Raw genomic sequence first — 144,179 nt, 5'->3', positions numbered from 1 at the left:
TCTTATTCTTTGTTTTCACGTATCATAAGTGCAACTTTGTTCGCCTACGTGATAAATAAAGTATTTTATTTATTTTATTTTTAAACCTTCACAGAAAATGATTTACCGTATTCCTATAAAGTGTGTACAAGCCTTCTTATTTCCTTCTTAGATTTAACGATAAATATTCTTCAAGCATTAATCGTAATGTAAACAAAGTTTGCGGACTGTATAATTAAATGGTTCCGTTAATACGACGAAATACTTATGCTTTAAATTACCTTTAGCTTGCGGTTCGGCCATCGTGAAAGTCCCACTTTATATTTACCCAAGAAGAAGTAGAAAAGAGTAATGTAGCTAGATATTAGTGAAAAAAAAACAGTTTAGAAGTTCCTTCAGCCGCAGGATGTCCACTGTTGAACATGGGCCTCCCCCAAAGATTTCCAAATCGTCATATTGGAAGCGGCCCGCATCCAGCGACCTCGTGCGACTTTTATGAGGTTATCTGTCCACCTCGTGGATGGACGTCCGACGCCGCGTTTGCCAATTCGTGGTCTCCACTCCAGAACCTTCTTGCCCCATTGGCCACTAATAATTGCATTGATATAGTTCCTGATATGAATGCGTTCAAACAAACAAACTGTTCAGCTTTATATATAGATATAGATTTGCTGAGCCAGTGACTCTGTGTGCATAGAATTATCGTTGAATTTTTAGCCTCTCGGGTTTTTATTTATTACTTTGAATGACGTGTGGCGATAGTGCATATACCGCTATCTTGTCAACATCGCCGGAACTGCAAAAGGATCGATGCAGTGATACAACTGGAGTGATAATCACACAGCAATCACGATAGATGGCGACATCGATCCTGAATCACGCTTGCACAATTTGCGTGACGTGCAGCAATATATACCACCTCCGAATAGGAACTGTCGGAGGGGCCGCGACCGGTCAGGCGCAACATCTGCCTGACTGGGAATCTTCCCCTTCCATAGAGGAACGCAACCATCTGTTCCTCTACAGCGGCATTAACCTTTACGCCGCTACGGACGAGACAAGCTTGCCATTCACCTGATGGTAAGCGATACGACCGCCTATAAACAGTAGAAACACCATACAGCACATTGAATTACAAAGTATTGTTTGATATTCCACTGCGCTCGCCATCCTGAGACGTGAGATTTTAAGTCTCATTATGTGATTTGTTTATACATAGCTAATAATAAGTAGATTGTAGAGATATCAGTCTCGAAATGAAAACCAATTAACAGATTCTATCGAGATTTTTGATTTTTTTTTATTTTTTCCCAACGTTGCGAAGAGGTGTGAGGTGTTAGGAATCCAAATTAAAGTATATTGTTGTTACAGAACTACTGATGCTGTCCGTTTTGTGCTTTATTCTGCTGCTGTCTTTGACCGTGTCGCAATTTGAGTTTTCATATAACAGAGGTAACAATGAAAAAAATAATAAAGATATACATTGACTTTGACTTCATTTAATACTAATTTGGATTTGGCGTATGACTATAGTAATAACTGCACTTAAGACTACATTATTTTCAAAATTTTGTTACATTTGCGAAAGCAACGTGAATATTAGAAAATAAGTATATGTAATAATCACATGCAGATTATCACCAAATCCAAAAATGCAGAATAGGAAATAAATGAATAATAAAGCATTACTGCTGTTTATTATTGGCATTTAGTGATAAACTGAAACCTTTTACCCAGTATCATGGGTTGCACGTTGCCCGAACCCTCTGTGTATTTTTGTTTTTTTTTTTGTACCTTGTTATTAATGTTTGTGTGCGTCCCAGTATATTGTGCGAATAACTGGTTCTTTCTTTACTATTTTCTATCTAGATTTACGATTAAAATATGTACTAAGATTATCTGAAATAAGTTACATTATGTTTTCAGATACGCCAACATACATAAAGAAGGCATTACGTGAGAAGAACATGTACCGGCCGAGACCACATCAGAAGAAAACCACAATTAGTAACCTCACGCTCAAGCAAGTATTTAATAAAATTAAAGATATCACCAGAGCTCTGAACAGTAACGCCAAGAAAAATGGATACAAAGTGGACTACAAGTTTAGAATATTAAATAATGATTAGTGTTTAATACTAGGCGAATGTGTAATGGGCCTAGCGTAGGTACAGTACGTATTAATGCAGTTGACTGTAAAAATAATTGATTCCTATTAAATGCTGTTAAGTTCACATGCTATCACTGCTGAAAAATACTACATTACCATTAAACTTGTAGACGCGTTGCACAGTTGTAAAAAATATTAGTTATGTTAAAATAATTATGCACTCAGCATAAAAATACTGCATCAAAATCGGTTTATTAGTTTGGGAGCTACGATGTCAGACAGACAGATATACAGATACACAGATCACAACTCAAACTTATAATAGTCCTCATTCTGTCGGGGGTTAAAAATGAATTGTAAAAATACTTGAAATATTTTGTTATTTGCTATAGAGTCAAATAGGTGATAAACTTGACAAATAAAACTGTTACACAAATATCTGAAGCAATTTCAATGAAAAATAAAGTATATAAATCAATATAAAAGGCTGCATATTTTTTAGAACTGACGAAGAGCTACAGGTCGAGGCTCAGTGACCTAGTTATTGCGTATATTTCACATATTTAAATACGAACGTTACGTACGAAGTTCGACAAAAGAAAAAAAATGTATCTTGTTCTACACCGCTTCTATGTATTGGTTTTTTGATTCTAATGGGTTATAGAGTCAAGTTCGACTATATTTTTTTCTGAGTATAGGTTGATTTCTTGATTCTAATGTAAAGGTTATAAAGACTTATTAAGACGATATGAATAGGTCTTTAAATAAGTTGTTTATGCGGGTTTTTCGTGGTATCACGAAAAAGTAACTTGAGGTTTTAGCTTGGTATTAGTTGAGCAAGAATTTCAAAAGTTGTTATTGTACTACATATTTATGAGTAATAAAAATCGCTTATCATCAAATTGACTTCTCAAAACAACATTTCCACTAACCACATACAAACCTTTTCATTCTAAACTTCAAACATTAGAACTTAAACCAAACATACACGAAACAAATATAACAAAAAGTAAACATATGAAGACAGATGCCAACAAGAGTTATTCAACGGAATAACTTAGCCTATCCGTCAAAGTCCACAGCCTATTCATGCCAAGATAAATACTTCGCGGACGTGATAAGAGCAAGCTTGTAAACACGAGCGATGTTTGCATGTTTTTGTCTTTCGCCTTTGATTAATGTTTGGGGAAGTGTGTCGATAATCTAAATTAACTTCGGCGGGTTTGAGCTGAGTCTTGTGTTACGTTGTGGTTATGGTATGCAATATCAGTCCTGTAATTGTTCCACTGCTTGGTACGGGCCTCCTCTACTATGGGAAGGGATTAGGTTTTAGTCCACTACGCTTGCCTAGTGCGGATTATATAGGTATATCCTACTAATATTATAAATGCGAAAGTTTGTGAGGATGGATGTACGTATGTATGTTTATTCCTCTTTCAAGAAAAAACTACTGAACAAATTTGGATGGAACTTTACAGTAATATTGGTTATATATCAGAATAACATATAGGCTACAATAAAATAAAATAAAAAAATATATTCCGGAAACCTCCTTCACGCGGGCGAAGCCGCGCGCAAAAGCTAGTATTATATATGCCTGATATGCGAGCGATGTCATGATCAAAATCTACTAAATACAAACACTCATATACAACTTTGTAACAATACCAAATACGAAACCACAAGTTTCATTGCGAGTATCCAACAACACATTTCCTAAACACGGATGTACTGACGCCGCTGACATATTGAATTGCTGAACTAAATGGCATCGAGCAGTGACTTGTGTATGGAATTTCTTGCCTGGTTCGTGCCGATTTGTCAACGTCAAAGCTCATATTTTATCAGCTCGGGGACAATGGTAACTACATTTTGATATCAGCCTTGCCCGTCTAGTTTTGAAACCTTTGATGGATTGTTCGGGTCGAAGCCACTTTGTCTTGCGGTTTTTTCTGTACTTTTTTCTCTCCTTTTTTGTACGCTGTCACCAATAGGGATTGTGGCGTTTTTGTGTGGATTTACTGCTGTGGACTCTTTATTGTTTACCATCACAGTCATTTTCCAAATACAGTTGGGTTAACTTGGTGAAATAAATTCAATACTGTATTCCGAGAAACGAGGTATGAATTCGCCTATTAGAGTGTCGTTCTTGATTCGCTTCGTTTTCAATTTGTAATACGGATGAATTTCAATAAATAGCTAGGTTTATTGGTAAATGGATCGCTGTCGAGCTAAATACTTCTTGGAAATTTTACATCTGTGAGTGCTTTCATTTAAACGTTTACTTTCAATCTGTAAATACACTACGAATAATCTACGTATATCCCACGCCACGCCTTTATCTCTTAAGAGGTAGGCAGAGGTCTAACTAAGGCTCCCAGTTTTCGTGAAATATGTTCCGTTCCATGATATAATAGGGGGACAGCCTATAGCCGTATCGAGCACAAAGTCTTCCGACTTGATATTGGGCAAGAAAACTCAAAATCACCTTGCATGACCTGGGATTCCAATAAGGGACGTCAAGTAGATGTCCTATCATATACGCAATACAGCTACGCGATCGAGGCAGTCCTAAGTAATCCTCCTTAAAATTTAAAAACACATCTACAATTCTTTTGGTTAGAGCCATTATTGCCCGATGTTCTGATATGCACGCATTAATACCTACATCTATAAAGAGACGTTCGCTTGTACAGAAAATAAGAATTTTAAATTTTGTAAGCTAGCAATAAGTATTGCAAATTTACAAAATTTTATGAATGCGGTCTGACGAAGCTCATGATTTTCAACGTTAGTTTTGATGCTTACGTTAAAATTATAACAGCTGATCACGCAAACAAATATTTTCAAAGCACTTTCAGGTTTTAGAATATAAATTTTAGTGCTTTATATTAATAGGTTTCAACAAAATTATTCTCATAAACTTCTCTGTAAATTTAAGGCTCATAAAAATGTCTAGTAATCGAATATAGTTTTTGTTTATCACTGAAATAGACTATATCATATAAAGAGCAATCCGTCACCAAACAGCAGCGTGTCAGTTCTCTTGTATTTTGGTTTGAAAAACTTTGAAGCCAATGTAACTATGTGGCAACATCTTGTATTTTAGGCTGTCGAACGTAATCAAGTATCACGAAGTGAGTAGTAATTATTCTGAATGATGTTGCTAAATTATTTCCGGACTGTCTTTACCAACATGATGATCTTATCATTCAATAATTTAAAGAAGGTCGACAAATTTAAAACGATTACGAGTGTTCATGCCTGCAATGATTGCCATCACGAGACTCATTAGTCCATTCCCCTTTAAAAAAGCAACTAAGCGAAGGTCAAAACGGCCACCACATACACGAAGAAATTAACAAACAACCCGAACCAGAACCTAATATTTTAAAGCACCACCCACACTGTGGGCTCTGTTCGGTCTGACACTTAATTTTATTCAAAAAGCAAATGTAATCAGTGTAATTATACGAGGACACACTCGCTCGCCGTGAGGGCGGCAAATTGGCTTGGAGCAGCCGTGACCTGCCCTGGATGTACCGAATTATGATAATGTATTATAATAATGTGTCTAACGACTCCACGAAGACCTTTATTGTTGAGACATAGAGGAGGTGCGGTTGGAGAATTGAATATTTAAGTTGGTTTAAACTGGGACGTATTCTTTAAATTCTGAAGGATGAATTAATGAGATAGTGGTGGCTTATCGAATAAAATCTTCCTCCTATCTCCTACTAGCGCCAATATTCAAAATTGTATATCACAAAATACTGCGTCGCACATATCTTTGTGATACTGATTATCTACGCTCGTCACCTTGTTAATAAAAGTAATTAAAAACAAATCTATTTGGTGTAAAATAGTCATTGGTTTGGATAGTTTAATTGGACCTGGAAGATGCTACAAAAACTTTAAAAGCAGAATCATTTTTTTTTAATTACGACATAATAACTTTCAAAACGTTCAAGAAACTATCGATAAAGCTGAACACACCCGAAGCCCGTGTGTCACCTCGTTAAAAGGCAGATGGCGACAATTGAGCGTTACACGCTGTCCGCCCGTCTAATTCACTTTCTCGCCCAATTTATACCGTTATTAAAACAATATGGATTATAATAAGGTCTATCTGGTTTTACACAATTTCGACACCAACCACTTATTGATGAACCTCATTATTGAGGGTTTTGTCTTTTAAATTTACATTATCTTCGTGTTCTATTATAATTATAATCACATAGATGTATATTTTGTACATTAACTTAATTTTTCGTCAAATTGTTTTAAATGTGACGAGTAAATCTTTTGATTTTTACTGATGCTGGTGCTGCCCGATACGGCGATAGGCTCGCCCCCTATCACATCATGGGATGGCACTTAGCGAAAAGTGGGTGTTCTGGTTGCACCTCTGCATACCCCCTCGGGGATCAATGCCTGATGTATGTGTTTGATGCTGGTGCTACTCCAGGGCTAATATTAACGCAATAAATAAGGCGATAACACAAAATGATATCTCAGATACAAACGCCTAATATCATGAAAGGATTAGCCATGTCCACACAACTATCTCAATTAATCTTATTAATTGCGAAATCCTATTAATTATATTAAATGCGAAATATTTTTAACTCTTTGGATCATTAGATGGAACGGATATCGCCGATTTTCACAAACGTGATTAGTCGGTACTATAGGCTTATTTTATCAAAAACACTAAACAGGACGGTCATCTCAGAAAAAGTCTTCGACATGAAGCCGCGAGACACTCCCATGTTTAATAAAAACTGCAACCATCGATATATATGTACTACGTACTAGGTCTGGCATTCAATACACACGTACACCTGACTTTAGTATGATTTCAACATTGACAGCGTGTGGTTATGTACGGACGCTCATAATATAAGAACCTGGATGTGAATAAAAAATATTTGTCAAATAAGTAAAATTATTTGTTGTTCAACTGAATAAATAGGTTATAACAGTGTTTTAGTTGCCATTTTAGTTTAGATTTTGAACTAATAGTTTATATGGACGTTCGTGTCTACAGAATATACATGTATATCTGCAACAGAAAAAAATATAAACATTCTGAATAAGTTGTTAACACGACCGAACGTCAGCGCGTTCTATATTACGAACCCTGCTGGCCAATTCCTTCTGCGGGCCAACGTCACTCCGCATTGATATGGGTACTGCGAATCCGATTTTGCTTTATATTTCACGCTCCTTACCTCCAAGTTAGTTTACTGTAAATGATATTTCCAAGAGAAAAGTTTGTATGTTCTATGGAATTGATTTTTTGGGAAATTTGTTGAGGTTGAAGGTAGGTTAGTGTAAAAGTATAGACCTGGATTCAGGTCAGTCCATAAAAGTTTTACAACGTCAACCAAAGATCTCAAAGGACCAAAGTAAACTTTGAATAGATGTGTGAATTATTTTAAATGCTTTATGTTATTAATATATAAATACGAATAAAATAATGAATCCAATTACAATGTAAAGGGTTCTTCAGGATGTTTGACAATGTTAATAGATATTAGTAAAAGTTTAAGATTAAAACTAAAGATGCTCGCGAGATTACAATCGCTAGATTACTCAACAAAGTAATAAAATTAAAAGTAATAGTCCATTCAAAAGGTATTAACCACTCTGACTTATTATCTAAGACGCTTAAGTCTACTCAAGCTAATTTTCAATTCTGTTTAACCGTAATCAAATAAAAACAAAACAAATATCTTTAAAGTTTACAAACAACGAAACATTCATTGAAGCGTGCATAACCAGTATAAATTGATCTTTGTTTAATAACGTAACGCATACAATAATGGATCAGACAGTATCTACGATTCTTTTCAATAAGGTGTTGTGAAATAGCTGAATGAATTTTTCTATTTAATATTACACCAATTCGTAGAAATCGAAATTCTGTGTTCGCTAGCGGTATTTCAAGTCGTTTACGATCTAACGACTTTCAAGAAAAAAGATTTATTCTGCCTCATCATTGTATCAACTTTACCTTTGGTTCTATAGTTTAGTTCGGAGCAACTGTCAATATCTCTACTATTTAATAAAGCAATTTGTTGATTACGTAGTAATAGTCAACGAATTAATATCTTCTTACCGATACTTATGTCTAACTTGAAATTTATGCGTCTGCGCAACGCCTTAAACATGTAAAATGAATTTTCAAATCTGAATGAAGTAAACATAGAATTTATTTTCGTTATAAACAGCTTATAGTTCAAGAGGCCTGTATTCATAAATGCTTTCAAAGTTATTAGACTAGAACAACTCCCTCATTGTTTAACCTGTAAACTTTGTATAGGATTATTAATATTTTGCTGTAATATACTTTATAAATAAATAAGGCGTTTTGTCTACAGACTCATTTTAAGGATCAGGTAAATGAGTACAACCATAAGCTAAGGTAATCATCATCATCCTGTTGTAGTCCACTGCTGGACACAGGCCTCTTCTAAGGTATGCCACAGAGCCAGTTCTGTTGCTTTATTCATCCAGTCGCTGCCGGCCCTCTTCAGTAAGCCGTTCCGCCATCTGGCCAAAGGACGCCCCACGTTACGTTTGCCAAGACTTGGTCTTCACTCCAGAAAACGCTTACTCCAGCGGTTATGTGTTTTGCGACATATTATCTAGGCTAAGGTCAGTCTCTTCCCAATATAGTATTTCAGCCCATAGCCATGTTAAAGACAAAACCAGTCTACGTAATTGTGTCGCATTCAGGTCGGCTAGTGTATATCCGGTTCCCACAGGCCGGCATATACCGACTGCCGAGATGTAATCATCTCTCGTTAGTCGACATTCTATTGGACCCACTCCGCTTCCCATCAGGTGCACTGGAGTCATCTGGGGTCACTTTGCCATGTACATATAAAAAATCGATGTGGTCTGATAGACATTAAGGTATTCTCAAAGTCCCAACCTTCAAACCAATTTTTTTTCCATTTTGACCCTTAACTCTTCAAAAAGTTACAAAGCTATTTTACGAATGGCCCTTTATAACAAACCCTTGTTACCATAAGTGGTATCCAAACAATATTTACATTGAAACAAAAGGATCCTACTGATTGAAAATAAGGTACAGAAACAATATATTTGAATTGAGTTAATATGAGGGGGATAGTAAACTTCGACACAGCTGATATAAGTGACGTAAACACCAACAACGGTTTAGTTGAAAATCAATCTTACCTCTGGAAAGTTAAGGTTGAGAATTGTGTTGTTGTTATTTAACTGCGTGACACTGGTATATTATGGAATCCGATTCAGCCGACATAGTTGATAAGGGTCGCAGTTCCTAAGGCGACGGTGTCCTATCGAGCTTCATTCTTACTTGCAGAGGCGGTATAAGTTGCTGGTTGAAGCGGGAATTAGAAAAAATAAGACATTTTTTTTTTAAATAAACGTAATTGACACTATACATTATAAGTTTTACTTATAAACTTGTTTTAGTGTTAAGAGGTGATTAACAATTACTTAAATAGCTATCAGTCGATCTGCTAGTTGAAACCTTATTAAGAGGCAAGATGGCAGTTTTTGATTTACAGCTGATCAAGTAAATTTGTGTTTTAACTAAGCATAGCTTTGCGAAATGTTTTATCAGTAAGTCTGTATGATACTTAATATTTTTTGTATTGAGTGCAATGCAGTACTTTGTAATTCAAAGTTCTGTATTCCTTCTGTTTATGGATGGTCTTATCACTTACCATCGGGCTTCGTGCTGGTCACATCATTTAGTTGCAATAAAAGAAGTTTAGTGTAGTTGGTGGCTGTGAAATAGGACATTTCATATAGATATTATATTACTATTTTCTTGTTGTGCCTAGTAATTCTGAAAATATAATATTTACGCATTGTTCTTACAATATAATGAAAGGTACTTCTTTTTTTAGTTGTATAATTAATATTATTTCTGCGAAAATGCTTGCCATATTTATTTTGTTATATACTTATAAAACTTAATACCATATTCCGCTATTTGTTTACCTTAACATGTACATTTTTTTTGTATGTTATGTTTATGAAATAAAGGTATTGTTAATAATTCTTAGTTGATCTTCTCTATTCCAGGAATCTCATTTAATGCTAAGCGTTTACTAAGCGGGCCCAGTGTAATAAAATTAATTCCGATTTGCTTAATTAATAAGTTTGTATGTTTTTATCCTTAAAGTAAAATTCACAGTATTCAGGTTAAAGTTATTTATCAAATAAATTATAAGCTAAATGGTTACAAAAGTAAGACAGATTGTTAATTTTGAACACAACACTGTCTTTTTTAATTTGTTTGTGTTATACTCGTACTTTATCCTACAAATAATTTCTATCTGATTTTCATATAAGATTTATTTGAAATATATATCTGACCACAACAAACACTAGGCCCCTGTTTTGTAGGAATAATAAAAATGTGGTAGTTTTAATTTTTTCATTAAATAAAAAAACAAGAACTGGTCATAAAAACCGGGGCAGGCCTTCAATGCGGTGGATCGACGACCCCGTCCAAGTGGCGGGACGAAGCTGGATGAGGACTGCCCTGGACAGAACAACCTGGTTTGCATTGCAAGAAGTCTACACTCATCATTGGGTGATTATACAGAGTTACAGGTTAAGTCGACCTTGATCCTTTAAGGGGTTATAGTTTCCATCATTTCTGACTACTTTCACTATGAAACACCATATCCCAAAACGAACCGTTTTCAAGATATTGGTCATTGAAGATTTTTTTAGAAAATCCAGTATTTTTTTTATTTACCTATATTTTTTTTACTTTCTATCATCTGATTTACGTCTGTTTGCTCTTATTGTGTCGGAGACAAGTTGTTTTATTATTATCAACACTAAAATTTTACATTCATGAACCGACTGCGTTGTAGCAGACGATTGATTATAAAAAATATAAATAATTCCGTAACGACTTTACTCTTATCAGTTTATCTATTTGAAATATTGAAAAATAAATGTATGAAAGATTCTCGGCAGATGTGCTTAAAAATATCTACGTTTCAATAGCTATCTAACAAGGCATAACAAGCTTGGGTTTTATCTATACTTTTGGAAAAAAACATTTATGAAAGGCTTCCAGGTAGACCTAAAATTTAATACGACGAAATTTTAAAGGCCGAAATATCCATGCATATTAATTATTTTTACGTTTTTCTTTCAACTGCGAGAACTAATCACTAACTAGACGTGAATTTAAATTCTTTACTTGTCAATACTTGTTTAGTTACCCAGATTAAAGGTGAAACAAAATGTATGAAAAATGGACCTTAAGCTATAACCTTAATGTATCCCTATATAACCCCAGGTTGGGTATGAGAGAATACCTAATGCATTAACTTCAGCTTTGTGTAATTTTGACATTGACTGCCTCAGTTGCGTAGTCGGACTAGATGCACGATACGGTCTCTGAGATCCAGGGTTCGAATCACGGGTCGGGCAAAGTGATGTTTGGGTTTTTCTGATTAGTATCGGCCTTTGGAATTTGTGCACGATATGGCGATAGATTCGCCCTTATCACATCATGGGACGGAACACATTTGGCAAATAGTGGATGTCTTTGCTCCTCTGTCCTCCACCTCTCCGGGGAAAAATGCACGATGTGTGTTTTTATTTGTGTAATTATGTATTGTGTGTAAAGAACGGTCGTGATCAGGTTAGCCAGGCGATATTGAACCTTCGCCTTTCGTCAAGCGGACCAAGGCTGATTCAGATAGAATCGCTCGTATCTCCTAACTTGCAAAGAACAGTAAGTCACCGGTAACAAATTGAGTTTACAAGATTGAATTAGAAACCAAATTAGATCATATTTCGTGAACGAATTTACTTTGCCGTCACTTCGCTTTATCTGCGGTTAAGGTACTCTATTCTATCTTTGGAAATAGTTTCCTCTTTATTTAAAACAATTTATTCCTACAAATTAAATTCCAAGGCCTCCTAATAACCAATAATCCTAATATTAATTCATTTTTCGGGAATAAATGATATTTCAGTCATTCCCAGATACTTGACAAACTTAAATTCTTGTGTAAATAAAATAATTTCTTTTGTAATGATACCAGTTTAGAGAAGCAATCGAGTTGATAGGATAATCAACATCTCCTTCACACAACATCATTTTATTAAAAGTAGAATTATTATATCAAAATTATTGAGATTCTTAATAAATTAAACATCAAAGACGAAGAAAATTATAAAGAAAATTAACAGAACATCAAACTTTATATTCAGACGTTTGACCACAACGTTAACATGTAGCCGAGTTGCGCAGTTCGCAACTTGCACTACAGAAGTTCCTTCGGTCTAAACAGTCTTGAAAATAGTGTATATATTAAAAATATTATGAACAGGAAATCTTTGTGAGTTTATAGGGGGTAATCTCAAGATATACTAAACTGATTTCAACAATTCTTGCACTAGTAGGAAGCTACACTCCTACTTGCTATACTTGTTATACGGGACAAACATTTTAACGCGAGTGGAGCAGCGTGCCAAGCCTATTGTATAACTTTTCTTTTAGCTTCGTCTTCATATAGGTACTGTCCCTACATAGAAAATCACCACAAAGTGGTAATGGATATCATGAGTGAGATTACATGCTTATCATCAGTCACAAGAAGTCGACTGCTAAACCTTCCCTAAAGATTTCTTTTAGATTTCCGAAGGGCCGAATACCTTCTACCTTTCCTAGTATCTATACTTCTCCTTTAAAGATGGTGAAGCTTTTAAGATTCTTCTGAAATTAAGGCTGTTTATATTTTCGGTTAATTAGCAAATAAATACGAAGCTCTATGTATAACACAATTATCTGCTTGCGAACAAACGAACACCCATCGGTATTCAACTGTATAAAATTTAATTGGATTACATCGACGGTTAATTTCAATTTCCTGTCTTAACGGAAGTGTGCATTAATGGTATTTTCCCACACAATTCAGCTGTAATTCAGGTCGCAGCCACTGATTGAAGTGCGTAAAATCATCTTTTATTGAACAGCAATTACATTGTAGCCAGTGTAACTATTGACTTAACATCTCATGTCTCAGGATGGTGAGCGCATTGGAATAACAAACAATACTTTATAATTCAAGGTATTGGATGGTGTTTCTACTGTTTATGGGCGGTCATATCGCTTACGCTCAGGTGAACGACAAGCTCGTTTCATTATTTAAAGCAATAAAAAAAATTGGTACGTAAATTGTTAAACTCATTGACGATAAAGTATTAGGTAATGAATGTGGTGTTATTTAATATTAATAACGAGTACCGTACACACATACACACACACACATCATCACGCATTTATCAATGCAGAGGCGCAACCAGGGCATCCACTTTTAGCCAAGTGTGTTCCGTCCCATCATGTGATAGGGGGCGAGCCTATCGCCATATCGGGCACAAATTCCAAACTCCGGGCTGATACTGAGCAAAAAAACCCAAATATCACTTTGTCCGGGATTCGAACCCAGGACCTCAGAGCGCTGTCGTACTGCGCATGCAGTACAACTATGCCACCGAGGCAGTCAGCAGCATAACGAGTACCGTAGCTTGATAATAAATATTTTGTTCGTAACAATGATACCGTGAGGAAGATTTTTGCTGATGATATATTTTATATCCGCCCGGATAGCGACCACCGTACACAAGGTGTTAAAACTTTATAAATTTGCATGCTGTGGTCACTTATAATTGAAAAGGCTCGTCACATTGTTAATTGTAAAAATGCTGCGACATTGTTTTTATTTATATGCCGTGTATCCTTCGTTGGAGGTCCTTAAATAAATAAATAAATAAAAATAGCATAGTGAGCCACGTAAGTATCTGGCGTTCCGGGATCAGCCTGCGTATATCCGATTCCAACAGGCAGGAATAATTGTGTTGACTGCCGAGGGGTAATCATCTTTTATCAGTCTACATTCCTTTGGACTCCACTCCACTTAACGTCCGGTGTAGTGCAGTCACTTTGTCATGCACGAATAAAAAATATATCATCATCATCATCAGCCGCAGGATGTCCGCTACTGAACATGGGCCTCCCCCAAAAATTTCCAGATCGCCCTATTGGAAACGGCCCGCATCCAGCAACCAAAAAATATATATATTAGTATATAATTGTGTCGATTGTCAAGATATATAGATGTAGCTTATGAGGACTGCTGACGTAACATCAGGCATGTCGGAAGCCGATATTAACGGCATGGACATTGATTTGACTTGTCATAAACACTAAATCAATGCTACGAGTTTGGTTGTCACATTTAATACGAATGACTGCGTTAATATAGACTGATATAGTTTTGATTTTGGTCGATTATATTTTTATATACCTACTAAAGGAGGAGGCGATGACACTGTCTGTTTGATAGTAGGTTATATAAAAAACCCATAACAGCAAAGAGGGGTGTTTGCTAACATCATTATTTTTTTCCACTGAATTGCGTAAATAACACACACACCTTTTCACTTTTTATTCACGAAGGGGTACGCAGAAGCGTAACTGGTGCAACCACTTTTCAGCCATGTGTGCTGTCTCATTATGTGATAGGGAGCTAGCCTATCACCATATCGGGAACGAATTCCAGACTCTGGGCTTAAAGTGAGTAGAAAAATCCAATATCACTTTGCCCACACCCGGGAATTGAACCCGAGACCTCAGCACTCGTACCGTAATACAACTACCCAAGCAGCGTAGAAAATACTTTTGTAAAGAACTAAAAAGAAATAAAATATCTTTGAACACGGTAATTAAGCAAGAGAAAATGCTTGGCTAAAAGTATTCCTTTTATGTATTTAGATATTTTTATCTATTCAAATTTTTGTTAGTAAACTCATATCTGATCTCAGACTCGAAACGGCAAACAATCTGAAACAATATATTCGTAAAAGTATTCCTTAAAGCTTTAACAAATCCTTCTAAACTGTTTATTCGGGTATTACAGAGATGAAAGGCTGATTCTTCAATCACCAGATACAAGTTTTTTGTGAATTAAAGTACATACGAATTAAATGGTAGTTGTATGTTTAAAGTTAACAATTTGTCTCACTTTTATTTTTAAGTCAGGTTATTTATTTGATGGATAATTTAAATTTGACCATTGGAAAATCAGCACTTAAAAATGAAAACAGAATGGTGCGTAGATAAGTTTTCAGCATTTCTGGACAAGTACGAACTGGTGACCTTAAAAAAAGAGCGTATTCCTATCTAGACGGCCGGCAACGCATCTCTTTGCCCCATGGTATTGCATTTTCATAGGCGTTGATGACACTTACTATCAGTGAGGTGTTTGCTCGTTTACCCTCTATAAGATAAAAAAAGTTCGTTAAGCAAAAAGTGGAAGTATATTTAAGATCTGTTCTAAACCGTTTTACTTACATTTTGTTTCCTCAGTAATAGTAGTTAGGCCTTACTAGAGTAAGAAGCCGAATGACGGTTTTTTATTTATTTTTAAAGGACAAACTGTAGTATTTACATTAAATTAATTAAACTTTACAAACAACTTAAGATATTTTTTATTATCTTTAGAATTCTACTAGAATGCCTTATATTTCGATCTCGGCTGCGCCGCATAAATTTATTACCAGGACAAAACCTTGAACCAAACAACGAAGAATAGATATGTTTATTTTTTTTTATTTTTTTAGATCACCATGGTTATCACCGAGGGTGCCCTGCTAACGGTGTACAAGCGATCTCCCGGCTTAGCAACCATGGCGCCATTGGAGGATGCAGAAGGGGAAGGAAGGGATACGAGAGGAAAAAGAATTTTAACTCTGTTGTTTTAATTGGTTTACTCTGCTCGTGCATTCCGGCTTCTGAAGCTGTAACGTTGATATGATACAGTGGTACTATTTGGTTTTATAGTTTAAAAATGGATGTTAGGCTGGTCAAATAACATCCTCTGCTGTATCTTTTATGCAATCTCTGGTCATTCCAGGCAATCAGACCTTTACATTGCCCGCTTCCCGCAATTTAATTTATAACATACTAATTAATTGTCTGGAACACACCCATTAACATATCAGTCTAGTCGGGCCCCATTGTCATTTTGTTATCATTCAGAAATAATTGTGAGCAATAAATAACCAGGGATGTGGGGCGAACAATTTGCAAAAACGATTCGTATACATCATTGTCTTATCGGTTCTCTGCTTTTAATGGTATTTAAACAGATCGTGTATGAATTAATACAATTTCATGACAAAGGATTTTATTTGTTAAGTTGAAACTCCAGAGGAGATAGAGAAATGCACAGGTTTGGATAACGTTTAATGGTAGATTTTAATTCAAATGAATAATAATAATAATATCAGCCCTGTATTATATACTTGCCCACTGCTGAGCACGGGCCTCCTCTACTACTAAGAGGGATTAGGCCTTAGTCCACCACGCTGGCCTAGTGCGGACTGGTAGACTTCACACACCTTCGAAATTCCTATAGAGAACTTCTCAGATGTGCAGGTTTCCTCACGATGTTTTCCTTCACCGTTAAAGCAAACGATAAATTCACGAAGAATACACACATGATTTTTTAGAAATGTCAGAGGTGTGTGCCCTTGGGCTTTGAACCTGCGGACATTCGTCTGGCAGTCCGTTCCACACCCAACTAGGCTACCGCTTTTGTTCAAATTAGCTTTAGGATAAATAAAAAACACATATTAATATAAAAGATAAATTTTAAATGCAGAATACTTTACTACCATTAAAAATTTACTATCTGCCAGTGGCGAATGGTCCATATAACCCTATTCCTGCCGGCGTCCCTTATGTAGGATTTCTATAGCATCAAATTATCATCAGAACGATTCGTAGACCGCTTTTATGCATGTCAGTACCTATACGTTGTGTTGGGTTTTCTTTTGGAAATCTGCACGTTTCGCCACTGCTGCTGACATATTATCTTAGTCAGTCTTCCAGTCTTCAAAATAACACACGTCATTATAACACCAATATTTCATCAACTAAAACTAATAAGTTCATCTATAAGTTATAAACGCATATAACTCCAACTAATTACAGCACTCAAAAACACTTAATCGTATTTCAATTTATTCGATATTCAAATCAGATCACTCAGGTTTGACATCACCATTCCTCGAATAACAATCTACAAAAAAGCAGTTTAATTCAGGTATTTACAACGTCAGTAAGATAAGCAGACATCCCAGATGTAAATAGATGCGTAGATAAGCCACGATATATGAGAGCAATTTCCTCACGCGAGGGCGAACGGAAGGGATATTTCGCGTCACCCGTTCTTTTTTACGTGAACACCGAAATATTCTATGATTCCGGCGTGGGACGGATTTGGGTGTAAAAATGGGGGCAATATAAGTACATAATAGTAAGACTGGCCAATGAGCTACCGAGGTTAAATTGTAAAAACTTATTTTAATGAACTGAGGCGCTTAGTGACTATCTCAGTTATATTGTACAAAAGAAATAATAAAATTATAATAATTGTCTACAATATAAGCATCTAGCAACATTACATATCGCATGAGCCACTGTGCTTTGGAATACTCTTTGCTAAAGTTTTATTGCATAATCTCCGGTAAACAGGAAAATGCGCAGTAGTGGTAAGTCATAAAAATAATAATATGATAGTAATTTAGTATTATAAAGGTGTTCGTGTGAAATTAAATCTAGACAAAAATACAGTGATAATGATTTCCAGTAAGGAAATTATAGTTACTGTATTCGCAAACGGAGTAGAATAGAATAAAACTAAATAACTATTTAAAAATTTAGGAAATTGGACTGATCAATACTTTACTCATATTTGGGGGTTGTAAACTAAGATTATATTTCCAAATTCTTACCTGTGCGTTTGTTCGAACGGCGCCGTCTAACCGTAAGCAGTAATAACGCGTTTGCGAAACTATTGGTTTCTATACTTGTCTTCACGTGCGACGCGGTTACGTTTATCTCTAACCGACTTTCGTAGTGAATATTCTATATTGGCCGTATGATATTGACTTTGACTGTTGATCATTGTTCATACATTATTATCAAATAAACAAATAATCTCTTCAGCTTTATACAATAGTATACTTTACATTTTTAAAATTATTTATTATGATCAAACAGGTTTGTTAAAATTATATTTAATAAACATTTTATTATTTATAGTAGCTCAAAAAGTCTTCAAGCGAAGCTATCCGTAATATTTCTTTATCGAAACGTGATCGATGAAGCTCATAATTTAAAAAATACAAAAACGAATTTCAATAAAAAATAAACACCATTTTATCCTACAGCAATTCTGCAATCTAGCAACGAAACCAATATCTCCAGCTCCGCCGCGTATGCCAAAGAGGTACTAAATTAAATAGCCCTAACCACATCTACAGAACCCTAATTACGCGTGACCAAGCCTTTCGAGATTAGCTTTCAGCGTGCTCATGAGAAAACATGAAAATATGAAAAGCGCAAACCCCACACACACTAATGAGCTATTTAAATAAAACATATAATGTGAAATTAAATTTGTTAGTTGAAACAGCTTATTAAAATGTTAATAGAGGAAAGGAAACTCATTTGTGGATGTTCGAAGATACCAGGTGTTAAGGATGTGGTATTTTTAATTTTAGATCACTTTGTCTCCTTAGGTTTACTCTAAACCCACTTCAATGTCTAACCGAATTAACACTATTTTTCAATGATGTAGCAGCGATGGCGTTTAGCTTTTATCATCTGTTATGAATCTCTTCTGATTGAGTGAAAATCCCGTTGAAATTATGTTACAAAATGCATTTTAGGAGCATGAAATCCAGCAACAAAGCTAACTACACTCGATATCAACTGGGCCATACATAACCGGCTCATTTCAATTCGCATAAAACCACTCCAAAACCTTCATAGCTCCGCAACAATTCTATCTAGTGAATACGCGACCAAAGCAAAAAGCTATGGCCACGCGTATGACCACAGACCGTAGATATCCGTTTAGATACAGTTATTAGAATCGGTTGGTTAACCACAAGGGTTAATGAGTTGGCTAATTAACTCGACTGGGGTATTGTTTATGTTTGCATTTACCTTTTTGTCGACGTTTTTGGGAGGTAAAATTTTAGTATTGGCTGTTGATTGTAATTATTTTAGTTGGTTTTGCTCGTGGCTTCGCAATTTTCACATTTATAATGTAAGTAAGAATTAAAGTACGTTGTATGGTAGATAATATTCAATATTGTTTTATATGGACTAGGTATTTGCGTTCTAAATTCGACATCATCTATGCTATACTGTAATGGACGGATCCTAAGGCCTTAGACTACGATTCTAGCTTGAGTTCCTGGATCGGACAATCAATCATCGAACAACATAGATCCTAGCAGGATTCAGGACGTTCTCTCCATCAAGTTTAGTAAAACTGTTGGTAATCTAAATAAATCTTTATGTTCTGGCAATGAAAATTGATAATTCATTTACGATAGGCAGTGGCTTGGCTATGCCCCTAGCACAGTCGATGTCCATGGGCAACGGTAACCACTTACCATCAGGTGGGCTGTCAGCTGGTCTATCTTGGAAAGCAAAAAAAATATATAAGGAAAATACAAAAAGAAAGGAAGAAGTGGTTGCTTTCATTAACGATTGCCAGATATACTCTTCCGGGATCTTAAACGTACACTGGGTACCTCTCGAACGCACTTTTATAACAGGCTTTTTACTACGTATATGATATCTATTGAGTTAACCAGCAGAAAAAAATGCCGAACACTCTTTACGAAATAATGATTGAAATTAACCCGATTCTCTTGTGAGGCTAAAGCGTGGACGAGTAAAACTTATTTATTTGCTAATAGGGTCTGTCGGTGTTGCTCAGAAATCTTATTTAACTTAACATCACTTCTAAAGGCATACAATGTTAAAAGTAGGTTGGGTACAGTCGGTGTGAAAACGAATTTTGATTCTTATGTTTTCGTAAAGAAAATATGGCTGCCGACATTTTTAAGAGGATAAATAAAGATAGGAAATCCCACGCGATTAATACATAACAGCAAAGGAATAAATGCACCGGTTTTTGTAAGAAAATAACAAATTCCAAATTCAAGAAAATTCAATTCAAAGAAAGTACTCCACAGATTCTATGAATCTTAAAATATACCTGAAAACCAATTCTCCAGCCGAATGTACGTAAACGTACTAGCGTGAAGTAAATGACTGGAGCAAAAACTTGCCTCGGTCAAAGAACAATAGCGGCGCCACTAACAATGGACACTACGCGAAAACTATATCAAAACTGCTGCGAAACGCTCTGGAGACGCCAGGACGCGCTGGAAGGCACGGGCGGACGAGAGAGCGGGAGATTCATAAAGCGGTATAATCTTATTATTTAAATGTTTGGTAGAAGTTAAAGCAGAAACGTGAACGTATGCATTCGAACATACTTCCTTTTTTGAAGTTGTTAAAAATTAAATACCTCTCAGCCTTCATGCAGCCTACATCATTCATTACTATAGTAAACTGCAGTAGATTGACTTTTAAAATAAAGGAAAAAATAATGGCATTGAAGTTAATGTAAAGAAAAGTTTAGTTTTAAATTTGTTCAGCTACATTTGAGGCCAACTGTACATACAGACATTAACCAATAAATATGGTTTCGACACCTACTAAACATTAACTATAATGATTACAGCCTAATTTGCAAATCATGTCGACCATGCCTTCCCTACTTCAGCGCGCAGAGTGATATCATACGCACTACCATACAATGTGACACAAAGGAGGTCCAAAAATAACAAAGAGTTCCTAGCTATATATACATATAACAAAACAGAATCTGTCAGTCTGTACATTAAAGAAAAGTCCACCCAGTGACCATGAAGGCTGCAAAGTTTTCGAAACGTCGGGAAAAAATTATAATATAAAACCCGCGATAAAATCAGCAAAATAGTTTTATTTTAATGACTAACATTTGCGTAAACATTATTATTAAAAAAAGTATTAGAAAAAAAAGGGATGACTAAAAGAGTAATATCAGTAAAGCGAATTTTAAAATTAATTTCTTTGATGTTATCCTGCTTGTCAAGGCACATATTCGAAATAACTGAACGAGATTTCATGTAGTTCTTACAGGTGAGCAGATTGTATTTAGAAGAAAAATATTAGTTTTTAAACTCGATATAGGATAAATTATCGTTATTTTAAGATATTTGTAATTTATAAAATTTCGGTAAGATTTTTTATGCGCAGGCCAAACTGCCGGCAGAAGGCTAGTTTATATTAAATGCAGGTCCCGTCGGACACCCAAAACGCCCGCGGCAGTGCAGACGCCTTTATATTTTTAATAGAGACACCTAGCCAACGTCAAAGGACTCGCCAGCGTCGACAAAGTAATGCTAGACCTTTATTAAATTCCAAGATGGCAACGATTGCTTGTTTTGCAAAATTCTTCCTTAATTTAATGTTTTTTCAAAAGCAGTTTTTTCATGAAAGATTTGTATTACTATAATTAAACTCTTGTGCAATTCAATGGTGAAATAACATAAATATCTACGTTTGTATTCACTCTCATATTAATAATAGTACTATACTATACTAGCTGACCCGCCAGACGTTGTCCCGTCTTAACTATGAATTTGCAGCGCGCATTCCGTCAATCGCTGAAATTACCTTTTCTTAAATTTTCTAACGTTCCGCTTAACTTCCATATTTTTTTCTTTCATAAGATCCTTCTCCAGACAATAACAAACACAACAAAAAAAAAATTGTGAAATCGGTCCAGCCGTTCACGCGTGATGGCGTGACCAAGGGAAATAGGGATTCATTTTTAAATATATAAATGACTGCTTCAGTGACGTAATTGTATTGTGCTGAAGCCTCGAATTAAATCCCGGGATTGGACAGTGGTAATGGGTTTTTCGACTGAGTATCAACCAGCAGTCTGGAATTTGTATCCGATATGGCAATAAGCTCAAAATCTTAAATGACAGCTTAAGCTTTATTATTAATTCAATATATTAATGCTTCAAATTTGACTCAAAGTTGAGATTGTATATTTGTAAGGCCCTTAGATACTAAGATCTACCCGATGCAAGTTACCGTAACAAAGACTTGTAAAAGACTTATATTCATAATCGTTGATATCTCATCCTCTCCCAGTGGCCGTCCTGAGCCGAGGTTCGTAACCCGTTAGTGAGTTCCCCTCAGGTCGCTTAATTTTCAAGGATTGCAAACGCCTAAAGCGCTCACCCAAAAGTCCGACGTATTTGTATATACCGGACCTTGCTAGGCTAACAAACTTAGGGTCATGTTAAAAATGAATCTATGTTTTTAACTTTAAAAGAATAAGGAGAATAACTTTCACATATTACTTGATTTAGTATCTACATATCTATTATTTATTTTTATGACTGCTGGCTTTTAAGGCTGCAAACAACCATAAATCTTGGCTGGATATGGTTTTAATCTTAGAAAAAATAAAGTAGTCATGAGATAATATGTTTGGGATTTATAACATCTTAAAATAATGGACAGTAAAAATAATAGAAATGATATCATGGATATGTGTGTAGTGACAGAGGATGTAATTACAAAAATTGAGAAGGGTATGCTAAGGTTTAGGCATTTGGAGAGGATGGATGATAAGAGACTGACAAAGAAGGTTTATAAGGCGAATGTGGATGGAAGAGCCGGTAGGGGTCGACCGCACCGAACCTTTGAACGTCAGATATCTGACATTCTCAGTAAAGGCCAGGTCAAAAACCCGGAACCGGCGGGAATGCATGAAAAGATTAATGAAGGTGGAGCAAGAAGTATGCCAGAATCGTGCAAAGTGGCAATCTATAGTCTCTGCCTACCGCTACGAGATAGAGGCGTGATACTATGTATGTATGTATATCTTTTTTAAAATTAATCAGGATTTTTAATGCCAAAGATTTATCGTTTGAATATAAGCGAAAGTATAGCTCAGCTATCCCTTAACGTACAAGGAGCGAGGCCTTAAGCAAAATATAATCTTAAATAAATAGCAATAAATAACAGTCTACATTACCAACTTTTAAACATCTTTAAATAAAACGGTAATTAACAAAAGATGGAGTGAACAGATCTGACTAGTTTTATGGGCGTCCAGATAGGAGGCCGGTGGGCGTTGGCCTGTGAGGTACATTCAGCTAATATATTGCGTGTTCAGGCGCCCAGTTAAACCCAATATAAAATCAACACAGATCAGAAAATTAGAAATAGATGAGACACTTTTGTGTTTGTTTTTTTCAATCACGACATGAAATGTAAACGTCATCTTGAAGTCTGTATGACAGAAACGTGATACTTACATCGAAATCTTTCATTAGCTTTACAATTCAAAAAAATACTGTTTCGTGGAATATTTAAATTAATTCTGAAATAAATATGAAATCCACGAATTTCGCAAATACACTTAATTTAAACACAACTATAGTAAACAACGAATTTAATATTCTTTACCGGTGTTTATCAAACGATTCTAACAAAACAAATATTATCAGGATTTCGTCAGTAGGCAGGCTGATATTAAAGAACCATTTGTGCTTCATAAAGACATATTACTCAATTTTTGTTTTTTTGTTTGTCAAACGTTCTTTGATGTGTGACATGTTTGGTAGAAGGAACAGATTTGATTTTTCTCATGTTTTCTTCAAACAAATACGCCTTAATTAAATGCCGAAATCCTTCGGAAATGGAAGGTTTTATCTGCAACTTTATTTATTAAAGTTATGTCCTGAAATCCAATGTTACGCTACTGTAGCTTTCCATTAATTCGAAATATTTATTTAAATAAATTCAGATATTCCAGTAATTTTAATTCATACAAAATTATAAACCTCTCTACAAGTCTATACAGACCAAATAAAATGCAAATAACGTAGAAATCCGTGTGAAAAAATATTGTCCTCTAAGAGACAAGCAAAAATCGAGTATCCACTCTGTTCCGCATCAATGCAGCTGAATGTTCAGAGCGTACTGGATACAGATTGTACGGAGCGGCGATCCATGCCAAGTGCCAACCCTTTGTTACGGTATCTTTTACTGCATGTTATGTTTACTGTTACTGCAAGGCCTTACTTAACATTGTTTTTATTGCGTACACTTGTTGTGAAGTTTGAATAAATTAATTTTCTTAGCAGTATTACTTTAAATGCAATTAACTATATTGTCTAATAAAGATGAAAAATAATTAAGAAGTTAATAAAAATATGGACATGAGACTGTTTAAGTAATAAATAACTTTTCAGGATTTTTAACCACCGATGCCGATGCCGATGAAAGTAGTTCTCAAACGAAAGAACTAACTGATTTACTTTATTTATCACATACATTTTTAGCTACATTATTTAAATAGAACCCAAGATATGAATAAATAAAATAAAAAATCCTGTATTCCGAATGTAGATCCAATACGAATCTTTAGTACAATCACAAAGGTGAAAAAAATCGCAGCCCAAAATATGTAGGGAATAAGGCTTTTTAACATTTCAATTTCTGTCATCGGCTACACAAAAAACTCCGACTATAACTCTTCTAAATGGATATTAAAATGAAGTAGGTAGGCCCGAACCTTTTATAGTATTACCTCAGTTATGTGCTTGATTTTTTTTCATTCAGCTTACTTTTGTAGTTTGAGAGGTGAAGACATCATTTTATTGCAAATTAAGAACCTGGTTAATATAACGTGATGACTCAAGTTTTACAGGCTTTTTGAAATTGAGTTTTAGAGAAGGATAGAAGATCGATAGGGGCTGGATATCAATACACATAGTGTATCATTTTATATGATCAGTGAATAATTAATTAATAATGACCAATAAGTAATATAGGTGCGGCGATAGCATGGTTGGATTTGGAACGGACTGCCGAGACGAATATCTCCACTCCCCAGGTTAAATCCCAAGAGCACGCACGTATGACTTTCTAAAATGACGTGTAAATTCTTTGTGAATTATCGCTTGCTTTAACGACGGAGCAAAACATTTTTAGAAAACCTGCATACATGTGAAGTTCACTATAGGAATTTGGAGGGTGTGTGAAGGCCACCAATCCGCATTAAATGAACGTGGTGAACTAAAGTTTAATTCCTCTTACTAGTAGATGCTAATTTAAGTTTGACCAGTCATCGTTTCTATAAAAAAATTGTTGATGTTAACATTCACAAACGCGTTATAACCAAAGAATAGTAATATTACTTTTGACAATTTAATCAAAGTTCGCGATATTTTCTACAATTTCAATTTCGTAAGGTTTATCAAATACTGAATGCATTGCCAAATCTTTTGCATATTGTACTAGCTTTTGACGTCGCTTTGTTACATCGGCACTTAATTTAGATGTCACTATACTGTTACTGTTAGATATGGCCTCCTCGTTGAGATACTCTATAGCTATTTCCCCTTATCGCTTAAGCAAGAGCTCTGTCTCTCAGGTATCTTTGACGATCCTTACTGTGAGAACTTTGACTTAATTTTGGATCACTCAATATCATGAAGTAATTAAACGGATAATGTCAATCGATTATATAATAGGTTTAGTATGTGTTCCTCTCGTATATCTAGTGATATAATGTCTTGAAATGAAAGATCTTAGGTGTGAATTCACGGTCGGGCAAAATAGAAATTTTACTAGAGAATAAGCCTTCTAGAGGCGGCTGGTGTTAGATATTATTTTTATCATTATCGTCATCAAACCGTTACAATCCACTACTGGACGTAGGCGTCTTCCAAGGTACGCCATAGAGCCTAGTATCTTGCTTTATGCATCGCGTCGCTGCCTTAGGTTTCTTATAGGTTGTAAATATTGTGTTTGATTTTCTAATAAATGGCTTTTCGTATAATCACTAGTGTTTTAGGGATTTGAGTAGCGGAAAAGTCATTCATACTGGCAAAGCTGCGACCAACATCTAATACTAAATACTTACTATAGCAATTCTTACCAGTGGGATCAATAAGCAAGTTCTTCCCAAGTTTATCCGACACTCCTGCGACCCGAACAGTTTTCTTTAGATACCAAACTACGTCCACATTTGGAAAACAAAGCAAAAATCTCTTTGTCCTTTGTATTGACATTTCAACTGAAACAAAGATATAGTAGCGAATAAAATACGAAATATGCAGAGTACTTCGCGTATCGGGGCGCACAAATAATAAACTGTACCAAATCGAGTGGCCTGAGTTATGTGAAAACTTGTCCGATCCCGCACGGGCGTACATTTGGAAACTCGGATATATCCGCCATGGATGTGGCTGGGTGGACTTCGGGTGGGAGGGTGAGCGTATGCATACGGAAATCTTTGAAGACGTGGATCACCGTTATTTATATTTTTTTTCAAGGAATACTCAAAATTCAATGTGTCATCACAAACTTTATGTAATACATTCGTATGTTTAGTTGGATAGTATTTTAGTGTGTTTTTGTAAATATGGCATCAAAGTTTAGAGATTTTTTTATTATTTCCTGGGCGCACAGACATAGTTGGCTCCACGAACATGTGAGATAAAAGTGGGGCAATGAGCTATCAATTTTTAACTATTAAGTAGTTGCTTCAACTAATTGCTTAATTGATCAACGGTCCCTTAGTTTTGGCAGACTGACGCTCTCAACCCTACTAAAAGCATAATATTATGAAGTAAAATCAATTGCAGAGAGTTCCATATTCTTAAATATAGAATATTTTTTTGATAATGATACACGCAATACGTTTTAATAATGGGTAATCAACTCCCAATCCCCCTTTGTAGCTGATGTATTAAATACATATTATATTTTTCTTTACTAGGTTTATAATATTATATAAATTCAAAAACAACGTAAAAATAGTAATTTTTTATCGGACCAAATGTCATTTCCATGCGCAGTGTGTCTACGGCAGCAGTACATTCGCTGCCATAAATAATAAGTGAGAGACCGGAGGCGCCGCGGATCCGTACAAAAAGTAACAAACAGATCTCTTAAATAAAGAAAACACGGGCATATGTTAACATCTGTCGGTCGGGCGGTACAGTCGCGCGGACCGCGGCTTGGGCGCGGATAAATAAATATCCGACAAATATCCGCTGGTATCCGCTACGCGTAAATTGATTTTATTTTTAGATTAACTCGGTTTGTGTTTACGATTGTACTTCATAAAGTTAATAGAAGTGGTTTTTGTTTTGGAGTAATAATTATAATCTATGCTCGGAATGATAAAGCAAAAATGTTCGAATATTACATTTGTTATTCATAATAATTGTTTAGGATTATGAAATAGTGGATTTTGAAAATATGTCACTTTCAGTATGATTTCTGGTCATGATATTATATATTTACCGCTGAATAGAAATGCGGTTTAAATAATAATCATTACTATCGAGAAAACAAATTATAAAAAAGCGGCAATACCATAGTTTGGAGTGATACGGGCTGTCAAGCTCTACCTATGGTCACAGGTTCTAAACCCACGGGCACACATCTCTGACCTTTCTAAAGTTATGTGTACAATATTTGTAAATTATCCCTTGCTTTGGCGGTGAAGGAAAATATCGTGACGTAATCGGCAAACATAACAAGCTCTCTATAAGAATTTTGAGGGTTTGTAAAGTCTGCCGATCCACACTAGGCCAGCGTAGTGGACTAAGACCTAAGTCTCAGTAGTATAGGATGTCTGTGCCCAGCAGTGAGATAGTATATAATACAGGGCTGATAATATTATAGGGTGCCTATTGCATTTTCTAAATTGCACAATTTTACCTGACTTGGTAGGATCAGAGGCGATTTCTTTTGCAACGGAATGCGATAGCTCATCACTATCTTTAATAATGATTCCAGTGCTTGGAACTTCTTATATTCTGATATATAATTTTGTAACGCCCCCGAAACACTTGAACCGCGGTGATCGACTGCATATCCATTAGACATGGTCGTTCTGAAGAATCAGAATCTCATATGGAGGTCCGGTGGTATAGCCCCGTCTAGTGAGACAGGGCCGTTTAATTCTAGAGATTTTCACGGGCCGGAATATGTTACTTTTAATATTATGATATCAGAACTATACTGGTTAGCAATGAGCACCTACAGTCATTTAGAGTATAAACTAGTTGACCTGACAGACGTTGTCCTGTCTTAACTATGTATGCACGCGCGCATTCTGTCGATCGCTGACAGTTATTTCAAACCACTGACAGTTATGTAAAATTAATATTGTCGTTAAGTTTTCTTAAATTTTCTAATTTTTTGCGCAATTTTTTGATTTTTTTCTTTCATAAGAACCTTCTCTTAACAATAACAAAAAACAAAAAAAATAGTGAAATCGGTCCAGCTGTCACGCGGGATGGCGTGACCAAGGGAAAAAGGTATTCATTTTTATATATATATAGATATCTAAAATCAATGATACTTATAAAATCTTAAATTAGGTACAGGCGAAGGGTCCCGAGTTTCGTCTTTCAAGGAATAATCACCCCTCGCTAACAAATATCCATTGACATATCAAACTAAAACTATTCATACATACATATATAACATCACGCATTTATCCCCGAAGGGGTACGCAGAGACGCAACTAGGGCACCCACTTTTCGCCAAGTATGTTCCGTCCCATGATGTGATAGAGGGCGAGCCTATCGCCATATCGGGCATAAATTCCAGACTCCGGGCTGATACTGAGCAGAAAAACCCAAATATCACTTTGCCCGACCCGGGATTCGAACCCAGGACCTCAGAGCGCTATTGTACCGGACGAATACAACTACGCCACCGAGGCAGTCAAACTATTCATTGGATACAAAATCTAATAAATAATACCTAACGTTGTAGGTAACAAATATGTAAAAATAATATATGATACGAGTAAATATTGCATAAAATCCATTTACACATAATGTCAAGACCAAATCCTGGGCAGTTGTCTCGAAGTCAATGTTTTTCTAAAGCCAATTATTTCGGTAATTCATTAATCAATGTAGAGTTTATTTTTACACTTTCAGAGAATTTGTAAGTTTAAGAAAAAGTCACTGGCTATATTAACTGATCCTTCTCTAATAAAAGATATTCAATTTTTACTTGATGTTCTAATCTATACTATAATATAAAGCTGAAGAGTCTGTTTGTTTGTTTGAACGCGCTAATCTCAGGAACTACCAGTTCGAATTGAAAAATTGTTTTATTGTTGGAAAACTCATTTATCAGGGAAGGATATAGGGTGTATATCGTCACGCTATGGAGAATAGGAGCAGAGCATATATAATAAATGTTTAAAAATGGGGAATACTTATTCCTCTCGAGAGCTTCCGTTGCGTGCGCTGAGTAAATGGTTAAAGTTACGAAAGAAATATGTATGACGGAATTGTTTCTTTAAAAATTTCTAAGAATTATATTATAAAACAAAGTCCTCCGCTGCATCCGTCTGCCTGACTGACGTGTTAAACTCAAAAACTTCTCAACAGATTTAGATAAAATTTGGTATGGAGATAGTTTGAGACCCTGGGAAGAACATTGACAACTTTCTATTCCGGAAAAATATATAGCGTAACTTTTATAATAAAAAACTTTAGCCCGGAAAACTTTAGCACACGGGCCGAGCCGCGGGTAAACGCTAGGTGTAATATAAAACAATTTGTTGTATTTGTCAACAATTATAACCTAACAGCTATTTTTAAAAAACGGTCCCCATCTTAATCTTTGATACGATTCTAACAATAAACCAATCAGAATAAGGTATTTGTAATCATGTCAAATCACGTCAAAAAACTATTCTGATTGGTCCGTTTTTACGATAGATTGAAAGATGTTATTGAGATGGTTTGTTGAAAATTGCGGTAAATAGAGAAGTCATACAAAAATCTATTAGATACATGCAACGAAGTATTTTTTGCTATATATATTTTATAATTTTTTCTAAAAGTTTTGCGAAAGTTAAACATAATTTTTCGGATTTCATCGCGGCTATTTATATAATTAATTTCTTCCGACGTTTCGAAGACCGCAGCTTTCATGATCACAGGAGGACTGGGAAAAAAAATGGTAAATTTTACGTTCAAATATAATTTTCGAATTAGTATTCATATTACTGAGAATAGCTTTTATGGAAATTCTATTCTATAACTAATATCTACATAATATTTTATGATAAAATATTATCAGCTAGTAGACATCTCGTTTACAAGAATCCATTTATCTTCACAAAAGAAATACCAATTCAGATTAATTTGACATAGACCTTACCACTTACCCTTCTATTTTTTATTATTCTTTATTTAAAGAGCTTTGTAATTTCAAGACCATGTCGCTCCGTACTTTCGCTTCCACCGGTGTCCTCACTTTTCACAATTTTAAAATATATTTTTTTTATAAAACTCTAGCTTCTTCCCACGCGGGAACTGACATAGCCTTGTCTACCACTATATTAAAGTTAATGTGATCTAGTCCTACATTCCGTCACATTCCCAACCAATCCATAAATCTCGTTGTTTCACGTTCAAAACTACAGCCAAATCCCTCGTCCCAATTTCACATAGTAAAAATACGGAGATTTACGGCGTCTGTTACACAAATACTGTAAACAACCGAAAGACATGAACAGAACAGTTTCACGATCCACTAACAGTTTATTGATCCAAATGAATTTCTAATAGAACGTAGGGAATGCGTTTTACTACCTTTTGATTTGTTCCCAATACACATTAGTGAGGTAATTGAAAACACACTTCAGTATACCAATGATAAGAGTTGTAATCGATTGTAGTAAGTTCGTGCTTTAAAACAGTAGTCTGTTAATTTGCTCATACGTTGCGTAAAATCGGTTGAATGGATTTGGATGCAGGTATAACCTTTGTTATGAGCGGTGATAGTCTAGTTACGATTGAAACGCTGAGATAAAGGCCCGTAGGTTTGAGACCCGCGCACGCACCACTGACTTTTCTAAAGTTAGATACGTGATTTGTGAAATATCGCTTGCTTTAACGGTGAAGGAAAACATCGTGAGGAAACCTGCATACCTAAGAATATCAAAGGTATGTGAAGTCTGCTAACCCGCACTAGCCCAGCGTGGTGGACTAAGGCCTAATCCCTCTCAGTAGTTGAGGAGGCCCGTGCCCAACAGTGGGACAGTATACAGGGCTGATATTATATACTCTTTTCACCAACTGGCACAATGTGAGTTGCTTTGACAGTTTTTCAAATCCTTAAAACATTTAAATTTTCAGATTCAAAGTCCTAGAAACTTCATGTACACTAGTTTTGTCACAATATAAAGCAAAGATAAATTAACATTGCATACTCACATTACAAGTTTAAAGTTACAGTTTTTTACTTGTAGGACTGGATCGCGATCCTCGTCTCGACAATCCTTTCTATTCTCGCAAAGATTAAGTTCCAAATGAAAATAATGTAATGTGGAATTTAACATAAAGACATAAAGTGTGTTTTGTTGTTTTTTAACGATGGATATGATTTTCTGTACAGATATGATTTGTAGAGATAGAAAGTGAAATATATATTTTTTTCAATACGAGTATGGCAATGTGTCTGTTACTTATTGCACGGGCGTTAATAAAACAAGATAAATACAGAGAAACCGTTTATTGTGACGTATTTAGCTCACTTACATTATTTTTAAGCGGAATATCGCGGCAGCCGTATGTGACACTTGCATTGATCGCGGCAGACAACTAATGAAAGATTAGAAAAAATTTATAAAAATGTAACCGTCTCAATGACGTCACGCGTGCGGCTCGCGCGTCACTTCTTACAATGCGTCTTTCACAGTGACCCTACTACACCTGGTGGTCCATAGACCTCACTCCGATTATCATCAGATGTTGTATTAGTATCGACTGAGAAGAGATGGTTATGCAGCAGTCGAAACAATTATGCCGGCTTGTTTGTAACTGGATATACGCAGGTTTGTTCGAAACGCGCCACTTTCACACGTGCCATTATGGCGGGTTATACACTTTCTGTACAATGGTATAGTACATGGGTGGATAAAGATTTTGGCGGGCGGTGCGATTATGCTGGAGGTAGGATAAATTTCATATCCACCTGGATAGCCACCACCGTACACAAGGTGTTAAAAGGACAATGCCCAAAACCAGGCTATCTTTGCGTCAGTCATGCGTCTTAACCAAATAACTATGTAAAATCATAATTTTAATTATTACTTCATTTGTATTTATTTCAGTCATGAGCCAATAGGGGTTTTAAAGATAAGAAAAAAAAAGTTGTTTAATTGTTGCAAATCAAACACCGGATATTTTAATGCCAATATGGCGAATTGATACCAATTTATAACAAATTCCCCTTTTAAATGGAATAAAAAAGTTAATATGCACAATAAATGTGCTTGTACTACTTGAATCTATAATATATGGATTAAATATAATATTCATTAAACAAAAATATTGTTATAAAAAATATATTTTACTTTATAATTATGACCAAACTCCAAATAGCTGGTAAAAAAGATAAAATATTAATCCTTCTAAGAACAAACAAATGGCGACTTGTACTTGCATTGACAGAAATACTAACGTCAACTAAAACATGTCTGGCCTTTATTTTTAATTAAATGAATATATGGGTACTGATTTTTATAACACTGGCAACCGAACTTAATGACATTTTGACACTTTAGATTTGTCTGAATGAAAATATTTCATTATTAAATTATTTTACTCAAGATCGGAGTGTTATTCTTATGTATTTTAATGTTGAGTCGAGAAATTCACTGTTAAGAAACAAAGTGTATAGTGTGTGTTTCGAACTTTGAGACGGAAGGCTTTTAGTTAGCAACACAATGTCGTCTACAGCCTAGACCCAGGACAGTTAATCGAGACGACATATCCCAGCGGTATATCAACTGAACCATTGCGGTGCCACAGCAACGTTAAGTATATTTCTTAGATAAGCTATTCAGTTTGTAAGTTATGTTGATTATTATTAACCTACCCACAATGTCGGGAAAATCTTGCAAAAACTAAAGAAAACAGTTTAACAATAATAATAATCTGAACATGTTTACTCAATTTCTACATTATATTTTAGGTTTCAAGGCTGGAATGAATTTGTGCTGCCTGCTGGAGATCAGTTAATAGAGAGGTTCACAGACAACAACGACATGACATGACCCGACCAGCACTGCAAGAAGTCATTCACTCACTTCAACAGTATTATAAGCGTGTTGCGGCCACATCAAGTTCTTGTCTGTTTTCTGGGAAGCCATATCTATCAAAAATACACATCTATATAAAAATATACATCGGATTTCGTATTTCTTGTTTTATTTTTCTTTTCCTATGATAAGTAACTATTAGCCTAATCAGGCCGTGAAGTTAGTTCCTGGGTTCCTGTTAGATTTCCAGGCCAAGCAACATTTTATCTCGGTGTTTCTGACATGACTTGCCTGGGATCGGAATCCTCCAAAGAGGGTTGGCGTCTGTCATGCGGCCGGTCATAAAAACTAAGCTGAATCTATTCTACAATATGTGTTGACGCCATATTGAAATGAGATAATGGTAGGTGAAAATAAAGATTAAGTTAATCCACGTAATAGAATAAGTCATAAGTGAGAAAAATATGTACTTACACAAAGGATCGGGTAGTATATTCTCAGTGGAAAAACTAACATTCCGCCATACTATCTTAGAAGTTTTATTGGAGCTTCGTCTCATCAGATATGTTATACTTATCAGTTTCTTATAAGGGCGATTAAAGCTAAGTGAAAAGAATGTCCAATAATTGTTTATAGCAATATTAAGAAGGTACTGCAATACTGAACTTAATTAGGCACGTAGGTACTTTCTACCGTTCATTATTGCAGTCCATACTTAACCTCAAAATAACCGTGTTATAAAAATTCTGATTACTCCGAACTCCCATCGAATATCCAATTGTTTTCAATTTATATAAGATTTAGGATATATGCCCTATAGTTTAGTGAAGGTTTTGTACAGACGCAAGCGTAGCCCAACCTTCATACAATTATGGGCATTCTCCTTTGCAATAGTGACTGACCCACCAGCCTGTGTATATCCGGTTTCAACAAGCCGGCATAATTGTGTCAACTGTCGAGGGTAATCATTTCTCGTCAGCCGACATTCTATTAAATCCCACTCCACCTATCATCTGATACAGTTGGATCACTTAAGGTTCTGGTATTAAAAAAATAAACCTACCATCCACAACTTTTACTACTTACTTTTATTCAGATTAATGCACGACTTCTTCGGGTATTTTAAAAAAGTTTACATGAGTGAATTCGCTCGCAAAACCTAGATTGTCACCAATACATCGAAGTAACGAAATACAATTAATAAAACAGGGATTTTTGTAGTACATTTTCATTAATTTGATTGGAATATCGGTGACCTATTTGTGCAGTGTGCGAGTTAGTGAAATGAATAAGTTTACTGCCGAATTGTTTTATGTTCGGATATATTATGTTTGCGTATATGCTCTGGAGGGTTTGGACCTTTGGTAGTTTTAATAAAAAAAAATCGTGGTTGTTTTAAGCTAAGAATTGTGTAATTCCGATGATGATTGCTAATGTTAAAATATGATGGCTATGCTAGTGTGAAAAATATGATTTTACTCTTCTAAAAGAAGGTCAGAAAGAAGTTCTAAATTCAAAAGAATTTAGATTTCAGAGTTCAATTCAGAAACTCTGAAAGAAGTTCTAAATTCAAAACCTATTAAATTTATCGACTCGCAATCTATAAAGACCAAAACAACCCAAAATCAAAATAGAAAACAAACTTCAGCCAATGTTTTCCAACCAATTTGAACTTGGGAATAATTTCTAAACGCTCTCAATATTTTGCCGTTTGTCGTGCGGCGCCGGTGCCGCGTGTGCAGAATAAATAAGCTACGTTACAAATAACCTCAATGATTTGTGGGTACACGAAAATATTGGGTACGTATTACGTAAGTCCAGATGTTTAGGCCTTTACTATTGTTTGTTCAAGTTTGGTACAGTCACATTGTAGCCAATTGTGAGTAAACCCTCTTATTTTTAGTGAGCAACGTCTTTACGACATTCATGTTTTAGCATCTAAATGATATTTCTTAGTCTTTCGTTGTCAACAAAATAAAATAGGCCAGTGAAGCAAAAAGGGTCTTTAAAAATTCTATTTATTTAATTGAAATATAACTATTTTTAGATTTTATCGTGGCTTTTTATAATAATTTCCGTCCAACGTTTCGGGAATATGGTGTTAATCGTCAGTAAAGTCAAAGTTACAATATCTACCTACATTACCTACGTTATATAATTATGACCGCAGGCCGCCCCGTGACCATGAAGGCTGCATTTTTCGAAACGTTAGGAGAAAATCATTATAAAAACCTTGATAAAATTCTAAAAATAATATTGTTTCAATATCTAACATTCATGTAAAATTAAGAAATCCCTTTAGTTAAGCTTATCATGCTGTAAACCAGTCGTGAACAACGTTAATAATTTAGTAATAAATTTAAAGGAAACTAAAACATCTAACCCAAAAAACTAGCTTTTAAAATCAGATATTTTTGATATTGCTATATCTGACCGGTCTATCAACAGTACATATACTATAAGGCGAGCGACGTGATCCTCCTATTTCTTTATAAAAACATTGCAGAATTTTCCACTAGTTGTAAGCGTAAGTCATAACAGGAACTTCACCCTGAGCCCTTTTATCTTAACATCTATTCTTTGAAGATAAAAAATCCGCGGTCAATTTTTCATAACGACACATTTTACCGCTGACTATAAAAACCTGCCTTTCATCTGCAAAAAATTTACGAGACAAAACACTCAAGTTGCCAGCAAAAAATACGTCATAAACAAAGGCTGTAAAGGCAGGTACATCCACGGCAAAAGCAAGGCAAATCAAGATGAAGATTCTTTTAAAGTTCCTTTGATACGCAAGACAAATTGGGACTCACTTTGAACTGAGTCTAAAATAAACAAAATTCGTCATGTCGCTTAGAAATGAAGTCATTTTTAAAAGCCACCCTCCGGAATCAGCTACGTGTGTTGCGCATTTGTCGAGATTTATAGTTTTATTTCCTTTAAATCGCCATGAGCGTGGCGCGGCCGATTTTGTCTCTTTCGAAAATATTCAGTGAGCAGTTTATGATTGTCGGGACGTGTGGTTCGACTTTAAGATTTGCTTTCGAATTTGTTTTATTTTTAACGAAAATGTTTTTCGGATTTATCAATGGTAAATGTTTCTCAGGTTTCCTGATTATTCTGCTTTCAAAAATTTCTAGAATTTATATATTTCGCTTTAGTAGAAAATGGATTTTATTCCAGATTTTAATGCGATAATTTTTTATATAATAATTTCATAATGTGTAATGTCTTAATTTCAGTGATAGTAAGTTGTAACAAACACTTGCAAATACTATCAAAATCTAGAAGAACCAAAACTTATGTAAGTGTATGACTTAAAAAATATTACTCTCTTATATTATAATTTAATTTACTACTCTCGGTAACAATTACGAGCATCGTAATGCAAAGAATCTTGGCAAAGCAAAAAAGATATTCGCAACGAATTTCTCTACAAACACAAGACAGAAACTAACTTCATAACTCAAATGTCGCGTGTCCCATAAACTTTCCAAGATATTCGATACAAAACAACATAAATTACAGAACTCAACACTCACAATATATTTACAACGAAATTTTACCGAAATACAAATCAAATTTAATCAAGTAAACCTAATCGTATGGGCTATTAAGAAATTTTATTTTACAAAAGCAAGAGACAGTTAATTTCTCGTGACATAAATAAAAATGGAACGAGAGAGGAGGGCGTCTCGGAGGAAAAAATAACAAACATCTCGGAAAGTAAGAAAACAAACAACGTGTGTTAACATCTGTCGAGGCACGAGCGTACAGACGCGGGCTAAAGTTGTTAAGACGATGCTATTAATTTATTTTTATGTTTCCATTTATCATTTGTGTATCGTGAATTGTCGGGAGAGGTGTACGTTTATTGATTTGATTTGAGTATGGGCATTTCCTTATTGACGGAGTTGTGAAGTTTAGACCTATGTGAACAAGTATTTATCTATATCGACGGTTGAACGGCTAATTGATTTAAACGACATTTTTTGCGACATTAACTTTCAAATATTTAAAATCAGCACTTTTTTCTGTTTCTTTTTTTTTAACTTGGTTTAAGTTTTTCGAAAAAATGTCGTTTAAGTCAATAAACCTTTCAATTATCGAATTATTAATAACATTATCAGGTTATAAGTGACAAGACTAGATTTGGAATGCGTTGGCTGACGTGTTAGCATTCATTAGCTAAATTTATGGCCCGTGATTGATATACTGGTATCAAAATTGTGTTGACACCGAAAATGTCTAATGGGTGATAGCTTGATCATTTAAAAGCATCAGGCTCATTGCTTTAGTAAACTTTGCAAACCGATCAAAGTATTGAAAACTTCCTCATATTTGTAGCAATATGGTAATAACCGCCAATGCGATGTATTGTTGACACTTGTAAATTATCAACAATTTTATGATTTACAGACAAAGTCGCGTTAAAATACTAACTTGGTAGTACACTTGGGAATGTATGAAAGCAGTAAGCGGACATATTGCGGTGATTTTCTAAAGTAGTGTATGAAATTAGAAGTCTTTTGATGTAATAAAATAAATTTGTGGCAAAAATACTACGCACATTCATATTGTTTTTATGATGTTAACTTCCATTTCCTTTGTTTGTTTATGAGGTAAGCACAGATTACATTGCAAGGGGAAAATTGATCCATTTCTCTAGTACAAATAATGTTGTTGTCTATATTGCGAGTGTGTGGTAGAACCGTATCGTACTCAAATTACCTCAATTCAATTTAATTTACCTACAGCCTAAATACTATCAAAAAGTGACATTTAAATATAAAATTAATTACGATAAAAAATGTATTAATAAGAATACATAAACATATACTTTTTATACATATTGTTAACTTAAAGATTCCAGCTAATTATTTATTTATTTAAAACTTTTTTGTACACCAAAAATGTAAAAAAAAAAAGGAACACAAATTAGCATACAGACGGTGGAAAAGAATACATTGGTGGTACAAATGGCGGTCAATTATCAGTTTTAATAAACGAAAATGATGAATTCAACTAACTGAAAATGATTGCATAACTCCACTTGTGCACTCCAATGTACGAAATACTCGAAAATCACGAAATTCAATACGTCAGTGTTGATTGCAGTTAATTATAGACACCTCCCTCTCATTGTCAATGTTATTTCTGTATCAACTGCGTTATGCTCTCATCCATCTTTATCGCTTTCACTTAGAGTTTAGAATCGTTTGTATCCAGATATCATGGTACCACTGGCTTTGATGCCATTACTTCCGCCAGTCCTTTGTCCAGCTTATCATTGGACCAAAAAATGTGTCCTGATTTGATCAAACGTTGGATTATTCTGTTTGGTAACGTTTCATTAACTTCGTGGCTTTGTGCTATGAATGGATTCGCGGAAACGTTTTGATAATGTATTTCTTTGAACGTTTTGATGTGTGTGGGTTATTAATTTGTTGCTATTTTGTTAGTGGTTTATTTTGGGATCCGTGTTTTGAAAACGGAAGCGATGTGGGATCACTTTCTCTGTGTTTTTATGAGTCATCATGATATAAATAATTAATTGTTATCATTTTTACATACAAGCAGTGCCCGCGGCTTCCCTCGCGTGGAAATCATTGTGTAACAAAATTTTATCCGCGTAAATCCCTACCCACGAGACTTTTTACTACCACGTGGCCTCGTCAACAACAACTAATTTGTTTCGCAATAATCTATTATAGTTGTTTGTGTCTCATATTATAAAATAATATATTTGACTACCCTCTTTTCTCCGATACCGTATACCTACATCGTTAGGTAAGGTATGCCCAAAGGTATCATCGAACATCGTTTTTTCACAAGATGGCAGTTATTTGATTAATTAGTCCCTAAACTAGAATTAGCCCAGGGCATTCCCAACTCTCGGTCTTATCCTGGTTGTCTTTCTTGGCGTTAGTGAAGCAGTCGGTAGTAAAAATTGAGCCATTTTGATTTATAAAAGCATAAAAACGAGTGTTGCTACATCTCATTGGATATAATATCAGTTGGATATTGTCTTTTCACTGTTATGAAAACGTCAAGATTCTAGTATAATGCAATAAAAATATGTCATTCAATTTATACCTACTACAGTTTACTGTACATGGTAAATAAAATTCCAACCAAACATCTGTTTTCATCACTAGTGAGTTCCCATATCGAACTATTGCATTAATCAGCTGTTATACCACTTCCGAATAAATTCACATCGTCAACCATACTTCGAAATAAATGGTAATGAAATAAATACTTGTATAGTGAAATAGGCCCAAAGTAACATTGCTGTAAAAAAACAAGAGAATGTTATCTATTCTAATACATAAAGCTAATGGGTTTGTTTATTTGAACGCGCTAATATCAGAAATTACTAAAACGATTATGATTTATTTTTTTCACTTATCATAATTACTCCTGAGTGCTATAGATACTATATATCAGGAAAATATTTAATAATAATATTATCAGCCCTGTATTGTACTGTTCCACTGTTGGGCACGGGCCTCCTGTACTACTGAGAGGGATTAGGCCTTAGTCAACCACGCTGGCCTAGTGCGGATTGATAGACTTCACACACCCGAAATTCCTATCGAGAACTTTTCAGGTATGTAGGTTTCCTCACGATGTTTTCCTTCACCGTTAAAGCAAACGATAATTCACAAAGAATACACACATAGTTATTTAGAAAAATCAGAGATGTGTGCCTTGGGGATTTGAATCTGCGGACATTCGTCTCGGCAGTTCGTTCCACAACCAACTACGCTATCGGTCTGGTAGGAAAATATTTACATACATACATACATACATAACATCACGCATTTATCCCCGAAGGGGTATGCAGAGGCGCAACCAGGGCACCCACATTAAAAAAATATTTATTCCGGAAAATATTATAAGCGGGCAGAGGTGCAAGCAAAAGCTAGTAACGAATAAAAGTACAACATTTAAAGGCGTAGTTTAAACAGACTGACTCAGCATAAAACCTATAAGGTATTTTCCGGAACGGGAGGCCATTATGCCAGCTCCACGCACTTGACCGATTTTACATTATTAAAAATTCACTTTGATTGTAACTGTTTTACTAATGCTAGGCTTCTGAATTCTACGGTTAGACTTTTATTACTTACTAGTTTTTTCATTCAGTTTTGTCCACGTGGAATTTGTTGCAACTTTGAAATGTAGCGTCCTTTAATGGGGTCGAAGCTTAGTAAATAGCAAAATTCATTTTATTTTTATTTTTATTTATGGCACTAAATATACAAATATTTATAGGTAGATTTAACGCCAAAGGCATTTTCATTCATCATTCTCTACCAGTCAGCCTTAAAGCCTGGTGCAGAGATAAATGAGGAAGATACATCACGGTGACATGAAAATACAAAAAATAGAAAAAAAAAACGTATATAAATGTAAATATACGATTAATACCTAAGGACACACCTACAAAACACCTACAAAATACCTAGAAACACCTATATAGTTTTGTGGTTTAGTCGTGAAGTGTAAAAAACAGTTACTTTAGCATTTATATTTTGTACGAATCGATTTGATACAGTTAAAATTAAGATGAGCTTAGGTTAATTTTCACTGTGTTTTACATATATATGGTAATCTATGAATCATCTTTCGTCAAGCCACTTTCTATTGGAGTCCACTTCATTTACCATCAGATGTGAGGTCAATTTGATGTGCACGCATAAAAATGACAGTATATCCAATAAGTTAATTCTGGCGACAGTCAAGCCTTATAAATGTATCGCAGCAATGCACGATCAGAATAAAAACCACACCGCTAATCTATTTGTAACATCTACCGTTTAATATTCATAAAAATGCAACCTAGTATCACAAATATAAAACCTACACTGAATTTAAATTGCTTATTTAAAGTTTATTGAAAATCCACAATCAACTTTTATCTGTACAAAGGATGGGGATAATTTTGATTCTTGGCAAATCTTCAATTTTCAGTGTATAGCCCTAGTGTATTAGGGTTGGCGCGCATTCAGGGACGGTTCTGAGCTATCTTAGTGCAACAAGGTACCCTGGAGCCGTCCGTATGCGCCGAAGGTCACCGCGGGTTTTGGTTGGTATGCCGGTGGAGGGTATATAGGTTAGGGACTCGGTCCAACGCTCGCTCGGATGATGATATACTCCCGAGTGTCCACATTGGGCCTGATCGGTGAAACCAACATAACCGCTCCTCTCTCCCTATGTAATGGTGATAAAGGGTTTTATAAAAGAATGTTAGCCCGCATTTATCGGCTAACAGAATCTCTTTAAATTAAAGCGTTGAAGAAATGACTTCAGTTATACACAATAGAATATATATTACTGATAGTTTTAATAGTTTAATTTAGAATCAGCATGTTAATTAATCCCGATAAATCAAAATGTACTCTATGCAATATAATTTAAGTTCGTTTTTCAATACGCTATTTTGGAGTAAGCTGCTACCAGATTATTAAATGTGCATCCGCCTTAACCCTCCTGTATTAGAGTGCTCTTAGATTTGCCAAAAGTGAAACAAAAGGTGACAAATTGCTTAATCATTGGCCCGTTGGAAGGAAAGGATCCAAATTTTGTTTTATCAATCTTACTTAAACAGAGTTGGGAACAAAGGGTATTCTAAATACATTTCTTTGTATTTAGCCTTGGATATCTATTGTGCCATGGGCTTTTGTTACTCGTGTCTTCGACTGTGGTTTTATTCCTAGGGTTTATCTATTCTAGAACTATCTTATGTACTAAGTCAGCCGTGACGTCAGCGACCGGTTTACGTAAACGAAACTTGGTAACGATTTGTTGCTTACGGAATAGAGAAGTATCGAATCTCTTTGATTCTTTGTATTTGTATTCACTGTTTCGAGTATGCAAATTCAAATACGTGGTAAAGGCATAATATAGCTAGCGTTATACCTATTAAAAGTGGGCTCGACTGTCTTATAAAACACCGATGTTAATATATAATATTGTCGTTGCATTTCGTGCAATCCAAGAGATTGTCAGAAACATTTTTTTTTGTTGCTGCTTGAATGGCGAAACGATCGTGCTGTTTGTCTGATGGTAAGCGATACGACCGCCCATAAACAGTAAAAATACTATTCAATACCTTGAATTACTAAGTATTGTTTGGTATTTCTATGCGCTCGCCATCCTGAGACATGAGATGTTAAGTCTCATTATGCCCAGTAGTTACACTGGCTACAATGTCCGTCAAACCGGAACATAACAGTAACTACACATTGCTGCTTGGCGGCAGTGTGTATTGCGCACACACTTGTGCACTATAATATATCCTACGTAGTTTGCTGAACTCAGTTGAGATTGACCGCCGTGGCTGAAATTCAATTAAGAATCAATCAATCATCAAAACAATGATGATCGTTTATCATAAGATAAGCCAGTTTATCTACCATCTCTCTAAAAAATCCATTTCAATATTTTATTAATATTTTACAGTCACTTCCCCGTCATTAGATTCTTTTGTTTCACAAAACGTCACCAACAGCCGCCTGGAGTTGAATCGGCTCCTTTAAACTAAAATAGCGGTTAATACAATGGCTTGTACGATCTCGGTTGGCGAGAAAATAGTCGTCTCTTTAATGTTCGTATTACATGGTATGAAAAATGAAGGTGGAATTACGAGGGAGTTTAAACAGTTAAAAAATGAAAAGCGAAAAGAAGTAGAATTAGTACGAAATAAGAGAATGAAAAAAAATTAAGAATGGAATATTGAAATAAGATAGTAGAATATTTTATTTAAAGAAATAGAGGAGTGTAGATTGATGCAAAGACTAGATAAAAAATGAAAAATATGGGAAATCATACTTTTGCTAGGAACATTATGAGGAGGAATGGCTTATTTTGATAAGTCTCCTTTAGAGTCAGTCGGTTTATTTCTAGCAAGGCGGATCCGCATTAATCTGAAAATTTTCGAAAACAGTTTTTTGTCGATAAAAGCTTTAATTGTACTATCCTTACTGTCAGGCGCATTTCGTGTTTCGTATTTCCATGTTCCGTTTCAAGTCAATTTTCCCTGAGAAGCACATATACAGACACAAATTCACACTTTCCCTTAATCAATAAGAGGTCAGCTAATATAAATTATGTTTCTTATATAATAAGCAAAACAATTATCACTGAAAAACAATCTAAGTTAAAACAAAATTAAACAATAAATATAATGAATTGGTTTGAAACCTAAAACGTCCCAATTATAAAAAATTAAATTATCTTGAAAAAATATATTGAAATCATTACGAAGCAAATAGGGTTTTAATTTCAATATTCTCCCCAAAGCTAGTAGGATTGAAAAAATATTTTCCTTAGACCAATCATTATGGATAATTTGGGGATTACAGTTGGTACTGAGATTTCATTGAATTAAATAAATTTCAAAATTATCTTAAATTATTTGTGTGTTGAATGTTTGTTTTTGAGAGCTCGTTGTTACGTGGGAAATACGATTACTGAAATATGAAATATTATTTTTATCTTGTTATGGACTTACAAAAAATATAAAACTAAAATTTGTTTCTTTGACATTTGACTTTAAAAAATACTTAAATTATCCGCATGTTTTGCAAATTTCCGCAATTAATTACCATTTTTATGACCTCTTAAGGTTGACATATTGAACGAATAAGTTATTATGTTCAACAAATTTACTGTACTATTAAAGATGTTCATTAAGATTAATATCAGTAAAGATTGTACAGTATAAAGTTAATTTATTCCAATTTAAACCCTTACTTTTCAAATTAAACATCACATAAACTTAAATCGTAATTAAACAGGTGTAATAAACAGAAAGTGATAAATTACAATTAATTTGAACATTTTAATTGCATCACAAGATTTCTGTGGAGTGGCTGGACGTGAAAACCTTCAGCGTCCCTCGCCATCCCGCGACCTGTAACCCTCTGAAAACTATCTGCCGTCTCCCTCCCTCGCGCCTCCGTCGCCAATCTACCCTTACGTAACGCAGTGCCGCTGTCGAGAGCGCATCGGGTGGACGTCGCGTGTGCACCCAATATACTCCCGAAAATGTACATCGTACGACGTATCGCTTACACTATTTGTAACACTCAAAAACTTTTATGAAATGTCTTCAAACTCAGTGACGTCGTGCTGTGCCAAATGATTTCATAGTTACTGTAGACAAATTTAATAAATAAAGGGGGTTTATTTTATATGTTTTGTTACGTGCGTGTAAGGAACAGTTCTTTGGAATATAGTGACATCTAACACATTATGTGACGAAAAGTGTCAGATGTCGACGTGTTAATTAGATGTCAATTTAGACATTTAGGGCTGTAAGTGGAAAATGCTTTCGTAACTTAATTATGTGCCAGTGTTGGTGAAGACAGTGTCAAATTAAAAGTAAATAGTAATTAAGATGACATGGGACAAAATGGCCTGGAATTTGAAGAGGATGAAGCGGCATTTGTACGTTTTGAATGCAATTTTGCTGTTCATTTCGATGATTTATGGTGAGTGATTTTTCTATTTTTGATATTTTTCATCGAGTTATTAAAAAAAAAAATTACTTTGCAATTGAGATATTCTTTATAACAAAAAACGGTTTGTAACTTTATTTAATTGATGGTTTTCTCTGACAGTTTAATTGTTAGGGACAGCTTTTTATAGATAGAAGAGGGGTTGCACCCCTATATCAATTAATCTTTCGATACTTAAGTATGTTTGCTTAAGACGGTTTATTTAAGAATAATTGTTTGGAAAGCAATCTAGTTACCGATAGAGGATTTTTCAAGGGAAGCGAAGTATTTTGATTCCTCTTTTTAGCGATCCAGGTGTCAGATAGCTTTAGAAATGAGAGAGTTTGGTAGATAAAATCTTGGGGAAAATGTTAAATAGTTTATAATATGGTCATTTTTAACCATTCTAGATATAATTAAAATAAAAAATATCAACTTAGTAATCCGATGGGGTTTTTATTTTAAAAATGACTTAAATAATAGCTCTATTATTATCCGACTAATAATAAAAAATTCTAAGCAAATCAAGACATTAACATAAATTTTGATTCTAATATTCTCATAAAAAAAAATGATATCATATAAATTCCGTTTTTGTTAAAATATCTCCGTTTTTGTTAAAAGATAAATTGAAAGGAAAAAAAATGGTCGTTTTTACAATTACTTTTTGTATTCTATTTGAAAATTCAGTACATATTTAAAGATTGTCGTAAAACCGTGATAAAATCCATAATAAAGTATTATTTCGATGTTCGATGTTGCATTTTAAGGCGGAAAGAAAAAAAAGTAAATCAAATACAATTTAGGCAGTTCATTCACATCTTTATTTTAAAATTTGTGGAAAAATTGGAAATACGTTTTCCAATGTTTCTAACCGCTATCTAAAATAATGTAAATCTCTTATCCACAATGGATATCAAAATTTCCGAATTACATTGTTACAGCTGTGGTATTAATTTCTCTAGCAATTACTCCATGTAATTTACTCTTCCTACGTTAATCTCTAAAGGATAATCCTACGTATCCCTTGAAATGCTCTCATTTAGAAGCGTGTTCGCCAGCAATTATTATAATGGTTTTAGTGTACGTATATACGTTCTCTACATGTCCTCCTATATCTATATTGGTTCTATCATCTTAGTTATTATATTCAGCTATATTTACGTTAGTATTTAGTTAATGAGCGTCTCTTACTGGTGGGCGGTGAAGTGTTAAAATTTAAGTTAAGGTTTATTATTTACCTGGGAATTTGGGAAACTTAGGGTTTACTATGATAAGGTATACAAAATTACTTGAAACCAATGTTTATATTGATGATATGAGTAATAAGGTATATTAGGAATATTTTTAATGTGTTTCATAACCTATCAGTTGTTCCAAACATGACACTGAAGTAGATTAGGACTTAGTTCGATTGATTCAATAATAAATGATGGCAACTTTGGTAGAAAATTATATTATAAAACACCGCGATACAATCCGAAAAAAAGTTTTATATCAATATCTAACATTCGTGTAAACATTAGAAAATCATCAAAAAATATCGGTCATAGCTTTTATTTTTTAAATTAACAAGATTAAGGGCCTGTTTCATAATTTCTGAGGAAATGCTATGCGACACATAAATAAGCCGACCAAATTAAAAAGACACGATCTAATCTACGCTCCCAAATAAATGGTCATAAAATGAATTTTACATTAGTTGTTTAATACGATAACTGTCAAGTAAAATGTACTTGTAGATTATGAAACGGGACTTAAAAATTAATTTATTATACATATACCTTATATAGAGCTTTTGACATTATAAAGTGTTGGGTTATATTATGACTATATTTGAATAAAATTGAGTAAGATTTTTTTTTTTTTTTTTTAATTTACATTTATTAATTGTTACACTAAACGAACTGTTCAATACATATTTTGACACGAGGAAGGCAACAACGATACTCGGCGAATATCAAAAGAAAAAACAAAATACGTTTATAAAGACATTATCCTTCCTATAAATTTATCTTTATTCAACATAGAGATCGTCAAGATATTAGTTTCAGTAGTTATATCGGTTTACAATATCACCAGTAACCTAATGATGATTACCTTTATTTCTACTTATTTCATGAGAATTTATGCACTGTTTGCACCCAGATAGGATCCGTAGAAGTGTAGTTACTGAGCCAGAATAAAAGAATTATGATCATTATTAGCCACACGAAGTCCATTACCGAAAGTAGACCTAGAAAAGAACTGTAGTGACACTAAATCATCGATAACTGTTCGATATCTGATAATTCATAAACTCTGAAAGCGAATCAGCGGTATTACTGGAATTGCTTGTCAGATATTAACTGGATCTCTAACTGTTAATGGTATTCAGGTCTCAATGGACACGCGTTACTATTCACTAGTCAACTGTTTGAAAACTAAGAACTATTGTTAACTACATAAATGTATTTCATACAATGCTCTTGTCTGTATATCTATACGTTAATACGTATATATTTTATAATTAAAACAAAGTCGACTTTTCTGTCTGAATCGATTTTCTCAAAATCTACTGAACGGATTTTTATGATGTTTGGAATGGAGATAGTTTAAAACCCTGGTTATAGGCTACTTTCTATCCCGAGAAAATATATAGCGGGACATTTATCCTGGGAAACTCCTGCACACGGGCGAAACCGCGAGCAACAGCTAGTACATTACAATTTGTTAAGTTTGAATAAATGTCGTAATCTCCCAGATTTAGATCAAATTTCGAATACAGATAGACCATGTCCTTTTCAATATAAGCTATTTTTAACTCCGAAAAAGTAAATTGTGGGTCTTCTATCCCGGGAAAAGTTTATGAACGGAGCTACGAGCAATACCAAGTGTTATACAAAAATAGTTCAAAAACAATTCTTCACATAATTTCATCTCATCTCAGACGCAGCCTGAAATATCTTCGTGTGAATTAACCGGGCTATCTCAATGGTTTTCGTTTCCAATTATTATTCTTTCAGTAGTACTCGAAGTCGAGACCTCTCGAACGTCTTGACCTTCGGAACAGCTCCGTTGATTAAAGTCTTTGGCTATGCCCTTATTGGAATTCTATTAGTGTTCGTTAATAGATATAAAATTACATTTACTGGAAACATTGTCTGAGAACGTTTTGATACAATTTAAAAGTAAACGAAAGTAAAGAGAAGATAGTATTAAAAAAAGTTATATCTCCATCCACCTGTTTTTATCTAAACCAATGTAGGGTCAGTGGAACATTGACAAGCATATTGTTTTTTTATTGATTTAAATGACGAGATGAGCTGTCCGTTTGCCTAATGGAAAGCGATACGACCGCCCATAAATAGTAGAAACACTATCCAACACCATGAATTACAAAATATTGTTTGATATTCCACTGCGTTCATCATACTGAGGCATGAGATGTAAAGTCTTAAATCGAGTCGTTACACTGGCTACAATGCCCTTTAAATCGGAACACAACAGCGATTACACACTGCTGCTGACAACAGAAAGAATCATTGCAGAAGGAATTTGTTACGACCTCTCAACCACGCCGATCTCTCAATTACTAGGGTGGCACTAGGATCAGGAGGTTACAACTAATAAGATCACAGTACGACCAAAACGTTACACGTAATAGGAAATATAACTATATTACCTACATCTTACGTAAAGCCACTACATAAAGCCACTTAGAGTTCTATAACTAAGCTCGTTTACCTCGCATAGCTGTGAAAATCAGGTAAAATATCTATCTCAGTTTATATAGTTTTATATCTGAAAACAAGTATAAAAAATATCTCAGACATGCGAGCTAAGCTAAACTAACTTAGGTTATTAGTTTTTAGTCTGCAGCCCGTATAAGTTTCTTTTTCTTCAGAATGAAGTGATAGTTAACTACTCCGATATTGTGTTGTGAAGTACCATGATTTTCAATAATGATACCAGCTCTGTCCTACTGCTAGGCACGGCCTCTATTTGATTTTTTTTTTTGATGATCAATGTCAATTCTGCCTTGCTTCTGTATTTTTGAAAATCATTTTCAAATGCAGATAAATCTCATCAAGCAGACGAATCTTCACAAAGTATAGACATATCACACTCATTACGCCTTAATGACCAAAGACAAAGGTGCAACCGGGGAGCGCAGTTTTATCTACGTGTATTCCGTCCCTATGTGATAGGAGGCGAACTTATCCCCATATTGAGCATACATACATTACAAACTAAATCAGAATATATACCTAGCTTTATATGTCAGAATAATCCATAACCAAAAATCAATCAAAGCCTCAGGCAACAATATGCTTTGTAAAAGAGAGTAAGAAGTAAAATACTTCACTAAAACCGAATATCTCAGTAGTCCGACCGAAGAATTCAGTTGCCAACTAAATTTAATTATTATCTTTGGGTCAAAGTTTGCATTGTTCGCGCTAAGTTTGGCTAATGATAGAACTTTTTCAATGGAACACGGCGATTTCGGGAACGACACAAGTTTTAAAACACCGCTGGGTTGTGTAATGGTAAATGATTTTAAACTTATTGTAGTGCAAATTAAGTTCCACATTTCAATTATTGTAACCAAAGTTCACAGATAATAAATAATAAGACATTTCGAATAAACTTCTTGTGTTCAATATTTGAAAATAGAAACAGCAAAAGATTTTTCAAAACAAGAATAATAATAAAAACCGTGCATTCGATATTCGAAAACATAACCAATGTGGAAAGAATTTAAGCTACAACCTCGCCGACAGTCGGATACTTTACGAGTCTGCGTTATTGTGTTTGTTTCTGAATCCGAGTTAGAATAACAACATCGCAAAAACAAAACCAGTATCCAATAAAAAAAAAAATGGCACAGTATTTTAGGATGTCAATAAGAGCTATTTTAACACTAATTCGAATTAATAAACAGTAATAGTGCGTATTTGTACAAAAACCATGATAAACTCTCCAAAAAGGCCAATTTCAACGCAAAACATTATTGAAAGTCTATGTGAAATGGTAATAGTACTGGAGAAATGTTTTAAATGGCGCCAAAACGTCTCGATCGACTGCGGTGAATTTTAATCCCTCACGTCTGGTGGTAAGGTCGTATCTCATTTGGCACTAGTTTAATGCAATGCGTGTGTAACTAGTACCTATGATATTGATTATTTAATCAAACATCTCTGTTACACAGTCTGAGGTCGAGGAGGAACGTAAACTTATGAAATCAATCTGAATTGAATTACATATCCAGGTTATTTAATTAAAGATGGATTTAGATTTCCAGGGGACTGCTAGCACACCTGCTCCCTTTTACTTGTAATATTGGATTCTATTGAAGTGAACGATAGTATGGTTGGGATTGAAACGATCTGTAGACGAATGTCCGCAGATTCAAAACCCATGGGTACGCACCTCTGATTTTTCTTTTATGTAAGTATTCTTTGTGAATTAACCTTGGCTTTAACGGTAAAGTAAAACATAGTAAGGAAGCCTGCATACCTGAGAAGTTCTCTATAAGAATTTTGAAGGGTATGTGAAGTCTTCTAATCTATATTAGGCCAACGTGATGGATTAAGGCAGCGTGCTTCTCAGTAGTAGAGGAGGCCCGTACCCAGCAGTAAGACAGAATAAAATATAAGGCTGATAGTAATAATACATGAAGAACCTCACTTACCTAATTGCATTGAATAAATCTGTGCCAAACGACTATAGAAGTTCTGATAGATGAGCCAAAGGATAATTACTGCTAATCACTAAACATGGAGAGACTTACCATTTAACGTCTTAGACAGAGGAGTGCACGGATACAGTACCTAGTAATACAAATTATTGGGTGTTGTAGCTATGAGGGACATTTGTTAGTCAACCTGGCAAGGGATAGGGTGATCATAAACGGTTTTATAGGAGTCCATAATTTTAATACTGTTTATATTATGCACTGTATATAGCACTTTTTAACTGATTTTGAAAAGAGCAACACTTGAGTTTCTTACATGTTACTTTCTGGTGGAAACTGTTTTCCAAACTGGAGGAGTAGTAAAAATGTATGGAATCACAATATTTTATGGATACAAATATATTATTTAATTTACATGATTGATGAACTTTTTCTTTTATTCCTTCTTAACATGTTGTGTTCTCATTACATTCAGCCATACTTAACTACTAATTAAACCCCAACGACATCTTAAATGATCCCGTCGACATTCATTAAATAAAACTAGATTTTATTAACCATGCTTCATTAAGGAGACCTCTTTTTTCATTGCACCCATTAAGTGCATATGCAGTGGAGCGTTGCGATCTTATAAACAATAGAAGATCGGGGTCACTGATCTCATAGTCTTTGTCTTCAGTAGCTGGCAAGGAAGTTGGAGTTCGTCTTACAATGGTTTTGCAGGTGAAGGATTTATTACATTGTTGTTTTTGATAAGTGATGTCTCTTAAAAGTGGTCTATGAGTTCAATATTAAGACGATCTATACATATTATAAATCAACGTCCCGTTTTCTGTGTGTATGTTATCAATTTTCTCCAGATCTACATATATATAGTAAAGTACTATACTTTGTACTCCAAATAATCTATCTAAAGTTTAAGATTTATTTATGTGCGAGTTAGTAACGACACAAAACGGTATAGTTTTTTGCACTTTTTTTAGTAGTAATATTGAAAATGATTTTTTGTTTTATCCACAGCAATAAGCACACGACGCGTCCCTTAAAGATGGTCTAAGGTTCAATATGATGTATAGACAATAGTAGGTTTAAAATTCTTAAAAATATAGAAAGTACTTATGAAGTCAAATAATAAATATTATCTTATTCGTATCTTTCGGGCTAGAATCGATCTGATAAGTCACCAGCGTAAGTGTATATTGTAATTCGCATCTTCTACGAACGCTACTTAATCATCTCACGTAGATGTTTATTGCCAATGATGATGAGTGGTCTCTATAGTCTAGTGACTAGACTTTAACACAGCATAGCCTAGTGAATTGGTTTGTGGATCAAAAGGTCCTGAAAATCCAGATCAGGCAAAAAAGTGTGGAGTTTTCCAACACGCTTTATTTAACAGTGCATCTTCGCTCGCTATCCCGTCATTAAAAATATACCCAACGCAATTCTTATGAATAAAGCATATACTATAGACGCTGAGAACATCGTCCTTTTGATATTTAGGTACATTATCTCAATTATTTACTGCAGACTTCATCTCTTTGAGTGCATTCCTATGGGACGTGGCTACATTAAAACCTCCTTTACTCATCAAATTGAGAACTACATATAAAACTGTATATCTAATCATATAAATTATGTTTAAAGTCGCTGGTACTTTGTCACAGTAGCAATATAACGACTATTAATTGCGCTCCAAATTCTCCGACGTCCTGAGATGAGCATTAAGATTTGGTTTAAAAGGCTGTAAAAACTAAATGTATGATTAGAATTCCTATGTTAAAATTATTCTTTGAAGACTTGTATTAATTAAGGATTTCGGTTTGGTTTCTAATATTTTTTATACTGATTGAATGCGAATGTTAGACATTGAAATAAAACTACTTTACGGATTTTAGCGCGGCTATTTATATTATTATTTTCTCTCGACATTTTGAAGATTCCAGACTTCACAGTCAAGGGGAGACCATTAATTTATTTTTTCTTAAAGTGGTTCATCAAATATAAAAATAATTAAACAATTGAACTACTTATACATATTATATACCTGGTGCTTATACCGTCCTCCCTATTCAAACAACAGTAATTTTAATTTGTTCCTGATATATATTGTAATAAGAATAAATGTTATCTGATTATAGAAGATCATAAAGAATTAAGAGGAAAATATTATTTAAGACAAGTAATGAAACCACTGCGCAAAAATATGAAATCACGTTTAGACAAAATGTCCTCTCCTCTAATAAGTTAAGCCGGCACTCCTCGTTCTTAAATGATATTGACGGCAGCTTACCTAGTACTCTTTAACACCTTACTTATAATCTCTATGGTCAACGATGCTGAAACTTAGGTGTTAAAGTTTTCACGAGTGAAAACTTGTGTTTTTTTTATTGCTTTGAATGACGAGACGAGTCTGCCGTTCTCCTGATGATACGACCGCCAACAATTAGTAGAAGCACCTTCGAACAATTTGAATTACAAAGTATTGTTTGGTATTCCACTGCGCTGGCCATCCCGAGACATGAGATGTTAAGTCTCATTATGTCCAGTAGTTATATTGTCTACAATGTTCTTCAAACCGGAACAGAATAGTGGCAGAAATAGACTCTCACATATTATGAGATACCTACCACCACCAGAATTATTATAAGATAACTCATATTTACGTATGTAGACTTACGATAAGGAAAGTACATTTTCTTCCACCAGACTAACACCCTCCAATGTGGGGTCGACCCCACACGTATGTCAAGCCTGAGTTGAAATCCCTCGGGGTATTTAATGAACAAGAACATAGTTAAATCAATTTAGAAACAGTAAGTTCCTTGAAAATTTTATCACTAGAATGGCCATTAGTAAGTTGTAATTTAATACTTGAACTTTCTTATTAATTGCTAACTGTGCTGAGCTCGGGGCCTCTTGTTAAAAGCTAGTTCGAATCTCGTTTAAAGGGGAGTAGTGCCAAATGTCGATATGAAATTGCGAGTTTTGGCACTAGCACTAAAGAATTGGCAAATTATTTTGATGAAGTATGTAAAAAGTAAACGTTATAACTTATTCGAAGCCTTTTGCTGGTGTTAAGATATATTATATAATCGACCAAATAGCGACCACCGTAAAAGGTGTTAAAATCCGCCATAGTGGCCCACGTAAGAGTGTTGTTCCGGGAGCAGCCTGTATATATCCGGTTTCAACAGGCCGGCATAATTGTGTCGACAGCCGAGGGGTTATCATATCTCGTCAGTCAACACTCTATTGGACCCAACCCCACTTACTATCAGGTGCAGTGGAGTCACATTGTCGTATACATACAAAAGTACTTGAAATTATATGCATTTTTTGCTATTATAATATCATCTAGATACTGCTAGATATAGTCAATAGAATTCCAAATGGTCAATTTACCTCAGCAGCTGCTTCTATCCGCCTGACTATCACTTGAAACCAATCAAAGGGACGCAATCTCAAATCACTTCACTAAACGTACAGACTTGAATAACGAAGGTTGAATGTACATTTTGATCCGTACAGGTTTGCAAAGCTATTCAGGAATTTCTTCATAGCATTCGTTTTTATTTCGATCTTCCTTTTCGAATGGAATTTACAAAAATTATGAATACGTATTATGAAGATATTTATTTATAAGAAGGAAATACAAAAATCGCTGAACGGGTTTGGATGAAATTTGGGACACAAATTGATCTTGGATGAAAATATAACTTTTATCCCGAAAAAAAGTATAGTGGGACATAAATTCTCTACTCGCGCGGTGACGAATCCCTAGTACAAAATTATTCTTTGCTATAATAATGCCCTTATCTATTACAAAGTTGATGACCTGAGGTCGTTTTGTAACCAATCAACCTCTAACGCCCTCAGGCTCAGGATTAGGTATAATTTTTTGTTCAAACAATAGGATTTCTACGAAATTGAACTCTGAATTAGTTGGTGTCATCGACGTGATTGATCGAGACTTGTAAAGATATTCAATGCAGGCGTTCAAATTCTCGCTTCATCATAATTTTGTTGATTCAATTATGTGGTATTTCTAACAGGCTCGCAAAGATACTACGACTCATAAACGCGTAGAATTTCAAGAGTAGGAGAATTAATTACATACAGCAAATTTGTGAATAGCTAAGTCTTTTAGCTATTGAAGGGAATGGGGTCTGAAAATATTTGAAGTAAGTTAATCTAATTCCAATGATCCCTGCTCTTCATTTACTTTTAACTATCCTGGTGGTATGATATATTTATATCCGCCCAGATAGCGACCACCGTACACAAGATGTTAAAACCGCCATAGTGGCTCACGTAAGTGTGTCGCGTTTCGGGTCAAGCCTGTGTAATATCCGGTCCATAAAGGCCGGCATAATTGTGGCAACTGCTGAGACGTAATCATCTCTCATCAATCGACATTCTATTGGACCCCACTCCTCTTATCATCAGGTACAGTGGATTCACTTTCCCGTACCATAGAAAAAAAATAACTTTGGAGAAAAAAAACATGTTATACTTCGGTGATTGAATTAATATTTGTTACCTCCTACAGCTGACTGTTGATAATTACTTTTATACATTATATTCATTTACACACTGCACACGAGAAACTACCTCAAAGTGCAAAGCGGTAATAAGCAGCGTTATTAAAACATAAAATTGGACATATTCTATCCTTCTTTACCAGAGAGTAAACTCGAAAGCACTTTCGCGAAATGTAATTTGCGTTCAAGCTAAAATAAAATAAAAACTACAACGCTCTTCCTCTGGTTACTTTTACATAAAATGGTACAGCATATTAGCATTTTACAAGGTAGATCTGTTATATGTTAGAGGCTGTGTGGGTAGGGTAATTTTAGGATGGCGAGCGTAATTCAGGCCAATACGGACCTTACGCTCTGAAGTCTCGAATCTTGGTTTGGAAAATGTAATATTGTTTTTTTTTTGTTTAGTATCGGCCTGCAGTCTGAAATTTGTGTCCGATATTGCGATAGAGTCGCCCTTTGTCACATCATGGGACGGAATACACTCAGTGAAAAATAATTGCCCTAGTTACGGTTCTGCTTAACCCTTCGCGAAAGGTGTGGGCGTGTGTTTATGTTTGTTTGTGTGTGAATAGATATTTGTATTTGGTTATTAGCGTTTATACCATATAAATGAGATTTGCTATAATAGCCCATATAAGGTAATTTACCATTTTAAATCCAAGCCAATTGTTCGTCTCATCATTCAGTTGTATAAAAAGATAAGGAACGGATAACAATGTTTTATGCCAAACTAAAGACCCGCTCCTACTTTGCACGCGTAAAATTTAATTACCTTTGCCGGGCTAGAATAAAATAAAAATAGCCAGATATCGTCTCGTGGTCCAATGCTACCAAACTACACAGGATTACACTAGGCTGATTTGAAGATTATCTAAAAAAATCTTAAAATCCGTCCAGCCATTTTGGAATCTATAGTAAACATACATACACACATTTATTTATTGATAACCGTGTAGCCTACATAAAAGATCTAATGCGGCTTTGCTCGCGTGAAGGAGTTTTCCGGGATAAAAATCCCGCTATATATTTTCCCGGGATAGAAAGTAACCTATAACCTACCCAGGATCTTAATCTATCTCCATACCAAATTCCATAAAAATCTGTTCCATAGATTTTGAGAAAAATTGATATCATACAGACAGACAGAAATGGGGACTTTGTTTTATAATATGTATAGATATGGGCAAACGAGCATACGGTTCACCTTAAGTGATCATTGCCCATGAACATTTGCCATACCTGGGGACATAGAGATGCGTTGCCGGTATACAAAAAATCCTTTAACTTTTTAGGTTTTTTTTTATTTTATTTTTTAATATTCATCTAAGGCATTCGTGTCTATACCTAATTCCGCCCTTATCGACCCTTCGGTTTAATCTATGCGTTGTCTGTAAAGTTGTCTCTTTATTGAGTATAAATTATTAGTATGTATTTTATTGAGTGACAAGGCTTATTAGTATATTTATCAAAAGCCGTCAAAATTTTATCTATACTTATAATAAATCTGTAGAGAGGTCAATTCTGTACATGAAATATATTTCAAAAATAACTATCAGGGGGTGATTAGGGATCGATACTGATGCCAAAAATGCAATTAGTAAAATTTTTGTCTGTCTGTCTGTCTGTCTGTCTGTATAACCGTTATAGAAACAAAAACTACTCGACAGATTTTAACGAAACTTGGTACAAATATTTTTCATACTCCTGTGCTGGTTATAGTATACTTTTCATCACGCTACAATTAATAGGAGCAGAGCAGTGAAGGGAAATGTTGGTAAAACGGGAGAAGTTACTCCATTTTTTAAGCTTCCGTCGCGTGTGCAACCTTAATGGTTAAAGCTACGTAGAAATCATGTATCACGGAAATGTTCTCCTTAAAATTATGTAAAAAATATCCCACGACAGCATATGTCTATCTTTTATGGTTGACTCACAATGACACGTGTAACTCCCGATACCTTAGCAGTTCGAAGCTTTCTCATTATATTTGTTTACTAATCTTAGGAACTATCGGTCCAAACTGAAAAATTCTTTTTGCGTTGGATAGCCCTTTATTTGTGGATTGCTATAGGCTATATATCATCACGCTATACCCAATAGGAGCGGAGCAGCAATGGCTAATCTCTGGAACTACCGGTCCAAACTGAAAAAATCTTTTTGCGTTGGATAGCCCTTTGTTCGTGGAGTGCTCTAAGTTATATATCATCACGCTATGACCAATAGGAGAGGAGCAGTAATGAAACATGTTACAAATACGGGGACAATTTATTAGTTTTGAGAGCTTCCGTTGCGTGCGCTGCGTAAACGGTTAAAGTTATGCAACAATGATGTATGTAGGGATTATTCCTTTTAAAAAGTTCTAAAAAAATATATTATAAAACAAAGTCCCCCGCTGCATCCGTTTGCCTGAACGTCTTAAACTCAAAAACTACCCAACGTATTAAGATAAAATTTGGTATCGAGACAGTTTGAAACCCTGGGAAGAACATAGGCTCCTGGGAAACTACTACTTTTATAATGGAAAACTTTAGCCTGAAAAACTTTATAACGCGGGCGGAGCCGTGAGCAAAAGCTAGTTGTATAATAAAGGTGGCCTGTGTTGCTTGTTTGAAATGAGTGCCGACATTCACTACTCCCACGTTTGACAGGGAATTCAATAGACAGTCTCGACAAAGGCTTATTTCGAAGAAATTCCCTAATATGACGCAAGCTTTGACGAATGTCGAATGAAATTGTATTTTTGTACCACGAAAAGTATTGTCAGCATGTTTTGATACGAATTTTACATCAAAGTTTCATAATAAATTTTTGATAAATATGTGAAGTGTTGAATACAATTTTACCTAAGCAGAACACAAAATGTTAATTATATGATTTTATAAAGCTCAAGGCGAATGTGGATGGACGAGTCGGTAGGGGTAGACCGCACCGAACCTTCAAATGTCAGATATCTGACATTCTTAGTAAAGGCGAAGGGTACCCGAATTGGCGGGAATGCATGAAAAGATTGAATGCGGAGCAAGCGAGAGAAGTATGCAAGAATCGTGCAAAATGGCAATCCATAGACTTACTATGGGAGAGAGGCGTGATACTATGTACGTATAAAGTTGAAGACTAGTAGTTTATATATACGCGCTAATTTTCAGAATTATTTCTACGATCCTGAAAATTCTTTAAGTTCTGGAAACTATATTACACCTGAGTCCTCGAGAATATTTTTTATCTGGGAATCATGATTTTTGGGGCGAAACCGCGTAAAGCTAATAAAATAATAACAACACACACGCGTTTATAACTTAAAGGGTAGGCAGAGGCATATCCGTGCCTGTACTTCTCCACCATATGGTGAATTCCATGCTACACCATGCCGTATACGCCGTATATGCCATATCCAGTCTTCGAGCAATACTTAGTCAAAAACCCGACTTGAAGATCGAACCCGCGACCTCAGCTCTGCAGTCGTATAATACAACTTCCCTACCAAGACATTAATTCAATTTAAATAAATTAATATAGTTTAAAGTCTAACCAAGTCTATAAGTTGCTGCCAGTCTTACCTCGCTTGTCATTCATTCATAACAATATTAAACAATAGTACTAACTAATGTTTGTGACGGTTGGACAACTACGCCGAGGTCGATAACTGGACCTCTTTCATCGGATAAGTTACTTACGGAGGGAATTCATTATTCTGTAATGTATAGGAGTGGTAGCTTCTACTTTGACTCAGTTTAAAGTTTATGCGCTTTGTAAGTGAGATACTTACTGGTCTCTAGGTCTGGTCTTTGAATCCAAAATTTAGGCTGATAGAGATAGCGACTTAATAAAAAAAAATCTAAAGCATTATGCACTTGGGCATAGATCTAACAATTAATCGTGAGGATGGGTTTCGACTGAAACCCACCAAAGTGATAGATAATGGTTTAGTATCATACCAGTCTTTAAATGGAATCCTTGGTAGCTCTTCGGGGCGGGTGCCATCGCCATTCGCCATCGTCTTAATCGTCATCGTCTTATTGCCACAAAGAAGTCGAGTGTATTATTGCAATATAAAGGCCAATTTAGCAGAAGACAAAAACTAAAACAAACGTAAATAAACTTAAAAGGGAAGACGGTAGGAATCGGGTTGTATGGACGTTTCGCCACTGGTAGCCAATGTAATTACTAAACATATCGAAACGCGTCATCTGACTGCCGAGAGATAATCATCTCCCGTCAGTCGACATTCTATTGGACCCCTTTCGACTTACCATCAGCTGCAGAGAGGTCACTTTGCTGTGTTCGTATAAAAAAATCATTGGTTAAAGTGATGACCAGAGAATTTCATGTAGTGATGTGTGATATAAGTTTCTAAGGACCTGTCTCACATTGCTCAAGTGAATGTTATCCAGTTAACGTATAACCCAGTCAAAGCTGAATGAACTCTTTTGTTTACGATTAAAAGAGAGCTTGACTTTTGTATTCGGTTGCATATCATATTCAACGGCTAGCTTCTTGATGGCTGATGTGGCGTCTATCAGCCAACTAGCGCTCTGCTCGTCTCGTCAATTGGTTATATAAAGATAGCTAGTACTTTTTATATTGAAAATCTATCAACCCCAGGAGGCGTGTGTCTGATAGATTTCATTTTTTTTTTCATATGTTTCAAGGCCTGGCTGTGATGCGTTGATATTGAAATTTAATATATTAACTCCGCTGTGAATACGTGAAATTTATTTTTCAATTTCATAGAGCACTTTGGCTGATTCTGATGTGTTGGAATTAGTTTATTCGCCGACATAAAGGTGTCTGGGTATTGACTGATATAACGAATAATGGATTTGACTTGAATAAATATTGATTCATGTAAAAGTATTGACTTGTAATCGGCAACTTGTAAGTAATTCACTAGTGTTCAAATCAGCCGAAACTCTGAATATACTGACATTACTAATTTAGTATTGAAATCACGTAACACCATTTCCCAATAAATAAAACTTACTTAACTCTTGTACATTAAAAGGTGAATGTTCTCAAATGAGATTTCCTAGAATGTCACCTGACTGAAAAATTATATGCTCCATTTACAATTCCTTATCACAAAGTAATTTTTGCTCGCGGTTCCGGCCGTTAGGTGAATCTTCCTCGACATTAAAGTCCGATGGATGTGGTGCATCTGAGGCTCACGGATGATCTTACTTTCAAAAAAATCGCATAGTACAAAGGTATATCCGAACCTAATCATGGAAGGTTGAGATACCAAAGAATAGTAAATTTATAGACTAAAAAAAAATAACTGAAAAGACACAATCAATGGCAAGTTAAAGACGAGTTTCTAAAAATTTACTCGATTTTAGGTCTTTTAATTATAAAAGCAAGAACTTTAACTTTGGGTGCGTTGGTTTATGACAGTAGTAGTAGGCCTAGTCGTTAAATTACAAGGTCTGCTAAACGGCGCTAGCTAATCGTGGTTCATTCTGTTCGACACAGCGGGTAGCTACAGTTGCTCCCAAAACGCCTAATTCATTAGTAAGACAATAAAGGTAAGCCGTGTCCGTATTTTCAAATTCAACTTCTACTCTTCAAATGCCCCAATGGCCTCTTTTGTCTCCTCTATTTTACTCTTCTCTCCCTTTTTTACCTCATGAATACCCATCTAAAATTCCTTGCACTTCTGCGTTTGGTATTTTGTTGATGAGGCTGTCTGCAGTAACTAAACATCCATTGAAAACATCGATGAAACGGTGACGACAGACGCAGGTGTGGAAGGTATAACTAGAATCACAAGCGCTTGTAAATATGAAATATTGACATACTTTTTGCGTTGCTTTTAATGGCGGTTAAGTGGCAAAACGTGTCTACATGAAAACCCGTGTGGAGAAGTGAATAGTATTAAGTAACGGGGGAAAAAATATTAAGTTCTACCAAAATCTCTATTATATTTTTACTGGTATTGCGTACATTATTGCCGGCTTAATTCCGGAAATCGGTGAAGTCATCCCAAATTCCTACAATTATTTCTAGAGTAGCTTTTGTTCACGGCTTCGCGAGATAGAAAGAAGACTATAACCTTCCTAGGGTCTTAAACTATTTCCATTACAAATTTAATAAAAATCCGTTCAGTAGATTTCGAGAAAATCGGTAACATACAGATAGGCAGAAAAGGGCACTTTGTTTTATCATATATTGTGTATAGATCATTATATAACTCAAAGTAGGATACTTAGGAGATGTACATAATTTTTTCAATAAAAAACTTATGCCCTACATTCAGACGCAGACATAATATCATTCCAATAGTCGGTGAAACGATAACTGCAGTATCTACTTCATCAATTATATTATAGCCAACTTTATAAACGTATGCAATGCAGAAAGTTAAGTCTTACCAAACCAATATACTGGCACACCACCACATAAATTGTTGGTAAGATTTCAGCGGCTTACAACTAATAAAGTATGAAGACGGGTGCGCGGTTATCCATGCAACTCCAACAATAGGAACGGTAATCTCCCTTCGTTGACACTTTACATATTAAACTCGTACAAGTTTCCGTGCGAAAGGAACTTGTTCCGAGTCTGCACTACAATCTGACTTGACTGTTTGTCAAATGTATTTTGTTCGTAAGTTCTCAAACTCTTAGTAGTTCTTAATTTGCTCTTGTGTGAATAAAGAATTACTGAGATTCTTTCGGTTTGTTTACGTTCGTTAATTTACTTTTGTTTTTGTTAGGGATAGGAAGTTAAATAGCTTCTATGACATTACATTGAGAATCCGCAGTACTTCCAAAATGGATACAAAGAAATTGAAAATGAAGTTTATAAAATTGATGATTGATAGATATGATATGTTTAACTGTGTACAATGGAGGAATTAGACCTTCAACAATTTTAGATGAAAAGGTTAAAGAAAATTTAATCTCAACAAACCTATTTTTCGCATCAGAACGTGTAACTGCAAAACACATTAAAATTGAAAAACAAACACCAGCATAATTTGCACACCAAGATATTTGACGCGGGGACGAAAACCCAACTTCTTATTAAAAACATGTCCTTATCTACTGCAACATTAAAGTTGACAATTAATCATCAAAACCTTCAATAGACACTTCTGTCTACCTTCGCAAACAAGCATAACGACGTAACATACATCTTTCACAAAAGAACATTAAAAAATTCCACCAGCTTTTTATTGCAATAGCACAGTAAATTAACCACATAGTACTTACCGGTCAGTGGAGACTTAAGAAAATTTGCACTAATGAGAGGCATGTTGAACCCGACCGTCGCTAAGACAATTATGCAGTCCTGTTTAATTGCTTTCCTTAAGAGACCTTATTATTCTAGGAGAAAGGCAATATGTGAACTGGGCAGTATTCAAGTAATTAAGTGTTTTTACATGGACTTGTACGTGTGTTTCTGTTGTTAGGATCGAAAATTAATGATCTTTTTAGATCGAAGTATTAATAATAAATTGGGTAGTAAAGTTTGCAGGTCATGTAAGCATCTATAAAAAAATATCAGCCCTCTACTATATACTGTCCTACTGCTGTACAAGCCTCCTTATTACTGAGAGGGATTAGACCTTAATCCATCACGCTGGCCTAGTGCGGATTGGTAGACTTCACACACCCTATAGAGAAATTTTCGGGTATGCAGGTTTCCTCACGGTGTTTTCCTTCACGGTTAAGCAAGCGATAATTCACAAAAAATACGCTCATGTCTTTAGAGAAGACAGAGTTGTGTGCCTTTGGGATTTGAACCTTCGGATATTCGTCTCAATAGTCCATTCCACATCCAAAGCACACTTGATTATTTATGGAAATATCATCAACTAATACAGCATAAAACATATGCTTATAGGCAGAGTCTTTATCTGGTGGTAGGTCTCTCACATGTGAGAGTCCGCCTGGGTAGACACCACTACAATATTTATTTCTGCCGCCAAGCAGTGTGTAGTCATGTAGTGTTTCGGTTTTAAGGATATTGTAGCCAGTGTAACTACTGGACATAATAAGACTTAACATCTCATGTCTCAGGATTGCGAGCGCAGTGAAATACCAAACAGTACTGTAATTCAAGGTGTTGGAGGGTGTTTCTACTATTTATGGGCGGTCGTATCACTTACCTTGAGGCCAAGGCAGGCTCCTATCGTCATTCAGAGCAATGAAAAAGAAAAAAAAGTCTAGTTAAAATGGTTATTAGAAATGTTCTTGTTCTTCCATAAATAAACTTATTTTTAACTGGTCAACAAGGGAAGCAAGATTCAAACGTCTCTCATGATAAATGAGGTAAGGATTCCGATACATTTGTATTCAAGGTAAGGGGTATATATTATTCCACAGCATTTACATATGTAGTGTACTTGGTGAATATTTCATGTTTTATTCAAATTTTTCTCCAAGCCCCAATTCATCGCGCCTTGGCCGTCGTACATCAAACTATGTTTACTATTGTGTAAGTGGAATTTATGCTCGTTATGGTGCCAGGAGTACTGGCTCCGGCGGCTCACGTCGACTATTTTGGGATCTGGTCTGATCTCTGTCATGACTTTCAGTATCTGTTTTTAAATTCAAAATATAATTGCTTGGTTTAACAATCACTGTACATAGGATAATGGTAGACAAGAAATATTGTGAATAAACCGTAATATAATATCGTAGAACTCAATTTTCTATGTAGTTCAACAAAAATGTCAAACTTGTATCACAGTATAGATCTTACACAACGAAAAAACATTCAGCGTCTTCTTTCTTAGCCTAAAAGTACTAACTTCCAACCATTAAAAAACAACATAACTAACTAGAATAAGTGTGGTAAAAGACAGGTGGAGTTTTAGACATTAGAGTCAAACTTACATTAGACTGGAACTATAAACACAAAAATTATATACACTATCACAAATCATACCAGGGGCATGATTCTCTACGACAATGTCGAACTTGTAACACGGCGTGTTTCGTTAACTTCGTGTTATGACTGTGTAAGAGTATTCTGGATGCTAATTTGACATTTCATGAACACGATGAGGTGTGACACATCCGCCTTACGGGCATGTTACGAATTGTCAAAATAACGTGCGGCAATCCAGCGCGTCTATGCGCGTTTAGACAAATTAATTATTTAGATACAACGACTGTATAATTTCTATTGACGATAGTATCCTCTTTACATCATGAAAACTCAAATATAATATTCTACCTTATCAGAAACAAAAACAAACATAAATCCTAAATGATCAAATTAATATTCAAACCTATGTTTTTGTATCTTGATAGTCAAATTTGTGTTATGGGCTCAGCGGTGAAAAATAAGCTACTTTACTACTGGCAACCCGACTTTTGACAACAATTGAGGTCAATCAAGTTTATTTTTTATTACTTCGATGTAATATTTCTATTAGTAAATAGATATGCAAACAAATATAAAACACGAATGAAGGTATCTTTTTAAACAATGTTTTCTTAATTATGTACATTACAATTAATACTATATAGTTTCTTTGTGGTGAAAGTTTTGTACCTATAAAGTTTGATAACAATAAAGATTATTGAAGAAATTTTTACTAGTTATACATTATTGTTGTTATAAGTAATTGGTAGACGTCTTAATCAAGGGCTTAGCCAGCTTTAAATTAAATATCAAAATCTTCAAAATGTGAATATCGATCCAGAGAAACAAAGCAAAAATTTCATGTAGGTAATCCCAATCATTTTAAACAATTACATACAAAAGTATGTAATCATGTTGAATCTAAAATTGTTTGTACAAACACTTCCTTTTTTATTTTAGGAGACCAAAGGCATCTTACATTGAATACTAATGTTAACAAAACTGATAATATCAAATGTAATAATAAAATTATTTACTTTTACAGGATAGTGAATGTAATGCAAGATATTCCAAATAAATAATAGTAAAATATACTCAGTTTTAACAACACATTATCTTTGTTTTATTTTTTATTTGTTGTTCAGTCTTAGATAACATAAGTAAAATTTCTATACATGAGTTTGAATGTTTGTTAATTAATCACCTATTACCTTAATAACTAAATGAATGTGTATGAAATATGGTACTCAGACAGTGAGCTGTGGATTGAATAGAGTACTTTTTATTTCAAAAAGATTAATGCCGGTTGAGCGGCTAATAGAAGTTACTAGGTAATAGAGCTATAAATTTTTAAAAATAACGTTTAATAGGCAATATACACTTATTTTAATTATTGGTGGTAAGTCTGTTATATGTGAATGTCTGTCTTCATAGTTATAAGGTGTCTACGGCAATGTCTGTTTCTATAGCCAAGTTAAACTGTGTCCATGCACTGATGTGTACCAGTTTAGAGGAAATTGTAACTAGCGTAATTACTTTATAAGACCTAAAATCTTTGTCTCATTCTGAAAACCTACTGTGGAACGTCACATAGTGCTTTGCAATTCAAAGTTCCGGGATGGCATTGTAACTGTTTATGGGCGGTCGTATCGCTTATCATCAGATAAACGGCATCCTCGTCACATTATTTAACTAAATAAAAAAATAAATAGTTAATGCCTTAACAATTTTGCACAAACTGCATTAGCACAACAGCATTTACTATTACTCATATAACAGCATTCGTGTAAAATCTTCAGTAGCATTAAATATATCAATTCAATTCAATTTTTAAAATGTGGCTTTAGTAAATAAATCCAGTAAATAAGTCTATGACATTGACATTTGACAATCATTTTGAAGTTATATTTTTCGTTTGAAAACAATCACAGTCTACAGAAATTTCTTTAAATTCTTTTTATATTCCTTTCATGTTTCTTACATTTAAGTATATACAAAAATGGGATTAAATAAAGTTTGGCAGTGATTTATTCGAGTTACATAATTTAATATCACGAATACAAACAAAAAAAAGCCTTTTCAAAAACCGATACTTGCCGATTCGAGGGGATGAAATATTTCTGAACGCATTAACACATCGTAATATACAAAATATTAAGCATAGACAACCTATCGTACGGCATACACAATACCTATTTTTCAATTACACATCGTGGCGCGTGTATGAAACGCGTTTGTGTTTAGAGCTTGTTTTGACAACACGCGTTTACGGTGTGTTATAGCGAGTAGCATAGGGAATCAACCTACAGGTATCAAAAAGTAATGTCGAATGAGACAACTATAATACTTCTGCAACTCGTTGTATTGGACTTCTAAAGTAACTTTGAAGGGATCAGTAGAAACAATTCAAATTTCGAACCCAATACAAAATACCGACATGTCGAATACAATTAACATCCCTCGGAGTGTCATCACGAAGCTGTCAGGACTAATTGTAGTCTAATGAAACTGCATCGTTAGTTTCCGTCCGACTTCCTGGGCCATTTGTGTCGGTTGATTGTGCTTCTCGCTCATTGTTATTGTTTTCGGTATTGCCATCTCGTTCTGTCGGAAAATATTAGTTGTCGTTTTGTGATTTGAAACGTACTGAGATTTTTGGAATTTAAATTAGCTTATGAAATGTAAAACCATTCCGGTTATGTATTTAGATATCAGCTTTTTACGTTACTAATTAAGACAGGAGTATGTCATTTACTCAAAAGTAATCATCATATCATGTTTATCTTATAACCAGCATTACTACAAGGCCTTCGAATTCAAAATACTGCATAACACTATACTGCCTTCATTATTATGTGCAGTGGCGATTGAATATTGTCCTGAGTTTGTAGGTTTGATATTAAGCATCTATAGTCTAGTATTTTCCGATTAGAAAATGCACGCACAAATTATTTGGAATTAAAAATTTTCAATGAATACTCTCAATATATCCTCGCTCAACACCATATTTTGTAAAATCTCGACAAACTAGCTCCATGGCTTTTGTTTCAAAGATCCACGCGAGCTTATCCCACCCATTCATTAGACCTCGGTGCTCAGAGCTCCAACAAATATATTCTCAAAGTAACGCGGTCGCAATAACTTACCAGACAACCTGCATACTATATCGCCTTATTTCTAGCACAAAACATGTAAGACTATCTGCTAAGATGCTTCATAAAACGAGGAGGGGAGGCCACAATAAAAGCAGTAATATACTTTTTCCTAGACCGCAAACTTACTGCCATTAAAACAGTGCTATGAACTACTGCGCAATTAATTTGCCTTTTTTTGCTTCTAACGCTAGCCCGTTTAAATGTAACGTTGCGAGGTTTATTACTCGTGGGTTAATAAAATAGATTTTTTATTCTAGCAATCTCACTAGTATTATATAACTATACCACAGTTCCAGAGATGTAAACATTAAACTGTTTTTTATGTCTATTGTATTTGACGTAACTGTATTTTCCGTATATATAATTACAGATACTAGGAATTCATTTTTAAATAGGATTTGTCATTTCCGGAATTGACATTATCAAATAAAAAAATCTGAATCACTAAACGGGCCGATTGTGGTCAAATAAAATAAAAAATCCCTCTCCAAGATTAATAGAATAAGTTAAGCTATTTTTACCCTATAGGGATCAAGATATTCTACAAAACACGAGAAGAGCCGCGAGTAGAAGATAGTAAGTGCTATAAAAATTGAGTTTATCAGTCTTGCAACTTCATCTCCTCTGAAATATGAAACTGTCCCACGGGTACTGAACTGTTCTGGTTTATTTAGCGTCCCGAATAAATGATGTAGGTCAAAGTTTCCTATTGGCAAAAGATTTACGAAGACCGGGGAATTATGAACACCGGGTTTGGAATATTGGTTATGAAAGAGACATGTAACTACTTAGTTGAGAATGTAAAGGTGATTTCTTATGTTTGCGCGAATTTATACATTAAAATTAAATTATTTTTAGATTTTATTGCTATTTTAATATTTTAGTGTGTTATAGGGAGAAAAACGAATATATTAAAACCGCGATAAAATACGACAAATGGTTTAATTTTAATGTAAAGGTGATTTTATTAATTTTGAATTTATGTAGTTGTGTTTGTTATACATCGAACTTAACATTTAATTTGGTAAGGGTACAAGGAAGCAGGCCGTCTTTATTCGCAAGATAGACTTAATATCTCTTACGCTATGGTGATATGTGCAGCAACATCATCTTTTATTCTTTTATTCATACTTTTGTCGGGCACAGTATTACTTACCATCAGTGGTATTATATTCCCTCCTGATAAATTAATATCTGAATGATTTTCAATGTACTAAAATTCTATTTCACCAACTCCAAATCTATCCGCACTAATTATTCTTAAAATCAAAAGATTAAAAAACATTTAACTCTGACAACGATCCTTAAAAACGTCCAATTAAATTAATCCAACAGCAAAAAACGCAAAAGCTAAGATACGGAATTTAATATTCATAATCGATAGGAAAAACGTACCCTTAATCCGGGTAATTAGCGAAAAAATTCTTAAGACTTTTTTCAAGCGAATACCGAATTCCCAAGCGGTGCCTTCGGAAAATTAATCAAAACGCCAAACAGGCGGTAGTAAATCAAACATGAAGCGATAATGAGAGGCAACTGTGGCAGAAATTAAGGGAGATACGTCCGTTGAATGGCCCGGTCTTAATTAAGACCGTTTTTTAATGCGGTTTCATTAAAACCTTCAGATGTTGACACGTGTTTGTGGGTAAAATGAAAGGAATTTTGCATGATTTTCACCTTTATGCCACAGTAAATTGCAATGTTTTAATTATCTGTCGAGTTGGATCTTTGTTTTTATTATTTATTTTACATTAATTACGTCCTACAGTTTTCATGACTTCTTCTACGAACCTACTTCTTTTAGATATGTCAATTACAATTGTACGAGAAAAGTTATGTGAAATACTCAATACATTTTCACGATCGGCATATTTTTTTGTTCATTTATTTTTTCTGTTCATATTTTTTGCTGGCAATGGGCGTAAATGTTAAGGTATGGGCACATCGTTTTGGATTGAATATTCCGAATGTTAAAATATCATTCGTGTTGGATGAAATACAAAAATAAACACTGAAATCAATTCTCGTGTGAGATTGAGAGTATGTAGATTTCCTGGAGTTAGTCGGTGAATAAATTTACAGCTAAATATTTTTTTTTTAATGACCTCGAGGTTGTCAATCTGATGTTTAAAACAACTTTTACGTATAGAAGCTATGTTAACCTAACAATGCAAGGATCGAGATATCTCCCACAATTTAAGTAATAACTGAAACTTGAAATTCCTTCATACTCTAAAACAATTTTATGGTGCTACTAGCGCATAAATAAGAATAACGTCTACCTAGAAGAACGTTTGTATAACAGTGATTTACCCCATCGACATTGCCCTGGTCTGTCTTATAAAGCTGAGTTTTTTTTTTTTTAACGCGGAATAAATTACTGGACCTTTTGTTCTGATTCTAAAAAAAAATCAGTATCTGCTGGTGACATTTCGCATGAAGCCGCAAGGACAATATTATTGTTACTTGGTATACTTAATCCTGAACGCATCGATGAAGGAAAATTGACAGTTACGTTGCGATAATAAACACTCGTGAAGGTTTTCAGTCAAGATCATTGGCTTTTGGCACCCATCTTTTTTTTCTATTTTTTTATATATTTAGGATAACAAACGGTTACACATTATAAAATCTCTCTAACAAGATCCGAAAGAATTTTTTCATGCAATAAATAACAATGTGCTTATTATTCCTCCATCGACAACGTGTGTAAGCTCTAGTAGTTTGTTTGCCAAAGCCAGTCAGTGTGATCCTGACTTTACCAGCAAACAATAGAGGCAACGTTCAGACATTTTGTGCGAATCTAATGTGGCATGAATAACGTGGGTTGTAAAGGTATGCGCGGGGATATGATTTCCACGTAAATTATTTCAATGCGAACGAGTTTTCGAATTCACGAAATTCGCGATCATTTTTAGTGTTTAGACATGTTTGGAAGCAGGGCTCGTTATTTCGATGGTTGATTATTATGAAACTGATGAAATATAGATTTATGGTAGAAATTCATGATCATATCCTACGTTCTTCTCCCTAGTATTTTATAGAAGAGATAGCGAAAGTACAAAAGAGAAGAATAAGATACAATTGAGTAATACTTTTGCTGAAAAACTATCTTTACACAGACGAAAATACGAAATACTTAACAAAATACAATTCTTGAATAATCTGGGGACATAGAGAAAAATTTACAAACAGACTTTAAACTTTAACCTATCCTTAAGATTATACGTACATTCTTGCACCCAGACTCGTCATTAGCAGTAACAGCTCGTTTCTCATGGTCTCACGGTGCGTTAGATGCGACACTAAGCCATTCATTAACAACCGCAAGCCTGTTTACGTTTTGACACTAGCGTGGCCCGTTCAAATATTTGGCGCCTTCCGACCTGAGACCTGACGCTATTAGCCCGGCTTTGATTAGAGTGCGTAAACAGATAAAGTTTAGCTTCATGTCAGGTAGGTGTTACCTCCATACTTGAAAGGGTATAATAATAATAATAATATCAGCCCTGTATTATATACTTGCCCACTGCTGAGCACGGGCCTCCTCTACTACTGAGAGGGATTAGACCTTAGTCAACTAAGCTGGCCTAGTGCGGATTGGTAGACTTCACACACCTTCGAAATTCCTATAGCGAACTTCTCAGATGTGCAGGTTTCCTCACGATGTTTTCCTTCATCGTTAAAGCGAAAGATAAATTCACAAAGAATACACACATGAACTTTAACAAAATATGTTAACAGCGCGATTTTGATCCATTCACATCTAGTTTGTACTCGGCAAGAATGTGCTTAAGCCTTAACTTTTTTATACAGGACATATAGGTGGTCTGTTCTCGTAAATATTTTGATAGTATTAATATATACATTTTATATTATTTTTCCTCTTAATATTTCTTACAATAATATTCAAACGAAATTGTAATTGTCTTATTAGCTACAGTACTTGTCTGCTCATTTTTAGCTATAATCATGACTATAAGTGAAGGCTTGTTATTGGCTATCAGTCAACTATTATACAGTTATTTAGGTTCGTATAGCTGTAAATCTTCCATACCTTAAATAAATAAATATTTTTTAGTAATGTCGTTCTAAAGATTATTAATTTAAGTAACATATTACCCTGCTTTCCCAATGTTTAGTAAATCGTTCGTAATGTTTGATTATAATTTTATACGCTATGAATATCCAAATATTTGAAAAAGGCCACTCTCTACTCCGCTATTATTCACGGTTTTCATGTTTGGACAAATTGCAAGTTGGTATATTGCTGAATCCTCATGCATCAGCCAGAATTACATAAAGCAAGAGTTCAACGTTAGCCCCTTAAAACACTGCCAAAATACCATAAGGTAATTGATTGGTTAATCTCAAGATCTATTTCCATTTTTCTACCAAGTTACAAATAATGATTTCTACAAAAATGATGGTGAGAAGTTCCATTACAAGCATCTAGAAGTGATTTGGTGAAGTCGCGAAAATACTCTTAGAGTAAATTGCGATAGACTTTGATTTTAAGATCTAAATAGTCTTCAATACGTTCTAAAGTTAAGAATAACAATCCATACAAATAAAAAAGATGCAAGGTTCCACTATAAGTGTTTAGATGTGATCTGATGAAGCCGCCAAAATATTCCTAAAGTACATTGCGATAGTTATTGATTGTAAAATTTAAAATGTCGATAATACATTTCAAAGTTAAAAATAACAATTTACAGAAATAGTGACGATAACCAGTTATGGCTTTGTGGCGGTTTTTGACGGAATCCAACGGACAAGTTCGCTGTAAACCGCACTTTAGAGGTTAAAGTTTGTGGGTAAACTAACTTGGAAGGTTTAAATACTTAAAACTTCTACACTTCCTGTAATGTTTGGAGGAATTGTTAATTTTTTATAATTCGGAGATTTGAAGCAATTTTTGAAGTCAAGCTATACGATGAATTTGTGTATTTTTGTATCCGTAAATATACTTAGTTCTTCTGTACTAGTTCAGAAGCACAGTTAATTAATATCTTCTAAGCAATAATATAATCTTTATTCTATTTTCTTATTGGCTTAGGGACTAAATGTAATCTCGAGGAGAAAGATTTGGAAATTAATCACAGTGTACGTAAATACATCAATCTTGTTGGCATATTATACCTAAACATACTATATGCCTCACAGCTCTGTCTACTTTAAAGTATTTTTTAAGAAATAAAATCCCACGAGAACTATGCATATTTTATGATGCGACAAAAAATAATTCGTTTTAAGGTTCTAGGAATTCTCATAAATAGCTGATCGAATATCGCCCGTAAAATTTTATTTAAAGCCGAAAAAACTTCTTCAAATACGACAATAATCAAAAAAATAATTGAACTTAATCTGCAGGTTATTGCAAATTATAATAATGCAATGGAATTTTATTTTCAATTCGCGTTTTTATGTTCAAAATTTGTTGGAGTCGGTGCCTAAGAATATATAAATTAAACAATATTGTTTTTGTGTGTTTTTTATACGTAGCTTAGCTAGGAATTAGTGGCTATAGCAATGGCTGGTAATGGACAATCCCTATTTCACTGGACGTTTAGGCTTCCAAAAATGTCACATAGCATTGGAATCACAACCACACCGATCTCATCAATTCACGTTAGAAAATTTACTAAGGACGTTATTATTCACTTATTAGTAAAGCTCAATAAAGATAGCTTGAAAATGGTGCAAAATAATATTTAAAATTTTATTAATAGCACGAAAAATAGCACTAAACATTTTGTAAAATTCGAAACGGTGTCTGTTTTTTAGAACTATCACGACATCAAAGTAATATAGTTTGTTCCTATGACACAGTAAATCTACATTCAAAACACAGAGAAAAAACAGCGACACAGAATCGATGTATTGCCAAAAAATAAGCACATGACAGCGCGAACCGTGGAAACAACGCAGCGCACGATGTAAATCACAATAGGCATTTTACGTTTGAAATGTGCAGCACTGTAAAACGAAATGTACTATTTTTGATAGGAAATGGAATAAAAAAGAAACGCACCGTTAGTTCCGTTTAAACAACGTAGGGAGACTTTGATTGACGTCTCACTCGGGATCTGGAATCACGTTCGGTTAGAGTTGGCACCGTTTTACCGTGAACTAAGTTAAACGAATTATAGAAGGGTTTTGGAAATAGATGGATATAATATTAGCTTCGCGCATATGGGTGACAATGATCGAGGAGAAGAGAAAATCGATTGATGGGTAGAAAGATTAGCTAAAAATAGTGACAACGTTACAGGAATTTAGAGGAAGAGAAAAAGATTTAAATTTGTAAGATACTTACGTAGAACTGTGATCGTTAAATAAAATCATTAAATCTTCAGTCATCAATATCAATACCAGTCAAATAGAACAACATATAAAAATACCCACACATATAAACTTTCACATACAATTTTATAGAAAAACTGATTTACGTGGAATTCTCCAAATTCTCGTAACCTGATCAGAAATTTCCATATACCCACTACGTAGCATTCCAAAAATCCTGAACAAAAAGTTCATAATCCATCGCCTGATTAAATACTATTACCGAGATTACACGATGCAGTCCAGAGGCCATTAAAGCATCTCGAAGCCGGTCGGGTCGTCTAATTCCGCGAGCATTGTGTGTCCATTAGGTCGCGTTACAGATACAGCGTAATGGCCAATATGCGGTTGCAGTTAAATTGTGTTAAATGAGCTGTTAAGACGTTATGCTCATACACCCATTGTGTATTTGATAAAACTTGGAAACAGATTTAATGTTTATTAACACCGGTCTTTGCTTATGCTTAATATTCTCTTGCGTTGGTTAAGTCTTTTAACCAAGAGATCTAATATAGAGAGGATATTGGGAAGATTGTCATACAAGAATTTTGCGCTCATGTGATGGTTATTCTATCTACCGTGAAATAGAAAACGCCAATATAGAATACTTCATATTTATTCCTTATTAGCATACTTTTGTATTACTATCCAAGGATGCTGTGACAATAAAATAACACAACGAGGTAATAACTTTTGGAGCCCAAATTTGGTTTTGATGTTCAGTCTATAATTAGCTATAATGTTTAATGTCTTAGCTTTTAATTTTTTTTATCATTCGATCTAGATCTATTTTGAACTAAGTAACGTCATTGAAATTGATCTGTTTATTTAATATGATTCTAAATAAAAAATCCAACTTCGACATTATAATATGTAAGTCTTAAGAGTGAAAATATAAAAATAAAAATTGGAATCACCCTAAATACGTATGAGCGAAAATTAAAAAGCAGTTAAGCCTCTAGGAGGATTAACGGTTAATTGGATTTTTCTTTCTATAAAGAGCTTACTTAGCTTGAGTTGAGCATGTGGAAATATATTTTAAATGGAGTAAATCGGATGATAGAGTCGTTAGGGCCTATCATATTTTAGGTTGGATGTTAGTGAGTAAAATGTAAGTGTACCACTTTTTAGCCTAATCCCATAGAATAAAGGCGTACCTAAACTTAGTAGAAAGAGTGCAGACGAGCGAATGAAACAATTGATCCTAATTGAGCACCTACATGACGTATCGTACCTTCTAGCACCTTCCCTTTTACTCCCATGAGGTTCTTAACTTACAACTCCTCAATTTATGACCAGACTACGCGGTTCGTCTTGTCATTTGTATAAAAAACACATAAAGGCATCAATAGACAATATCAGTTGGCAACATCGCTTATTGGGGAGGCACCCATTCATGACCATTCGACCGTGACGAAATAACAAAAAAACCGTGTATAAATCTCCCTCGTTCGCAGATTACCTCGTTTCCTTTACCGTTGAGGGTCTTGGCATGACTAGTGACCCATTCATTATGCGCAATAATTCCTCTCTCATTTCCATCCGTCTTTCTGTATTAGATTCGTAACTAATAGCCTTTATTGTGGATGAAAGTGATTTATGTTAGGTCTGATCGTTTGTTTCATATTTCTTTTCGTTAGGAAATTAAAAGATATTTCTCAGAAATGTTTTTTGATTTCTGTTGTTTTGATTTAATACTTACGTTTCATTGGTGTCTGAAATTGGTAGTACTTAATTAAAAACTTTATTAATAAACCCTTATAATATTACAGTAGTCAATGGTGAAAAACAGTTAAAAATATTACTTGTGTTATAGTTCAACAAATTTTATTAAAAATATGTAACTTTGGTAGTTTCCGTTTAGTATAAAATGAACCATTAAACCTGTGTTTAAAGATAAAACTGCCTCGGTGGCGTAGTTGTATTACGGCATGACTGTAGTGCTGAGGTCCCTGGATCGACTCCGGGTCGAGTATTTGGTTTTTCTTCTCAGTATTAGCCCGGAGTCTGGAATTTGTCCCTTATATAGGCTCATCAGCGTGGGATGGAATACATACGTCGGAAAGAAGATGAAACAGTTGCGCTTCTGCCTACCTCTTCGGGAATAAAAGCCATGAATGTGTGTATGTTAAATATAAAATATCTAGGAGGGAGGAGCTTCATACATCGGGTAAAGAATATGTAAAAATCTGAATTGACACTTGATGTTATATCGTTCTAGTAAATTGAAAAAAAGATATCGCTCAAAACTAGGCCAACATTCAAATAAAAAACATTCCCCAATTTCAAATATCGTGTACCCTTTTCAACATTTTTATTAAATACAAACGCTTTTTAATTTTGCCTTTGTGAATGTTAATGGAAAACTACTATAGATAGATGAATAGAAATGTCTTATATAGTAGAAAAAAACTTCATAACGAAGCAGTTTCTATCACATCCATTATATCCATGCAACAAAGCTCGACACGGCAAATGCTACTTCTCGATAAATTGAATTCTGTTGTCTATGCAAAACTATTCATGTTGGTCATCCTCGTGTTGTGATGTGGCCTCTTAAAGAGTTTAAACATGTGAAGGGGCTTATCATTTTTTTTTTCATTATCCAGATTTTGCCTGCGACTCTGGACTGCGGACTGAAGACAAATATTTACCCAGGATAAAACGTAGCTTATAGCACTCTGGAGTAATGTAGCTTCCTGTTAAGGTTATAGCTTAAGGTTCATTTTTCATACATTTTGTTTCACCTTTAATCTGGGTAACTAAACAAGTATTGACAAGTAAAGAATTTACATTCACGTCTAGTTAGTGATTAGTTCTCGCAGTTGAAAGAAAAATGTAAAAATAATTAATAATCATGGATATTTCAAAATTTGCCTTTAAAATTTCGTCCTATTAAATTTTAAAGGCCGAAATATCCATGATTATTAATTATTTTTACGTTTTTCTTTCAACTGCGAGAACTAATCACTAACTAGACGTGAATTTAAATTCTTTACTTGCCAATACTTGTTTAGTTACCCAGATTAAGGCGATACCTCAAGGTCCATTTTCATACATTTTTTTCACCTTTAATCTGGGTAACTAAACAAGTATTGGCAAGTAAAGAATTTAAATTCACGTCTAGTTAGTGATTAGTTCTCGCAGTTGAAAGAAAAACGTAAAAATAATTAATAATCATGGATATTTCGGCCTTTAAAATTTCGTCATTTTAAATAAAGGTGAAAAAAAATGTATGAAAATGGACCTTGAGGTATCGCCTTAAAGGTGAAACAAAATGTATGAAAAATGGACCTTAAGCTATAACCTTAACAAAAATCAAAATCGGTTTATTAGATTCTGAGATTAGCGCGCTCAAACAAACAAACTCTTCAGCTTCCTATAACAGTACAGAAACCTTTTAGACTATGGAAATCGTCAAAATAGATACATATTTTAACGTTGAATTTTTCCCGAATATGTCACAGTAAATTAAGAATTTATTTGGACTACACGAAATTTCGCATCATTAACTTTACAAAACAAACTAATACTATAAACCATTCTATACATTTAAATTCCCGACTGCTTGTTATGACAGTTAAAGACATAAATCCTCTAACTATATTGAGAAAGAGGAAGCGAGCTTCTTCGACCCGATAATTTGGTTGCGTTAAATTCGTCACCATACTGAATCGCCATAATTCTTTATACCCGACTACGGCGAAGCGCGGTAATGGTTTTAACATCCTAAGTATGTATTCATTTTATTTATGCAAGTGGATATATTTATATCCGTCCGGATAGCGACCACCGTACACAAAGTATTAAAACTCGACATAGTAGTCCACGTAACTGTGTCGCGTTCCGAGATCGGCCTGCATATATCCGGTTCCAAGAAGCCGGCATAATTGTGTTGACTGTCAACGGGTAATCATCTCTCGTCAGTCGAGATTCTATTGGGCCCCAAACCATTTACCATCAGGTGCAGTTGGTCGCTTAGCTGTGCCTGCATAATAAAACTATATGTTCTAACCTAGTGTCGCTGCTAGTAGGTCGTATTTGAAAAATGAGATAACTATTGATTTGTCTATATAACTTGTTTGATTAAGTACTTTTGAATCATCTCGGCTGTGTTCGAAGGGAAAGACAAGGGTGTAAAAACTAGCGCTATATTTTATCACTGACATTCTACTCTTAAAAATCTTAAATTGAAACGCGATAATATCTGCATCTGTTCCGATTCTAAAAATTCTTTCATTATTTAAGTGCAAGGATTGTCATCCCGGGGGCTAAATTATGGGTGCTTTATTATATCCATTTCTAGTCGACCAATAATTTTTACTTTTTACATTCAGTTCATACAGAAAATCTTAAAAATAAACCTTCTAATTCTACTCTAAGATGCTATGAACCCTATGCTATTTGAATTGTTCCCATGAAACCCAAAACCGTCAGGTTAAATAATTGTTCTATTGCCTCTGCGGCTGAACAGAATCTACTAATTGGTAAACTGTGTTTACTAAATCGTATTAGAACAGTTCTGTCCATTTAAGCTAAGACCTACTTCTCTTCAACCATTAGTCTATTTACTTAAACTGGATATGAGAATTCTGCGCTCTGACTTAATTCATATAATATTTGATTATGAATCAAACACATTAATGTGAGTTTGCACGTTTAACATCCATATCATATGCACTATGTACTAGATTTGGCGTTCCAAACATTCACTGTGTTCAAATGATTTGAACTGATATCCATTCAAATGACTTTAGTATGGTCTATATAGACAGCTTGTGGTTGTGTACGGAGTGGCGTTCATGATATGAACTCGAGTCTAAGTATAAACCTAGATTTGAACAAAAAATATCAGTCAAATAACTAATATTATTTGTTGTTCAAGTGAATATATAGGTTATAACAGTGCCGTTTTGGTTGCCATTTTAGTTCAGATTTTGAACAAATAGTTTATATGGACGTTCGTATCCATAGAATATACGTCAATGACGTTTCATAATTTTGAAATCAACTTGTACTGTTCTAGAAAATGCTCTTATACAAATCTACGATAGCATATATATTTAATGTAGACTACGTTTACCCCGAGATTATAGTACAGGTTAAATCAAAAATAACTTCCACATCAGACGCTGCAATTCACTTTGTAAATTGAAACAAATCTCCGCATTATACCTTACATCAAAAAGAGGAAAATACTCGAGTGAATCTATACTATTACATAACGCTGAAGAGTTTGTTTTGTTTTAACGCGCTATTCTACTGGTTCAAACTGAACAATTCTTTTAGTGTGGGATAGCCTAATTATCGAGGAAGGCTTTACGCTATATAACACCACGCTATGATCAATTGGAGGGGTGTATCAATGAAAAATGGTAAAAAAAACGGGAAAATGTATCCCTTTTGAAAGCTTCCATTGCGTGCATTGTGTAAACGGTTAAAGTTACGCAATAATATACAACGGTATTGTTACCTTTATAACAGTTCTAAAAACTATATTATAAAACTACCCCCTCCCCCCATTTCTCTGCCTTTCTGAGCGAATAATATAAACTCAAGAAATTCCAAACGAATGTCGATGAAATTTGGAGTGGAGATAGGTTGAGACTCTAGGAAGGATAGACTACTTTCTATCCCGGGAAAATATAGAAGGGAACTTTTACCTGGGTAAACTCTTTCACGCAGGCGAATCCGCGAGCAAAAGCTAGTACCCGACAAAATGACGAGATTCACGAGGCTCTTGTTCCTCGAGATCTACTCAAACATCTGTAGCGCTTGACTATATTGAAATTTGACGGAACCTCTGAGGTTCGTAATCCGAAGATGATATAATTCTATCTTCCTTGCTCACTACTATTTGTGATATATACTGCGTTGTTAATAAGTATATGTGTTAATACTGGTTTTTATATTGTACAAATACTAGATTATTTGAGTGCAGTAGATATGGATACAGTCTAAATGCAAAGTATACAAGCTCTAGTGTCCCAATTCACCCCATCATATCTTTCGAATATCATTAGATTAATAGCTGTATAACTTATTGCTTCTACAGTTTGTACTATCATTTTTATAGATATTGCCATAACAATTATAGATTTAAAAAAAAAAACATTTTAATCTTCTTTTATTTCATTATCTAATCAAAAGACAGAGTAAAAATCTTGATATATCTACTAACCTGGCGGTACACATTAGTTTTCTTTTAATCCGATTGCGAATTCCTCCCCATTTATCACCGTCTTTCATTCCCTTAAATATAGATAATTTTCCCACGGGAATTTTTACTGATGTAACAAAAGCTTTTTAACTTCATTAGTCGGGAGGATAAAAGCCATCACGTTGCGAGCTTAATTCAATATCATAACCAGATTATCACCGATTTAAAAGGGATCCATTTTGGGAAAAAGATCAGAGGCTCCTAACCGGATAGCAACCATAACTCGCCTTTTGATACTCATATGAACTCCACCGAAAATGACATAAAATTTTGTAACAAGAAACTCAAGGCTATCTGATTACGGGATTATGTTAATTGATTTCCAGCTTTACAACATTACGTTAAGGTTGAAATTACTGTCGAGTGCGTGGGTTTGGTATTTTCTTTTTCCGCTCGTCGCTCGTTTATTAAAGGTCTGTAATTTGGTGGATCCTCACAAATATGAAATTACTGTTGTTTTTTCTTTGTTCATTTAATACTTCTACAATAACATAATACGGTAAATAGGTACTTTATGTTCAGTTAAATAATATCAGATTTGTGAATGTTATAAGGGTATTTATATAGAAATAGAATTTTTGTGAGCATTATTGAAAGTAACTGTGAATTCAAAAGGATCTATACTAAGAAATAAGCCGAAAATATTTATTTTTTATGTTAAAGTGCTAATCTTATTCTTGAGTGCTATAAGATTTACACTCCAGTAGATAAAAAGTAAGTATGAAATAAAAAATAGGGAGTTCTTGAATTTAATAGTTTGTTTCTAACAAATAACTGACATAAAGTTAAAGCTTTATAGTTGTATATGGTCAAAACTAACTAAAAGTAACCAAAAAACTAGAAGTAATCAAATTATCTTCCATGTCAGCAACCATGTTCCAACCGTTTATTAATTTCGTTATGGCATCAAAACAGATTAGTTCCCTTAGGGACAGTGGCGGCCCTAAACAGACGTGAAGCCCCACGAGAAATTAAAAAAAAACAACGCGAAGCCCCATGGGAAAGTAAAAAAAAAATCCCGGCATTAACAGATTCGTCGCTCAGATTGTAAAGAAACTCCTCCAAGGCACCGAGCGAGGACCCAGCTAGTGCGAGGCCCCAGGCAGTTGGCCAGGTCGCCACCCCTGAAAGCCGTCTCTGCCCAGAGGCTGGCCGAGCTTCATTGATCGGTAACATATGTGCTACTGCCGATGCTGGCTTACAGGAGTTGCCGTGGCGGTTTTAAGGAGGAAATAGTTTTTATAATGGAGGGTCATTTTCACATCACGTTAATAAATGAAACCACATACGTATCTACTTGGAAATAATACTTTATAATAAGTTACTTGAGCCGTAGACGTAGTATGTCTAAATTTCGAACAAAATAAATATTAATAAAAAACAATTTTAATTTTACGCCCCCTAAAGCCACTGCTATTTCTCTTAGAGAATTCGTTGCAGTGGCAACAGCATACTTTCAGTCAGAAATATACCCATGCACTCACATTTTGCATTAAACTACAAAATGATAAAAAAAATTAAAAAACTATAACTAGGGTGTTTCGTGAAAATATTGGTTATTAATGGATGATTTATGGCACAATGTAAGCAAAGGTGAAGACGAGTATGTGGTTTCATTTAGTAACGCAATGTCAAAATGGCTCCATATAGTGTCTTATAACTAACTATACTGATAAATGTCTACAGAATACCCTTTACAGTTAAATATGGCATGTCTATTGGCATTTATTATCAGAAAATTTAAAAGCTGACCTTAACAACAGAGCCATTTTTTTCAAATCCTCTAAATTTAAATAGAGTTGATGTAAAAAACCAATATAAACTATAAATCAGCAAATAACATTAAAGAATGGCGCCGCGGTATCGATGTAAAATAAATTACTAGAATTTGACGCATTGGAAAATTGGTATTCACATCTATTACCTGAATTTATTGTCTGGCTTGGCATCAGATATTACCTAGTCTAGACTAAAGTGCATGGAGATTTTGAGACCACAAACGCAATAAATGATCACACAGCTTCGCAGATATATTACCCTACATTACATTAAGAATATCGCGTGAATGCTTCTAGATTTTCAATCGAAATCTTTAGCTTTTATTTTAATCGGGGTGTGATGGCTTTGTTTTAAGTTTTGTGTGGCTTCTTTTTTATACTTAATGAATAGTAATTTACCTTTACCACATTATCTAATAATTGGTTGCGAACGTGAACTTCTTCCCTTTCATAATTCGGACCTAAATGTATACACAAGATAGTAAACACTAAACACTTGTGTCCGCAGTATAACACAAAATGCATTTAAAATGTAGATCCGATTTTATAATTTTAATGGAATTTGAATTGGTAATTAGTCTCAATGGGAAAATAGATAATAATTATTTAACTCTCAAACATAAATTTGATTAAAAAGCAGTCAATTCAATTCGATTTTTAAATTGTGGCTCCATCGTTGGCAGACGATGATTTTGCCAATGTCAAAGTTGAAAGTAGGAGAAGTTACGGTAAATTTTTATGGGTCTAATATTATCTATGACTGTTGAGCGGTAAATTAAAAGGCAGTCAATGTAGATAAATACGTACAGTCTCTTTATGACAGAGTCGATACTCGAAAAATATAGCGTTGCTAAATTCTTACCAAAATTATGACGGCTTGATATAAATTCACGGAAGTCATCATCGGCTAGTACGGACTGTGAAGTCAAGAAATGAAAATTACGAAGAAGGTAGATTTTTATGCTTGGCATTCAATTATTTAAAAATATTGCTACGAACCCACTTCCTCATTTTTTCTAGATTTAAGAACACCGCGTTATGATATCTTTTCATTACTCGGATTTAGCCTTTTGTTATAAAATGTTCTTTATTTTAAGTAGAAAGTGATTCTTCATAATAGAGTTGTAGCTAGGGTGTTCTTGAATATTGGCAGTGTTTTATGAAAACAAAATGTCAACAATTCTCTTTTGGACTGTGCCGTTATTTTGTTTACCTTTAAAACTGACTGCCTCGGAAGAGTAGTTGTATTACGGTTCCACTGGAGTGCTAGTCTCAGTTGCGATCCCCCGGTGAGGCAAAGTGATATTGTTTTTTTTCTACTTGGTGTGGGGATCGGAATTTGTTCCCGATTCTTTGTGAATTATCGCTTGCTTTAAAGGTGAAGAAAAACATTGTGAGGAAACCTGCACACCTGAGAAATTCTCTATAAGAATTATGAGGGTGTGTGATGTCTACCAACCTGCACTAGACCAGCGTGGTGGACTAAGGCCTAATGCCTCTCAGTAGTAGAAGAAGGCCGTTGCTGATTAGTGGGACAGTATATAATACAGGGCTGATATTATTATTATTATAAGGTCGATAGGCTCGCCCCTGTGACATCATGCGAAGCAATACGCATGGCAAAAATTAAGTGCACCTCTGCCTACCCTTTCGGGAATAAAAGGCGTGAGTGTGTGTGCCCCTTTGAAACTGAGCGGAATCTCTGCAAGACGAATTATATGATCGGCAATGTTCCTCGTTTTATGTTTTACAACCGAAATACCTTCGCTCCTGAGACCGTGCTTTCAATCTTAGTTTATTGTTAGTGTTCTAGATGTCGTCAATAAATTTGTCTCTATCTCTACAAAATACGGTGTATGTACCTTACTGAGACCCCTTTAGGATGAGCAGATCCTTCATATGCCTCAATTTGAATAACCATAAGATATACACACTTGACTGTGTGACTAGGGCCGCGACGAAAATCCCCCCGCGCATAGGCCTGAATTCGATTTAGTGACCGAACAGGAAGGATTGGGGGCAAAATATTGGGATAAGGTGAACCTTTACCTACGCTGAAAAGTTAAAAATCCGTGATCCTAATATCTTCACAATCTTCCACATCCCTAATAGGATGCTCCAGAACGTTGTTCAAAACAAACCCATTCCCACCTGACTAGTGACGTGTCATATGTAGCGTAACCTTTATCTCCCCCCTAAAGTTTGTTATTGCTCATCTGCCATCTATACGAGCAGTGTCGACATTCCTACCCATATATTTATCATTATTATCTCCTGGCCGCATTCCAAGGCACGATTCGATTACATCGATAAAATAACTGAACACAAACTACATCGATTTATCGATACGATAGAACACCTCGAGAAATACGAATGAATATCGATGGATGCAGTTCGATATTTCATAACTTTTTTATATTTCATTTCGATGCCGACGCTGGAGTTGAATTAATAGCGCCTTTTTTGTTATTCGATTCTGTAATCGAATTGGAAAGTGACATGGTACGGTAAAATGTTTTATAACGGATCCTTTTTTAACAATGTACGGTTATAGTTAATAGTTGAATTTTACTTCTATTTCCATTATTTGAAGTGTCGTAATTTAACGTTAGATATCGATCTTTGGTTTTATATTCATTAAATTGTCGGGTTCTTCAATATCTCCCACTCGATTTTTCTTGATGTATACTCCAAGTTTTGTAAACATAATTATTTCAAATTATTTTTACTTATAGGAAGCTACATTACTCCTGAGTGTTACGGTCTAATTTTTATCCCGGAAAAATATAAAGCAGGACATTTATCCCGAAATAACGTTGTCTCGCGGGCGGAGCCGCAAACAAAAGTTAGTAATAAAATAAACATAAAACAGATTTGAAATCAGTGTTACACTGTTTTTAAGCATATATCAAAAACGTTCTTGAGGGATACCATCTGCGACAAAACGTGTTACAAAAACACACAACGTCTTGTTCAATGTGGTATTCGAAGCTAAAACTTCTCGATCCGCTGCCCATATACCACAAGACCACTATAATATCAAATTAATAATTTTTAGACGCTTAAAAGACCTTTAATTAAATAATATTAAGATTCCACAGTACCTTATTTCAATCATTACTTAACACAGAAAATAAAAAACAATCAAAGGAACTTACTGTGTATCCAGCACCCGATCTCATCCCGTTGCTAAGCGACTCGAGATTAATTCCACTGTCTCCTATTCTGTTCGTAAATTGGATGATTACATGAAATTTCTTTTTTCTTTGTAATATCTTTACACGCTCGATCTTGTTTGCCTTTGTTTTACATAATTCATCCGATTTTAATGTAAATTTCGTTCGGTAATCATGGTTGGCGACGATTTTCTTAGATTTGAAGACTGTAAATAAATTAAGTTTTTATTTGGCATATAAGTATTATCTAGTTATGTTTCTTATGCTGGTATCTTTTTATACAGAGAAAAACCCGCAAATCCCATACGATATTGGCTTTGTTCCCATTAACGAACAACCGTCTGGCAGTGGTATGTAACAGTTGTTACCAAATTCCATGATTATTTAAATATTATTTTAATATTCAATTTATGCCCCGTAATTGGCTTATGTATTGTATTCACTTCGTCACATAATATTTCTTTGTTATTGAGAACTGTCAGTCATCCAAATAAAATAAAATAATATGTTTTATTCTATTTACATAATAATATGACGATTCAGAGTTATTTAGAGTAAGAATAATATTAGAGTATATTTATTCCTCTTAGAGCTGTGTTACACCTATACATCCAGTCGCTCCAGAAATTTTTCTGGAAACATTTTCTAATGAATAAAAAACGTTTTATAGCATCGACGATTACGTTATTATGGATATTTACGAATAGCCGATAATCTCTTACCATTTCTGTATTGCCATTTCACCTTCCATAAGATATAAATAGCTTGCGATCTGAACAACATAGTTTCAAAACTAATTCGATCTAATGCTGCCCAAGCGCTTAATGGTTGCAAAACTTTAAACCATCAGTTCGAAATAAAAAAAATAAAAAAAAAAATAATGCAGTCAAGTTTCAGCGGTTTTTTCCGTGATTTATGCGGAGGGAGCAAACGCGCATACAAAGAATCCAGGAATGCCCCCGGGACTTATTAACGCATTCCCCACTTCCCGCTGTGATTCACTGGCGTATTTCAAACGCTTCCTTTCTTGGCGAGCGGTTTAAGCTATGAAATACTGCGGAGTGCAACAGGTTTAAGTGTTTATCATATAAACAACGTTAAAAGTTATACAATTCTAATCATGATAATTCCCAATAAAATCATCTATATAATAACATATTAATACAAATAGGGACGAAAATTAAATTGTTTTGTATGTTAATTGTCTTTATAGGTTGTGATTTTACCTGACTAAAAACAAACGATTTAAATCTAATTCTAAAGACGTTGAAATAACCTTTTATAGTAATTTGTTTTTAAAACCCAAAAAAAAAAACTTTTATCTCCATTCCTAAGCAGTTAGTAACACAGGATTCTTTTGATATTATTCCAACCACTTCTGACGCTATTGATTTATATTTAGAATTTCTTGGACTATATAATATTTTTACCCCAATAAGAACATAACATCAACTATCAAATTAAACTGCAATCCTTTTCCTAAACAGATAGTAACACAATCAAGATCCTCGTGATATTATTTGCACTAAACTTTCGCTGCAATTAATTTATGTCTTAAACTACATCATATTTTTACCCAAATAAGAACATAACATCTACAGTCATGCGGCATTATTTCTGTGGTAATTTTACAAAACGCGCCCGCTTATCCATCGCACCGCATTTCAACAGGGTTGTCCTGATTCTTTTTCCATAGTTCTTGTTTTAAGAATGCTTTTATGGTTTCAGAGAGTCAGCATATGATTTGTGAACGCGAATATTTCTTATGAACGTTTTGTAGGCTTAGGTCGAGTTCATTCCACTTTGTGTTGTTAGAAAACGTTTGAGGTACCGGCTTTAAAACGTAATGTTTCTTTTGTTAATTGATGGAATTATGGAGGTTTTTTGTTGTTTTGTTTTTAATTAGTGTATTTTGGATTACACAAGCTGGTAGCGGCTGGGTGCATGAAGTAGCAGGCCGGACTCTGTGGCGTATCTTGAGAGAAGCCTATATCCAACTGTGGACCGCAACTGGCTGAGGATGACGATTTTGGATTTAAAAACACATCTGTTCGATAATTCACTGAATCTAAATTATTCAAAACTTTATATAAAAAGCGGTGATAGACTAGTTGTGAGTAGAACGGACCGCATATTCAAAACCTAAGATACGCACCTCTAACTTTTCTAAAGTTATATGTGAGTTCTTTGTGAATTATCGCTTGCTTGCTTTCCTGCTTGCTTTAACAGTGAAGGAAAATATTGTAAAGATACCTGCACACCTGCTGTGTTACCAATAAGAATTTGAGAGTATGTGAAGTCTACCAATACGTACTAGGCCAGCGTGGTGGACCAAGATCTAAGTCTTAGTAATAGAGGAGGCCCATTCCTGGCAGTGGGACAGTATATAATATGGCTCTAATGTTACTATAATAGCAACATTTCTTCATTGCCATTCGTTCATTACAAAACACACACTAATCTCAAATACACATCACTCTTTCATAGGCGGTTCAAACTAACTTAAGCTTACTAAACTATAATAAACAAAGCCCCCAATTAAACCAGTAAAGAATGGCTATTCACAATATTCACTACTTGATTTTAAACATACGTACAAACACGGATGCATTAGTGGCAGCTCGCTAATGGTAAAGGTGGCTCACATCAGAATGACTAACAAACAAACAATTACACTGTTATATATACGTGTTGACGGCCAGTTTACCATGAGCTGTGCGGTAAACAGTTCTCTGTGTTTTAAAATGTCTCCACATTCTGGATACTGTCGAATGTTTACGAAGCTGAACCCTTTGGTTTGCGGCTAGTTGTTTTTTTTATTGTTGCTCGTGTGATCTTGAATTTAGTGCTCTTTTAGTGTTATTTTCAATTCTACAAAGGGTGGTACGAATAAATCTTTGACGGTTCATCATTTTTTGTTGGTGGGTGTTCAGAAATAAACTGGCTTGCAAGAACGCCTTTTTTTAAATACACGCCAAACCCCACTGCATTTGACGGTAAGTGGAGTGGGGTCCAAATGAATGTCGACTATCGAGAGTTGATTATACCTCAGCAGTCGACACAATTATGCCGGGCGGTTAGAACCGGATATACACAGGCTGATCCTGGAACGCGACACACTTTTGTGGACTACTATGGCAGGTTTTATCACCTTGTATACGGTGGTCGCTATCCGGGCGGATATAATACCTAGTCTTGCCATAAATATTGTAATAAAGAAAAAAGAAAATTGTTAACTGCAAATAACATTTATTACTTTTACAGTGTGTCAGTTTAATACATAAATATAAAACAATTAAAAATATAAAAAGCTTATTCGAAGTGGTCTCCATTGGCTGCAATACAGTCCTTTAAACGATGAGGCCAGTTATCAATAGAAGCACGCACTCTTTCCATGGGAAAATTCTTCACTGCCAATCGTATAGATTGTTTTAGGGACTCCAAATTATCATGGCGTTTAGAGCAAGCTGTACTCTCTAAAACTGACCACAAATCATAATCCAGCGGATTAAGATCGGGACTAGACGACGGCCAGTCTTCAGCTCTGATGAAGTCCGAAACGTTCGATTCCAACCAAGACTGCGTGGACCGAGCTTTATGACCCGGCGCCGAGTCTTGCTGGAAGGACCATACTTGGTTATTGAACATGGTGATGTTAAGGGGCTTAACTACCTTCTCAAGAATGGTATCTTGATACACTTGTGCCGATGTTTTGATACCTTTTCACAAAAATATGGCTCAGTCACTCCTTCATAGCTAACACCCCACCAAACCATCACTGAAGTCGGATAATGTCCACGTTGCACTCTGTCGACTAATTGGGAAGCTTCCTTAGAGCTTTGAGCATAAATACGGTCATTTTGTTTGTTAAAATGTTGCTCAATTGTAAAAATTTTCTCATCCGTAAACAAAATTTTTCTGTGACCTCCCTTTGCGTACCGCTTCAGTAGTTGTTTCGATTTTACCACCCTATTCTTCTTTAAATTATCAGTTAAGAAATGGCCAGTGCGTCTCTTATAGGCTGCAAGTCCTAAGTCATCTTTAAAAATACGCGACATGGTTCTAGGTGCTATCTTCATTTCCCGAGATAAAATCTTTTGCTTTCGGACAGGATTTCTTCGAATTCTTTCCCTTACTGCTTTGACCACCTTTTTCGTACGAACACTACGTGGACGGCCAGATCTTTTCTGTCACAAACAGAGGAGGTCTCATTGTACCTATTAATAGCCCGGTACACAAACATTTTACTAATACCAAGTGTATGGAGAGTTTTAAAAATTGCATTTGGCTCCATACCTACTTTGTGTAATGCTATCACAGCGATTCGGTTCTCTTTATCACCCCACACCATTTTAATATCGCAAAATATTTTACAATGTATTGGCGCCAAAATGAGAAAACACAATGAACAATCGTATAAAAATGACAGATTCGAAATTCAAATGTAATATTTTTTTATAATTAAGTGTAACAGTATTTATGGCCAGACTAAGTATATCCTACCACCAGCAGAAGCCTGTCTTTGATTAATTTCTTTTGATACCTTGTATCTACTTTTATTATTGATTTTTTAGATCGGCTCGTTAAAGGAGTACTTCCCGTCGTATCTGGAAACACGCACTTCTGGAATACGTAACATGTGATTGCAAACAGGCCGACATAATTGTATTAATTGCAAGCGATATCTACCCCTCGTCAGTATATGAACTCTTCTTACCTTCAGGTGCAATGGTTAATACCATCAATCCTGAATTTTGCTAATGCAGTGCGATTAAATAGAGCATTTCTCGTACACATATCGCAGGTTGAAAACAAAAGTGGTCTTATACGAAATTTGACGGTATTGGGTTAGACCGACATTAATTGGGTATTTGACAAAATTTTGTAAAGTACTTTAAAATGTTCTAGAGTCTCTAAAGATACGCTTTACAATAAAAAGGCCAATACAATAAAATACCTTATAAGTAGCACACCTGATGGTATTATTAACTACATTTCTCCTGGTTATGGTGACAGGATTAGCGATGTATGTTTGGTTGAAAATTGCAACTTTTTAGATCATTGGGAACCTGGTGCGATTATACTAGCTGATAGAGGATTCAAGCATATTGAGCAACTGTTATTACAAAAGGGATGTAGTTTAGTGAGACCGCCAAGTGTATCCGTTAAGTCCAATTAAACCAAAGTTGAAGTTCGAAAAACTAAGGAGATAGCAAGTTTACTGATACACATTGAAAGAGTCATCCGACGTCTAAGGGAGTTTTCAATGTTAAAACCGCATTCAGTTGTCAATACAAATTTAATTAAGTTTTTGGACGATTGCATTGTTATTGCATGTGCCTTAAGGCGATACCTCAAGGTCCATTTTCATACATTAAATTTTAAAGGCCGAAATATCCATGATTATTAATTATTTTTACGTTTTTCTTTCAACTGCGAGAACTAATCACTAACTAGACGTGAATTTAAATTCTTTACTTGCCAATACTTGTTTAGTTACCCAGATTAAAGCCGAAACAAAATGTATGAAAATGGACCTTGAGGTATCGCCTTAATTAATTTACAAGGCTCCTTAATTAAAAACATTTGACGAATAAAAACAAAATTTAGAATAAAATGTTTTATTTTCATATATTAAGTTATAAAAATAAGTTTTTACAATAGATTGTAAACATTATTCTTCCAAAACTTTACAACTTTAGATAAAATACCATTTACTTTGATCTCATCATACTCTATTGATATTACATGGACTATTATTTTTTTCAAATTCCCAATCTGCCACACAAAATAAACCTTTTGCGAAATTACTCACATACATTTGCAAAAGAACTTAGACTGTAAACTTTTCTGTGATTGTGTTGTTACATATATAATATATAAAACTTTTTTGGCTCATTGGACATTTAATTTCAATAACTGTGTCACTCTTTAAAATACCATCTGGCGATGCAGCTACCATTGGGAATTTTTGGCTGATAATAAAACCACATTCTGCAATCTTGCCATATTTTTTTTCCAACTACTTTCTTACTACTTCTTCCAATGATTTTCCTCTTTTTATGGTTAGAGTATCTGGTACTTTAGCTCCCATTATTAAGTCAACCAAGGATCCAACAGTTGTTTTGCATCGTGAAACATCAAATGCTTTTGATGCTTTTATTCCTGAAAAGAAAATTCATTTTTTTAAAATGTTAAACTAATGACTGCCTGGTGGCCACATATACATTTATATCCCCACTAGAATGCCCTGTAGAATGGGTGCCCAACACATATGAATGTGAACACAAACATCAAAGACTAGTAAAGCTGCAAGACTAATTTACATTTTGAGATTGCATCTCACATGGAAACATAATATTCCAATATATATTACTCTAAGACAGCATTTTCCAACCTTTCTTAGCTGTGGACCACTAAATGAGCAAAGATGATCACCACAGACCTCCTTAAATCACAATAAAATGCTTCTCTTAAGCACAACCTGAAACTTCATATAGCTTTAACATTGAAATCAGCCGACTCTAGATATGTCCACCGACCCCAAGTTGGGAATTTTGCTCTAGAACATTGATTTTAAATATCTTATTAGTTCAATCCTTACAGTATGAAATCACATTTAAAAGGGCAACATCACATTTAAAATACAATCAAATACCTATAAATAAATAATACCTTAACTCATGCCATGCTTGAATTTTGTGTTGTGCTCGGGTCAGACTTTCCACAAAATTTATATTTTCTTATGTAAAAACACCATTAATTTTGGCTAAAAACGTTTCACAGTCACTTCCTTTCTTATACTTGATGCTCTAATAATGCATCGAGAACTGAAGAATGTCGGGCACTTTGTAATCAGCTTGATGTTTTAGGATTTGAGTTAGCATATGAAATAGCATCATCACCATACAACTGTCTTGATGATCTGTAAAAATAGAAATAAAGCATCACAGATAGCCACAATACGAGAAACTTTTCGTTGAAAAGATTTTACACAAATAACAGGTACTTAACCAGAGTAAGATTCTTCATAAGTTATGATTTTATTGGTAACGTAATAATGCATTATTTGTATTTATAGTCTATAAAGTAAACATGTACCTATCACATGCATGACACAAAGGTTATTTTATAGCAAATAAAAATAAGGCTAAGTACATAAATCAGACTGTAATCTATTGTGAATTGAACAAAATATCAGAAAAGGACAGTTTTGTACTTACAATGAAGTTTCCGCGTTCCTAAATTCTGCAGAACAAAAGTCCGGGTTTGAGGCAAAGAAATTTGCGATCATAAAAGACTCAATTTTTGGCAAATTTGCACTGTCAGCTTTAATAAAACCAATTTCCATGTGTTTTTGGTAAAGTGCACCTTGGACACGAATTAATCATATAAATATTAATGAAACCTGCGAATGAAACGCGCCAAAATCTATTTCGGAATGACAAGACCAAAAGACAAGACATTACATATAATACATCGTGACGTCACTTTCTCTAGTCTTGGTCGCTTGAGACGTTTCTTGTAAATGATGCACAGATTCAAAAACTCTTATTTTTATTTAGGAAAATAAAATATTTAATAATTTTTATTTGTAATTTAAGTCAAATATTCTTAATTAACACCTTAAATTATATAATCTTCAATACCAAATTTATTTATTTCTTTACTATGTCAAATACCCAATTGTCGCTGACGACTGGACACGGACTGGATTAGTGTCAGTCTATGTTTAACGAACAAACACAAAACTTAAAAGTATGAAGAGACACTTGTGACATCTAGTGATACCCGATGTGACCTATTGCGATGTCAAATGTCGCTCTAACTCAATACCGTCAAATTTCGTATAATGCCACTTTGTTTTCAACGTGCGATATGCTTACCTGGAATATCCTGCCTTCAGAGTCCATCAGGGGGAACTCACTTCTGTTAAATTAATGTTTCATCAAAAGAGTAAAATAAAAACAAACCCGTTAACGAGTCGAATGTCGTTACCATTAAACGACTTTTACAAAACTAACAACATTCCTAATTTAAACGTTACAACTAAAAAAATATAAACATAATCTATAAAAACGTTCATTATTTAAAAATAATTTCCATAATAAATTCTCGTCATCCCAGAATCGGCTCGGCCATTAACATTATTATCTCTCGACACGTTGTCTTGCGAATGATCTATTATAACGAAACAAGGAATAAGATAATCGAGAAAAAGTTCCTGAGTGCAGAGCATTTATCATAAAGTTTATGTAACGAGGTCCAAGTATTTCAATTTGTGCATTGTCAAGTGAAAAAATCTCGCGTTGCTGCAGTAAAAGTCAAAGAGCGTTTTATTGCTGTTAGAATTGCTTTGCCGTGTCGCGCTGTTCTCGCTTTCCCTTGTCGACAACTTTTAAAAAGATAAACTAGTTTTCTTCAGATAACTTAAACTGAGGTATTTTTAGTAAAGTTATATGAAGAATTAGAAGGGAAAAGTCCTCGCGGCTGAACATCTAGCCGTTTGGTAGATCAAGCAACTGCCTTTATTGGATTATGTTTCGACTGCTTTAAAAGAAGCCGAAAACCAAACAAAATGAAAAGATCTAATATACGAAAACAAGAAGAAGGCACGACCTTTGATAGTAAAGAACACGACCAAAAAGAAGAAGATATGAAGAATTCTCTATCATGTTTATTAAGATATATTTAAACTTCATCAATTCTCTACTGCATTAAATATTGAGTAGTAGAAAAACGTGATTTGGCGATAGTCTTAATTTATCATGTACGTTTGATTAAATTTGAACTGTACTATAATAGTCATTAGATTCAATTGTCAACGTCGTACCATAGTAAAGATCAAACGCTATTACAATACAAGGAAGACAGAATTGTCACCTATTAGAATTAAATTGGATCAAAAAGATTTTAATTATTTATTAAACGAAATAACAATCTTCTTGTGCACACTATCATACATTTTATTGTTGCTGCAAAATGTAACTCGACAGCCGATAGTAAACACATGACACAAACTAGACACAAGACGAAATATCAACCTTTGTAAGGCAAGACATGACGCGCTGCCACAAAATGTTATTGCTTTATCAAAATGTTTTGAAAATTTCCGAGACTAGGAATTTAGAAAAGAATCACATGATAGTAGACGATAAAGCTTAGCAGTATTAAAATAGAATACAAATTGAATGGAGAGAATAGTAAAGCAGGTCGTGCATCTTACTAATAGATTAGATGTTGCTGAATCTGCAACCTGAATCAAACCAGCATGGTGGGTCAACTCCAAGGTGTTAACCATAGTATTAGAAAGAACTTTATGGAACGGTAAGATTTTTTTTTAATCTTAAGTAGAGTGTTTTTTTAAGTGTTCAATAAATGTATGGAATAAATAAATAACATCAATTAATATCTGTTTATTTTTAATAGACATCCCTGCAATTATTACCGAGGGAAAACTGCGAACGGTGTACTGGTTTCCCCTGGCTTAACGACTGCAGAGGCCTGGGGATCGAAGGGGGAATTGGGATAAGTGAGAGGGAAGGGATGGGGGAAGGATAATATTTATCTAGTTAGGAATTTTAATTCTATGACTAACCTATGTAGGTTATGAAGAATAATAAACAGAATCAATAAGTAGGAAAGGAAGGCATGTACCTTCCTTATCTACTTACTAAATCTGTTTATTATTCTTCATAAGTATAAGGACATCAGCTTCTAATACTTTTGGACGATAAGGCGCGTTGGGGTAAGATCGTAGGAGGTATAACATCGTATAAATCAAATAACTCGTAATTGTGTTATAATTTTTGTTTTCGGACAACACTACCTGCGACCCCATCTTGTACCCTACGTTCCACTAGTTCACATGAGTGAATCCGTCAAGTAAATATTTTTACGGTGCTAACAAACAGAATATCGGTGTTTTGTCGTTCCATGGCAGATCCGGATTAACCCCATGCAAGAATTTGCCTAATTTTAATTGAGTATTTACTGATTTCAATTAATTTTGTAGGTATATTACTATCATAAAGGAAATAAATCTTGTGACTCGTTTATTCAAATTTGTCGAAACACGTATATTCCCTGAGATCCGATCTTTACACATACAATTATTTGTCGTTAAAGAACGGATAAAAATCGTTCGATCTAGCACTTGTAAAATATTGCAAGTTTTTATCAAAATTTATACACGAAAACGTCTGAACTCACTAATTGTGTATTTTTTTTTTAGCTCAGATGAATGGTCGATTTGGTTTATTTATTGTTTATTTACATATGTATGTAGTATTTCTTCGAATATTTTTAAAGATATCTACAGTGTCACTCATGTGAGGTATGATCGTATGCCTAGAACTATTAAAAAAACAAAGTTCGCTTCTAAAAATATCTTACGAAATTTATAAATATTTTGAATGTTTATAAATGAATATCTAGATCAGAATATGCTCTTTTATGGATTTTGGAATCCCTGTATCATAGACGATTTTAGATAGTAGTCCGAACTATAACAGTGAAGGTCCGATCTTTATCAAAAATTTAAAAAAGTATGGCACTTTTTAAAGCCCTATAAAACATTGACTGTTATATATAAGGGATTGAAAAAATATATACCATTTAGTATATTTAATAACTTATAGCTAAGTTAATGATTCATTATGATAGCTCCTATAGAATTATTGTAAAAAAATAATTCGAGAAGACTGTTTAACACGGCGAAAAAGCGTCCGATTTAACCCCAACGCACCTTATAATATAATCGATGGAGTGTATAATCGGATTAAATGAATTCAGCAACTATAAACACATAATGGCTAGTAAGAAAACATAAATAACGTTAACTTGGTATCGTGAACCAAAGTAATGAATTACAAGGAACAAAGTTGTTTTCGCGGTCGCACTTTGTCCCGAGTTGACTACACAACTTAGTCGGATAGTACCTTGATGCTAGATAGTGAGTATGAACTTCCTGTTTTGTTCTATTGGGAATATAGTACAACTGAAAGACGAACAGGACATTGTAAGCACAACTATAATTACAAAGTAACTGATTGTATTGTAGCCTAGTTGGGTATGGAACGGACTGCCGAGACGAATGTTTGCAGGTTCAAATCTCAAGGGTACACGTCTCTGTGTTTTCTAAATTTATGTGTGTATTATTGGATTTATCGTTTGTTTTAACGGTGAAGGAAAACATTGCGAGCAAATTAAAATACCTGAGAAGTTCTCTTTAGGAATTTTGAGGGTGTAAAGTCTACCAATCCGCACTAGGCCAGCGTGGAGGACTAAGACTTAATCCATCTCAGTAATAGAGGAGCCTGTGCCCAGCAGTGGGATGATATACAATATATGGCTGATATTATTATAAAAGATTGTATCGGCTTTTTTGATGAGATGTCTCTTTACCCAATACCTTCACTGGCCTTAACAGTCTAGAATACAGAAATTCTGATATTCTGCTGTTTGGGGACAATAATTTTTAAGCTGATGATACCTGTCCATAATAAACTATTTACAAGATACCTCCCACATAGTAAGTAAAGGTGTTTTAAAAAATGTAATAATTGGTAACTATTTATTTTTTACTAATTTATTTGGCTATAAAGTTTAGATATTTTATTTATTTCCAACAAAAACATAGTACGTTACAGATACCAATTACGATTAATATGCTCAGTTATAATATAATGCATGTTAAAGATATTCATTAAAATGTTATTCTGTAGTTATTTATCGTTAAACCAGTAACAATTATAAATTTGGAACGTTTAAAAGGAAAATACTTGCTACTGTACAAAATTCTAAAATGTTCAAAGAAAACATCAAAGGGTTTTATGTTTTTATTTTCACGCCTCAAGCCAGGAATGCGCTAGAGTCAAAAAAAGACCAACCTATCAATACCCGTCACAATGATTGAGCTTTGGTTTGTAGGCATAGCGGTTGCGATGAAAAAGAACCTATCAAACATTGCTTTTACACTAACAACTTGAGTTGTTGTTTTAGGTAAAGATTTACCTAAAAATATAGATTCAAGTAAATAGATAATAAATAATTAAAGGTATAGCTAGAAAAATTATAAATGTATGAACCGAAGCATTATTTGCATCTATATATATGCACTACGTACTAGATTTGGCGTTCCGAACATTCACTATTTTCAACTGAATTGAATTGCAATCCATTCAAATTGACTTTAGTGTGGTCAATATGGACAGCTTGTGGTTGTACACGGACTAGCGCTCATGATATAAAAACTGGAGTCTACGTGTAACCTGGGTTTGAATAAAAAATATTAGTCAAATAAGTAAAATTATTTGTTGTTCAAGTTAATAAATTATAACAGTGACGTTTTGGTTGCCATTTTAGTTCTGATTTTGAACAAATAGTTTATATGGACGTTCATGTCTATAGAATATACGTCAATGATTTTTTGTAACTTTTTAGCATGCAAAGAAAAATTAACCTAAAGTCTTGCCGCAGAAAAAACAAAATCTAAAAATAAACCATATCTATGTTATACAGCGCTTTATAAAAAAAGATGTTTTAATCTAAAAATTTCCGCATCGCCAGCTAAGTTTTATACATTTTTGCCCGTTTAAACGAAAGGGGAGAACTGTCAATAACAGAGCTCTTTAATACTTTAAGTCGTTAGTTTTGAGGAAAATATTATAAAGAGTAGACTGTGGAAAGATGGTCTCGTAGAAAATTCTGAATCTAAAGTGGGCTAATGCAAAAGTTGGTATTGGTTTTATATTAGAAAATTGTTTATTCAAGTTGCTCGTGTGAGGCTTGCGATCAGTTTAAGTAAGCTAAGTGGAGTTTATAATAAATATTTTGAACGTGTCTTATATCATTACCCTATTTTATCCTTTCGTACATTTGGCATTATGTGCATGCATTTAGCAACATTTATCTTTTTGTTTGAAACCTTGTATTAATTAGGCATCGATGTATGTTTTGTGAGTTGCTCCTTTCAATAAATAAATGTATAAACTTCTGTAAATGTTTGTGTCGCTTTATGAGATAAGTTGACTGTATGAGATAAGGACTGTTATAGTAATATATAGCATCCTATTCTACCTACCTTGCTCTTTCCTATTGATTACTCATCCTTCTCATACATAATATGTACAGGTTCCCTTTGCTACCCACTAGTTTCCATCTAACCTTCACGCTCATAGCTGGTTTTTTAAATTTTCTCTCGATTTTTTTTAAATTACTTTATAATAGAAGTACATAACATAAAAGACGAATGCTTACAAAATATTTAATTAAAATCTGATTATATTTGAAGCAACTATCTTAGTAATCTAGATCATACTTACAATCGACAGACAAATACTCCTATTACAGATCTCAAGCTAACTTCGTATAGTGAAAGTATATCATTTTATTCCATCTTTGAACTGTTAACATCATATTCAGTTGAAAGCAAGGCGTTAACAGTCACTCAAGGGCTTCTTCAGACACTCAGACGCCAGACGGTAGATAATGTTCCCAAATTGCGTTACATGCTCCAAGAATTTTGATACGTAATGTACCCAGAATAACGTTAGTTTTTGTTGTAACCGAATTTGTTATCTGGATAGAATGTCTCAAAGCATGAATGTCTGATTTAGTTTAGCTGTAATGTAGCCTCACAAAGGAATGTTGCAAATGTACCGGATCTTAATCATAATATTTTATTTGCATTAAATGTAGATACAAAACATAGGATGGTGATATAATTTATAAGTATAAATTCTGATATATGGCGAGCAAAAATGAAGCTTTGTAAAATAACATAAATAAATTTATAAAATTAATAGTTTTTTATTGTAATAATTTCTAAAGGTAATAATATTATAAAAGTATAATAGTTGCGTTAAGCTTAATTGATTTAAAAATTTATTAGCAAAGCTAGTAAAATCATTGGATTTGGATGTCTAGCACACAGATTACTAACCATGTCCTGGATTAAAAATATCTTTATTTTATCCCAAAAAGCTTGGACTAAGACTTTTATTCCGTACACAGACTGTCATTGAAAAAGAAGCGTTAGCAAATACACTGCTTTTGTAAAGCGTCGATGATAATTACAATAGAGCATCATCGCTAGTATCTGGTGGAATACCAACACAATTACCAAATCCAAATTGAGCTGGAGTTAATAGTTTCCCAGATGTAAATAAAGCAACTGATTGATATTCTTGACGCTGCAATATAGTACCGATTGCCTTTCAAGATGAAATTCTCAAGATTGTAGATACCGTATAACAATAACGTGTTGACTAATGCTGCATGGGTCCAATCTCGCGCGTGAGCGAGCGGATACGGTCAATACTGGTCACTATTAAGGACTAATGGATGGCATTTAGGGATGTCAAGCTTGGATATAAAATTTTAATGTTTTAACTTGAATGTCGGTCATAATGGTTGCACAGATAGTTGTAGAAACCCGGTGAATAGAATAAAACTAAATACGTGAAGTCGTAAACAAATTATTAAAATATACTATTACGTGATTAAATAAGTATACTTATATATCTAAATTATATTTGTAACAAATATTATCATTTTTGCCGCTGTACTAATATATAAATAAATAAATAAATAAATATAAACTTGCAAGCTGTGGTCCCCTATAATCGAAGAGGCGTGTCACATTGTTAATTGAACAAATGCAACGACATTGTATTTATTATATGCCGTGTATCCTTTGTTGGAGGTTCTTAAATGAATAAATACGGTTCAATTGTACCAGCTCTGTTAAATTTACTATCCCACCATAGGGAACGAGCCTCCTCTTCTACTAAAAATATTAAAGATCTTAAATCCATCACGCCAAACTTCTTATACTAGGATTTTTGAATGTAACAATGCCTGTATACCCACAATTAAACGTTTTCATAACCCTTGTCTTCTAAAAACTTAAACGTTCCTTTTATTGCTGTGAAATATTATGCGCAATGTGATGCTCCAGATTCCATACGGTGCAAGTCGGCGGCAACAGAATTTAATAAAATATATTTTATGAATGTCGTAAGTGGCTCGGTTACATTTTTAGGAAACCACAGAAATAAAATGTCGTTACATTTCATAGAGGTGAGTTAAATTTGAGTGAACAGTCTTGTTTTGAAGACCCTTGTGAAATTGTAAGCGTTAAATTAACACTATCAGTAAAGGCTGTGGAAAAAATTAATGGTAATTAACTCATAATTTAATTACTAAAGAAGTAAGAGGTAATTAAGCCCATCTAGTACATTGAGAGATTGATAATCTTTTATCTTAAATCTATTGGCATTAAAAGCATACGCCTATCACGAAAATCCTTACCCAAATTGGTTTCATAATTAAAATACTCCACCGCTAGAACGACGAAGACAAATACAAAACATCAGTTAAAATCACTCTAACCCAAACTCCAAACTAATTTCGCAAAAGTAAACAACGTATAGAACATAACAGTAAATAGTCTCACTAATATAAATCATACGAATGTTTTAGATGAAGGTAATTCTGATATTTATTGTGTTTAGCCAGACACAGCGTCCTCAGTTGCCAATATTTGTGGCAGACATTTTGCTTTTAAGCATGTGTTTCATATAGCTTTATAGAAACTCGATTTATCAAAAGTTTTCGAAATTAAAATTCACTTCAATTACGTTGAAGTGGATTCTGAATTAGACATTATTGGTGATTTAAATCAATTGAAAAGAAACTTTAATCGAAGTTATATGCGATTGAATTAGAACTTTGCTAGAACTTATCGAAAACGTCAAAGTGATACAGATTGCAATTTGAATTTGAAGTGCAAATAATAAGAGACTTGGGTTAAAAAAGGTTATACTTTTTATCATGAGCACGTTGGTCGTCATAGGACCAGTGGTATATACGGCGCTTAATTCTCACGAATTACTTTTTTTTCTATAAACACATAATTTTTCGGATGTACATATATTTAATCTCATCAACAAATTATTAAAGCGTTGATCTGTATGTCCCGTCCCAGTATAGATACTCTATGGGAAAATCCTACGACGTGATGAGAACAGAAAATCAATACAAAAACAACTTTACACACGAGAAAGTACTCATGACCCCAACATATTTGTTTTAAGTCTTACAATGATATTAAACTGGTTAAGATCTGTTTGAAACGCAAACACAACAGTTCCTACACACTGCTAAAATGACAAACAGACCTTCAAACCAAATACATAATACACGAATATTAGTTTAGTCATATATTTCAAATATTCCCAGCGGTAAAAGATACCAAATGATAAATTTATTTACATATATTTCTGCCTAAAATGTACACGCTTGCGTAACGTATAGCCCGAAGTAATTTGGACATCAGATTACATTGTGTAACAAATGATATTCTGGATTCATTTAGAATAAAACAGATTCGCCTTCGTTACTATCCGTGGGAAAAAGTAATTGTGGAATAATATTTTTGTTTCATCGAAATATACACATCTGTTTCTATTTTTATAGTCCAATATTAAGATACGTGTGTGTAGCAACTTAAGTAACAAACAACTACTTCTCTCTCTTCTGAATCGTTCACCGAATACTGAGGATCGTGGCTCCTTCTGCGTTTCAAAATCCGTTTCCAGTTGATACGATCCGTCGCCTGATGAAGGGTGGTGCTGATGGGGATCTCCAGCTATTCAGAGATCTGATTCGACCAACAAACAAACAACTATATACTTTATTATTTAAAATATAAAGCCATTTACAAGACCAAAAAAATCATAATCTTACTATAATATATGCAAAAACTTTTTAAAACTATTCATAATCATTTTGACTCTAAACACTAGATACCAAAACCAAATTGTGCTTACTTGATTTTTGTTCGCACCATCTGGCAACCCTAATTCCAGTGTCATGTCAGTAGGGTCGTCGAAGTATCGTGAATGTCCGAGTGCTGCTTCATCAAAGCCGTTCAGCTTTGTCCGAACGTGTTGGGTGTCAACGCCAATTTGTTCGTATGAACTGATATTGCGCGAAGAATTCGGCCGTTTAATATCGATATGTCGTGAATGATTTGGCAGTTTCATTCGTATCTTTCAGTTATTTAGTACGTGTTTGTTCTTTTAGTGTTTTAATTTCATTCAGTATAACTAAGCATAATGATCCATTTTGTGCTTTATTACCATTATTTTGGTATAATAGTTTATTATTAAAATTCTATATACAGTTATGACAGTCATGCTTCGGTCTCCATTTTCATCTGATTTACCCTACAAACCCCATTGGAGACCCCTGATAGGACAATCTTCCTCGATGTGCTGGACGGTTTGTTCTATTGCTCCACTGCTGCTGCAGTTGTGCTGATGTTAGTTGCATCTTGCTACGATGAAGGCAATTTATAAGAACTAATGGATCTATCTAAACCCTTTGAACGCTACTTTCGTGAAATTGATGAGAATAAAAAAATGAATTCTCGATGAAACTTACGTATATAGATTTCTTGGTACAAGAAAAAATATAGAGCATTGTTAAATCTCGCAAGTTCCATTTAATAGGTTACAAAAAGAAAATCAATTCCATAATACTTAGCGTTGGAAAAAGAACTTTCTGAAAACAAATACAAAAGGAAAGAAATCAAGGCCAGAAACACTATGAGAAAGCTCGCAGTCATAATGGCACCAGCAATACAAACTAAGCAAGTCCTAATTTCTGTACCTAAACCCACGGCCAGCAAAAAAGGTAACAAAGGAATATTTTTCACCGCACATCGTTAGCCTACATTCGCAGTTTTATCGCTTCTCTCCAGTGACACATTTCCTTTGATTGCTTAAATTATTTTTTCGGTCGTACGCCGTATTCGCAGGTCGATGGCTTTTGATTCGGTATCGTTTTTTATGTCGCGTTGATTGAGACATCTGAATGTTTAAACAGCACTTTTGGTTTATGATATATTTTTATGAAATCGAAAATTTTATGTAGCTTAGGTATTAAGACTTTGTTTTTTATGACAAATCGTCAACCGAGGAAATAGATTTCTTGCTAAAACTGTATTTATGCTCGTGAATAACAACGTTAAGAATTTGTAGCAACGTAGGAAATTAATTAAAACACGTTTTTTTTGGCTTCTTGTAAACTCACTAATCTAATGATACGCAGCAATAAATTGTTACCACATATCGACTTTCTATTATACTTACGTGTAGGAATATCATCCTTGTTGAAGTTGTTAATGAATATGGTGTGTTTAGATATTATGTAGGATTCTAAATAAAAAATCTCTTCACCGACAAAGCAAGAAATAATTATATAGCCACGAAGTGCCGTAGTCCAAATCAAATAATTCCGCCCTCCCGACGCAAATCTTGTGCGTTCAGTCTTCACACCGCATGCACGCCCATGCACGGGGGACCTTTGTCGCGGTCCAAGGTACACAGTTAAGTGTGAATAACTCATAGTTACCAATTCACATTGTGGCCTATAAGGGCTCCCGAACATTTCCTGGCCTTCTCCCCTCCCATCCTAAGGGTTTTTCTTTATGTTTTCCCCACACTTCCTTCCCAGCTATCCCCTCCCAACTTCCTCCAGGGCCTTGCAGTCCCTAAACCAGGGGATTCCAGTATCACATTCGCAGGTTTCCCCCAGAGTAGACTGCGAGGTCCGATACCTAAAAAACAAATAATTCTCAGCAAAATATTCATCTCCTACAAATCTATTATTGCATTTAAAATTTAAAACAAGGCAAAGGATAATCACTAATGAATATGAAAAAATCAGGATGAGAGCTAATGAATAGAAAAGATATCCATGCAGCTAACAATGCAACGCAAATAACGAAAAGCGGTATGACAAATTTAAAAATGACTCATTTCATAAATACCAGAAAATACAAAAGGAACGCGAACGCAAAAATCTCTTTTACGGAATTATACCCACGAATAACAGACGACAAATGCATGTATGATTCATAAATACGAAATAAACAAGAGTAAAACATGCAAAATACATCTTCATGTGTGAGAGAAAAGAAAAGTATAAAACAATGAGCCGTTTGAATTATTCCGCGAATCCGTTACAAGGGAGCTTTGTTTCGGCCGGGCTTGGTGACGGGAGAGGACGGATGCGCCCGTTTTGGGAATGCTTAAAAGTATTGTAAGGATTTAAATGAAGGATTTTTTTAAATGTTGACGAGGTATGCTGCAGAGATAAAAGGGGAAATGCAACGCGTTATTAGCTTGCAAATATACAATATTAGGTTTAAAGAATTTTATTCTCGTAAGAAACAATAAATGATATTTTTATTTACTTATAGTAGGAATATTAGTTTAGTCTCTGCTATTCGTTGAGATAATGAAAAAATATATGAATAAACTTTTGCTAATATAAACAAAAGTTTATTCATATATTAACACTTTCACAGATTTTCATATTATTCGGTATTTTGATATATTTACATCTGATGTTGATTTTAAAGTAAATATATTAATAATAGATTACTTTATTCCTTTGAATTGAAGTTGGGTATGAATGAAAACTGTTTTAATTTTATTTTCACGTATTGATTTGTTCTTTTTCCAATAGTCCACCACTATCCCACATAGTTTATAACATAATCCGTCTTACTTAAAAAAATGTTTTAGCGTTAAGAAATGGTAAAGAATTGCTTAAATAGCTGTCAAAAACATCACCGGATTCCTAGTTTAAACCTTACATGCAGGCAAGATGGCGGGTTTTCATTGACAGATGATCGAGTAAATTTGTGTTTTAACTAAGCATAGCTTTACGATTTTTTTTATAATTAAAACTGAATATCTCTCAATATCTAAAATCGCTCCCGCATCCTCCACTAAGTCCGCACCATGAAAACAAGAAAACACTGTCTGAAGACACATCGACGGAGCAGGTGCGCGTGCAGTGGCAGCCGGTTCGTCCTATATCTGTATTAACTTTACGGTTATTGCCTCGATATTGGATAGCGCGTTTGAAACATTTACTGTGGAGTTTATTAGATATACTTAACTTCGCTTTTTAGGCTGATTCGTTATGTGTTTTTACGGTTTTTGATGTTTAAGTTTCAGACAATCATTTTGGAATTGGTTAAATTGTTTTTGTGGAAATGTAATTTTATGGTCAAAGCAATAACGGCTATTAATGTACGTCCATTCATGAATATAAATGACACGTTAAACAAAAGCGAAATGCGGGTGAAGAGCGAATGGATGTTCTATATTTTTCAATTGGTACATTCTGTGTTGCCAATTCCAAAAATATTTGCAATGTAACGGATAAATACGGAACAAAATGTACATTTTTTTGTAAAAGCAACTATGAGAGCTTGCGAGTGCGAGAGTGGACGTCATCTAAGCGTGCTAACTATTCAGTAGCATTTAAACGGATTGGATGCTGAAACTGCAGCTCTCAAAGCACTGGCTTTGTTCGAATAACTCGTACATGAGAGTTTTATACTTGTACTGAATTCACTTAATATATCAACAGAGGCGATAACATAAGCATTTTATAGTTACAAAAATGGTTACTCATTTGAGTTTTGTGTCCGTGAAATAAATTTAATTGTTTGATAATATGAAAAAGTATTCGCTTTGTTGATTTAAAATATCTCAAACCAGTTACAAAATGTTTAAAAGTTATTTAATAGAAAAATATTAAATTTTTTTTCTAGACACTAAAATAATGGCCGAAATTATCTAATTGATACTCCATTGACTTGAACGCCACAAATGCATCGCCAGTTTCCCTCGTTTAGTGGATATTAACACTGATGACCTTATATTTTTACCCACTCACCAGTTTCCTCCTAAAAATAATCTCTTCCTACTATTCAATATGACAACAAGGCGAAATAGGCTAATATATGCATACATGCAGTGAGAGTCACTCGCAATCCCAGCGCACAAAAATGGAATCTTAAATTTAACCGGCCGCAGAAACAAAGAGTTTTTGTTGCCAACATTCGCTTACAAAATCCTTTCTGTATTCATTGTTTCGTTGTATACCCAAGGGCTCATTCACGATATGATAGCGAAAAAAGGAGCTCATTGTAATGCATTGGAGTCGGATATATAATAGAAAAGCCAGTACTGTTCTTGTCTATTTAAATTTGGAACCGAGATACCTGTTAATGAAATTACATGGTGTTGGAAATGTAAAAGGCTTCGGGAAATCATTGGCGTGCGAACATTTTGTTGTTCGATAAAAAGGTTTCGAAATCCGGCTTTGTTACAGCTCTATCGCTTTCCCCGTTCGCAATTTGCATCTGAATGATAACAATGCAGACGATGCCAAAAAGCGTCGTGTGCAACTATGTCCAACCTATCTTAGTTGATGATTCTCATACTCATCAGAATATAAACGTCTCCTGGGCTTTATGTAACAAGCTACCTTGTAACACAGTGTAAGAAACTCCACATTTCTCAAGTATATGCAAATTTCATCTTGATAGAAACATCTTAAGTGTGAACATATTTTTCCAGCGTCCTAAGAGGCTTTAAATAAGATTTGGTTTCTGACAAGATCTCAATTTTTTATAAAGACCTGAACAAACAGAGCCTTGAATTACTCGGTAACGTACACGATTTTAAGCCTAATGTTAAGGCTATTAAGATTGAAATCTACCACATTACGTACAAGGACAATACAAAAATCTCTCAGTGCCATTTCAGCAGCGACTATCGCTGACTGTCCGTGGATTAATGCAGAGCAATACTGACTTAATGTTCACTTCAAAATACGGAAATGGCTTTCGCGACGCTCGAGAATGGGGCCTGGTCTCATTAGCTAATCTTTTATTTAGGAAAAGTTGTTATATTTTTTTATATGAGCTGGCATTTTCTGCTGGTAGCATTAAGCGTGTGGTTTTCCCGATAAAACGAAATAAGCTGTTAAACTCATGAGAAAATAAAATTAAGAAAAATTTTACCAAGTTTAAAATGCTAAATCAATTTTGTTGAAAAAATATCGGGCTAATTCCATTGGAGTGTACAAGCCATTTTCAACGCTAAAGGCATTCGGGCCAATCTATCATAAATGTGTAATGCGGCTTAAAATATAATCCCTGTTTAGCCGAGCTTGGGCTCACGCTGAGAAACTCGTTGCTTGAGAGTGAATTGTGTCAAGCATAAAATAAGGCTTTTTGACATCCTTCAAACATGAAACGATAGATTATCATAACTTAGTTCCTGTTTCTATTAAAGTGTTTCCTTCCTGGTCTTGAAAACTGTTACGTAAACATTCTCTGAATACAACTCTATAATAGCTATGACACAGAAGTAATTCGGATTCATTAATTTATTTATGCGTACCTATAGGTATGTGCTGTAGCCAATTTTGACTACATGGCATGATTTTAGTTGTGGTAGGATATATTTTTTATCCGCTCGCATAACGAACATCGTACACAAGCTGTTAAAACCCGCCATAGGGCCCACGTTATTGTGTCGTGTTCCGGGATCAGCCTGTGTACATACGGTTCCAACTGGTCGGCATAATTGTGTCGGTTGTCGCGGCGTAAGAATCTCTCACCAGTCGACACCCCTCCCCACCCCAGTGGACCCCACTCCACTTACCACCAGGTGCAATGTGTCACTTTGCATAAAAAAAAGTGTGTGTGGCCATAAAAAAAAGACGACTATTATGTTCAGTCGACCGAAGTGTTACCACTATCGCTTAAAACTTACATGAAGGTTACACGTAGTCACGAAGGTCCAAAGACCGAATGCTCCAGTAAATCCTGATTGCTCTCAAAAAACCACATATCTATAATTACTCAATATTATAAGATCAATATCGAAAGGTATTTTAAGAAAAACTACTATAGCGGTATCGATTTTAACTATACCAGAATTTCCTTTTTGTATTATTTTTTCATAACGCCAGATCGATATAACATTCACTGTGAACTCGATTGTATTTCTAGGTCATATAAACTGCGCAATATTTTTTCTCACAGGTATCTGCAGATATTCACAGAGCCAACGAATTGAGAATTCATTGATAAACACAAAACTGTTATTTAGTTCCATCATACAATACTTATCTCAATAGTTATGGTTGCTATAAAAATATATATCTGATATTTGAAAGTTCGGTGCGGTTGACCCCTACCAGCTCTTCCATCCGCATTCGCCTTATATATCTTTCTTTCATTCATAGAAAAGGCCAACTCAAAATTACCCTATACCGGCGGGAATGCTTGAACAGATTGATGAAGGTGCAGGAAACGAGAGAAATATGCCAGAATCGTGCAAAGTGCCAATCCATAGTCTCTGTCTATCTATTCATTGGGATAGAGGTGTGATACTACGTATGTACGTATGTATAAAAAACCGTTCATTCCTTCTTTTAACCTTCATCACATAATAATTTTAAGAGACTGTCAGTAGATCAATGAAAGGAAGTATTCGCAACTGATCAAGAAATCCTTTGAACTAAACGCACGGGGATTTTGAAACGAGATATGAATTAATTTCCAATTATTTTCTATAATACACAACATGTTTACCCATTCCATTTTATCACCCTTATATCCCACCGATAATCGAAATAAAAATTACATTCCCAAATGAGAACGTACAAAACAAAACCGGCCCAGAAATGGGCGGCTCGGGGGAATTTTGCTAATGACGACTTGGATCTAAGTGGCTTTGTTTGTTGGCTTTTTGGATGTGACGTTATGTATTGGGAGATGGTTGTAGATAAATGGCAACTGATGCCTTGCCAAGAGGCTGAGCGCTTTGTTTTGTACCGCTGATTAATGCTGCTGGAACATTGACGTTAATATTGTGGCTGCGAATTATGGAGCTGGTTTTTGTAGATCCTTTGAACGGTTAAGTGTGATAATTACATATACTCTAATGTTTACAGGTTAGGGTAGTGTGACGGTCTTATCTATGTAAAATTTAATGAATGTTAGCCTATTATTATTTATGATGGCTTCGCCCACGTGAATGAGTTTCCAGAAATAACAATAATTTTAGAAATCGAATCAGTAGTTTCTGAGATTAGCGCGTTTAAACAAACTCTTCAGCTTAGATATAGATAACAATCACATTCTAGGCAAGTCAATTGCTTACGAATCAACATGATTACCCGACACAAAGACATAATACAGGACATCACTAGTTTTAGAACTTAAATACTATCGACCTGTTTATGAATAAAAAATTTGAACTCACTAAATATTCCATCAACAACAAAATGAGAAAGACAAACCAAAAAAGCCAAGCAAAATTAGATTATATTAGACACTTAAATTTGATATCTGTTTACTTTATCCATGAGAACTTCATTAGCAAATATCGGATTTCAAAGCAGTCTGAGTGCCATTAACGTAAAATGTTGACAGTCGTCGCTTCTAACTGTGTTTAACAAAATGTACCACTTATGTGTAAATTTATGTCAAAGACCATGCCAAATATAATTTAACTGGCTGCAGCTTGATTCGTTTAGTGGAGAAGCATTAGAACTGTTTTTGGATCGAGATTTCCGTCTGTGCTATCTCTGGGGAAAGGCCATTGCTTTATTTATTAATTCTATGCAGTGGTAGGTCTTGTTAATTTATGGTTACAAGATTCTTAACCATCTAAACTCTAATGTAATTTTAGTTGTCAGTTGACTTCTATCTGGACCATATCGCTTATCATCAGGCACAGAAGGATCATTTTGCCGTGCTCGTGTATAAAAAACATCCATTTACAGAACAAGCTGCACACGAACGATGGGAAAGAAACCAGCTTGATGCCCTATATCCAACACTCACACTCTACGCTCTTCATTCTGTACCATCAATATTAATTTTGACAAACTTCTTTTAATAATAATAATAATATCAGCCCTGTATTATATACTTGCCCACTGCCGAGCACGGGCCTCCTCTACTACTGTGAGGGATTAGGCCTTAGTCCACCCTGGCCTAGTGCTGATTGGAAGACTTCACACACCTTCGAAATTCCTATAAAGAAATTCTCAGATGTGCAGGTTTCCTCACGATGTTTTCCTTCACCGTTAAAGCGAACAATACATTTACAAAGAATATGCACATGATTTTTAGAAAAGTCAGAGGTGAGTGCCCTTGGGATTTGAACCTGCGGACATTCGTCTTGGCAGTCCGTTCCACACCCAACTAGGCTACCGCCGCTACATATCTTTTAATACAATTATTAATTTGTCTCTAGGTGCCGGTGGTCTTCGCACAACAGAACTCCGGATCACGCCACGAGTCGTCCAGAAAGGCAAGAATGTCACCATGGCCTGTCTGTACGAGCTTCACGACTACGGAATATATTCGGTGAAGTGGTACCGAGGTACCCAGGAGTTTTATAGGTACTCTCCCTTGGAGAACCCGACCACCAGGGTACTTCCTGTTAATGGAATTAAGATTGATGTAAGTAATACTTTAAAATTTATTATGATTTTCTTAGCGACGTAAGAATTGATAGTTTTGGAAATTGAACACATCAAATAGTTCATTCGGCGGATTGCTTTCCCAAATAAGTCAATACCGTATATTTTACTGAAATCATTGTGACTATCGTTGATCGTTGTGTTCATTGACTTTATATTGACACTCAACTGCCCTCATCGAAGTCAAATGGAGTAATTATGAATGAAGACCATCGGTTGCAGTATTGACCCTTAACTTTTTATACAGAGGTTAAGTTCAAACGAGACTCATGTGGTGCTGTTGCGTGTGATGCCAAACCTCAGCGGCAACTACAGCTGCGAAGTGATCCAGAATGCCCCCACCTACCCCCACTACGAAGCCACAGCGAGGCTCGATGTCGTTGGTGAGACTTATGTTTAATAATTAATAAAATAATAGTAGCACGTTAATATCTACTTCTTAGGATCCCTTATAATAAACTAAGCAAGTTTCATCCATTTCTGAGCACCCTTCTTAAAGAAATATTTAATTATATAGTCTGACCAGGAAAATAAAAAACTTGATATATTCTGATTAAATATGGAATCGATTTTTTGTACTGAACGTTAACTTTAAAACAAAAAACCGAACAATTTAGGGTTGGAATCCCGCACCGAGGGTTCCGTACATAGTTGTAGGTGTTAGGTATGGTATCCAAGTATAAGTATAAGCACATATTTACGGTTTTCAAATTTTCCTTTACATGCTATAAGACAATGTTTCTTGTGAAATTACATTTTTCAGATTTTTTTTTATAAGTTTTGCTTCTCTTGTGAAATCGCAAAATTGGCAATAATATATGCGACGTAAATCACGTAGATTTATAAATTATAATTTATATTTTTACAGCTAAAAGAGACCGTAGAACCAAACGTTTGATATAAATCTTAACTTAAACCGCCACGCCTAACTGAGGAAAGGGTTTTGACAAACAGACAGGCTGACAACTAAGTAATGCTGTAAAGGTTCTTTTTGATTTACAGACCTATAAAAGAGCAACAATGGCACCCCCAATCCGAGTGTTTGATTTTTCTAGTCAGGCTATTACCGTAATATTTCAGTAGCGGACACCTAAAAACATTGTATTTCAGTGCCCACTTGGGAGAGTTTCCGTACAAATAGTGTAAAACACGCCTCATTCTAATAAGTCTGGTGCCGATTATAATTAATCAAGCTACATTTACATGACCTCGCCTATATATAAAATAGGAGCCACTAGATCTATAAGCCAGTAAAAATAAAAGTATATTTGATACAATAGTGATTTAATAACTACAGCGATAAGCCACTCAACCAAATAGGAGAGGCAAGTCCAATTCCTTCTTGTTTTAATTTAAAACCTCTTCTCGAACTGTCTAGGAATCGTATTTTCTTTTTGGCTCATTTAATTAGTCTTTGTCGGCAAAGTTTGGAGAACAGCTATTCATTTTTTCACAGCTGCTTTCTCAGTTTTTCTTTCGCTGCTTTGTTGTGTACGTTGAAATATTTCTTAAGTAACAAGAGTATTCAATAATAACGTCTTGTTAACTTCTTTAACAAGTCTAAAGTACATCTCAATGTACAACTTTAACATGAATTAAACTGATATAGAATTATGAAACATTTTTTTGCGAATATTATTGAAATAGGCCAAAATATTGGGTGTGAACATTATCCATAATTAAACTTTCATCACCGGATGCATTCTGCGGGTTAATACAATATCTAAAGAGTCTTAAAACGGTATTAAAGCAGAGCGGTGAATACTCCAAGGACATAGATGATGCGTAAGAAGCAGGGGTGCTCTAAACGATGAGAAAGCAAAGCGACAAAAATTTACGCAACAGCAACTACTGACATCAATTTGTTATTGCATTTTCTATGTTAATCAGAGGCGTATACGGGTTGCAAACCATTCAATTCTCTTTCTATAGTAATTTTATTGTCTATTCTTTCAGTCTGACAATGTGATTTATTGCTAGGACGTGACGTGACGTGACGTCATATCCACCCTTTTTTTTTTCTTGTCTATTGTCTCAGGCCTCAGGCCTGCCAGAGCCCAAACTCTAAATAAATCTCAAGCCATTTACTACCCCTATCCATCCTTCTTAAAAGTTGGCAACATACTCCAAATTCCTGTAGCACTAGGTGTTTAATTATACTATTTGGTAATATACAGCATAAACTCTCGCATTGTTCAAGAATTAACTGGCCCAAGTGTAATGGACAAGTCAGTTATATTATTATATTGTTATAAGTTATAAGCTTACCTTAATAATAAGGGTCTATTCTTACGTCACTCATACAAGGGAAAATTAGATGTCAGCTAATTGGCCCACATTTTTCCTCTCCTAATAAGATCAAGCAATATTGTATGTCGTAATAAAGATCGTTGTCTTGGTAAAGCATTTTCTTAAAATAGATTATTAGTTTATGAAATTGTTCCACTGGTGAGTACGAATTCTATGTTTATGAACGTTTTTGTCTATAGTGAATAATATTTGGCGCCTTTTTCCGATATATTGGTAGTTCCGAATCGTAGAATATAATATACTGCGACCAAATACAATAGTCAAAATCCCAAAGAAATGGTATATAAAAAAGTGCATCAAAAATTAATTGTGTTATCCGTTAATTGGTAAATAACATTTGTAAGCGTTATGAAACAAGCACTTAATAATTGAAATTGTTTAAAATTCCAGGTACGCAGGTTTCCGTACGATAATTTCCTTTACCATTATTAGACGAGTAAAATTTAATACTCCATAAAAAATTATGAACGAAAATGATAATGAAAATCTTCAAGGATACGATCCATTTTCCAGAGAAAATATCATTTTATGACATTAACTAAGAGCTGATGAGACGGCACTAGTTAAATAAAAGCTACATTATTATTAAATGCTTCTTTATCTTCTAAGGTAGTACGGTTCTATGGTAAATAACTGGATATTATGAAGCTTGTTGTCAGACTAGTTTGCGATTGCGGCTCCGCTCCCTCCCAATATTTATTCCAGGGTTAAAGAAAACCTTATTTGATTTAGGAATAAAGTTTCCAATGAATAAAATAGTTTTTCGCATTAGGGCTGTAGTCTCAGAGATTAAAGAGTCTTTAGCTTTATGTGACACAAGATAATAAGCCTTACTTCATAATACAAAGTTAATAGTAAAGTAACTACTGCTTACAGAATCTGTCTTCCAATTCTCCTCATTTATTACAAATTGTCCCAAGCATTTAGAACAGTGTTTCTACAAAATTCTCCACTTTCAACAAGAGCGTCCACTTCTAATTTATAACCGTTCGCACGAGTGTTTTTATCTATCGCAGGTGTCACCCGTGCTCCACTCTCGCAAATGTCTGAGCCTTTTATGAATCCCGTTTTATACAGCCCTTTCTACATCAAAGTCAAAGGGTTTTAATAAAACGCTTTTTGGTCGCATTTTTGCCAAAACAAAGTAGCGTGTCGAGTGAGATTTCGTACAAATGCAATCGCGACCAGTGGAGGTGAGCTTTTACGTGGGCTGGATTTGAGTACCCGTTTTTTGCTTTCAGTTTCCTACTTATTCGCGAACCAAAAATGATTACAATTTCAACTCTGAAATGCTTCGGGCTTTTCGTGGTTTTAACTGATCATTTTTGTGTGTGAAAGTACATTGCTCATATGATTTTATAATGTGTTGTTATTTTTTATAGATTTTATAGGAAATCAACTTTTTCGATCAATCTCGAAAATGGACTAACCGGAACAAATACCTTTTGACATGCTTACCAATGACGTATTTTCTTTGTTTGCTACTCGGTATCGGATCAAAGAATAGCATTGGAGTCTTTTATTCAAAGCGGCCGTAATGTCCTTCTGCTGTGAAATATTTTCGTTTTATTATTAAAAATATATCTAACAACATGCTGCCACCACTCCAAGGTCAAGTAAAAAGTATATTACACCGTACAATTTCACATACCTGTACATTTGTAAACCTATCAAGAGAGCATTAGTTGTATGTTGTATAATTCCTTAGAATGCACTCCCAAGGATTCCAAAAACTTTGCCCACGATTCCGCGAAACAGACTTGGTGATCCCGAACGATCGAACAAGAAAGTTTTGGAAGTTCTTACTTTGCTTCAGCACTAAGCTGTGAGCAGTTTGCTGGCATGTGTGTCATTTCTACCTACATTACTACGTCTATCTTGCAGTGGAAGGGTCCATATAACCCAATTCTTACCAGCTTCCCTTCATATAGAATCTAAATCTCATTAGAACGATTGGCAGACTTCATTTATGCATATAAGTACCTATATTTAGCGTCGGCTTCTCTTTTGGAAAATATCACCTTTCACCACTGCTATCTTATATATCAGCATCCAGTTTATTTTACTGTATAATATATTTTTACCGTCAAGCAACATTGTACAAGTATCCTGTTACGGTTGGAAGGACATTGTTAATACCGTAAGGCCTTTACGAGACTTTCTAGTGAGGAGTGCAGTCAAAAATAATACTAACATTAAGTGACTGCCAACAAGTGTGTCGCGTTTCGGGAAGGCCTGTGTATATTCGGTTTCAACAGGCCGGCATAATTGTGTCGACTATCGAGGGGTAATCATCTCTCGTCAGTCGACATTCTATTGGACCCCATTTCACTTACCATCAGATACAGTGGGGTCACTTTGTCGTGCACCTATAAAAATTAAGTGGTGTTGGTACTGTTTATTAGCAGTTATGTTTACTATCAGCCGGCTTGCTCGTCTCGCCGTTCAATAGTTACAAAAACATAATTTAATATGTGTTCATTCTACTGAAACTATATTTACTATGTAAACTGTTTTTATGATTTTGTCGACGTATCTTCTATAGCTGGTCTCTATAGCTCTAAACTGACAATGAAGGATCATTGATATTTGCAGCGTATTTTTGTCTGGTCGCTGAACTTTTGATGTGGATATTTGTGCTGGATAAACTCAGATTGTATTTTATTTTACCAAATTTTATTGTCTCTTATTATTTATTGATACAGTCTGAGTTAACTTGTTTACGAATGATATATTCGAAATGTTTTCTTTTACTGATATTTATTTACTGCGGTATATTATTTTATTTTGTTTTGTTTAAATAAAGGCAAAGATCTCACTGATTCGTTCAATGGCTAATAACTTCGAAATAAAAATATAGTGGGTTCGTTTTAAATTATTAATTATAAGACTAGACCTGAATTATTCCTTAAAATACAACTCTTAAAGGGAAAAATATAATTTATATGGAAAATAATGAAGATCTTGAAAACCAATCTTAGCAACAAACAGGTTTTGAAATTTATATCACTAATAGGAAGCTTTTATCCTGCAAAAACATTTATCCCGGAAAAAGTTATTCACGCCATTGACGCCGCAGACAATTAAATATAACTTGAATATCTATGTTCAGGCATAGGTGGTCTCCGAGCAACAGACCTGCGCATCTCCCCCCCAGTGGTCCAGCGAGGATCTGACGCGACGCTGGCCTGCCTGTACGAGCTGACGGAGGCGCCTCTCTACTCCGTCAAGTGGTACCGAGGACGGCATGAGTTCTACCGGTACTCGCCCACGGAAACACCGGCCACCAAGATCTTTCCATTTGCTGGGATTAATGTTGACGTAAGTGTTTTTAGTATATTTCGATAACCTCTAATATAATAATAATAATATCAGCCCCGTATTATATACTGTCCCATTGTTGGGCACGGGCCTCCTCTGCTACTGAAAGGGCCTTAGTCCACCACGCTGGCCTAGTGCGGGTTGGTAGACTTCACTCACCCTCGAAAATTCCTAATAGAGAATGTTTTAGATGTGCAGGTTTCCTCACGATGTTTTCCTTCACCGTTAAAGCCAGCGATAATTCACAAATAATACACACATAATTTTTTAGAAAAGTCAGAGGTGTGTGCCCTTGGGATTTGAACCTGCGGGCAATCGTCTAGGCAGTCCGTTCCACAACCATCTAAGCTATAACCTCCAAGATTTAAGTAAAAATAATGATTTTATTTCAACAATAATGGATTTTTATTTGATCTCTTAGTTCTTGCCGCTATTTTTAATAAACAATCGCGATCGCTTTTTCTATCTATATCAGAAATGGACCAATCAGAACAAAGAGTTTTTGACATGCTTACAAATAAGTTATTGTGATTGGTCCATTCTCGGAATCGGATTAAAGATTGAGATTGGTATCGTTTATTGAAAATTTATGTTGGATGAAATAGTTTCCCTATTTCAACACATATTATTCTTTATCCGGTAACATAGTTTGGACATTTTTTGTTGGGGAGAAAATGGATTATCACTTCGCGCCATTCCGAAGTTTGGTGGAATCGCCATCTTGAATTCAGTGGTCTTGCGACAAAATATTAATGCCACTAAGAAAGTATCGGATCGCATGAGGGACAACTGGATCCTGAGTTACTTATACTATATACAGTCATTTCTACATTGCGTTACTAAATGAAACAAAACATTTATCTACTTGGAAATAACACTTCACAATAACTTATTTGAGCCGTAGATGTAAATAAAAAAAATCGAACAAAATAAATATTAATAAAAAGTAATTTTAATTTTACGCGCCCTAATGTCACTATCGCTACTCTATGAGAATTCGTCGCAACGGCAATATCGCACTTTCAATCAGAAATACACTCACGCACACGCCATATTCGCACTAAACTACAAATTGATAAAAAAATCTGAAAACTAAAACTAGGAATTTGGGGAAAGTATTCGTTATTAATGGATGATTTTTGGTACAATGTCAGCAAAGGTAAAGACGATTGTGTAGTTTCGTCTAGTAACGCAGTGTCAAACTGTATACATCCTACATTTTCAATAACCAAATTATGTTGACCTGTGTTAACTTATCCGGCGTATACGGAACAGACCTAACAGTTCTTCACCGACTATTAATTCTCAGTTTCCATAAACTATCCAACATTTTTTCACTACATAAATCACATTCATACAGTTTTGTACACGTAGCTATTAGTACTCAGTGTGAATGCAATGAATATTCCCCCCACATACATTACTGAAAGTTGAACAAGACACAAGTGATTTGTCTTCGCGGGACTGTCACATACGAATGCTTCGTATGAATGCATGTTGCGGTCGCCTCCAGTGAAGCTGTGAAGCTATACTATATTAAGCTATAATTAAGTATAATAATATCAGCCCTGTATAACTTATATACTGTCCCACTGTTGGGCACGGGCCTCCTCTACCACTGAGAGGGATTAGGCCTTAGTCCATCACGCTGGCCTAGTGCGGATTGATAGACTTACACGCCCTCGAAAATTCCTATGGAGAATTTCTCATGTATGGAAGTTTCCTCACGATGATTTCCTTCACCGTTAATGCAAGCGATAATTTACAAAGAATACACACCAAATTTTTTAGAATAGTCAAAGGTGTGTGCCCTTGGTATTTGAACCTGCGGGCATTCGTCTCGGCAGTCCCTTCCACTACCAACTAGGCTATCACCGCTTAATTTAGTAATTTATTAAATATATTTTGGGATAATAGCCAAGAAAGAAAGTATAATGTATTCGTGATAATATTGTGTATTAAATATTTGAATGGTATTAATGATTGTTAATAGGCGGTCGTTTACGTGCTAAACGATTTAACTGTTTCATAATTCAGTGGTATAAAAAAGTATTTATTGAAGATATAAAAAACTATTTTAATTGTAATAATAGATATAAAATTAATCAAATAGCTTGACTTTATGACAAATAAAATAACAGTTTTTTTTTCAAAATGCTCACGAAGCTCTGCTCTAATATTAAGTTATTATAATTTGTTAGCGTCAGCATCGCATTCTGTGTAAAACGTACTTAACTCCATTTCACAGCACGTGAATTTATTACAGCTAATGTAAAAACTCTTGCCGCGGAAAATATGAGATTCAGCTTTGTGTGAAAAATGTATGGCATTAGATAAAATAATGCTAGCGACGAAGGAAATTTGATTTGGAAAAGTGTACACATATTTTGATTATGGAATGCTAATGCGTCCTTTGACCCGAAAGCGCATTCATAAATTAGATAGACGTAGAACTGGATATCTGTATGAAATTAAAACTTTTTCCCTCCTTTCTATAATTTGGGGTTCTTCAATCGGAGCGTGAAGAAGCAATTATGCAGGCCAGCATGACTGTGCCGACCGTCCAGGAACACTTGTATTTTTGGCCGGTCAGCACTTTGGGCTTCAATTCGCAAAAAACAAAATACATTATATTCGTATGAAATATTAATTAAAGTTAAATATTTTCATTTAGTAATACACGATAATGATTCTAACACCTCGTCATTTTAAATAAAACTACAAAAACAAAATTCAAATCTCCAACTCAATGGTATGTACTAGAAACATTCTTAGAGTCAGAACAATAATTTTACATGTTGATTGTAGAAACAGAGTGTTTTAAGCCTCCGAATTTAGTATTCAGTGTTCAATTTACTGGAAACGAAATGCGGTGACGGTTGTTTTATGTTACCAGCTTTAAAATAAATTGTACGACAGAGAGAGAAATATTGCCTTATAAGGTTAGAAAAGGCAAGGAAATAAACGTTGGTCCAAATATAAGAGAATTGTGGATTGTCTTATATGGCATTGAACATAATCAAAATACTTTAATTTAGTCATCAACGTGTTTCTGGAACTAATGTTTTGCATTTGAGAATTATTTTACTAATAAAAAGTTCCTTTTTTTATTCTTATTGGAATACCAGCCTTTATTGGCAGCTTCACCCGTGTTACGTTTTCCGGAATAAAAGTGCCGCTATATATTTTCCTGAGTTTAAAAGTAACCTATTTTCCTCCCAGGATCTCAGTTTATCTCCGTGCTGAATTTCATTAAAATTCAATCTATAGTTTTTGAATTTATCGCGTTCAGATAGACAGACGCAGGAGAACTATGTTTTATATTTTTTTTTATTGCTTTAAATGACGCGACGATAAGACCGCCCATAAACAGCAGAAACACCATCCCACACCTTGAATTACAAAGTATTGTTTGATATTCCACTGCGCTCGCCATCCTGAGGCATGATATGTTAAGTCTTAATATTATGTCCAGTAGCTACACCGGCTACAAAGTCCTTATAACCGAAACACAACAGTGACTGCAGACTGCTGCTTGGCGAAATAGACATTGCAGTGGTACCTACCCAAGCAGACTCTTACATTTGAAAGACCTACCACGAGTAAATTAAATAATTTGTAAATATATGCTACTTTCTATGTTCCGGAAGAACTTTACCCATGAAACAAAAACGCGAAAAGTGCTACAAGCAGAATCTATTTTATAAAACAATAAAACAAGCAATTAGTAATAATAATTTGAAACATTAGGCCAAAACAAAACGCTCTCGCCTTAACAATGAGCCAAGTAGTTAAAATAAGAAGTACAGACAACTAGGAATTTAATTAATCCAAAAGGAAAACGTAAATATCGTAATTCCAGCAATGGTACGAAGGAATTCGTTTTATTTCACGATACAGTTTAGGGCCCTTTTTATATGGCGTTATCAGATTGCGTAGATTAATTTTGTATTTATATTGTAGGGAATGAAACGGTTGCCGTTCTTTAAAAAACACTTTATGCCTGAAGACTTATGGTTGATTTTAAACCCCTAATTTCAGAGTAATGGTAATCTATAATATAAAAATGAATCGCTAATTCTTTTTTTTAAATATCCCTTGAAGTACGAAGATGGTTCCGATATAACCGCCCATAAACAGTAGAAACACCATTCAACACCTTGAAATACAAAGTATTGTTTGGTATTCCACTGTACTCGCCATCCTAAGACGTGAGATATTAAGTCTGATTATGTACAGTAGTTATATTGACTACAATCTGCAATTTGTGTCCGATATGGCGATAGTCTCGTTCCCTATCACGGAATACACAAGATAAAAGGCGTGTACTAGTCGCGCATCTGCTTACCCTTCAGGGATAAAAAGCGTGTATAATACTTAAAGATTTTTTTATCAATCTAGAATCAAACCCAGGACCCCTTGGTTCAAAGCACTCACTACACCAATTACGCATAATAGGTGTACCTAATAATGGCGCAGTGTACATACATTCCTTGTTTAAAGCGTTCACTAATTAATTTCACCGGCCAAAAAGGTTTCATGTAAAAACGAACTTTATGCATAAAAACTCTCATTTAATTATCTACCGTAACATTATGAAAAATACGTCATATTTTTCAGTGCTCCTTTTGACAGTGAAAATAAGTTTTTAAATGGTTTTATAACACTATCAAATATTAAAATGACCTTTACTGTAAAGGGGAGCTGTGGAAGGAAGTGGAAAATATACTTCCAACCCTGTCCTATTTGATTTATTTCGCTGCGGGTTAAAACTAATTGGTGTTCCATAGATTCGGCGAGCTTCACCGCTCGATGTCATAAAATACGTCCACTGTCAATCCTAACTTACAAATGCAGATGGGGGGGGGGGGGGGATATCCTTAATATAAAATAAATATATTTAAATATTTAAATGAGGTTAATGGGCATAAAACTAGTTGGTTGCGTTGGTCAGAAAGATTTTTTGTATACAGCACAGTAAGTGACTCCACTACCTGATGGTAATTTGGGTGGGGTCCGGTAGAATGTCGACTGACGAGAGATGATTACCCCTCGGCAGTCGACACAATTATGTCGGCCTGTTGGAACTAGATATACACAGGCTGATCCCGGAACGTAAAACTTAAAAGAGCGGCTAGTGCGGGTTTTAACTCCTCATGTAAAGTGGTCGCGTGTCACATCGTGGAATATGGGCGGTTATAAAATATATCCCACCACAATCAAAAAGAAATATCGCAAAAGCTAATAATTTAATCGCTAACAGTGGGACTGATCCTTAACTGCTTAACAATGCGACAAAAAATACGCTAAAATTATAGCCAGATATCTTCCGCCTACAAAATCGCCCAGACTTACACTTTTTACATCAAGCAGGCCCTTTTTAAGATATTTTACCGCACCCTTAGGAACAAATGCGCCCTCAGGCGAGTAAATAGATAAAATGATAAAAATAGACCCATGGAATAGGAATTGGACGTAAAAAACAATGTTCCCTCCATTACTTTATCCTCGGCCGCATCTAGGATCCTATTCTCACATACTTTATATGGATGTTTCTCGCAATTACATTGTCTAGGAGTTAGAGAATAGATGGTGTTCGGTAGCGAAAATGCTGAGTATTTTTTAAAAGTCGTGATAGTGACGTTTTGATTCCAGGCAAATGGTACGGAGTTTCAATTTCCAAAAAAAATGTTGAAAATTATTTTACGGATTTTTTTCGGTAATTTATGTTATAATTTCTACCGTTTCGAAGACTTTGCAGTTACGATTCTTGACTTAAATGCTGCAAAGTTCTAATTTGTGCCTTTAATTTACGAGTAAGATCTCAAATATTATAAGAATGAATGGCAAAGTTATAGACGACAGCATACAAAAAACATTAATAAACCTTGTTTAATTGACTCGGAGTGAATAACCTCGTATCAGCGAACGGCGATTTAGGTTAAGTTGGATGAAACCTCGATAGCATAGCAGTGCGCTATTTCATTCCACGTACAAACAAACCACTAAACTCTGTACATTGGTGTACCCGCAAATCGTAGATAGCCGATTTTAAACGCTTAATCCCGAGAATACTTAATAACTAAAAACTGGAATGATGCGAAGGATAAAATAGATGTTTTGTAATAAAATATTTTTGTAGTTGATGTTTTGATTACATTTCTTCAGTCAACTACTCTTATGGTTTGTTACAGGTGGCATATTATAGAGGAATTGCTTTTTTATACATTTATTTATAACACACGCTCACGCTTTGGCCTCAGATCTTATTAATATTTTACAGCTAAATAATTAATGTTCCTGATGGTAAAGGAAATAGCGTCTAGATAGTTCTTTGTTCGCTAGTCATCATAACCATGCCAATATTATCTGATAGTAATATTTTCAACTCAACTATGTCGTTATTGCCTCCTCTAAAAAAGTACGTATAAAAAACGCAATATTTCCTTACATAACACAAATTTAATTATTCTTCACTTTGCTAACATAAAACATTTCGCTTCCCAGAATTGTTTAATAAATTTGCTTCAACATTTTCAGCTCTGTTACAACTTCCTACCCGTTCTTTTTCCCAGTCGGGCCCATCTCTCGCTGTCTTGCGGGAAACAGATGTTCATAAATTTAAGCCTTTATCACAGCTTATTTCAAGGAGATAATAACCAAATGGGCTGTTTTGTATCGTTTTTATTTACTTCGAATGCAATTGTTGGGAATTATATTGTAATAAATTCTGGATTTGTTAACCTCAATTTTGTTTTGGTTTGACCGATTTTTTTTATCGGAATCTTATGTTGGGTGTGAACTGATTGCATAGCTGTCGCTATGGTTAAACATTAATTATATTACCCTAGGTATAGTCTATAGTTTCTGTTAATAATAAACACCTTTTGTTTTCAATTACTGAATTTAATAAATCGCGTTATTTGCTGCCGTTACTGCACCACTGACAAAAAAAAAAACGATACCAAAAAATTGTTGGTCAAAAGTTACATTGATTCATAATTTTGGTTTTCTAACGCTCATTATTCAATTCATACAAATTGATAGTTTGTACCATCTTATTGACATTTATTAAGTAATCGTTGGTTATGCACATTTGCTGCAGGTCCGCACATTCGTTCAAAATTTGATGCAGGTTTTATGAAAATTTTAACTCATCATTCAATCATCTCAATATAGATATTACCTATAACTTATGATAGATGTTGGTTGTGAATAGACGACTTGATAAAAGTCGCAGGAACACGTTGGATGTAGGCTGCTTTCGACAGGTCCGTCTGGAAATTTTTGGTGAAGGCCTATGTTCAGCAGTCGACTTTATGTGGCTGATGATGATGGTTATAAAATGTACCGAAAAAAATATTTTTCCACGTTGATTATTATACTTTGTTTCAACAGCTGGCTAGATCCAACCAGAGCCAAGTGGTGCTGACTAGAGTGAGTTTCGGCCTTTCTGGAAACTTCAGCTGCGAAGTGACGGCTGACGCGCCATCTTTTGCCACCTCCATTGTCTCCAATACCATGGAAGTTGTGGGTAAGTGATGTACAGGTTTTTAAGAATAATTTTTTATAAGCCTTCAGTCTTCCTAAGATGTAAAGAAAAATTTAAAGGCAATTACTATCAAACTTTACTTTAGACCTTGTTTGTTTACCCTAATTTACTCTCGGACTATCAAATTATATTTATTATGAAATTTTTATATATTATTATCAAATGTATGTGTAATCTCATTGCAATAGTCATATTCTCAAGAAAAAAAATTCACAATGATTCGATTCCCAGAGTGCAGTGATCAGTGGGTTTGTGAAACCAAAGGTCTCCGAAGGGATTCTCATGCCAAATGTTTTATCTGATCCGCCAATATTGGTTTCGTTTCGGAGTATCGTAGTTTTGAAGGGCTGTTATAGCTACTGGTAATCATGGTCCAAAAGTTCTTGATTTATTTTAAGTTTGAAATTAAGTTATGCGTCTGTTGGATGTAGGTGTATTATTCATATCCATTAAAGTGTTATATTATTCATGCGATCAAGGCTTCAGTCAAATATATTATAAAAATATTTAAAATTTAACAATAAATAACTTGATAAGCTTCAATATTAAAACATTTAATTACTCAAGTTCAATACTTTTCAACACAACTTTTTTTTTTAGTATAAAATAAATACACACACCTTACGCCTTTGTCCTCTAAGGGATAGGCGGATGCGCAAATATGACACCCACTATTTGCTTGTGTAGTCTGCCTCATAATATGATAGGAATAGAATTCCCGACTTCGGGCTAATACTAAGCAAAAATATCCAATACCACTTTACCCGACCCGGGATTTAAATGTGGGATCTCAGAGCGATGTCGTATCGCGCGCACAATATAGCTACGCCGTTAATGTAGTCAAACACACTATAGTTTAATATTTGAGTATAACATGAAAATATAACTTATTTATAAGATTTTCTATATACAATAGGTCTTGTCTACATTTATGAAACTGCGCTTGGAACTAAAGGCTAATTTGCTACAGTTTCTAGCTAATGTATACTCGCAGTTGCCAGCATAATCATCTTTGTGGTTAATGAGAATTATGTTTGTGTATGCATATAGCAAACTAAACGTTAGTGCAAGTAATATGTATGTAGGTATTTTGTATGTCCATTTATGTATGTATGAGCAGTTTGTTCTGTATTCACAGTAATACATGGTGTCCCAAGTAAGTGTGTCCCGTTTCGGGATCAGCCTGTGTATATCCGTTTCCAACAGGTCGATAATTGTGTCGACTGTCAAGGGGTGATCATCTCTCGTCAGTCGACATTCCATTGGACCCCACTCCACTTACCATCAGGTGCAGTGCCCCTCACATTGCGATACACGTATAAAAAAATGAACGTAACGTCTACACTCAAACTATAAAATCTAAGCGGCAAAGGGTCCATATAACCCGATCTCTGCCGGTCTTCTAATTATCATTGGAACGATTTGCAGACAGCATTTATGGATATTAGTACCTATAAATTGTGTCGGGTTCCCTTTTGGAAAATTTCACCTTTCGCCACTGAAATCTAATCAATGTTGGGGCAAGCATCAATGTGTATGCACTTTTGTGTTCCAGTTTGAAGGATATTGTAGCCAGCATTATTACTGGGCATTATGAGGCTTAACAACTTATGTCTCAGGATGACGAGTGCAATGAAGTGCCACGCAGTACTTTGTAGTTCAAGGTTCTGTGTGACGTTAGTACTGTTAATAGGCGGTCATATAGTTTCATCAAGCGAGCGGCATGCTCGTCCCGTCATTTAACAGGAATAAAAATAGTGTCATAAATACTGGTAACATTACGGATAGATAATCATTACCTGTTGAAACTCCGATCAGAAATAAAATTTCTTTTTATGCGTTTAGAACACCTTTAGGTTCACAGATTCTCCGCACTCTGCGGCAAATCTGAAATTGAGACATTTTTTCAAGTAATTAATTTCATTTCATTTTTGGAAGTGTCATGAGCATGATGCTTTGTTTGATTGTTATGATAGAATAAGTAGAAAAGGCCTCGCACCAATATTGGTTATGGTACTAAGAGAATCTGATTGTTGAGTTCATTTTTGATTAACGCAATTTCATTCCAATATATTCCATATTTGCATTGAGAAACAACCTTTATCCAACCCACCCTCTCATACCAAGTACTAACCCTAGATCTTCTCCACAGTTCTTCCACCGACTTCACCGAAAATCCAAACGAGTCAACATTACTACGCTCCTGGGGACGTTTTGCGAGCCAACTGCACGTCGGGTCCCAGCCGGCCGCCGCCTGAGCTGGCCTTCTTCATCAATGATATGCCTGTAAGTATTCTCTTTAAGCATTTGTCATTTCAGTCGTATAAGACTCACCGTCGGTTTCGCAACTTCTGAGTAAATGTTATTTGTTACATAAATGTATAACCCGACCAAATACAAAAGTCAGATGCTCATCTATGCTCCCAAAGAAATAGTAATGGTCTAATAGGTTTAATACGATATCTTTCTAATAAAATTTACTTAAAACTTGTGAAACAGATAACTCTAATGCACTAAAGTGCATCCATATAGATTATTGAGAGAGACGCTAATCCCTCGACAGCCGACACAATACCGGCCTGTTCGAAATGGAAAATACAGAGGCTGATCCCGGACGCGACACTAGTGGGCTACTATGGCTGGTTTTACACTTCGTGTACGGTGGTCTATCTGGACGGATACAAATGCCACCAGCAAATTCTGTTTATAGGAGGCCGGTATTACATACATTTATATAAGTTTCCCGCGTCTTCTTTTATAAAAACAATGAACACAGAAATGAAATACACAATTTTTCCATTCGCACTAAAAGCATTTCTTGGCGAAACAAATTTCAAAATTTCGATAAATTAATTTATTTTCACCCGGAACAAAAACTAGTCGTTCAAAACTTCATTTCCAAACGGAATAAACCGCACAATGAGCGGAAGCAAATACATTCAGATATTAACGTAGAGTTAGGTCTTAAAACAACTTCTGGGAAGCAGTCTCAATTCTATAGTGGGAAGTTTTAATGCCATCCCAGATTCGAATTTGCGGATCTTGCTTTCAACATTCCCACGTCCCCAAGTGGGATTCTTTCTATTGTTTCACCCGAGTTTAATTCTTTGAAAGTTATCTGGTGTACTGCAGAATCGAGATATTGAGTTGGTAAATTCTTAGTTCGCTTTAATAAAGATACCTATTGTGTATTGCTAAATATTTTATTTTATTACTCGTATAGGTGGATCACATAATAAGCTCATGGAAGAAAGTTATTAGAAAAAAATACTTGAAAAATAGAAACGACGAACATACTCCCGAGTATAGCTTCTCGGGAAAAAAATAAACAAGAGTTTCAGAATCAAGGAACTTGTGTTAGGGAAAGGCGAAGAATATTAAGGATATGACTGCATTGATAGTGGAAATGCGCCCTTATCGTCATCGTTTGTGATCGAAGTTTTAATGATAAATCTTATTGATGATATCACATCTGTCATCATGACATTTGCGTTCCTGTCAATCATGATGGATGACAGGAATGCAGCGTAGTACCTAATCATTACCTTTTATATAATTAAAAAAACACACACTGCATACCTTCATCCCCAAAAGGGTAGGCAGATGTGTGACCATGGTGCGAGGGATGAGAGGTGTTCCGTCACATAGTGATAGCGTATGAGCCTATCGCTATATCAGGCACAAATTCCAGACTCCGGGCTGATATTAAGCAGAAAATTCTAAGATCACTGCCCGATCCGAGATTCGAACTCGGGACCTCAGAGCGAATATCGAACTGCGTACGCGTTACAACTACGCCACCGAGCAATCTAAGTAATTCACTTTAGCTATATGTTGTACAAAAAATACTACAAATATCTGTATATATTTTTTTATTTAGACAGCTACTTCGAAAACAGCCATTACAAAAAATTCGATGATCTAATTTCGTTTGTTGTTTCTAAACGTTTTAGTTGAAAATTCCTAACACACTTTTCGTCCATTATTTTTTATTTCATCTTATATTCTAGTAATTTCAGTAAACAAGTTAAAATATAAAATTTATTTATAACATTTCGTAGAACAAAGCAGTAAAATTATTTTAGTTGTTTTTCATTTATTATGAAGCACATAATAAGAGTACCTTAATGTTTGTGCCTAATTATAATATGTGTCTGGAAAATTTTAAATGTAACACTTATTTCTTTGCGACTAACAATAGCCTTCTATTTCTTCTTTTATCGGTGTATGAAGAAATAGTAATATAGTCTAGACCTTTATATTTGTCAGAGAAGGCGTCCCTTTACTACTATGCCTTGCCACCCAATCTTATTCAAATTTCGATTCCATCTACAGGGCCCTTATTCTGTATGATAGTGTAAACGCGTAACGCGGCTGTCATGTTATCTTCGAGAAATGTGCGTGGAATGGTATTCTGTAAGCCAAATTTCTATAGTCCTAAACATGATGCGTTGTGTTACGTGCTTGTTACGCACTGTTAAAATAACGTGCGGGATAGAGAATAAGGCCCCAGTTTATGGGCAATCTTGATGCTAACTATCAAGATGCTCGGTTGTCTCCTCAGTTATATAAAAAAGTACCGTACCATTGAGGGGCATGGAATTATAAAACTTACCATCAGATATAGGAAACCAACGAAGGTATAAGATGAATGTCGATGAAGGAGCTGGGTCAACTGAATTGAATCTGCAAGTCAGATATCTGAAATGCTCTGCCCATTATTAAAAATAAAGGGCAGGGCAAAATATCGTGAACCGGCGGAAATCAAACCACGGCAATTTGTTATTATCTATAAGGTTTTGGGACGTATACTTATATAATTAATATTGATACAGTAACAACCGTTTGTCAAGTTGTGCAGCTGTTTGTTATCCTAAGATAAATAAATAAATACATGAAATATTTTTAGAGATATGAGGAGATTGATAAAAGTGCAAAAGTGTGCCAAAATCAGGCAGTGATGATCCAGTCTGTGGCTACCTCTATTGCAGCGTTAGTTGCAGTCCCACGTTGGGCGCCACAATTTGAACGACCTAAATAACATAACATCATGGGACAGAGCGTACTATTCTGTACTTATATGTACATATGATAATTTAGAGCGACCAACGCCAGTCGTAGTCGGTATATAATATTCTATAACTTTACTGTTTCTCTTATATTCGACGAATCCACACTAGCTCCGTAATATAGATAGATAAATCAAATTTATCACGCGTAATTAATAGCAATGTAAGTCTAATTTAGTGATTCTAAATATCGATTATGGATTCATGTGGCAGTGAATAATTGATCGATTGGCTCGTTAATAAATTAACTCATCGCACAATATTTAGTTAAAATGAACTGCTCCCTTTCGCGCGAGTTGGCATGTTTGAAACATACGAGGTGATGTTTCGTAATCTCACGCTATTATCTGAAGAGTTTAGCTAAGGACTATTATTAGTGTATTTGACTATATTTGATTTTATGCATAATTTGCTAATATGCAATATCAATTAGCACAAAAAATAAATCCTGTGAAAACAACATTAAAATTCGATAAGAAATGAGGCAGTAATTAAAATTTCAAATATTGCTACGTGCAGGAGTGGGGATATCGCTTCATTTCATTCTTTTGCACGCATCGTAATTCCCGCTGACGGCACATACAAGTATTTCGTGTCTTCTATTTTTTGAAACTCACCCCTAGCATAAATTTATAGCTTATAGCTTGTGGATTTTTTACCAGATTTCAATTATTTCCTCTATTTTACAGTTTATACGACGTACATATTTTATAAAAAATATTAAATAAATAAGTCAAATACCCTACTGCTCACGCTTATATACAACCAGAGGTGGCCTTAGGTGGAAGCGAAACGTTAGTAGATCCCTTGTATGCGAGGGTCTATCTGGATAAGTACTACCGCAATGTCTATGTCTAACTAGAAACAGCAGCGTGTCTTAATACCGTATATAATCCAGTTTGAAGGAAACTATAGCTAGCGTGATTACTGGGCATTATGAGACTTAACATTTTATATATAAGAGTAAAGAGCGCAATGAAGTTCCATGTAGTACTTTATAATACAAAGTTCTGTATGATATTGCTTCTATTTATCAGCGGTCGTATTGCGCGGCCGGCACGTCATTCAACTCCTTAAAAAATAGGCTCAGACTTCCATGTCTGCTTGGATAAACCAATCATGTGAAAAAAATATCTAGTTTGCACGTGAGTTAAAATACGAATAAATTACGTTTTCTGACTTGAATTTAAAGAATACTTAAAAGAGGTTCTTGAAGCACATTTAATTTTCAGCGAAGCTGTAACTATGTAAAGAAGTGAAATATTATTTTTCATTTAAGAAAACTAGCACTTGCCTCGACATAAAATAAAACGAGATACTTAAAAGGCATCGCGCAGACTCTGTTTAATTGTTCTATAAGGATTATAAAACAAATAGCAGCAAAAAGCTGTCAATGACATTCAATTATATAGAAATGATAGTTGCTTCTTATTGCTATTGAGACCAGCTACGAGGTGTCACCAGATTATACACCATCAGCCATAAAGCCTTACATCAAGGAATTTTGAACATGTGACCGAACTTCCAGAAGGAAGAACCGAAAACCAGAAATATTTTTGATCCTTATCACTTGCAAAGACCAAGAAATAAAAAAAGCAACAAACTATTTAAAACTCAACCACCTATTAAATATAAAAGAAATATAATCCACCCTGTCGTAATGTCGCAAGAATGCACAGTCCCACCAACTTTCTTGTAATCGTACACCTTTGGAATACATTAAAAGTTTCTGCTACGTGGGATCGACCGTGTCTAGCAATCTCTCGCTTGATGTAAAAATTGGAAGTTGTATTGGCAAGGCAGTCACGATGTTTAGTAGGTTCCTTGCAAAGATATGGAACAATATCAAGATTATAGTTTATAATCTTGTATCTTGAGCATACTCTTGTATGAAGCTTTCACCTGGACATCGTATGTCAAGCAGGAGCGAAAACTTAAAGAATTTCATATATGGTGTCTTTGTTCTGCTATGTGACAGGCATAACTTAGCGTGGATTGGAAGCAGCTCATTAGCGCCACCAACAAGGCTTACCAAAGCCGGCACGAACTTCAGTAGCACTAACGAGAAGGATCTTAAATCTGCACAGCTGTATAGATAAAAGAGGCTGCTTTGGCTAAGGCCTCTGTACAGGATAGAACCTTTCCGTTTAGTCCGACAAACTCTTTTGGGAGAGATCGCACATGCCAAACGGCCGGTAGAACATTTTAAACTGCGCTATAAGAGCGGCATCAAACATGCCATGATCATCTCTGATATTAACTGGAAGCGCTGGGAAAGCATAGCTGAGGATCGTACCGCTTGGTATTATGCTCGGCTTAAATACCTATCTCAACTGTAGTCAACTGCCTACTTGCTGACAACCTCCCATCATTCAGGGCGAATTCTGATAATAACTCTGAGAAGTAGCATTGGTAACATACTTGTTTAAGTTAATACGTGGCAAGATCGACAACCCCGGTTAGTTTGCTTGAAGCGGTGAAGTTTTCCGAGCCTGACAATTACCTCGGTAGGAGGAGGCGACCGCGGCTGCTGGTGGTGCCGCGTGGAAGGACCAATTTGCTTAATAAGGCACCTATCACACGCGCCTTGAGCACGCTTAACGATGTTGCAGAAAAAAATGATATATTTTTGTGTACTCTGAGTGATTTCACTAAGATATCTCTATATTTAATTTGTTATAGTACCTAGTTTTTAAAGATTGTTAATATAGATTTAGGGATAATTTTATAGTAAAGTATAAGTAAGTAGTACCATAAGAAAATCAACACTACTGTATTAGGGCTACCCTGTAAAAGTAGTTGTGTAGTGGCAAATAAAATAAAATAAAAAAAATTTAAAAAAAATATTTGCCCGTCGTGTGGCGGATTTGTGTTTTTCGCATTGTTTTCTACAGCCATCAAAGAAAGTATCTAAACAACCTCTAACAGTTGTCGTTGCTTAATTATTTATATCTATATATATAATAATGAATCCCTATTTCCCTTGGTCACGCCATGACGCGTGAACGGCTGGACCGATATTACAATTTTTATTTTGTGTTTGTTATTGCCAGGAGAAGGTTCTTATGAAAGAAAAAATTCAAAAAATTGCGCGGAAAATTAGAAAATTTAAGAAAACATAACGAAAATATTTATTTTATATTACTGTCAATTGTTTGAAATAACTGTCAGCGATTGACAGAATGCGCGCTGCAAATTCATAGTTAAGACGGGACAACGTCTGTCGGGTCAGCTAGTTTATAATAGATGTAACAGGCCAATGATTGGAAACTCCACCGCTTTGAAATCAAGCTGCACTGACGTCAGAATCAGCGTTTCATCTAAAGGACGAACACTAACAAACTGATGGTACGTCTCTCAAATGTGAGAGTCTATCTGGTTAGGTACCATCGTAAAGTCTATATCTGCCGCCAAGCAGCAGTGTGGAGTCACTGTTATGTTCCAGTGTGAAGAACACTGTAGCAAGTGTACTGGACATAATAAGACTTAACAATATATCTGGGTGGCGAGGGTAGTGGAATAACAAACAATACTTTGTAATTCAATGTGTTGCATGGTATTTCTACTGTTTATGGGCGGTCGTACCGCTTACCATACAATATACCATCAGGCAAACTGCAAGCTCGACTCATCAAGCAATACACAAAAAAAAATATATCGTCCACAATATCATCCCTTGTGTCCCCTTCAAAGCCAACATTATTTATTGGATTGGTTACCCAATATTTACTGTTTGCATAGTGTCGGCATTTGCCACTCATTAAAAGTCATAACACGTTGTTAGTATTTTTATATATATCTTTTAAATGTCAATACTGAGTTTTGTTATTTTGTTTTGAAATGGCATACATGAGTTGCCCTGGATTTATATTTACGCATCATATGGTGATAAGCTTGTCCCCTCTATCATGAACATCGATATATTATATGTACTACGTACTAGATTTGGCGTTCCAAACATTCACTGTGTTCAACTAAATTGAACTGCAATCCATTCAAACTGACTTTATTATGGTCAATAATGACAGCTTGTGGTTGTGTACGGAGTGGTGCTCATAATATGGGAACTCGAATCTAAGTGTAAACCTGTATGTGAATAAAAAATAATAGTCAAATAAGTAAAAATATTTGTTATTCAATTGAATAAATAGGCTATAGCAGTGATGTTTTAGTTGTCATTTTAGTTGAGATTTTGAACAAACAGTACATGGATGTTCGTGTCTATAGAATACAGTCAATGATCATGGAACATTGTTCAGCAAAATCTGAGCATTAGGATACTAGGATCTCTGCCTTACCCTTTAACGATAAAGACATTTCATCATAAAGCCACAATTACATTAAGTTTGCATTTTAAAACGGTTTTAACTACCAAAAATAAATTATTATCGTGAAACAATTTTTACCCTACATACCATCTTTACCTAAGTATCTACAGAAAGAGGTAGACTAACCAATTTTACAAAACATACAAATTCCCGGAATAGTAATAAATAATATAATGTCTTTACCATTCCAAAACAATATCACATCAAGGGTATTTTCCGTTGCCTCAGGTTATTTGTAAGCCTCGCAAATCCCTTCTTATTTGGTAGAATTACGCGAAACAATTTCCTCTTGACCTTTGCTAAACTAAAAACGTTTTTCTTCGTTACACAGTCGACTGCACCGAACGGACTTGCCTTTCAGTTGGCAAACTTTTGTTGTATATATAATTGTGAGATCTCACAACGATATACTTTTTAGGTATGTTGTTATTGTTTAAGCAACAGATTTTTTTATACTAGCTTTTGCTCGCGGATTCGCATGCGTGAAGGTGTTTTCCGGGATAAAAGCCAAGCTATATATGTTCCCGGGATAGAAAGTAGCCTATAACCTTCCCAGGGTCTTAATCTATCTCCATACCAAAATTCATAAAAATCCGTTTTGTAGATATTGAGAAAATCAATAACATACAAACAGACAGAAAAAGGGGTCTTTGTTTTATAATAACTATATGTATTAATTTGCTGTATCTTTCGTCGATGAAGACCGACTTGCTCCGCCAATATATGTAACATAAGGTATTACAGTTTATATAAACTAATAAATCCATACGTGTTCATGCATTCATGTAGAAATAGACAAAGGTAGCACCTACAGCTTCGGTTCATTGAACTGTCTGATTTAATAAACCAACGTCTCGCTGTTACAAATTTCAATTCAAAGTAACTCACAAACATTAACAAAATTACAACTGCAAATGCAGGTTCGCGTCGCCATAACACATTGGAAATGTAATGCGTAGTGATTACATTAATATCCTTGAAACAAACTTCGCTGCCTCAATGTTGTATTGCATGCGGTGTGACTACCGCTATGAAGTTTCGAATTCCAATCCCAGGTTGGGCAAAGTGATGGGTTTTTCGGCTCAATATCAGCCCGAATATGTCATTACAATCCAATATGACGATACGCTTGCCACCTGTCACATTTTGGTTCCAAATATATATGGCGAAAATTGGTGAACTAGTTGCGCCTCTGCTTATCCCTTCTGGGGTAAAAGACGTGAGTGTGTATGTATGTATCCTTGAAAGTAATAAGTACACAAAAGAGTAGACTCCGGTTTGACGATATAAATAGATACAAAGACAAACCAGTACACATCTTTCGCACACAACAATCTTACAAATGTACTTACAAGGCCTTTTTCTACTATACATGACACAGCATTACTAAACCAAATTCTTTCTCAGGTAACACCAGGGACATACGAGGTCCAGCAGGCAGGAGAAGGGCTCGTCAGCGCGCAATTATACGTACAAATTCAACTGTGGCCTGCGCACTACGAGCGAGGCGCACCGATATTACGCTGTGAGGCAAAAGTCACTGATCTGTACAGAGATGATTCCGCTGTGGCCCTGTATTCAGCAAACAGCGATCCTAAGATTGAGAGGGGTGAGTGGAAATGTGAGGATACGCTTTTATTATTTTATTTTTTTAGGTTAAGTTTTTTTTTTAATTATGCTAATGCCTGATCTTGCCAATAAAAATCCTTAATTATATATTATGAACGTAACAGATTAAGAAACACAATGATAAAACTGTTTATTGTTAAGACTATGAATGTTTTGAGACGTTTTTAATAACACTTAGAGAGAAGACTGCCTGTAAAATCACAAATACTATTTAGATCACCATGATCCAGTCATTGTCCCACCCATACAATGAAGGTTAAATCATTACCAAACAAGCCGGTTGTAAAAGCCATACTTTCTGCAACATAACATCTAGAAATGCCCAAAACTCAAACCCAAATCCAAATCCTCAAAGGAACCAACGCATTTACTCTCAACATCTATGAAAAATAATTTACATTTTATTCCAACATTAAACATAGACATGCCTATCATATAAGTCGGATTCATTACAGAGAGGGCGCTTAACCCTCCCACGTACATAATTGCAATTTTCATAAGTGCTACAAACGCTGTTTTATTAAATCTCTGCATACAAGTTAACAAGATGCATTCTCCACGCAGGGTTATGATTTTATGAAGCCTTTTGTTTGAAAAGTATTTTCATTTTCAACGTTAGGGTTTGATGAGTTTTTAATTATGGATTGTTTATTGCTAAATTGGATGCGGTTCAAATTTTTTACCTACACAACGGGATTAGCTTCGATATCTAAGGGTATAATATTATAGCTTGACAAGGAATATTAAAAACCTCGCAGTATTGTGGTATATGGGACTAATTTCTTGTAAATATAACTTTAAAACGAAAAAGCAAAAGTGGCGCCTCTAATGCAGTTTTTTATTATCCTCTTCAGATTATAGTACTTTGATAGCCTTAGGGGAAAGGCGAAATAGGCAAGCGCCCGGGCCTCACTGATGCAGGGGCCCTGCATTTATAGAGGTCTCGCGCGGTGCCCTGGAGCACCTTTTTTCGATCTTAGGGACGAAACTGTTAAAACCGGGGAACTATTTTTGCTCTACCCAAGGCCTCGCTTTTTTTTGCTTTCGCCTTGGACCTTGCGTCGATAAAGGTCGTCACTATTTGGAGTCATTACCTTTACCCTGAAATATTACAACTTCTTCCACAATCTCTTATACATTATTTCAACCGCTCTGAAAATGCAAATCACCTTCGACATCTGGTGATTCAATCATAACAGTTTACTTTCAATTAATTTGTTCATTTCTTTTCGTATTTTCCCCCAAGTGTGCTGATTCATTTTGGTATTCTTGTCCGTCTTGCCGGAATTTATTTTTACAACTTGCTTGACAGGACGTATAATTCTTGAGGATGTGCGCCTCAGAATGTGCGCAGTTATTACATTATTGGACATTGACATTATGTAGCTGTGCCAATGCTCCACTTTATTTGAATATCTAATATATTCTACTGACTATTTTTGTATCCAATAATGCATCGATGAGTTTTGATCTATCGTCTTCAACTTGAATATAATATTATTTCAATACAATACAATTTTTAAGTAGTATCATTACCATAATAATTCATTACTAGACATTTGCGACATCTCACAAGGCTACGTTTTTCATTACCATCCTAATATAAAAAAAAATTAACACGCTTAAATAACTTAAACACTGATTTGAAATACATTTCTGTGTTATTTGTTTAGTTTAAAATTTTATAATAGTAAACAATTCATACTATAATGTAGAATAGGTACAAAAAGTTGAACATCGTCGTCCCACTTGCCATAATTCCGAATAATCCACTTTTGAAGTGTACATAAACAAATCAGACGCATATCCGCTCTATATTAACCGGGAAAATTTATTATTCCGTTTGATTATGAGAGAAACCATGCTCAATCTAATATGTCTATACGAATACATCAGTATTTATATGTAGCTTTGGCTTTATGCGTAGATATTTCGCTTGTATAGAATAGGAAATGATCTTTAACATTCATGATTTCTAAAAGTATTTTTAAAGAATTGACCCCTAAAAAATGGGATTAGATAAATAAAGAAGTTGTTTTGATTTCCAAAATCAAAGGTGACGCGGTATGCTATCAGTTCGACTCAGTTTTCATTATTTGACTACCGTTTCCATAGCGTGTCGAATTAATCATATCATTATGTGTCGAATTAAATCTGCAGTAAATGGCCTTATCTATTATAATGTCCTTAGTTTTTTAAAAATAGTTATATTCTTATGAATTATTTTGAAGTATCATGGGTGCAACGTTGTCCGCCTATTTAATGAATTTAAATTTATTTATTTTATCATAAAAAAAATATATAATCAATCAAAATCACTTGTTAACGTAAAGAATATTAGTCTCGTGTCGTATAACTACAAAAACTATCAGTTAACATTGTATTCATTACCATCCAACATCATTACCCTACTAGAATTGTTAAACATCACTAACAAAATTCACGTAATAATATTTATGACGCTCGTTAACGTATCGAAATAGCACCATGCTCTTCACAAGTGCTCTAAACAGGGTTAAAAATAGCATTTTAACGGTTAATAAAATTTTATATGTCAAAATAAGTCCATATTCATCTTCCCTTTCATTCATAGTGAGCCATATTACTCTTATTTTTTGTATTATAGGTGGGTTCTCTGTTTTGACTGCCTCGGTGGCGTATACTGCATGCGCGGTACGATAGCGGTATGAGGTCCTGGGTTCGAGTCCCGGGTCGGGCAAAATGACATTTGGGATTTTCTGCTCAGTATCAGCCTGGAATTTGTGCCCGATATGGAAATAGGTTCGCCCTCTATCATATCATGGAACGGAACACACTTGGCGAAAAATGGGTGGCCTGGTTGCACCTCTGCATATACCTTGGGGGATAAATGCGTGATGTTTTGTATGTGTGTTCTCTGCTTAGACTCTCTAGCTGACTGATATTGTATACAGGCATTTTGACATTGCGTTACTAAATGAAACCACATATTTATTTTCTTGAAAATAAGTTACTCACACCGTAGAAGTTAAAAAAAATAAGTTTTGAACAAAATAAATATCGATAAAAAGTTATTTTAATTTTACATCCTTTGACGTCACAACTACTCTTCTAAGGAAATTAATTGAACCGCAACCTAACCCCTACATTCAGAAATAAACTCAAATACATACCATATTTGCACCAACGAATGATAATAAAATCAGAATAGGAAATCCTGTTTTTTTTTATTTCACAACTACTCTTCTAAGGGAATTCGTCGCAGCAGTAATCTAACACTTTTATTCTGAAATAAACTCCTACATACCATATTGGCACCAACCTATAGAATGATCATAAAATTAAAAAGTAAATCCTAGATTTTAAATAAAAGTATTCTGTATAATCAGCATTACTCACCCTTAGTCGCTCCGTAGTTAAATTGTCTAGATTGCGATGGCGAACCATCCATACAAGTCGATTCCTATCGGCTTCCCTTTTAGGTTTATTTATGTTTGTCTTAGTTAATGTTTCTATGCTAAATTGGCTACGATATGTAAACTAAGTCATTTTTTTTCCTCAGGTTACCTTTTGACCAATTTCACTCTTCGCCACTGCTAGATGGATATTTGAAAAGAGAATTTTAAAATAAGCCAATCACGTACACGTTTAAATCAAGCTTGATTTTGATTGGCCCATTCCGGCTGTTGATCTAGAGATATAAATTTAAATTATCTATTGTTCATAGAAAAATATGATGCTATTTCTTTGTCGTAATCAGCTCGTCTTTCAATTTCCATTAAGGATTTTTTCTACTCCCTCAAGTAGCCACTTTTTTCAAAGGTTTCATGAATCTTTTTTCAAATTCCATATATAATAAAAATATAACCAGATTTCCAATATAAGCCACATTCAAGTTAAGATTATAAGAAAAGATAAAAATATTCGAACATACTGTAATATTGCTCTGTTGTATTATTATATACATTCCATGATATTTAATATATTTTGTCGGGTAAAAAAAATATTCAAAGCATTTTGTAACTAATAAGAATAGTTAAATGACAGATACAGTCTATCAACTAAATTATAACCCGGTGAATATAAAAGATTGAGAAATTAAAAACTTTATAATTCATTTTTACTTTATTATCCTATGAATAAATATTGGATGATTAAAATCACCCCTAAAAATATAATATATCCGCCGTATATTTATTTTACGTTCCACATTTCAAATTCAAATATCGAATTCACTTAAATAAACTCCATAAAATAAAACCACAAACTACTCCATCCGCAGCGATTCAATCTCCCGGCACAATATTTTAAAAATCGAATCATCTTTCGGCCAAATCAAATTCCGCTTACGTCCCGCCATTGGTTATAATATTAGCAGACAGGAAGCGGCGTTAATGAGATTACACCGGAGCAAAGAGAGCATTGAGGGCCAGTGAGTTATGGCTTCCCTCTCACTCTAGCAGACAATTTCCTCCCGGGCCAACAGAGGGCCGTTGTTGCTAGATAATAAATTTTATCTTCGACAGGCGTTGGTACGTTTTGGTAATTAAACTGTATGCAATGTTGCCAGTTTTGTTAATTTGGGTTTACGGTTGCTTTAGAATGTGTATTGGGTATTGAAGCAGAAGACGTGTCCGGCTGAATGGTTCTTTAAAGAATGTGGGTGGATTATTTTTGTCTTAAAGTTGTAGTAGTTTATGAAGTGAATTAAAATTAAACTAGTTTTCGTATTTTATCGCGGCTTTTATGGGGAGGACTGAGGTGTTGGTCATCCACAAAGTCACGTGTCCACGAAGACTGCAAAACCTTCGAAACGTCGGGAGAAAATACTGCGATAAAATCCGAAATATAGTTTATTTTTGATGTCTAACATTCGCGTAAACATAAGCAATCATTTTGAAGTGAATGTTTTATTCGTTGGAAATATTCCTATTCAAAACGCAACAGCAAGCTACCATTGTCTATTAGCTTTCTATTAGACAAAAGTACCTACTACAACGATCAGACAAACTACTCTCTCTACCCTCCCCCCTGACTCTACCTTTTTTTGTGTATTTTTAGATAAAACCCATAACCTTTCGCTTCCATTTAAAAAATCACACCATAATAATCTATATTCAAATTCCTCATAACCTTAAAAACGTAAAAGGAAGACGTCCAAAATTAAGACTCACTCACAAAAGCCTCGCGCGGTAACTAAGGTGATTACACACGGTAAGATTACGCGGCTTAAGTCTCACCCACTTGTGCCTTAATCCCGCTGACAGGTGAGCGTATTGTTCAGGCAAGGGCTCAAATTAAATTACTTGGCAGTCAAAGGTAAAACACGAACGTTGAGTTACGACATTTAATTCCTGTTAAGTAACACGTGCGGTAAACGCGTATGGGGTGTTCAAAATGGCTGGATGCTAATGTAAGCTTGGAGATTTGTCGAAGTTATGTTTATAACTTTTAGAAACAATGTCTTTGGCAATTCTATACAATGTGTTTTTTTTTATTTGTTTTTTTATAATTAAGGGAAATTATACTTTTTAATCGATTACGAAAAAATTAGGTTCACAATTTCTGTTTGCATTTTTCTTTTTTGTATGTTCGTTTAATACAAGATTTGTGGTTGTAATTGCGTGGTTAATAATGATCTCCAACTTATTAACAATGTGTTTTTTATATTGAAAATGACTATTTTTTCGATTTTGATAGTGTGTTAAAACTAAAATAATGACTTGATTATCTATTGTTAATATACCTACTTAAATAAAATAAAGATAGAAGTTTGTCGAATCGGAGTTAGGTACCTGATCATTTTTATAAATTACGAATAATTTTATAGCGCCTTAAAAATGTTCCTTAGCAATTAATTATCCCTATAATTCTTTAACAATTGTATATGTGGCGGAAATTTAAAAACAAAATGGTGACTATCAAGTTACTTATAGATGAGAGAGTGACTGCCTTCATGAATATAGTCGATTATAGATTCACTATTTCATAAACGACATAAGAGGTTATAAAACGGAACTTTACGACTTGAACCACTAGTTAAATCTTCTAACTTAAACGTTTGATAGTACCTGGGTATGCAGTATAATCTTAAGTGCTTCGTACCCGCCCCAGGATGTCTAGAATAAGATTAGATTTTCATCTTACTGGCAATATAGATACTAAAGTTGGGATGTTTGATAGAAATAAAAAAAAAACCGTTAAATGTTTTGAAGAACTTTTATTATGTAGAGACTTTCCCGCCCTCGCACCCACCACTACAACTCCTGTAAGTCAGGATCAGCAGTGGCACGCATTATGACACCGAGCGGTGAAGCTCGGCGAGTCTTAGGGAAAACTAATTTGTCTTTATTAATTTTAATATGTAATGCAAAATAACGTAAATGTGTGGATTTATGATTGACTGCCTAAGTAGCGTAGTTATATTGCGTGCACACTAAACACTAAGGTCCCGGGTTCAATTATCGGGTGATATTGAGTTTTTCTGGTCTATTAGCCTGTAGTCTAGAATTTGTCCTCGATTTGGCGATAAACTCTTATCACATCATTTTACGGAACGCAAAGACGAAGTGGATGCTCTGATAGAACTCTTGCTTTCCCTTAGAGCATACAGATGTGATGTGTGTTTATTATGGTTTTTAAGTAGATTTGTTAGAAATTGCCACTTCACTTAACTAATTGCGTAGTTAGAACTAGAATTTAGATTGAGTATATTATTGTTTCCGTCTACCCCCATCTCACTCCAATGCAAGAACACTGCCCTCATCAAACATTATTGCAAAAGAAATATGTTCAATTTTTACAACCGGTCTGGTCTCATCTCTCTTTGTAGGATCTTGCCCAGAGAAATTATCACAAAACCAAAGTGACGCTTGATACGAAAATTGATTGAACATCTCGATTCCTGCCCCTAAAAATGATTACAAAAATAAAGTGACGCTCGATATGAAAATTGATTGAACCTCCCGTTACAACTTTTTTTTATATTGGCACGCAAAATGATCCTACTGTACCTGATGGTAAGCCGTTGGATCCTATTCATACACGCGTCTCGGCTTCACTTTGAATTGTGTTTTAGATAAGACACTGTCATATTAAGGTCACCATCTTAAGATATCTTTTTAATAAAGCCATGTAAACATTGGCTCAAGTGATATCTTGGATAACAATATGACAGCTGACACCTGGGTTTTGTTTATTTTATAACCCCGACTTTGGCAAAATCACTGATAAAACGGTGAAGCCATTTTTTTTAAAAGAAGGAGAAGTACCCCGAATTATTTGAGGATAGGCTCTTAAAGCCTACAAGGTGGACGGACGACCTGGCTAAGGTCGCAGGAAGTCGCTGGATGCAGGCCGCTTCCAACAGTTCGACGTGGAGATCCTTGGGGGAGGCCTATGTTCAGCAGTGGATTTCCTGTGGCTGAGATGATGAGGCTCTTAAATGGCAGCTTAAGTCTATAAAAATAGTTCAATAAATTAAAGTATACTTAAGATTTAACAGGTTGATTTTAACACATACATCACGCATTTTTCCCCGAAGGGGTATGCAAAGGCGCAACCAGGGCACCCGCTTTTCTCCAAGTGTGTTCCGTCCTATGATGTGATAGAACCGAATCTATCGCCATATTGGGAATAAATTCCAGAGTCCGGGCTGATACTGAGCAGAAAAACCCAAATATCACTCTGCCCGACCCGGGATGCAAACCCGTCCTAGCTCAGAGCGCTGTAGCGCTGCCGAACACCGAGGCAGACTGATTTTAAAACAGCAGTTAAAATGTGTAAACCTAAATATTATTTTTAACAATACATTTTCTTTTACAGTGCGATCACCAAGCTCCGGGGCGAGACAAGAGATGTGCCAAGTTTTCCTATTGTTTCTCATTATTGTGTGGGCGAATAACACATAGAATTGTAAGTAATGTGTATAAAAATAATTAATAAAATATAAATAGATGTATTTGATTCAGTCGGTGGGGATTGTGAAATATAATAGTAACCTAAATGAGCTGAAATTCGCCAAAGAACTGTAAAGACTAAGAATATTGTTGATTTAATACAAATTATATATATATGTCGATTATTTTGTTTTATTTTTCACCCAGTTTTGTTGACCACGGTTGGACTCAATGTTTTATTACATAAGGTTTATTTTAATACTTAAACATTTCCCATAATACCTTATTAGGGTATTAATAATGAACATATTTATAATGTTTTTCTAGATATATCATAGTGTTATAAAATCTTACTGTTTTACTGTCTTCTTTCTTTTTTCTGTCTTTATTCTTACTGTTTTTATCTTATCTTACTCTTGCTAATATTGTAAAGACAAAGTTTGGGAATTGTTTGGATGTTTGTTAGAAGGGAACGCAGGAACAGCTTTAGCAAATGGATAGACCATCTCCAGGATTACCATATAGGCAAATTTTTATATCGGTAATTAGCTCCCAAAGGATACAATGGGACTATTTTACTCTGATTTTTAAATAGATGCCGTCGAAATCGTACAGATGGGACTATAAACTGTTTTTAGGGACTATTGTAGTGGGAAAGGCTTTCAATGCGAGGGAAGCGTCGAGCAACACCTATTGTGTAACTTACGTTAGCCATTTCAATTATTGGAAAAATAACTTCAGTAAAATGACGTAACTGCGACGTTTCTTTGAATATTATTAAGCGATCCTTACTATGTATCCAAACTTTTATTCCGACTGACTGAAAAAACTTTCTAGACTGACGTATTGATAAGTCTGGCAGCTCGGAATATAAATCTTTTGTTAGATTCCACCTCATTTTTATAATGAGTATAACCTCAATACGACACAAAGGCATTTGATATCTCTGCCATGAGGAAATGGGTTTAGGAATATTAATAATGAAATAGGTTACCATACCATCAGGCTGTGGAATGGTTTGCCAGCACACGTGTTCTCTCCTTTCTATAACTTGGGGTCCTTCAACCGGAGCGTGAAGAAGCAATTATGCAAGCCGGTATGACTGTGCAATCCGGTCAAAAAGGTTAGGAAACGACCAACTTAATCACTTCGCAGTAAGTAAAGAATATCCAAAATTACAGACGCATTGATGAAGTGTCAGTTTCAAAGAAAGGAATAGGTATTACAGTAGAGATGGTGTTTATAATAGTACTAGCTCATAAAAGATAAGATAACCAAATAGACTTGGCACATGAGGCTACTGATATGTGGGATGTGGCCTCTACAATTATTGTTCCGATTGTTGTTTCTGACCATGGATTTATATTTTATACCAAAAGCCTCGACATCTCCAGAAGATCTTAATTATCTGTTGGTTTATGAGCCAGTTACAGAAGGTAGACGGTAGGTTACAGGCTGGACACGGTACGTATTGTGAGGACCTTCCTCACTTTGAATCAATTATTGAGAAACTTCTAGGCTGATGATGATAATTAGATATTTTATAGGACGAAGCGGAAGGAAACTCTCGTAAAACAAGACTGATTTTTAATTATTTGGTAAATTGAGAACAGGCCTGGACGCACTACCCTCGACTCCTTTATAAATATTTCTATTCTACATTGTAATTTATGGCACGTGTTAAAAAACTATTTTTCTGAGGTGTTGGTCATCCGCAAAGTCAGTCTCCCCCATCACCACGTAGGCTGCAAAGTCCTCAAAATGTCGGCAGAAAACTAAAATATGAAAACTGCGATAAAATCTGAAAATAGTTTAATTTTAAGGTGGTAGCTCAAGGTCCATTTTCATACATTTTGTTTCGGCTTTAATCTGGGTAACTAAACAAGTATTGGCAAGTAAAGAATTTAAATTCACGTCTAGTTAGTGATTAGTTCTCGCAGTTGAAGAAAAACGTAAAATAATTAATAATCATGGATATTTCGGCCTTTAAAATTTAATATGACGAAATTTTAAAGGCAGAAATATCCATGATTATTAATTATTTTTACATTTTTCTTCAACTGCGAGAACTAATCACTAACTAGACGTGAATTTAAATTCTTTACTTGCCAATACTTGTTTAGTTACCCAGATTAAAGCCGAAACAAAATGTATGAAAATGGACCTTGAGCTACCACCTTAATGTCTAACATTTGCGTAAACATAAGAAATCATAAATGGCACGTGCATTGTAAAACTATTTTTTTCTTTTTTTTTAAAGGGTTCGTTGAAATATGAACATGTCACGATAAAACTGAAAATCATATCAAGCGTTTGATTCTCA

The 144,179-nt window shown here is 34.8% G+C and overlaps 1 protein-coding gene and 1 long non-coding RNA gene across 3 annotated transcripts in view; both read left to right on the top strand.

Annotated features, from left to right (window-relative positions):
* Positions 1 to 2,574, top strand: part of LOC115453416 — a 4,549-nt gene extending 1,975 nt beyond the window's left edge. The window contains exons 2-3 of the long non-coding RNA XR_003939566.2: positions 1,351 to 1,431; positions 1,906 to 2,574. This is a non-coding gene — a long non-coding RNA (uncharacterized LOC115453416). The remainder of the gene's footprint in view (positions 1 to 1,350; positions 1,432 to 1,905) is intronic.
* Positions 2,575 to 44,159: 41,585 nt separating this feature from the next.
* Positions 44,160 to 142,039, top strand: LOC115450387. Of its 2 annotated transcripts, none has more exons than XM_037441117.1 (8): positions 44,160 to 44,672; positions 109,542 to 109,750; positions 110,018 to 110,153; positions 115,193 to 115,401; positions 122,800 to 122,935; positions 125,106 to 125,239; positions 133,758 to 133,959; positions 141,783 to 142,039. In XM_037441117.1, the coding sequence occupies exons 1-8, from the start codon at positions 44,579 to 44,581 to the stop codon at positions 141,866 to 141,868; spliced, it is 1,206 nt and encodes a 401-aa protein (XP_037297014.1). In that variant the 5' UTR covers positions 44,160 to 44,578; the 3' UTR covers positions 141,869 to 142,039. The 2 variants fall into 2 exon arrangements, with proteins under 2 accessions (XP_037297014.1, XP_037297013.1); XM_037441116.1 differs by having other exon boundaries at positions 133,758 to 133,971.
* The last annotated feature ends 2,140 nt before the right edge of the window (positions 142,040 to 144,179 follow it).

This window comes from Manduca sexta, chromosome 21 (assembly GCF_014839805.1).
Source record: "Manduca sexta isolate Smith_Timp_Sample1 chromosome 21, JHU_Msex_v1.0, whole genome shotgun sequence".
NCBI lineage: Eukaryota > Metazoa > Arthropoda > Insecta > Lepidoptera > Sphingidae > Manduca > Manduca sexta.
The sequence above is the reverse complement of the archived record's forward strand: the minus strand, read 5'-3'. Positions and strand labels throughout refer to the sequence as shown.

Excerpts from the sequence above, each read along its gene's own strand:
- LOC115450387 (XM_037441116.1), top strand. The coding sequence starts at position 44,579 with ATGACATGGGACAAAATGGCCTGGAATTTGAAGAGGATGAAGCGGCAT. Across the intron at positions 109,751-110,017 it reads TTAATGGAATTAAGATTGAT|AGGTTAAGTTCAAACGAGAC; the intron begins GTAAGTAATACT and ends CTTTTTATACAG. Across the intron at positions 110,154-115,192 it reads AGCGAGGCTCGATGTCGTTG|GCATAGGTGGTCTCCGAGCA; the intron begins GTGAGACTTATG and ends ATCTATGTTCAG.